This window comes from Lethenteron reissneri, chromosome 65 (genome assembly GCF_015708825.2).
Source record: "Lethenteron reissneri isolate LAM-NWPU_2019-01 chromosome 65, ASM1570882v1, whole genome shotgun sequence".
Lineage (NCBI taxonomy): Eukaryota > Metazoa > Chordata > Hyperoartia > Petromyzontiformes > Petromyzontidae > Lethenteron > Lethenteron reissneri.
In genome coordinates, this window is record NC_083843.1 from 2344001 (window position 1) to 2488179 (window position 144179).

General features: G+C 46.9%; 1 protein-coding gene and 1 pseudogene across 3 annotated transcripts; both read left to right on the top strand.

Moving 5' to 3' along the window:
* Positions 1–811: 811 nt before the first annotated feature.
* LOC133359715 (zinc-binding protein A33-like) lies at positions 812–15616 on the top strand (annotated as a pseudogene).
* Positions 15617–30614: 14998 nt separating this feature from the next.
* On the top strand, positions 30615–115585 carry LOC133359721 (tumor necrosis factor receptor superfamily member 6-like). 3 transcript variants are annotated; one of them, XM_061578239.1, is made up of 15 exons: positions 30615–30835; positions 58530–58623; positions 59887–60018; positions 62630–62731; positions 66017–66100; positions 98047–98073; positions 100265–100285; positions 102263–102283; positions 103773–103793; positions 105578–105598; positions 107631–107657; positions 109765–109791; positions 110095–110121; positions 111328–111354; positions 113466–115585. In XM_061578239.1, the coding sequence occupies exons 1-15, from the start codon at positions 30788–30790 to the stop codon at positions 114017–114019; spliced, it is 1233 nt and encodes a 410-aa protein (XP_061434223.1). In that variant the 5' UTR covers positions 30615–30787; the 3' UTR covers positions 114020–115585. The 3 variants fall into 3 exon arrangements, 2 of the variants coding, with proteins under 2 accessions (XP_061434223.1, XP_061434224.1); XM_061578240.1 differs by lacking the exon at positions 113466–115585 and adding an exon at positions 111492–113435 and having other exon boundaries at positions 111328–111444; XR_009757185.1 differs by lacking the exon at positions 113466–115585 and having other exon boundaries at positions 101132–102283; positions 109765–113435.
* Positions 115586–144179: the final 28594 nt, after the last annotated feature.

Consider the following 144179-nt stretch of genomic DNA (forward strand, 5'->3'; position numbering starts at 1 on the left):
AATGCTGTTGTAATGTTGGAATGACCGTTATAGCAATGTAAATGCCTTTATGGTGCCGTTAAGTTGTTGTAGTAAATACGAGGCCTAGTTAGTAACGAAGCCTGTGACTTTCCTTATTGTGGATGTTACTTGTGATTTAGTAGGTCGAGTCAGACTTGTGCCTATGTTGCGATCCTGAGAGTGATGACGAAGTATCTCATCCACAGTTTAGTGTTAAGTGTAATGCTGTACATTTGGGGTGCAGTGGGATGAATACACTATGTGCCTGTATGCAACGCACCAGCTTGTGCCTTTGTCTAGTTGTTCAGGGGTAATGTGGGGGCCTGGTCCTTCCAGGATCTATTGTTATCTGAGACAATGTTCTGATGCTGTGGTGTTCATTGTGTGGGTGTTTCCGAATTATAACAGATGCTGTATCTGTGTTTTCTCACCAGTTTTATCTGTTACAATCAATAAATGACGATCGGAGTTGGACGGTCATCCTGGCTCCGAGGGTTTATTGAACACATGGTTATCTACTCGACTAGCGGTGCAACGCAACGCACAGCGAGGCCGAGATAACGCCCTAAGCTTGTGGAAGGATGAGTTTATATATCGATGTCATCTCACAACAGAGCCATCACAGCTGAGTATTTCTGATGTATATGAACAATACTATTATTTTTTTGATGGATGTTTTTGAAGAATAGATTCCTTCACTACATATTGTTATATGCATCGAGGCCACAGGTCACATTCCAGGGTGTGTCTCGTGATGTCAATGACGAACTTGAAATTATTTTACTTCCTCTTTCACCGTCGCCATGATCATTCTTGGTTCAGCGTCTCTCTGAGCCACAGTCAGAAACTCTCTTTGCGTGAAGCCACAGAAGATCAAATTTGTATTTGATTTTGTTTAAACAGGTGAGAACACAACAGGTCAGGACAGTCTCATTTATGAGAGACCTGGGTCTCCAAAATGGCAAGTGCAACTTTCAGTGAGAGTGCAGACAGTGAGCTGCACTGTCCCGTCTGCCTGGGCACGTTCGTGTGCCCCTGCACGCTGAGCTGTGGACACTCATTCTGCGTGCGGTGTCTGGAGACTGCCTGGGAGACAGTGAACAGCTTCAGCTGCCCGCAGTGCCGAGATACCTTCCCGGTGCGACCCCAGCTGAGGAGGAATGTGGCGCTCTCCAATCTGGCGGAGCAGCTCAGAGTTGGAGACAGGATGGCCACGATAACCATGTGTGACGGTAAGACTCCTGCAGTGAAGACCTACTGTGCAAGGAAATTTCAGTGTCGCTTGGAAAATCCAGGGCTAAATAACGTTGTCTTGATGTATTGCATTGTGAACCTAGAGGATCAAATGTGCCAGGAGCACAGAAAGGAGCAACTCAATTTCTATTGTGAACAAGACGGGAGCCTGGCCTGCACAGTCTGCACCATTGCAGGAGACCACTCCGGACACAAGGTCATCGCAATGGAGACAGTACAACAGACAAAACAGGTGAAGTGTCATTTTCATCTGCAATCCATATCGTTACAACAGCTTGGGTTTCATCAGAGCTAAACGGGACTTTTCAGCGAGGTTAGAACCGATTGGCACGAAAGGTCTCTATAGATGAGGATACTGAGCAGTGTTTTCACCTTCCCCACACAGGAAATTATCTGCCTGGAGAAGACAAAGAGAGAGAAGAACAAGGAGAAGGTGGCATCATGGACACAGCAGCTCAGGGGCACCTATGCACGTACGCAGGTACAGAGAGAGACACAGACACGTGCAGCTACTGATAGAGACATAGAGAGGTGCAAGTACAGAGGGAGACACACAGCTGCGTGTCTGTTCAGATCAGAGACAGTTTTCTCATCTAAAGTGTGAATGCATGCAGGTGGACAATTGAGATTTGAAACACAAAAGCAAAATGCGGTAATACGCCAGTTCTGGGTTCCCACCACACAATTTCTAATGAGAAGCCGCACATGACGCATGTGCACATCTGCTGGGGAAGACGTGGCTGAATAAGCTGCTGCCATGCATTCCCGTTTCTCAATAAATACGTTGGTATAAAATAAAATAAATCACAATGTTTCCGGCCGCAACACAGGCGGCCATCCTCAGGACTCGATTATGTGAACCTTTTTAACTCGTAGTCTGTTTAAAGCTCTAACAGATGTGTGAAAACCCTCCCCGTAGAGGCGAAAGCTTAAAATCGAGATTGAACTGCCTCTATGGGGAGGATATTCACACATCTGTTAAAGCTTTTAACAGACTACGAGACAAGAAGGCTCACATGATCGAGTCGTGAGGACGGCCGCTTGTGTTGCGGCCGAAACGTCATGATTTATTTTATTTTCTACCTAAGTGGCTTTACCGAAAGAACCAAGGAGCATGGATTTCTGTAGTCACGAAAGCTTCAAATCAAGACCCACCTCCATGTTCAGAGTCTAGAAGTATGGTGATAATTATTAGCTGAATAATGCGACGTGGCATTGTTATTTGTGATTCAACAATGCATCATAATTTCTGTCTGTATAGGAATCTCTGCGTGGGACCAAGGAGCGGATCCGCCGAGAGTTTGAGCGCAGGAGGGAGTAGTTGAGGGAGGAGGAGAGGGAGGCGCTGGAGCGCGTGGACGAGGAGGGCCGCTCCGTGCTGTCCCACATCCAGGCGGACATCGCTCGCTACGAGCACAGAGCACGCGGCCTGGATCAGGAAATCACCGAGCTACTCTCCGCAATCAATGTGCAGGACCCACTTTCCTTCCTCCAGGTGACTGAACTGCTGTTTACTCACACCAATTACTACAGATTTTTTCTGTCTATTACTAGGTGATACTCGACACTTTTTGAGACTGATATGATGTCTATCAATTTAAGATCAGGGTTACTTTCTTTGTTACACGGATGATCCCGTTTAGCCAGTGTGGAGCAATCAGTTTCAAGGACAATGCATAAATTATCAGAGTGTTGTTTTTTTGTTTGCATTTTGACTGCAAGTATTGTGGTTAATGTAAACATGATTCCTTGCAAAAGGTTTCAGTTTTGTCGCCAGAAAAAAGGGGAAAAACCCTATTATTATATTTTGGTACTGGTGTAATAAAAGGACTCGAACACTTCTTTCTGTCTTCGTGTCTTTATTCAGGTTCACGTCTTTACCCACACGGCACTCTGTTATAACTCCTGTATTTGTAGCCCCCGGCTATTCACTGCTATTATAGCTTCCTCACCCCTCTGACTCTCTGCTTCATCTACTGTAACCTCCTCCCTGCAGACTTGCTGCTACCCCTATGTGCAGACCCTCTGGCTGTCACTGTATGCAGACCCGCTGCCCACTCTCTCTGTGCAGCCCCGCTGCTGACTGCAGCCTCCTCGCTGCTTCGGGTCGGTCACCGCTGGCCAACGGTGCCGATCCTCGCTCCCCCCGTGTTCGTGGCGATCTCGCCACACCCCGCTTCGCCCTTCGTGGCCTTCCTCTGTTCCTGGTTCCCCGTCACTCCCCCTGCTCTTCCGGTTCCCCTCCTTCTATACTCAACCCCTCTCCCCCCACGTGACCTAACTCCTCCCCCCCCTGACGGCACCTCAGAAGGGCCGTTTACAACCGCATTACATCACCCTCCCCCCTAAAGAAAATCCAGCCGACCTCGGCTGAATTGCAACCTGAAAAGCAATGCGGGTGTAAAGGGCCAACACGCAAAAAGACACGAAGCATTGAAGAACATTATAACAATAACACAACACAACACAATCTAACGAAACGTGAGGGATTTCGAGCGAGTACGGGTAGCCGGGCCGTCCCGGACGGTCGGCGGCCCACCCGCCGAGCGGGAACGTGGAAGGGTTTTAGGGGCGACGGGCGCAAGTTCTTCCGTCGCCATTGGAGGCCCGCCACTGTCCCGCTCGCGTCCAGAAACATCCCGTACTCGCGTCCGCGGAGGGATAGGAAGAGCTGCAGGTCCCGTGGGTTCTGCGGCTCCGGTCGGCGTCCCACAAGCGGAAGGTCCTCCTCCCTGCGCTGTCACGGCCGGCTTGTCTGTGAAGGGTACGACAGGCGCTCTCGCAAGGTCAGCAGACACAGGCAAGGGCGAGTCGGCAGTAACAGACCCCGGCAAGGCAACTTGGGGAGATGACGCATCCGGCCGTGGGGCAATGTATGGCTTCAACCGGGACGTGTGCACGAACCAACGCCGTGCACCAACCTGAACACGCGCCGACTGTGGGTTGGGAACCTCAATGAGGCGGACCGGACCCTGCCAAGGTCGATGTAATTTAGGAGATGTACCTGGCCGCACCTGTGGGCAATGAAGCCAGGCCAGGTCCCCCTTTTTCCAGGGACACTCCCCCTTTGAACGTCGGGCACACCGCTCATTCCTGGCCTGAGCCTTGGCAGTAGCCATGCGGGCATTTTCCCTCGCCTCAGCGACACGCCGAACGTTGTCCTTAATATACTCAGGAAGAGGCTTAACAGGCCCCCTCGCACCGGTTCCCAACTGGTCATGAATCGGCGGCACGTTCTCACGGCCGTACATAAGGAAAAACGGCGAGTATCCAGTAGCCGCGTGCGGCGTCATGCGATACGCCGAAAGCACCCCAGGGATATGCAAATCCCAATCAGATTGGTTTTCCCCGACTGTATGGCACAGCATGGCGGACAGAGTCCGATTCAACCGTTCCACCATACCATCCGTTTGCGGGTGGTAGGGGGACGTCCGTATCTTTTTAGTTCCAAGAGCCGCACACACCTCCCCCAACAATTTAGACGAAAAGTTACGTCCCTGATCCGTAAGGAGCCTCTCCGGAGCCCCTTTGTCCATTACATACCCAAATAGAAAGGCGTCCGTGATAGACGCCGCTGACTGGTCAGGCAAGGGCCAGGCCATCGGCCAGCGAGAGAGGTACTCCACCCCCACCAGTAAATACTTATTCCCTTTAGCTGATGGCGGAAAGGGTCCCAAAATATCTAACGCCACCAACTCATTAACCCGAGATACTTTAATCGATTGTATCGGCGGAACATATGGATGTTTAGGCGGCTTACGGCGGGCACAATCGGGACACGCGCGAACGTGACCGACGACATCCGTCGTCATGCCGTGCCAATAATAGTCTCGTTGCAGCGTCAATAGGGTTTTCTGCACCCCCAGGTGTAAAAGTGTGTCACAGTGCAAAGATCGAATCAACTCATAGCGCAATGACGCAGGCACAACGAGACGCCAGTGTTCCTGTATCCCTTCCCTCCACATCAGTAACCCATCTCGGAGAGCAGTTTCCGAATTACCACCCGCACCGACTTCCTTACCCGCCTTCTCCGTTCGTTTCCGTAACGACACCAAAGAATCGTCCAACATTTGCTCCCGAATCCACACAGACCTTGGAAGACGCAAAATCCCGTCAGCCGGTCCCCCTTCAACCGGTCCCGGTGTAAGCGGAGGTTCGAGAACATCCACTGCCCGCGCGACAGGTTGAGGGGGGGGCTGAGCCGGTCCACACCTATGCGTCCCCGACGCACACGCACAAGGGGATTGTTGCGGCAACCTGGACAGTGCGTCCGCGTTAGCGTGACGCACACCCTTCCGATGGTGAATTTGGAAGGAGAATTCTTGCAACGTGTCCAGCCATCTCGCCAATTGTCCGGATGGCTGGTCCATCTTAAGAGCGTACTGCAAGGCCGCATGGTCCGTTCGGACAATAAACGACCGACCGTACAGATACGGTCGAAATTGGCGGAGAAAATACACAATAGCCAAAAGTTCCCTGCGAGTGACGCAGTAACGAGTTTCCGCGGGAGACAAAACCCGACTCCCGTACGCCACCACACGCTCAACACCACCTTTTGACTGGGACAACACCGCCCCAATCCCGGTGTCACTCGCATCAGTATCCAGAATGAAGGGATGTTCAAAATCCGGATAATCCAACGTCGGCGCAGTAGCCAGTAGGTCGCGCAGGCTCCGAAACGCCGCCTCCTCCGGCGGTCCCCACACAAATTTGTGCCCCTTCCCAGTAAGGAGATGCAAAGGCCTGGCGATAGTAGCGAAATTCGGAACAAACCTCCGGTAATATGAGGCGAACCCCAAAAACCGACGCACATCACCCACCGTGGCGGGGGTTGCCCAATCCCGGACACACGCAGTTTTCTCTGGATCCGTGGCCACCCCGTCCGCACTAACAATATGTCCCAAGTATCGAACGGAACGTTGCAGTAGATGACATTTCTTAGGCTTGAATTTCAAATTAGCAGAACGCATTCTGGCAAAAACGGCCTCCAACCGCAATAAATGCTCATCAAATGTGCGGCTGAAGACAATAATATCATCTAAATAAATGAGACATGTCTCCCACTGCAACCCCGTCAATACCAACTCCATCAATCTCTGAAAGGTGGCAGGGGCTGCATTCAACCCCATCGGCAGACAGTTAAATTGGAACAACCCCTGCGGCGTACGGAACGCTGTCTTTTCCCGCGAGGGCTCGTCAAGGGGAAGCTGCCAGAAGCCCGAAGAGAGATCTAGCGTTGAAAAAAACTTAGCCCCTGACAAGGCGTCGAGAGAATCGTCCATACGCGGCAGGGGATACGCATCTGCCACCGACACTTTATTTAACTTCCGAAAATCCACACAAAATCGTAATTTACCATCTTTCTTTTTAACCAACACGACAGGCGCACCCCACGGGCTATTAGACGGAGATATAATATCCGCTTTCAACATGTCTTCCACTGCCCCTCGAACGTGCTCACGCTCAGCCGGACTCATCCGACGCGAGTTCAAGCGGAAAGGGGCCGCGTCCCCCGTTTCGATGTGATGAGAGAGCAGCGAGGTGCGTCCCAAGTCCAAATCGTCCGAGCTAAACACATCGGAATAGCTCGCTAATAATTTATGAATCGCACAACGCTGCTCAGCGGAAAGGGCCGAATTTTCCGCACATAATTCGGCGATCCAACGATCGTCCACCCCTCCGTCGTGTGAAACACCACCCACCAGCCCCCCGTCCGGAATGTCACTCTGAGCCGTAAACGCCGTAGTGGCGTGTGCCACAACGGTACCAGCCGGCACACACACGCTTTCAGAAGTCGCATTTAACACCTGCAAAAACGGGCGCTGATCCGGACGGACAATGGTTTGCGCCCCCACCAGTGCCAATCCGCCCGTAACAGCGGCGGACGGCGACAGCAAAATTCCACAAGCACTCTGCCGACCCGGAACCGGCTTCCGGTATCGTAGGGGAATGAGCATCTGCGAGCCAGGTGGAATATCAACTGAAACTTCCGATAACGCCTGCACCTGGGCAACCGGAGCCGGTCGCCCCCAGGTGGACTGTAAAAACGCCAATTTGCGGCCCCCTGGCAGTTCAATGCAATTTTCATTGATTCTAATTAAAATGGGCATCTTAGCCAAAAAATCCGTGCCCAACAAGCAAGGAACCGCCAGGGACCTCGAAATTAACACCACGCCCGAGGCCGAGACCCCCCCGATAGAAATATTAGCGTCCACCTGTCCCACGATGCCCATACTACCCCCGTTCGCAGCGATGCAGGAAGCGTAAGCCGGCCTCACGGCCCCCGGTGGGATGTTCAAAAGATGGAATATGACATCCGAAATAATGGTCGCGGACGCCCCGGAATCCACCAAAATACGCACGTCCACCCCTTGGATCGACCCCGGTACAGTGGACGAACCTGTAGCGGCCGCGACAACCCGCCGAGCCAACTTACGCCACTGCGTTATCGAGCGACAAGGCGCAGATACTGGCCTCCCATATTTTAGAACATCCGCGTCGCACAACAACGGCGATGAGTGAGGTGTCAGGCCTTGCCGGGTGTCTGGTGCGCACCGACTTGCCTGTGCCGGAGGGTCTTTCTTTGGGACGTCCGCGATCGAGGCCTCCTGCTGGGGCGGCCCCGGAACCCGGGCCCAGCAGTCCCTGGCATAGTGGCCCCGACGGCCGCAGCGGAAACTGTCGACGTCGGGTCGGCGCGCAGCAGGCACCCCGTCCCGACGTGGCCGCGCCGGCGGCGGAGCCCGCGGCCCCGGCTCGCTTCGAGCCGGCCACGGAGTGGAGGCGGCCGACAGCTCCTTTGGGCCGGTCGCATCCGGCACGTACACGGCCTTTGTAGGGTCCCACCCTACGGCCCCCCCATCGACGACAGGACCGCCCGTCCACGCCGTGACTTGTTTCCAGCGGCGGAGATTGAACTGGGCGTCCAAACACTTAGCCGCGGTCCGGGACGTGAGTTTCTCGTGACCGCAAGCCGGCATAGGAATGCCCAGATCCCGGGATAACTCCAACATCTTCCCCAAGATGAGAGGTTCCAGCAGGTCAGGCTCCGTCTCCGGGTAAGCGGCCATCGCGAGTTCCAGCACGGCGCCCCTGTACGCTACAGGCGACTCCTCCGGTGCGCGTTGCCGCTGCACGAAGCGGCGATGGGCGTCATCCGGTGGCTCGTACGCGTCCGCCATTTCGTCGAACACTCCACGCAATGTTTTCTTCTTCGCAGCTTTTATAGAGCGAAAAAAACGAACAGACTCATCGTCAAGGAGAGTCGGAAGCACCTCCAGCGCCTCGGCGTCCGTCCACCTTGCCGTTCGTACCGCCGCCAAAAATCGACAAGCGAACGCACTCCAATCGCCCCCGATGGAGAACTCCTTAACAGTTGTAAGGTGACGACTGCGGCTCCTTGGCCTGCTTCCGTCCGTCACCGACTCTTCCGGCGGCAAGTTCAGCAAGGCGTCGCAACGCGGTGTCGCCAAGATGGCGGACGATCTTCGTGGCGGCCCCAAGATGGCGGCTTCCCGCCTTCCGTGGTGCGCCACGCCCAAGATGGCGTCTTCCCGCCGCGTGGTCGATGGCGGCGCCATCGAAGACGACCCGGGATCCTGCCGATCACCACCATCACCTTCCAACGCCGCCCTCGGCGTGACAAGGTCACACAACTCCGTGATGACGGTTTTTAGGGTCGCCAGTTGCTCCGCCATCCGGGTCCATCTTAAATCTTCGTCCTTCAACGCAGATGGGTCGGGCGCAGCGGCAACCTCCTCCACACCCGGGCCCTCACGGATCTCTCCCTCCGCCGAAGTGAAGCCGACCTCAGGAGGAAGATCGTCGTCGTCCGATGATGAAGCCGACGCCGGAGATGGGATATTCTTCTTCCTCAGTTGTTTCGCCATGCCGTTTCACTTCTGACTCCAGTGTAATAAAAGGACTCGAACACTTCTTTCTGTCTTCGTGTCTTTATTCAGGTTCACGTCTTTACCCACACGGCACTCTGTTATAACTCCTGTATTTGTAGCCCCCGGCTATTCACTGCTATTATAGCTTCCTCACCCCTCTGACTCTCTGCTTCATCTACTGTAACCTCCTCCCTGCAGACTTGCTGCTACCCCTATGTGCAGACCCTCTGGCTGTCACTGTATGCAGACCCGCTGCCCACTCTCTCTGTGCAGCCCCGCTGCTGACTGCAGCCTCCTCGCTGCTTCGGGTCGGTCACCGCTGGCCAACGGTGCCGATCCTCGCTCCCCCCGTGTTCGTGGCGATCTCGCCACACCCCGCTTCGCCCTTCGTGGCCTTCCTCTGTTCCTGGTTCCCCGTCACTCCCCCTGCTCTTCCGGTTCCCCTCCTTCTATACTCAACCCCTCTCCCCCCACGTGACCTAACTCCTCCCCCCCCTGACGGCACCTCAGAAGGGCCGTTTACAACCGCATTACACTGGCAAAGGAGGCCTCATGATGCAACTACTGGAGATGTTTAATACATCTGTAAATTATAACCAATCAATTTGCAATTCATTCTCATGATTAAATCCGGTTCAACTTCATGGCTGTCAGTGCACATCCTTAATGACCAAGATCAGGACCCAAATACACTCGAGATCTGAACAAATGCTCATACAGAATTTTACTGATTGTAATTTCCAGTGAAACATCACATGTATTTTCAAAATTTGCTTTGTTTTCAACGCAACTGGCTGGTAAAAAAAATGAATTTCCATTTTTGTCGCAGTGATGATTTGATTTAACTCTAATTGATAGTATATCCACACGATCTGACTCAACAAAACTAATTCTAAATCATGTCTGGTAAAACATGATGTAATGGCAGCTCAAATACTAGAGTAATTAAGCGTTATTTAACCATGTTTTAAGAGTGGTTTTGTCAGCTCTTAAGGCCTGTCAGTGTCCAGTTAAAGACGTCCTATATTTCACGATTCTGTGTTTGAAGAGTTTTGTTTAAATAATTGCTGATGTCTCTAAATACGGATTAACAGCAGATAACTGTGAAGGTGGGACAACTGCTTTGGATGTACATTTTAATGTAAAATGTAGGTTTGTGTTTTCAGCATCCCATGCATGAGAAGCTCAGGTCAGTACCAACCCAGACTCAAACTCTAACACTGCCTACCGTGGTGAACTAATCAGTGAATGATCGTGATGTTTTTTTCCTTCTAAATGTAACTTATGCATTCGATGCTGTGTGTCTTATGCTGTCTCTAAGAGGCCCGGACCCTCATGATACGATGTGCGTCCCATACTGTGTGTATAAAAAAATAACTAATGCTATCAGTCAAATATTTGTTTTCTTAACACAGAGAAACTAACACTATCATGCTTACTCACTAACACACGAAAGGCATAGATACACAAAAACCACAACAATCGCCATTTGCCACGAAGTGGCGGTGATGTCACCACAGCGCTTGTGCCAAGCTATGTGCATTTTAAGGCCATGAAAAGCGTCAAACGTCTGCTGGCAGGAGGAGAAGGGACAGACCCAGGTTCCATGGATTGACTGACTTAGATGACTGGCAAATGCACCACCTGTGCCCCCTACTGTGTCAACTTGCTGTGTTTTTGTACCTGGCGCTTCGGTCATTGTTGTGAGTGACACTCCTCTGCCGTCCGTTCTTGTTGGAGGATGACTGCCTTCAACTGCCCAGTAGCATCCTTCACGAGCTTCCTCTACAGAGGCCGATCTTGACACCACTGGTACCAGTCATTGGAAAGTCTACTCAGCTCCATATCATCTTGTACCACATCATTCCATCTCTTCTCTAGCCCGTTCTGTGCCCATTTATTCCCCTCTATTGACCAGAACAAAAGCTGTTTTGGCATGCAGTGGCTGGGCATGCGGGCTACATGGCCCAGCTAATGCATCCTTGCCTACCAGAGGAGCTCACCAATGGGCCTATGTCCAGATCTTTCAAGGATTTGTGAGCTCTTCACACAATCCAGTCTGGTTAAACCAAGGATGGATAGTAGGCAGGCCTGCTGGGATTTTTCTTACCTTTGAAAGAAGTTCCAATAGGGTGGGGTCCACTTTCTGCAAGCATAGAGAAGGGAGGGCATTATTCTAGCCGAAAATAACCAAAGTTTTGAGTGGGGTGACAGACCAGGTAGCTTCTACACACCCTCATGCAGCCGATGAAAAGTTACCGCTGCTCAACTGATTCAGAGTGAAACCTTTGCTGTCAATCCAGAGCTGGTTATAAGCACACTGCCTAGGTATGGATACATTTTTACTCTATCCAGAACTGCCCCATCAGCAATACGGAGTTGATGGGGTGGAGAGTGATTGATGACACAAAATACCCAGATAGGTGAGGGGAGGGTATATTGATTGGGTCATGTAGCCTACATGGCCAGCTATTGCATTCCCAAGCAATTTATGTTTGGCTGGATAGAGGGGGCTAATCGGCCCTGGCAAGGGCTAGAGAAAAAATGGGCAGATGCGGCACAGATGGTTGTGGAGCTGATTTGACTTGATGATGACCGTGGCCAGCAGTGTCAAAATCGGCTTCTGTGGACAAGGCTTATGAAGGATGCTACAGGGAAGTTGGAGGCATTCGCCTTGCAGCAAGAATGGAGGGCGGAGGAGCGATGCTCACAACACCGAGTGGAGTGCAGGGCGGATTAAATGCAGAAAGTTGAGAGTCATGATCAGACGTGGTGCATCGACCAGTAATCTCTGTTCGCAAGCCATGGCAACTGGATTTGTTGCATGAGCTGCCAGCAAGCCTTCGACACTTCACGTGGCCTCAAGGTATTTCTAGCCTGGCACAAGTCCATGGTGCCATCTCCACCAATTTAATGGCGAAGAGTGGATGTTGTTGTTTTGATAATCTTAAATCCTCTTTCAAGTGGTCCCTTGTTAGACTCGGTGTGTCTTGTGCTGTGAGTGCAGGAGCTCGGTTTCTGAGGAGACTAAGGATGATTCTGGTCCAGTCTCTTGTCACCTGGACTTGGCAAAGGTCATCTCAGTTGGAGGCATCAAAACGAATCTCCTGGCTGTTTTGTGTAGGTCTTTCTCCTGCACTCGTCTATTTTCCCGCTTTCATTACAATCAGAGTGGTTAAGATAGTACTACTAGGTAGGCCGATGTCTTCGTAAAATCAGGTGTGAACGCATTTGGAATTTCTGCTTTTGCAAGGGAAAACTATGACAAATTCAATCAGAGCAACAGGTCCAAGGGCACATAATTAAATATTGTAAATGGCACTGACTTGGTCCTCAAACGACAAGAGGTGCAAAAAGCACGGAGACATTCGTTGCTTGAATGCAAAATGTAACTTTGTAAGCTGTAAATCAATAACGTTCATATCGCATTCATTAGCCCTCTTGTGGCGCTTATCGTAGGGAGAACATGTTTATGTTGTGATAATAATGGCCGCTGAGTTGGAATTAAGATAAACGTAAGCCAAACAAATGGCACGTGTTGCAGATATGCAAAACAAGATAACGTGGTTATTGTAAATGCATGCAACTCTCACACAGCAGAACTTGAGCAATTTGTGCGCATTGGTATTAAACTATTGAAATAAAAAGGAGAGCGAGATGGATGCTGAAAGCAATTGCATCACAGCACATCAACCTTCAAAAGCAGAACTCAGGGGGCAACATAACAAATGTACAGCTCTTCATCAATCCATTGCTGAATGAAGGCTGTATTATGCCGTGTCAGACAGCTGATTGATTTAACGAACCTTACCACACTCGTCAGTGTAGGTTGGTGAAGGACATGCCTAGGAATACTTAATATAATTGGCCACTCATTTCAGCCGTGGCGGGGAATCAAACTGCAAAATTCATCTTGCAGTGCACAAACCGCAACATCACTACTCAATCACAAGCTCATTCTGCAAGTAAATTAAACTAATTGGCCTTTGGCCACACTACACCATATCATTTTCTCTGCCAGTTACACTGGTTTGATTTTCTGCTTTCATTTCTCCTCAAGTCAATAGGGAAGTTAACAGTTGAAGCACTCCTCTATATGTGGATTTTTTTTCTTTTAAGTTGTCATATTATGATTTTGTGGGTTTGCAGTTTTTTGGGCTTCCTGTTTAAATTGGTGATCACTTATTTAGAATGTCTCTTTCACCCTTCCTGATTTGCCCTCCATCCCCAGCTGCTTAGGCCCAGCCTCATTCATCTTAGGGCCCCTCCCCATCCTGTTTCGTCCTTCAGACACAGGTTGGGCTTGTTTGAGTAGTGGCGAGGGTTGTAAAAGGTCTACGAGTGTTCGTGCACGGCAGCAGCATCTCGTGGTGGGTGGTACACAGGTAGAGCTGCGGCGACTAAAATCGCTCTCCGATAATAAAGAATAAGATGCCTACATTTCGATTTAAAGCTTTCGTGACTGCAGGGATTCATATTATTGGTTCTTTCCGTAAAGTCACGTAGAAGGGAAATAATAAAATAATACAAATAAAAACAATAAAATTATCACGACGTTTCGATTGCAACACACGCAATCATCATCTGATGGTGATTGCTTGTGTTGCATCTGATGATGATTGCTTGTGTTGCAATCGAAACATCTGATGATGATTGCTTGTGTTGCAATCGAAACGTCGTGAGAATTTTATTGTTTTATTTTTATTCTTTTATTATTTCCCTTCTACGTGACTTTACCGAAAGAACCAAGAATAAGATGACTACAGTCCGATTATTCACATACACCGAACAATACTCGCGCATTATTACATGATAAATTAGTGGGGTAGGAAGAGTGAAGCTCTGGAGAAGGACTATTGATGAATGTGTTGGGTATGGTAAAGTTTGATCAAGCAACCACATTAACTAACAGTGTAGCGAGGTCTTTATCCAGTAGTGGATTGACAAGGAGTTGTAAATCCATAACATTATGAATGTATATTACTATTGGATGATGTTACTATACATATTATATAAAGAAATGCTGTTCTATTATTAACATTAGTAATGTTAATTTCTGAGAAACAACTGCAGCAAATATGCAAAATGTGTCTACATTTAGACATTTTAAGAAAAAAAACCGAGATGTAATTTCCCAGCTTGTGGAGTGGTTGTGGATTGCGGGGATTCACAGATTTTTGGATTGTGAATATTTCTATTTCTACTGCACATGTCATTAGATACTTTATTCATATTATGTTTTTATTCTTATTTGTATTTGGCTTGTTTAGCCTGGAAAGCCTCCTTGAGTCTCATGGCTTGTTTCAGGAGAGCTCTGCCAAGTTTCTGAAGTAGGGGGCGATCAGTACACATGTTTTATGATGGTCCATACTCATTACTATACATATGTAAGGGTCGATGTGATGTATAACCTATTAACCATCTAATTATCGCGAGCCGCCTGACGAATTGAATGACTTTCCGTTTGAATACGGGGCGTTTCTGTGGCTAGATATTTAAACTGCAGCTCCAACTCGTTAATTAGTAGGAAATTATTTTTACACTTATTGTTATACTATTTGTTGTATTATTATATATTTATTATCACTATTATGCATATTTTACTGTCATTACTACAGATGGACACGCACCAACTCTGGATATAAACTCAGTCAATAACGATGTCCAGGTATCCTCGGATCTCAGGACGGTCACGTGGACCAATGTCTCCCAGGCGCGTCCCCATCACCCACACCGGTTTGATTCATGGCCACAAGCCCTGTGCTCTGAGAGCTTCTCATCGGGCCAGCACTACTGGGAGGTGGATGTGGGGGGCTCGGGGTCTTGGCGGGTTGGAGTCGCCTACGAGACGACCCCACGGAAAGGGAGTAGTGAAGCCTGCTCCCTGGGAGGGAACAAAGAGTCTTGGAGTTTAAGAAAAAATAACAACAGATACTCAATGCGCCATGGAGGGGGAGGGACTTCACTGTTGGTGCCGGAGCCTCCCCAGAGATTTGGGGTTCATCTGGACTGGGACGCAGGGCTCCTGTCGTTTTACAGTGCCGACTCCATGGCTCCTGTTACACTCGTTTCACCAAAACTTTGCTCAGTCTATCTATCCTGGGCTGGGAGTTTGGGGTAAGGATGGTAACGCAGTGACAATTGTGGATCTGAGCCATGTGTCTTGACCGAGAGGAATGTGGATGTGGAAACTATAAAAACCAGGACCGGTATAAACCCTATGAATAATCACAGCCCTAGTTTACAGCTCAGGGATAAAAACAGGCAGTGACCGTAACGACAAATGGGTTTGACCGGAATGCCCCTTTCACTTTTGATTGCTGTAACAAATTAAGTTGCTTTTGTATTGGTATCTGGTGTTTCTGTCTTTGTTTCTTGGGAATCAATTTGTTTCTTGGGTTTATTGTGATTAAAATAAATAGTTGTAAAATCTTAGTCTTAGTCTGTTCCTGCTATTGGTGTCATCATCCATTTATTAATCTGAATTCTCAAGTATAGTAAGTGGATGGTGTCAGCCCGTTCACTAATCACTTAATGGGGCTAAATTCACTGACACTTTACTCATGGTATTGAGTGACATTAATCAACTTATAAAATGTCTGCCCTGATACTCATACTCTTAGTTCTTTCGGTAAAGTCACGTAGGTAAAAAATGAAATTAAAATTAATAAAAAGAAAACAATAAAAATCACGACGTTTCGGAGGCAACACAAGCTTCCGTCTTCAGGTGAAACCGTCACAGCAAAATATCTGTACCTTATATAGTGGTTAAGGGGGGAGGAGCCAGGAAGGGCAGCGGGGGAGGAGGAGTTGTGAAGTGGTCAATTACTGCTTTTGTTATACTGCTGGGTGGGTAAATGAATTAGATACGATTAAGCCGCTCTTTGTTATGCTGTTTGTGCGCAAGTCACTGTGGGATGAATGGACTCGTGGTCAGGGACGTGTTGCGCAAGTAACTGTGGATGTACATAATAGAAAAGGAGCGGAAATGCCCATGTTTATACCAGTGTTGGCTGACAATAAAGAGTACTCTTAAACGTTAGGGATGTTAACACTCGGTGAAGTAAAATAGTGCCTGTCAGATAAGATGGTCCAAAAGTGTGTAATTAAATCTTTTTTGCATGGTTGATAACATCTTTCCAATGATTACTAAGTTTGTACCCATCATCACGGTTGAAATTATGTCTGTGTTTGTATATCTGAATGGCTTCGTGTACAAACCTTTGATGGTAGCCAGAAGGCTTGCAGAGCACCTTAGTCTCGGAGAAAACAATCTCATGAGAGCCCACCGAGTTGTAGCAATAATCGGCAACGGCGGACGACTCAATTTTGCCGTGTTTCAAATCTGACTTGTGCTCGCGGACACGATCAGAGACATGACGTTGTGTCCCCAATGTAACAGTCACCACAGCTGCAACTCAATTTATAGACTCCAGGGTATTGCAAGTCAGGGATGACATCCTTCACAGATGGAATTAGATCACGGATTTTATGTACTGTACTGAATCGGACTTGGATCTTATGTTTGTTTAGAATTTTGGAGATCTTTTTGGTCACGCCTGCTATGTATGGTAACGTGACAGTTTTGATCGGAGTTTCAAGTGGCTATTTCTGTATGGTGGGAGAAACAGCTTGGCGGATGGTGCGTTCAGAGTATCCGTTCATCCTGAGGGCCCGATGTACATGTCTCAATTCACTGGCCAGGTGGTGTTGGTCAGAAATGCCATGAGCTCTGTGGTATAGCGTTTTGATGAGAGCATTATTTTGAGATGGGTGGTGGTGAGAATCCGGTTGCAAGTAGGAATCTGTGTGGGTGGCTTTCCTGTAAACAGAATGTCCCGAGGATCCGTCAGGTCTCCTCTCAAACAGAATATCTAAGAATGGTAGTTTGCCATCTTTCTCCACTTCCATGGTGAATCTGATGGATGTCTGGAATTGATGTGGTCCAAGAAGTGGTTCAATGCTGGGAGGCCATCTGCCCTGACTAAGGATTAAGAGGTAAAATGACATTTCCTTATGGATATATTTTCACAACAATATCCAATTCAGCATGGATTTGTTGAGCATCTAAATGTGTACGCATCTGTGCAGAAACAGCCGACATTTGTATACAACGAGCAGGCTTATGTGAAGAAGACAAGGAAGATATTGAGGCCTTGACTTGGATTTTGATAGGGAGTCACTTGTATGGATGCATGGGAATGAGGGCAGCAGAGGATAATGACGCTCAGAAAATTTGGAATCTAACTGCGGGGGTAAAAAAAAGAGTGTAATCATATATAATATTAATATTTTCAATGAAATGAAAATAATATGTTTGTATTTTACAGTTTTTAAAATGCATTCAAGAATAAAGTGGCAAACTCGCGTCCTCAGTTTTCACTAAACTGTTGATAATCCTGACTTAGTTGGTTGTCTGAAAAAAAAATGTTACTTAAAGGACCCAGTCAACAGACCTAGAAGTCAAGCAGGTTTGAGACCAGTCAGTACTTAGATGAGTGGCCACCAAAGCATTTTAAATGTTACATGCGTGGGGGGTTGTGAAATAAATAAATAATCGAATTTCATCTGTGTGGTTCGTGTCTCCAAAGCAGAGGTCGCAAACGGGGTTTGATTCCTTACCCGTACCCGGCCGCACCAGGGTCGCAAACGGGTACCCGTACCCGGCCGGGTACGGGTAGCCGGGTATCGGGTAGGGTACGGGTATCGGGTACCCGGTTGCGACCTCTGCTCCAAAGCAACCAACATCCACATCAATCCCCTGTTGGTATTTAAAGCGGTAAAAATCGCAGTTGTATAATTTTACCATTAGATGGCAGCATAGGACAGATCCACATATACACTTAACACAAAGAGATGTTTAAATTGCGAAATAAAAAATTACTATTTTTATTTTACCAGGTAAGGCTCACTGAGCTATATAGCTCTTTTTCAGAAGCGACCTGGCCAAATGATAGCTAAACGAAGTGGCTTATCACGTGAAAATGCATATCCGCCAAAAATTCTAAATACATGTTTTTAAATGTGAAGGAAAAACCAGAGGATCTGGAGAAAACTCCACACGACCACGAGGAGAACATGCAAACTCCAAATATACATCAGGCATCAGGGTCGGGATCGGGATCGAACCCACGACCTCCTGTATACCAGGCGAGGTAGCTAACATCTCGCCACCATGGCGCAACAATAACAGCACTAGCAGGAGCACGCAGAACTGCGGTAAAAGGGTAACGAATAAGTACGTGTTATTGTGGGGGCCGACATCCGCCGGGCAGGTAGGGTGCAACGTTTGCCCCATCCACTCCGTCCTCCCCCTCGTCGGTCGCCTCTCGCCGGGCCCCCGCCGATCGGGTGATCGCCCCCCCCCCGCGCCAGCGCCCTCTCTGATGGACATAGCTCACTGGCTGGCTCACCACCGCACGGGGTTATCCCACACACACGCTAACGCTGCGGCGGCGGCGTAAACACGCGCGAGCGTTGGTGAGCGGGTTTAACACACCCCGCCCCCACCCTAATACTCGCGTGGCACGGCTGCTCGTACGCGGCCGTCTATGTTTTAATCCACGCGCGCGCCTCGCACACACAATCAAATTTACCAACACCACACCGACGCTGCAGCCCTGCGATCGCTCTCCCGCGCACATCGTCACTCACCCTAATGCGGCGTACCGCGGCACGACCGCAGCCACGCCTGCAGCGATCTCCTCTCAGCACGCGCGCACACGCTGTAGATCGACGCTCATTCTCTCGTGCACACCGTCCCCCCCGCGCCGTCGCACCACGCAAATTGCAGACACCACGCCGATGTTCTACCCACACACACAGAGATCACACTGCACCGATACTCTGTACTAAAGTTTATTAACGGCGCAAATACACATTACCTGGAGGGGGAATATCTTGCGAACTTAGCCTGACTCTGCCTACGAACCCAGTCACTCAAGCGTCCTACCACGTACCTCGAAGCTGTTCTCACGGCATCGCACGGACGCTGTGAGAGTCGGAGGGAGAAGGACAAGAGAAAACTTTACCAATCACTGCCTCGTAGCAGCACTCGCTAGCATCACACCAATGCTGTGAGCGGCTCGAGGAGGCAGTACGGCAGGGAGTGGGTCTTGACGGCCACTGAACTAAAATCGTCCCCGGCTATTGTTTTTATTCCCTAACATTCAAAGGCCAAGGGTGACGTACCGCTCAGCCAATCGTGTGCTTACCTGCGCCGTCTACATGGAGTGCCACAGAATGTGCTGCTGCTCCGCTCACCCATTGTTCTCCCGTGCTCATTAATTCTCTACCTACTGGTCTGCCCTTTCTGCATAATATTCCACGCTCCGCCTCTCCCAATGTCGTGAATAATTCATTGCGGTTGGCCCAGTCAACCTATTCATTCTGCGCCCATACAATGTTATGCTAATTTAGGGGCACCGCAATGTAACCTGTCCTGTGAGGGTCGGCCAATCTCCTAGCACCGAGCAACCGTGGGACTCTCCCTCTTGGGGCCCTTTGGATTAAAATCCGATATGCCAAGCAATCCCCCGCCAGGACTCTACGTGGGTGCAAGTGCTGCATGTGTGTGTGTGCTCAGGGGGGTCGTGGCACCACATTGTCATCAATCCATCTCCTACGCCTTACCAACGTCACGTGACATCATAACCCACCCCCTCTCACCACTCCCGCGTCTATTGACGTCATCACTCCCTGTCCACCTCACCCGTGTCGCGTGACATCACACCCCCCCCCCCTCCTCACCAATGCACCCCAATCAAGTGTGACTTCATCACTCCTCTGCACCAACTTCCCAGTGTTGCGTCACCCCCCCCCCGTACTCACAACATCACCCCAATCTTGCCGGTACTCCTCTCCCCCACAGCCCAGTGTCTCTGAGGTCATCAGCCCTTCACCACTACCTGAGGCCAATCAACCCCTCCCCTCCCTCTCCCCAAGACGGTGTAACATCATAAACCCCCTCCCACTCTCCACCCGGGCAAACTGCTTTTTTTATTTTCTGGTACCTTACAGACAGACGGACAAGCGTACAGGCGTGTCTCGCTTTACGAGTCATATACGTTCCACGATAATTGCTCGTTAAGCAAAAATTCGTGAAGCGATCATCGTTTTCTCAAGTACTCCCATGTTAAAATCTGAGTTCCATTTCAGCCCCAAAATGTTCTACTCTTTAACAACTGTTTTTAACGTGAGAAATACAAATTGTCATTTTATAATAAAGTAATAAAACATCAAATGTAACACTGACCACACATGAAACCCCGTAGTGCGTGCAGGTGCCTGTTCTCAGCGTCTGCAATTAATTAGCACCACCACCCATTATAGTGCCAACTTGAGGCCCCCCTCCCCCACACGGCGAATCTCGCGCACGCAGCACAGCACAGCTGGTAAGCAAACAGTTGAAGGTTATGGTGCACCACCTGCCACCACGGGACACATTCGATCTATGGGTCTCTGTTCGTTACTCGAGCAATTGCTCATATTGCGAACAAATTGGTGATCTAAATTCAAATTTGTCTGTATAGCAAATTTTCCTAGAAAGAACGCTCGTTGAGCGAGAAAGGCCTCTAATATAATGTATAGTGATAATAGGGTTTTCCCATTTCTGGCAATAAAGCAGGTGTTAAGATGTTAAAACACCAAACTGAAACCTTTGCAAGGAATCATGTCTGCATTAACCAAATATACTTTTGGTGAACATGCAAGCAAAAAACACATGCTCTGACAGTATGTGCATTGTCTGATTGGTCCACACAAGAGACAGCTTTCTTTAGAGCCTAGTCTCAAACAGTGTTAGACCAGAGGATGCCAAAAGGCGAACAGCACAAAGACAACGCACTATCAGGACATTGAGAGCTCGGTAAGCAGCTACATCATGAGACCTCCTTTGCCAGTATAATGACATAGTGACATCTACTGGTTGGAAAAGGGAAGCATGGGTACAGGCACCACTATAAACATCATCCAATCATCCAATCCCAAAGGGAGAGGTATCTGGGCCAAATGTAAGGGCGGGGCTGGCCGAGAAACTCCGGGAACCAGCTAGAAGGTTCCACGAGAGGGCGTGGCCGGAGGCGGAGCCTAGCCACGCCTGCGGCAATATAAACGGAGGCGGAGGAGGACTCGGGGTCGGTGTGTGGAGTCTTCGGTCCGGACTGCGTCGCTGCTCGCCGTCATCTCTCTCCGTCGTTCGGCCACGTGGCAAATCTCCTGCGGAACTCCACCGCCCTTACCGGCACGCCGTCAGCCAGCGGCGAGGCCGGGAGTGGACAGGCGGAACCCGCTGTGTGACCAACCATGTATGTAGTCAATAGGAATGTTAATATATAAGCGTGTGTGGGCAATAAAGAATAGTACCCGCTACACGACGTGTCGCGGAAGTCTGGCAATAAAACAGGTGTTAAGATGTTAATACACTAAACTGAAACATTTGCGAGGAATAATGTCTGCATTAACCACATATACTTATGGTGAACATGCAAAAAAAAAACACATGCTCTGACAATATGTGCATTGTCTTTGAAACGGATTGGTCCACACCAGAGACAGCTTTCTTTAGAGCCTAGTCTCAAACATTATTCGACCAGAGGACGCCAACAGGCGAACAGCACAAAGACAATGCCCTATCTGGACATTGAGAGCTCGGGGTGAGCAGCTACATCATGAGACCTTCTTTGCCAGTATTAAATGAAGATAATAGATACTACTGATTTTGAAACCTAGATTCCTTGCAAAGGTTTCAGTTTGGTGTTTTAACATCTTAACACCTGTTTTATTGCCAAAAAGGGGAGATGTACATGTTGGGGGGTAATGGTTTTGCTGCCAGCACCGGTCCAGAGATGTAACCTGAGTCACGAATTGTGAACAATTCCAAACATTGTTTTGAACCCAGCAGTGCCTGGAACGGTGTTGGTGCACGCCACGTGAGGCCGCTACCACTCCACTGCAGCGATTCACGGGGCGCACTGATGAATAATAAACGTGGCAGCCTTCAGTCTTTGTCACAGTGGAGCTGAGATTCCAATTAGAATGGATACGTTATTTATTTAGTGTCAGGAAACTCTTCGAGCAAAGGGTAAGGTTTGACATATATGTCCAAATAACAAAACATTTACTCGCCATGAAGAGACTTGCATTTGTCCTCTTTCGTCAATCAATAAATCTTTACTTTACTTGCAAATATCGCCCTCGATAAAGGAGTCATCAGTGCAGCACGGGACTGGTAGAGGGGAAACAGGAATGGAAAAAGAAACTCGGCACAACCTCAGTGGCTAACACCGATTGAGCGAAATAAAGTGCAACTATGCGCAACGAATAGCATACGAAAATGAAGTAATAAATACAAAAAATAATACGTCAACAAACCGTTTGTTCCCCCCTTCTTAACTTGTGAATGTTATAGGAAGACGATTCTGAATAGTTGCGTCTAGTACAGACAACGGAGTTGAGAGACACTCGGCGCGGACATCTGGTGGCAGGGTGAAGGCTCGTCCCCCCAGCGTCGGGTGAACAATCCTGGTACAGTTTGGATACATTTATTAATTCGCAACTATGGCTCCCCACCCATTGAATATAATATAAAGTATAGGAGAAATATCAATTATGGAGAATATATACTTTTTTATCAAAGAAACCACGAGTGACAGAAACCTCCAAAATTAGGCACACGAGTTAAAATATATAATTGAAGGAGTGTGCATACATCAATGAGAATGGACGTGAGGAGCAGTGGCAACGATGCTGAGCTGCTCACAGCCCAGCTGCTTGGGTGGAGGAGGAAAGCGAGTTTTGGGGGCAAGGGTTTAACTTGAAAGAGTCCATTTGGAAGAAAAAATATATGCTGACTACCATGAGCAAAATAAGTAAATGCCTATTTGATACTATACTGGCCTGGCAAAAGTTCCTCTTGATTTGAGAGACTAAACGTTATTTCTAAGGAAAGAATGCTTGACGAGGTAATATATTTTCCTAATAAAAACAAGTGTGCGGTATTTCTGTGTTATCTGAGTTTTAATGGAATAATGCTGAACGGAATTGCCCCAGGCATCTTCAGCCATTCGAGACTCGCAGATCAACCTGTAAAGCCGCCCTTGAATGACAGGCGGCAGTGAAAAAAATTACGCGTTAACCTGCACACAGTCGTCTGTGATAATACTGTAAACATTATTAAAGCATAAATAAACAAAGCGGGTGTTGAATTTGGGTGAGTGATGAACGATGTTAGACTTGGCCAGATATTGATCTCAGGTGGCCCGATTGGCAGTGCAATGCGCGTACCACTGGGCCACCACTCCATCCGCAAGATGCTAATTTACATCCAATAAACGGGATTAGCAGTTGTGTTATCTAATTAGTGTAAATACATCGCCCTGAAGGTTTAAAACTAATGTTGCAATGATGTTTAAGTTATATGTAAAATAACATGTTGTTCACTTTACTAGAGATAATTATATGTACTCGATCGGAGTGAATAATGCTGTTGTGTTCAACTAAATGTTTTTGACGTACACATGCCTAAGCTTCGTCTATAGTATGTCAATCCTCCAAGAACAATTTGTCATCAGACGGTTTTCTGAATAGCACATTCACTAAATGTAATCAAAACAACCACATTTTGAGTATCACACAGCAGTCTTGCTTTCTTAAGGTTACGCTATCGTCACTCAAATTTGTTTTGTCACGCACAACCAAATTAAAACCCCTCCGACCGGTTCGACTTTACAATCCTATGCTCTGCATGGAAACAAATCTCAAACTAGAGCAGTGGCTCTTACCCTGGGCTGCACGAACCCCCTGGGGGTGCGAGATGCCCTTTCTGGGGGTGCGAGACATGGCCAGATTGTTTTACATAATAAATAATCGAAACACAAATTAAGCACGGGCACGTTAGTACAACTACTTTGTTTTATAAAATCTAAGTATTTATTAACATTATAATATGTTTAACGATTGAGAAACAAGGGGTGCAATGCTGCAGTAAATGTTCAGAACCACTGACCTAGAGGTTTTAGTTCACGTTAGCGGCAGGCAGTGTTGAAGAAAACTCGATAATGTTTGCTCTGTCGACTGCTGAGGAGTAGCGATGCTCAGGGGTAGAGATCGGACTCCCGAGTCCCCACGGGAATGAAGTGACGGCGTCTCAAACCAATTCGAGCTGTCTTAGAAACCGGGGCGGGATGGGACCTCCGTTGCCCTTTCTCATCATTGAATCATAATCTTTATTTATCGTGGAGAAATCCGATGACCTATAATGGTCTTTTTCACAGATGTCCAGTAGGGGCCATTCAGGAAGTTACAACAGCAAACAAAGTACAGGAAAGCTCATCAAGTCACTTATAAAATATCTAAATTTTAATTACATAAGTACATAAATGACCAAGTTTGGGCAAGACAGCAAAACAGCAAAAAGACTCCCAGACCTCGCCAACACAACACGCAGTCCCTCAATAAAATTGCATATTAAATAATGATCAGTTGCGTTATGCTGTTGAGTGCTAATGGAATGCATGACGAGACTTTTTGAAACTAGTAACATGCTCATTGTAAAAGCAGATATAACCAGCACTCTATTTTACGTTTCCACATTGACACAAACATGTTTTAGTCTGGCTAAAGAAGCACACTCTGGACTGCTTTTGTGCATTGCATAATCTGATGCATAGAGTACTTGTCTCATGCAAGGTTTATTCTTATCTTTACTAGCAAGAAGTACCTGACTTTGCCCGGGAGAAAAATATATTTCAAAACAGGTTTTCTCTTAAAAACATAACATATGTACACAAATACTAAGCTATAGTGAAAACCCGGCGTTCGATTTGTCTGTCCATTTGTGCGTCAACAAAATTATAAGAGGCTTGCAGAAGTCCCCCTCTCTCAAAACATCTTCATACCCCCACCCCCCAGCCAATTTTTATTTTGTAGGCATATATACCTACACACCCTACTCTACATACAATAGAATCAGTAGTATCTAGTGACTCTCTATAGTAGTACCTACTGACTCTAAAGCAGGATTTAGTGATTCTATAGTATTATCTAGTGTCACTACATTAGTATATACTGACTCTACAGTAGTAGCTACTGACTCTCCAGTAATATCCGCTGACTCTACAGTAGTATCTAGTGACTCTCCAGTAGAATCTACTGACTCTACAGTAGTATATACTAACTCTACAGTAGTAACTACTGACACTACAGTAGAAACTACTGATCTATAGCAGTATCAACTGACTCTACAGTAGTATCAACCGACTCTACAGTAGTATATACTGACTCTACAGTAGTATCTACTGACTCTAGTAGTAATCTTGATTCTAAGCTTTCATGACTGCAGGAATCCATACTCTTTGGTTCTTTCGTTAAAGTAAAACAAAATAAATCACGACGTTTCGAACGCAACACAAGCGCCCGTCTTCAGGTGAAAATCGCGATAGCCGCGATGTCTGCTGCGAGCAGCATGATGTATGCTGCCTTGTGAAGAGAAGCTGTTACCAGCAAGAGTATATAAAAGTTTTTGAGAACAAAGGTAGCTGAAGTAGTGTTATTGGGGTATTATAGTGTAAAGGTAATAAATAGCGTGGCATGTTAAAGGAAATGAACTTTAGACTAGCATGTTGGATTATAGTGCAAAGTTAATGAGCTTCCTTAGTGCATAAGAGCTCAGATTAGCATGTATTATTGGCATATGTATTTTGATGAGAGAAGCATGTAAAATTTAAAGAAACAAAAATTAGCAAGTTAATGGCATACTATTTGGTTCTTTCTTTGCGCCTTTTGACGTCATCTGGTCGAACACCATATGAGACTAGGCTCTAAGAAAAGTTGTCTCTGGTGTGGACCAATCAGTTTCAAGGATAATGCATAAATTATCATAGTATTGTTTTTTGTTTGCATTTGACTGCAAGTATTGTGGTTAATGTTAACATGATTCCTTGCTAAAGGTGTCAGTTTTGTTGCCATAAAAAAGGGGAAAAACCTTATTAGTATATTTTGATACTGGCAAAGGAGGCCTCATGATGATCACTTAAGTGACTTTACCGAAATAATCAAAGAAAGAAACAAAGAGTATGGATTCCTGCCGTCCCGAAAGCTTCAAATCAAGATTGAAGTTAATGTCAGTCTATGTGTAACCAAGAATAGCATGTTAAAGTCAATGAGAAAAGTTAATGAGAATATCATGTTAAAGTCAATGAAAGACGAGCAAGTCGATGCAGTCATGCCGGTGGTTGCATGTCCATGTGTGACAAAAGCAGCTGTGTTAGCGAACCAAAAGATTGTCCGTGCTAACGTGTTAGGGTGCGGAGCTCGCTCCTATTATGGAGCTCGCTACTGTGAGGCCAGCTGCTGCGGAGCTGGCTGCTGTGCTGCGAGAGGAAGACTGGTCAGACCAGGTTGTGGAGCTGGTCGCTGCGCTGGTTAATCACGTCCTTCCAATGGTTGCTCAGCTTCTCTGGGTTATCGGCCCCTGGCACGGTGACATCACCCCTCAATTGCTCAGTCGAGGCATTCTCAACCGCCTCTCCCAGCCCACACCTCTCTCCCTCCCCCCTCCTTCCTCACCCGCTCCCCAGCCCACCCCGCACTACTGGACATCTGTGAATAAAAGCTTTATAGCTAATCGGATTTCTCCTCCAGTATAAATACATATTCTGAAAATAATATTCTGATATTCTGGCTTCCCGCCATTGGGGGTTTTCTGAATTAGAAAGAAGCCCTCGAGTAGAGGCCATTCATAAAAGAGACATCGCTGATGAGTCGTGGTGCGCTCTCTGGCATCAACAACGAATGTGGGCGCAGTGGATATAGGGAATTTAGTTCTGCGTCTCCACAACACGTGATACAACCCGTGAACACATTGGAGAGATATTATTTGACCACGCTTGTGTTTCTCCAGTGAAGCCACTACATATATGTAAGAAAATATATTACGTAAAAAATAGGCAATTTCACTTTTAATATACATTTTTGGAAAAGGCATATATACAACACCCCCCCGCCCCCTCAAAAGGCTTCCAGACAGGTGGGTTCCGCCGAGTGATGCTAATTAAGATGGTGGTGAAGCCTTTGCAATTTGTAAGCGTTATACTGCCATCGCTATGCTTTACGAATTGTAATCTTCTTCATCATGTTTCAAACAAATCAACACATTCATAAATAACACTGCCATAAAAGGAAATGCATCTATACATACAATGCGTGACGTTCATATCATTGGCATTCTTATTAAACCCATTTTTTATATTCTTTGAAGAAGAACCATTGCCTGAAACGTCACCAGTTATGCTTTTTCTATTTCTGGCTGTTATTGAGGAATGTGTTTAGGGTTTGTTATCTATGATTGTGCACAACTGCCAACGCTGTATCCTCAAATAATAATTCTAAATCTACACGTAATTTAAGTGCTTTGTTTTACTTTGAGGACTTACAGCCAGCTTAAAGGTAAAAATACCTGCGACCAACTAGAAGTGGTATGATTAAGCAGACACTGGCACAAGGGTGTTTATCTCTTGAACAGCTACAGTGCAAATAGTTGTAGCACGAGTTAGCATTCCATTGTACACTCTGAACGAAAGCAAACAAATCACATGACATTTTTCAGGCTATTGGGGGACAAAATGAGGGTACAGTCAATCATCTCCAAAGTAATCGAGACTGCCTAAAACCTCAAATAGTTCAACAAAATGTTTACATACATACAAATTATCCATGCATCTTGTCTGATATTTCTTGAAGTCTGCCTGATATTTTTGAAATGTTACTGAATTTACAGAAGTTTTTGTTATCGTCTACTGGAAGAATGAGGTAAATTACGCCCCATCAAATTCATATATCCCACGTGTGGTTATCTGGGTCGGGCTGCGTGTTGACTATTATGTCTCTCAAGCATTCTCCAGGTGCTAAAGTGGGCATTTACAGGAGTTCAATCCGGAATGTAAAGCTACTTATATTTTGACTCCTTAAGATGTCAGCAGCACGCTCATCAACGTGCAACCTAACTGAAGAAAATGCACAAGTGCATTTTTCATGAACATACAATAGAAGCATAAAAATACAATCCGGGTTGGTGAAATGAGGTCGAGGACCATTTAATAATCAACTCGCCAATGATGTTAAACGTGGCCAGATATTGAACTCATATCACCAGATTATCTTTGACAGCTCTTCACCTTCTACATTGTTATCCTCTCTCTTCCCTTTATTGGCCTTCTGGAATGTCACTTCATTATCAGCGGTCCAGCCCTACGGTAGATGATGTCCGACTGCCCATGCTGCTGGAGTTTTTCGGTCAAAGCGGGGATTCTTCATTTGCGGAAACCGAGTTCCCATGCAGAGTCTCTCACGATTCGGTTCTCGGTCTCGTGCTGTTCACGCCTACACGTCTCCTATTGAACACCCCATTACGAGCTTCGGCGTGAAATGCCATTGCTACGCAGACGACACCATACTCCTCACCTCAGTTGATAACATTATTTTCACACGAATAATCATGAATCGTTGTGGAGATTAAAATAACAATATCGATAAACAATCACCACGAATCCTTCATATATATTTTTTATACAACTCGTCAGGCCCATTACCGCCTGAGAGTCACATTTCAGTAGCAGTGATAATACAAGCAAATTCTGCATTGATATTGACATACAATGTGTCATCAGTACTATACTTGAATCGATGTATGTGAATTATGCAGTAAATTATCAATGTTTCTTGCATAAGTAAATTCATTGTACTTATGTAAAATATCTAAATATTATAACACCAAATTAAAGTACAATTTCTATTTGATAGTATTATTTATAAGATATGCATCTTATTTCAACACAATGTATATGTAGTGACATCGCGGATGTCACTGTGTAATGCCGGCCCTCGAGAGGCACGGCGTGCGGTGTATTGAAACCACTGGCACCACTAGAATGAGGGTGCAGTACCGGCCCTAGAGGGGCTCGGTGAGCGTTGATCAATAGCGCTGGATGGCACCACGCTTGGCGTGCAGTGCCGATCCCTACAGGATAGGGTGTGAGAGTGCCGGCCACGGAAATGGGGTTACTATAGGCCGTGGCACTCTGGTTGACCCCAGATGACACGTGACCGGTTAATTCTACACAGGGGCCCCAAGTGGGGGCTAGGGGTGGTCATGTGTCAGGGTCGAGATCCTGCTTGATGATTCTAGAAGGTGGTCGTGGCCAAGGGCAGAACCAGCCACACGACAGAGGATATAAGCCGGGTCCCCCAGAGGGACTGGCTGCTGTTGTTATCCTGAAAAAATCTACGTTCTACATCCTACAGAGTCACCAACACGTGGACCAGGACCCAAGCTGTGGTCCGGTCCGTTGTCGCTATTTACGATGTAATTAGTGTGGTTAGCCTTGTGGTCACCACCATAGGTTGTTATTTTGTAAAGGGGTAGTTATCCCATGTGTTGGTGTAAATAAATGTGTTGCCTCCAAGGAGTACATCTGCAACTCAGTTGAACTCACTACATATAAAAATATTCAGTACATAATGCAAATAACATTAGTTGTGTTTTTTTATCTAACACAACAAATTATTTTCAGCTATACGTTATATAATTTTGCATCGATCTAGGACCCATATCTTAAACATAGAAAATTGCCTATTACATGCGTAATGACTGACTCAGAGACACTAAGAGTAGGAGGCACTCTATTTATTCATAGTTTTCACAGTTCACAAGAGTAACTACAGCTCCCAGTCAGGACAGCTAGCAGACTGCCTGACTGACGACGCCGAGAAGGTGAAGACGGCGGCAGACTCCAGCAGCACGACGAGGGGATCCCACTCCAGGTGACAGCCCTGAGCTGCCGCTCGGGGTCCCCTTTTATCCTCCCAGCGTGGCCTCGCTCCGCCCCAGCCACGCCTATGTGGGGGACCTCGGGGCTGTTGCTGGAGTGGCATCCCCGTCGTGCTGCTGAAGTCCATCGTCGCCATTCTTATTGTCGTCTTCACCACTCTTCTCGTCGTCGTCTCCGTCTTTAACATCTCGGTGCGCCACCAGTCAGACAACGTACCAACTGTTGTTACTAAGTAGTGTCGCCGATAATAGATGGACTAAATATTAAGTGTGTTAATCCCAATGGTGCTCGTTAATAAAGAAGAGCCTCCAAGTCTTATCGTCTCCGAGTTAGTCACTACACATGTGACAGTTCACCAGCATTGATTCAAGCAATCTTGACTCTGATGATGAGACATATCAAAACGTATCTGGAATTTGCTTGCACTGAATCAATGCTTCTGAAATGATGCACTCCCAAGAGTCCGTTTGACAATTGGGTGTTGTAAAAAAAAAATGTACGTGCAGAAAAAAATATAAAGGAGACATTGGTCTGCTTATCTGTTTTTTTTTTCAGGAAATGTTTTTGGTCACGCGCTGCTAGATGAAAACCCCTCCGACCGGTTCGGCTTCAAATTCCTATGCCCTGCGTGGAAACGTCTTTACTTAGATGTGCAGTTCACGTGAGGGGCTGGCAGTCTTGAAGAACACGCGATAATATTTGCTCTCTAAACTGCTGAAGAGTAGCGCTAGCTCAGGGGTAGAGATCGGACTCCCGAGTCTCCACAGGAATAAAGTCCCGGCGTCTCAGACCAACTCGAGCTGTCTCATAGACGGGATGGGACATCAGCTGCCCTTTCTCGTCGTTATCGGTTTCGTTATGCTGGTGAGTGCTTTAATCATGCATACACACTTTATTAAATAAAAAAAAAGATACAAGTAGGACTCTATTCTATGTTTCCACATAATAACACACACTTAGTCTGGCTTTCCAAACAAATATCAAATGTCACCAAGCAATATTTCTTTAAATCAAACTCTGGATTAGTTATTTGCGCTGTTTTAAATGTGTACAGTTCATTTCTCATGCGATATGTATTAATGGCCGTTGGAAGGTTCTTTGTAGGTCCTGCAGGGAAAATAACCTGAGGCTGCTCTGCCCTTTCTGAGACCTGGAGCCCATGAACACTGCCTTACCCACAGTGTGTACACTTACAAGCACTATGCACATGTACTTGTGTGAATACACTGCTGGATGAGGACTGCTCCACGCCAAGCATGTCATAAGGGTTATCTGACCATACTTCACCAATGTGATCGGTGCGAGTTGGTGAATGCGATACATTGGAGCAGAGCACAGTTCAACAATGCACTTTGCTGAACTGCCCTCAGCTGGCAATGTAGCCCCTCAGAAGCCTGCAGGACATCGTTCATGCCTGGTGGTCGCCAATCCAAGCACCATCCAGGCTCAATCCTGGTTGCTTCAACGACCTTGGTGCATTCCTGGGTGATTTTCTATGCATTTGTACGTATCGTTATCTTTGTACGTATAGTCATACGCAGTTATGTATATTATAGCTGTATATATGGGGTGAGAGGGTTTATAGTGGAGTTTTTTTTACCGAAAAAACCTAAGAATAAGAATATGTGCAGCATGCCTGTGTTTGCGTGGGAGCACAGCAGAGATATAGTGGTTGGCGCACTGCGCTCATAACTGGTCACCTAAGTACAGTTCCTAAACGCATCCAACATCAGTGATGAATATCTGAAGCGATTCTGCGGCTTCCCTTGGTCAACTTGGCCTTTAATGAGTTACTTGAAGCAGGTGTACCGAACGGTTTACGCTTACATACAGAGTACACCCCTTTGGTCAATTCACTGCTGATTGACAGCCTCCCCCAGGTCGTCTGGGTCATGTGATCATAATTCATGCTGGCCATTACTGGTTGGTGAAGGCGCCATACTTCTGTAATGACAGAAATTAGGAAGCAATCACCTCAAGCAAATGTGCAGCCAAACAGACTTCCAAGAAGTCGGCCAAGGCCTCCTATTGGTGTAGTGAGGTCCCAAGCATCACTAGCCCTGGCCACTTCTTTATGACCCTTGGGCTCACCCATTTCATACCTTTCAAAACAGTCTGACAGACGCTTGTGTTCCACCCGAAACGTCGTGATTTATTTTATTTTATACCTACGTGACTTTACCGAAAGAACAAAGAGTATGGATTCCTGCAGTCATGAAAGCTTCAAATTCAAGCTGGTTCTTTGTTCCACGACCCTGACGGAATCGGCATTGTTCCTCCTAAATAAGAGGCTCGAGCACTGGGTGCAGCCTCCTCTCCAGCACTCTGTCATAGGCTTTTCCTGGGACGCTGAGGAGTGTGATCCCTCTGTAGTTGGAGGACACCCTCTGGTCCCCTTTGTTAACAGTGGGAATCCCGACCCCAGTTTGCCAATCCAGAAGTACACTTTTGCTCTTTCTGTAAAGTCACGTAGAAAGAAAATAAATTAAATAATAATATAATACTACATTTCGATTGCAACACAAGCAACCATCAGCAGGTAATAATGAATGAGAAAACAAACATAGCAAACTGAGAAATATAATGCAATACAACCCAGAGAGTCGGCTAACACAAGTCAACATCCTACCTGGTTGATTAACGTTCTTCCAAAGAATGCTAAATTTGAAAGAGACAAAACACAGACACGGAGACACACAGACAGACACACAATTAGAGAGAGAACATACACAGAGATACACAGAGGTACACACACATAGACACACAGTAAGACAACACCTCTGTGTCGTGGGCTTAAATAGAGAGGGGGGGGGTAGAAAACAATGAGAGAGTTGTGTGGAATTCCAGCCCATAGTGGCCGGAGAAGAGACAATAGACTTACAAAACAAGTAAGCAAGTTTAGTAAAATTAGGAAGTGTAATGCAATGTAACCCAGAGAGTTGGTTAACACACAGTTAACGCATAGCCTGGTTGATTACGTTCTTCCAAAGATTGCTAAATTAGAAGTTAAGTGTGAAACAAACACGGCAAATCCCCCCGTGAGGTGGTTCAAACTATATTTTACGCTTTCGTGACTGCAGGAATTACTCTTTGGTTCTTTCGGTAAAGTCACGTAGAAAGAAAATAAATTAAATAATAATAGAATACGACGTTTCGATTGCAACACGAGCAAGCATCATCAGGTACGAATTAATAAGAAAACAAATATAGCAAACTTAGAAATATAATGCTATACAACCCAGAGAGTTGGCTAACACAACAGTCAACATCCTACCTGGTTGATTAACGTTCTTCCAAAGAATGATACATTTGAGAGAGAGAGAAAACACAGACGGTTTGCTTACTCATTCATACGTGGCTCACTGAGCCTCCTCAAGGGCTCGTACTACACCCACATATAAGGGGTGTCCGCGATGGTAATACATCGCACGCCGTGCCTCGCTAGAGCCGGCATTACCCAGTGACATCTGCGATGCCACTATATATTTATATGAATACAATGTATCGCTAATATCAGCTTTTATCATCTCGTCAATCACGATTTCTGTGTGAGCTTTCTTGACCGGCCCTATGCGATATGAATTTTGGTGGATGGGCGATGCATTTTCCTGTCTTCATGTGGTGTGACATTAAATTATTATGCCCTAAATCATATGGTCATTTATTACATATATCTTCGAAATCCTATAATAATTTCCAAAGGACCGAACGTTGTGGTTCGAATAAGTTGTCATCCTGCTCTGTCATAGCTTTCAGCCAGGGTGTGGCCTCCTCGCATGCAGGATCCGTTTCATGTTCCACTATTCCCACCTGCACTTCATCGCCCCCTGCAGACATGGGTGCACATGCGTCAAAACCGTTCCCGCATGGATAGTGACTGGTGTGTTTGCCGTGTTTAGAACTTGGATAAATAGTTTCTGGTAGCGACACAGGATGGTGTCCACACCTGCCAGGGCGTGTCGGTGCATGATCACCATTGCTGGTGATAGCAGACATCACAAATCAAGATTTCAAATCAAGATTTGTGATGTCTTCCCGCAACTGTTGCAAGAGTAGCATTATGGCCTGCATGAGATGATCAACTCGGTCCGCCCAGGGCCTCCTTCTCTCGCCGGGTGGAGGGCTCGAGGAGCCGACTCTGTCTGTAGATCATGCTGTCTCCAGATCATGGTGCTGGGAGTGGAGGCGCATTATTCTCTTTCTTTACTGGGATCTCGGTCGGGGTCTTTTCAATGACTGCATCGAGGCATCTTCGTGATCCCACCACTGCCACCAGTTGTAAGCATTTCCTTGATGATTGCCAGCACCTGAACCGACATACGGGTGCCATTTATACAGGCAAAAGAATATATAGCTGTTCCCCTGACGACATTCCATGCACCCCTGGTCCGTAACAATTTTGATGGGAATTTAAATACTCTGTCCCTAGCCAACAAGCAACCGTTAATGTGCTGGACACAGATTTTGGTCTCCAACTGTCCCATAATTTCCATACTTCCCCCATTTGCCACTACGTAGGATGATTGTTAAGGTCGCAACCACTGGGCTCTGTGGGGAAGCATATCAAACACATGCAGGGATATAATAGTCGCTGACGCTCATGTATCTATCAGCATCTGTACCTCAATTCCTTCCACCAAGCCTACTCTTCTCTTTGCCAACTTGTGCCATTGTGTATCTGAAGCCAGCCATCGTGGTGGTGAAAGTTCGCATGTGTAGTGAGTCCAACTGAGTCGCAGACGTTATCTTGGGAGCAACACTATTTATTACGCAGCTTTAACACAACAATCTACACTGGTCTCGAATGCCCATCTAACCACGCTACGGCAGAACTAGACACTTTTCTCTATCCCGGCCCGGACGACAAGCTGGGTCCCGGACCGCGTGGCTAGAGGCTTCTTCTCCCTGACGTGGATCTTCTTCACACCAGCACACAAAGAACTCTGAGCTCCTCACGGGGCCCCACTTATTTCCCCCTGGGCTGGGGCTGGCTCCGCCCTTCGCCCCGCCCTCCTTCCAGATCTCTCGAGCTCTTTCTCGAGGGCTCCTGAGAGCTCTTTTAGACCACGTGATTGCCCAGCGGTCCCCGTCCACCGGTGGCCCCCCTCCAATATCATCCGGTCACGTGTCAGCAGGTCAACCAGCGTATCATGCCCCAACATAACCCTGGCTGGCTGACACTCCCTCTCGCTCCTTCACCGGGAGCCCGCACCGCACACTCCTCGTGGTGCCTCCGTGCTGACCAGCGCTTACCCAAGCGCCGCTAGGGCTGGTAATACACCCCTTAAGTGGGCTACACATAATGTTAACACATTATCCGCTGCGGCTTCGTAAGCCCGGCACCACACAGTGACAATCACAGTCACTACATCACCCCAGCTCCGTAGCTTCCAGCCGTCCTGGCTGCCAACTCCCCCCCAAGTAAGAAACCGACATATAATCATACAGAACATAACAACAAGTGTGCTCCAACAAACATAACAATGCAATAAATTACCCAACCCAATTGTACAATATATATACACACAGGAAAAAAAAACGAACGAACCAATAATCGCACCACACGAGATCCCAACAATCATCATGTCCCACCCACAACGTGTAACAACGCCCTGAGCTCGATGGCGAGCAGGATCAACCAAATACTCGCCACGACTCACAAGAGCGTGACAGCCCATGACAGTGTGGGAGTGTGCAATGCGCGGGGATCACGCGAATCGAGTCTTTGAACGAGTCCGTGACGCCGGTCCTCCAGACGGGTTGAGCTCGACCGCCCTGGGAGGGCCGGGGGGAACAATAAATCGACCCGATGAAGCCGGCTCCTCACGAAGAGCAATAGGCTGGGTCGTTGGGTCCTTGGCGTCCCGAGCATGCGAGGCCCACACGAGCGGCCACGTGCGAGACATCAGTCGCGCAGCGCCTGGGGGCGGAACAGAAACGGCAGACGCAAGCACCAGCTCGTCGGGCACACCCGGCACTCGCCCCCTTCGATATGGAGATGAAACAAACTCACACGGCATGATAAATGGCTTAAGATGAGGGGGTGCACAAACCAGCTCCACTTACCAAACCGAACCTGGACACACTGCAACCGCACGACCCGAACCACATCAACCGGTCCTCTCCAAGGTTGCAGCAATTTAGGTGACGTGCCCACTGGCACCTGCGAACAATGCAACCAGGCCCTGTCCCCCAGCGACCAATTGCACAGGGAAACCCTGGCACCTTTGTGCCGCTCGTTGGCAAACTGTCTGGCCCGAGAGTTAATACTGACGGCTTTCCGCGCCTCGGAAAGTTTTCCGATTGTGAACCGAATCGGGTCAGAAATTTTGGACACCTTCGGGGTGGGCGCGGCCTGTAATTGGACATCAATGGGAGGATCATACTCTCTACCATACATCAAAAAGAAGGGAGAGTAGCCGGTGGACGTGTGAGCGGTCATCCTATAAGCGGCAAGAACCGCAGGAATATTTAAATTACAATCGACCTGCGACTCGCTGACCAATTGACTCAACATGGAGGTCAGAGTGAGGTGTAGGCGATCGACCATGCCATCCGTTTGCGGGTGGTACGGTGACGTGCGTACCTTTTTTGTCCCCAGCAGATCACAAACCTCACGCTGCAGCTTGGAGGAATTTTTTTTGCCCTGATCCATCAAGAGGCGCTCAGGGGCACCCTTATCCAGAACAAAGCCGTTAAGGAATGCCATAGTAATAGCCACAGCCGATTGATTAGGGAGCGGCCAAGCCATAGGCCAGCGTGAGAAATACTCAACGCCCATGGGTAAGTATTGTTTCCACGCGCGTAAGCGGGAAACGGCCCGAGAATATCAAGGGCAACAATTTCATATACCCGTGACACCTAGATGGATTGCAGTAGAGGGCAACAGGATCTCGCCGGCGGCTTCCACCAGGCACATTGCACTGAGCCTTTAAGTAGATCCTCAACGTTGGAGGCCATGGCCGGCCAATAAAAATCTAATTTAAAAGCGGCCAGCGTCTTCTGCACTCCGAGGTGCAACAGCCGTTTATGCACAGACCACACAACCTCGCCACGCAGGGCAGTAGAGACAACAATAGCATAACAGTGCAATCCTCCATCCCAGTACATTGGCAACCCTCCCCGCAGCACAAACGAGTTAACACCCTGCGGAGCCGTACCATCGGTGGTCTCCCTGACACGCCGGAGCAACTTAAGGAGGGATGCGTCCTCCGCTTGCCAGCGTCCCCATACCTCATAGTCCAGCCCCAAAGTTGCATCCCGTGCAACAAGGATGTTGCCCCCCCCCCCCCCCCCCATCGCGTCCGCGGCAGACGTAACGAGGGGGGAGGGGGAGGTCAAGCCAGTTGGTCGACAATGACCTGAACCAGAAAAACAAGTGCACTCTCCGGGTGCTGGCAATCGCAATAGGGCAACGGCGTTCGTATGGCGAGAACCCCTACTATAAGTGACATTGAATGAAAAATCCTGCAGAATTTCGAGCCAGCATGACAATTGACCGGAGGGCTGGTCCACACGCAGCGCATATTGGAGCGCCGCGTGATCGGAACACACCTCGAAGTGGCCGATATTGTTGCACAAAAACCACAATGGCCAACAGTTCCCGGCGAGTTACGCAATACCGCTGCTCAGCCGGAGACAGCACCCTGCTGCCATATGTAACCACGTGCTCCACGCCATTTATGACTTGGAATAACACCGCACCAATGCCGGTATTACTGGCGTCTGTGTCCAAAATGAACGACAACAAAAAGTCGGGATAACGCAGGGGAGGGGCGTTAACCAGCCCATCGCGAATAGAGCGAAACGAAGCCTCCTCCTCCTCCCCCCAATGAAATGTTAAGCCCTTTGCTGTCAGGGCGTGGAGAGGTTTAGCTATAGATGCGAACCCTGCGACAATAAGAGGCAAAGCCAAATAAACTGCGCACCTCGCTGGCCGAGGTGGTGGTCGGCCATGTCTGAACACAAGCAGTTTTCTCGGGGTCCTTTGCAATACCCGATTCGCTGACTATGTGGCCCAAGTATCGAACAGATTTTTGGAGGAGATGACATTTTTGGGGCTTGAATTTCAAATCTGCTGTACGCATATTCACGAAAACACCTCGCAGGTGCTCCAAATGCTCATCAAACGTGCGGCCGAAATCGATGACGTCACCCAAGTAGATTAGGCACAAATCCAACTGGAGGCCCCCCAAAACCAATTCCTAAACCTCTGAAAAGTGGCCGGCACGGAATGGAGCCTCATCGGGAGCTGGTTAAACTCCAACAACCCTTGCGGTGTTCAAAAAGCCGTCTTGGGCCAAAAACCCGACAAAAGGTCAAGAGTGGAAAAGAATCGCGCACCCGCCAGAGCATCCAACGAATCGTCCATACGAGGCAGGGGGTATGCACCCGCGACAGAAACTTTAAGTTTTCGGAAATCGACACAAAAATGCAGACTGCCATCGTGCTTCTTAACTAGGATGATCAGAGCACCCCATGGACTAGTGGACGGCAAAATTATATCCGCGGCCAACATTTCATCTACCGCCGCACAAACGTGTTCCTTTTTGGCCGGACTCAGGTGGAAAGGATTCTGCCGAATGGGGGCGGCATGTCCCATGTCAATATGGTGGCTCAACAGAGACATGCGACCTATATCAAATTTACTTTTACTAAAAATGTCCAAAAACTCAGGCAGGAGCGCTCCCAGCTTCCCCATTTGCCCAGCAGATAAATCGCCGCATTCCGAACACAGATTGTCCATCCATGCCTCATCCACAAGCGGAGGTCCGCGAGACCGAACGCCGACCCCGACAATCCCCACGACATCCGCCTCCGGACACGCCGGAGAAGCATGAGCGATCACGGAACCTTCCTGAATAACCGTAGTGTCCGACTTGGCATTAAGGACTTGAAAAAACAGTGCCTGGTCCCTGAGACCTGCGTCTGAGCCACTATGAGCGACATCCCCTAACTAAGCTTACTAGAGGGACCCAACGTTTGCGCGCCGGGCGGAATCTGCACCGTTCGGCACGCAAGTGCTTGCACCGTAACATTAGCAGAATACATGCGGGTCGGAGACGAAAAAAATGACATACGCCATCCCGATGGCAATTCCAAAAAGCCCTCATCGGTACCAATCTTCAGGGGCATTTTGCCGAGAAAGCAAGCACGGGACAGCCATGGCCATAGAAACTAAAACATGGCCCGACAATGAGACATTGGCAATGCGCAACAGAACAGAAATCCGACCGATTAGTCCAAACGATCTGCCATTGACGGTGAAACACGGAGCATCCACCAGCTCCAAAACCCCACAACGGGGGGGGCAAAATGTTGTAAATTAGTTCGGAAATAATGGTTGAAGACGCACCGGTGTCAACAAGCATGCGAACTTCAACCCCCTCAATAAACCCAAGCATGGCCGATGACCCCGCGGTCGTTGCGACCACGCAATGAACCAGCTCTAACCACTGATCTGGTTGGAATGGCTGCGCGTCACAAACATGCATCGACTCCCCCTGAAACGTGCGCAACCCCAACGCAAATCGGACCCCCCCGATGGGTGAAGTGAACCCCGGGGCCGAGTCTGAGGTGCGCCGTGACTCGCCTTAGAGAGCAGGGAGTCGTAGGAAGGCGGACGCCACGGGGCCCGCCGTCGAGGAACCCGGCAGCCTGACTGGACGTGCCCCGGCAGGCCGCAGTTGTAGCAGGTGACCCGTCCCCCGCTGGACTGGGACGAAGCAGACCTTCCCCTCCGCCGGTCATCCCGCCGCTGATCTCCATTACCACGACGATCGCCGCTCCGCTGATGTAGTGAGCACGCGGAACCAGACTCCTTGTCCAAGAGGGCCTCGGGCTCTGCGGAAAACGTGGAGCAAGCCACCAACACCCTGTCACGTTGTAGGGTCTGCTGCGCCTGAATGCACCTGACGATCTTGAATGAAGACACCTCCCCATCCTCGGCGGGAAGCACAGTATGGAGATCCTTGGCGAGTTCCAACATCTTCTCGATGAACAAGGCGTCAAGGCCATCGTTATCCATTTTCGGGAATCCGGCCTTCGCCAGCTCCAAGATCGCACTTCTGTAGGCAAGAGCTGACTCACCCTTCCCTTTCTGACTCACGGGGAACTTATGATGGGTGTTCAGTAGAGGCTCATAAACAGCGGCCATCTGATCAAACGCCTGCATGAGGGTGGACCTCTCGGTCAGCGGGATGGCGAGGAACACCGCCAAAGCATCATCGTCGAGAGTGGCGGGCAGTGCCTTCAGCGCATCTGCCTTCGACCATCCCGCCAAGTCGGCATTTGTGAGAAATCGCTGCCTAAATGCCACCCAATCGCTGCTGGCAGCAACAAATTATTTAATGAAGCGACTGGACGTCGATCGACGAGGACGTCCCGCTTCAAGCTTGGCGGGCTCAGCGCTCCCCGCCAGTGGTAAAATGGCGCCCACGAGCGTGGGCAGCGGCGATGGCGTTCCCACCTTTTGCCATGTGCATCCCTGATGAGCTCCTCCAGTGAAGGCGAGGCCCACCATGCCCCGACTGCGCCCTGCTCCACTGGCAGCGTCTCCGCTCCTTCCTCGGCGGCCGTGGGCGGAATCAACTCCTCATCATCTTCATCGTCCAATGCACGTACACGAACTCTGCGACGCGTAGACATGACTCCGCTAGCTACAGTCTAGCAAGTTGGCCACTTCCGACACCAGTGGTAGTGAGTCCAACTGAGTTGCAAACGTTATTTTGGGAGCAACACTATTTATTACGCAACTTTAACACAGCATCACACAATCTGCACTCGCGTCTCGAATGCCCATCTAACCATGCTACGGCAAAACTAGACACGGTTTGCTATCCTGGTCCAGACCACAATCTGGGTCCCGGAATGCGTGGCTAGAGGCTTCTTCTCCCCGATGTGGATCTTCTTCACACCAGCACACGAAGAACTCTGAGCTCCACCTTCCAGATCTCTCGAGCTCTTTCTCGAAGGCTCCCGAGAGCTCTTTTAGACCATGTGACCACCCAGTGGCCCCCGTCCACCAGTGGTCTCTCTCCAATATCATTCGGTCTAATGTCAGCCGGTCAACCAGTGTATCATGCCCCAACGTAACCCTGACTGGCTGACTCTCCCTCTCGCTCCCTCACCGGGAGCCCACACTGTACACTGCACGTGGTGCCTCCGCGCTGACCAGTGCTCACCCAAGCCCCGCTAGGGGTGGTACTGCACCCCGTAAGCATGCTACACATAATGGCAGCACATTATCCGCCGCGGCTTCGTAAGCCCGACACCACACAGTGACAATCACAGTCACTACACATGTATAAAATAGTGGTTGTGATCGTCTTGATGATGCGGGTGTATCGACTTATGGTGCATATGAGAGGTCTGCAATGGGAACTGACAAGGTGTTCGGGGTACCGCGACTTGCCTACTGGTTGTATGTAGGAGTGGAGAATGGCTGTTTTTGCGAAGTTGGCCCCGGTAGAGCAGGATTGGTATGGCACCCTCAGTTGATGTGTCCCGTATGGCCACATCGGTGACAGGATACCGGGTTCTGGCTCTGGCTAGGTGCTCCAAGTCCCCGGGGCATCCAGCGATGGGTCCTCTGGGTAGGGCCCCCAAGCATCCAGTTATCCACCATGAAGTCCAAAGTCTACACTTCCAGGACCGGGAAAACAGCCTGTAGGCCAATGCTAACTCACCCTCTTCCCGCCAATGTTTCTGAAATCGTCTTCTTGTGCTGAATGGCAGGTCAAAAATCTCTGCCATCTCTCGATAAGCAGCTTACACGGTCTTCATTTTATCCGCCAGAATGTAAGAATATGTAATGAAAGTGTTGTTGCTATGTGCCTTGGGGAGAGCTTTCAGAGCTTCAGGCTCTGTCCACTCTAGGTACGTGTAGGTTGCCTCGAATCGGTGAACATATGCTCCCAAGTCACTTCCTTTAGCTACAAACTTCTCCACGTGGCCCAACCTACGTGGTCGATCAGTGCCCTCTTCTCATTGCTGCTCTGATCCCCAAGATTAATACATTTTCATGACCTGGGCTGCGGCTGCTGTGCGCACTTTGGACCATTCTCCTAGTGGTTCTCCCAGTCACTCGCATGATCCGTTGCTAGGACATGGAGCAGCCATTACCACTGGGTCTGGTATGTTTTGTACCAATTCTGCCCCAATGGTGGTCCTAGGTGTCGTTCCCATCAAATATATTTATACTCCCCCCGGAGGTTGCCCTTCTCAATCCCTTTGTTTTTTGGCCCGTTTTGCAGCCTCCGGGGAGGTAGGATCCCTTCAATTTTGGTGCCGCGCTCTCACCCGTCAAAAGCACTGGCTCCTCTGTCCCCAGCGCCAATATCTCCAATGCTCCATTCTGAGCGGCGACCATCTCGGCCGTCGCTGTTGCTTGTGGCGTCCCCTCGTCTGTGTATTCCACTAGAACCGAAGGAGAAGAAGAAGCCACTGGGGGAACCAACAGTGCCGTTGTCGGGCTAGCAGCCATCTTGTCTTCCCGCAACTGTTGCAAGAGTAGCATTACGGCCTCCGTGAGTTGATCAACTCGATCCGCCCCAGGGCCTCCTTCTCTCGCCGGGCGGAGGGCTCTCAGATAAGCCGCTCCTCACCTTTTGCCATCTTCTTACAGTTCGAGGAGCCGTCCCAACTCTGTCTGTAGATCATGCTGTCTCTGGATCACGGTGCTGGGAGTGGAGGCGCATTATTGTCTTTCTTCACTGGGATCTTGGTCGGGGTCCTTTCGATGACTGCGTCGAAGCATCTTCATGATCCCAACACTGCTACTAGTTGTTATGAGTCTTCCAGACGAAGATTGAGGTGACACACTCTTCTTTGTTTTCCACACAAGCTCATGCTGTGTGCAACCACTCGACTCCAAATCCCACCAGGAAGCACCCCGATTTCATCCGGTGCCGTCACCACTCTCCCCCTGGGCATTCCCTCTTTTTCACGCCCCACCTTCTCTTTCCTTTCCTTCATGACGTCATCTATAACAGTCACCTTGGATCCTGTAGGTATGTCTGCCCCCGGGTCGTGTAAGTATTAGCACTACATAGGCATGCAGTTAAACAGTGTATTACTTGATAATAAGCTTCCAAGCAGCACTAAGTCTGTAGCTATCAGAAAGGTTTATTTTTTTATATATGTGTATCATTATCTATATATATGTGTATATCTCTATCAGGGTGGCGTGCGCACAAACTAAAGATGGCGCCTGGCCCCACACACACACCCCTAAATTCCCCCCCCCCCCCACCCGAAGTCATGCGGCATTCTGTTATATATATGTAGGCTTTTTTAAATCCTTTATATTAAGTCCGCTTGCTTGCTTAGGACCGTGCAAATCTTTCGGTCGTTTTTTAACCCACTTCCCGTGATCCAATCGAGCTGACATTTTCCACACAGACTCGTTGTGCGTGACAATTAATGTTCGTGAAAATTTTTTTCCAAAATTTTACACTTTTTAGGACAAAAATATTATATTTAATTACCAATTGCTTAATGGTGCAATGCAATCATCTGACCCATCGGTGGCAGCCATCTCAAGCCAGAGGACGAGAGGACTCTAGCCGCCACGCATATAAAGGATTTATAGTGAAAAACTTTTTTTTACTGGTTATACTTATTCCAAAATTTATATTAAGAACAATTCTGGCAATTTTTTCTCTCATAATGATCAATCGGGGTGTAGCATCGGGCATGAAAGGGTGAGGCACATCCCCACCCCTCAAACAGTAGCTGCCTCCCACAAGCCACATCAGACAATGAAGTAGCCATAAAATGTAATATAAAAAAAACCCTGGTGCAAAAAGGGGGGGGGGGGGGGGATGGTTGCCAATGAGATTCTGGGGAAATCTTTAAACGGCTTCAAAGACCACCACAAAGCACGTACAAACAACAGGCCCGGGTGTCAAGAACCGAACAGACAATTTTTTTGTAGTATATTATTAGTTAATGGTAAAATTCGAAACTGAGCGACAAGAATAAGTCGACATCATAGACTGCCAACACACTCACCCAGATTAAGAACCAGACTGCAGTCTACATTAGTGGCTTTTATTATTACTTACCTTATTTTACTCTTATTCACCATATATATTGTTTGTTATTATATCTTTCTAACGACGTGACTTTACCGAAAGAACCAAGGAATATGAGTTCCGGCAATCATGAAAGCACGGATCCCTGGATGCAGACGGGGAACAAAGGTTAATAAAACCCTAGGAATACATGTAATAACAACGATGATACATAACAAATATTGGTTAAACATAGACCAAATAATACTTAGGAAGTATTAGACCGAGGGTCATCCAGAAGAGATACAAGGCAAAATAGGTCAATCACACACGACCAAGATAAAATGTATCCCATAGAATCAGAGTCTCCAACCGCTTTTGTCTCCCAGCAGCACATGGTAGCAATAAATTACATACGCATGAGGAGGGCACCTCCCCTTGAGATATCAAACACGATGAAGGAATTCCAAACCACGATGGAAGTACTGTAAACACTGCTCCAAACATGCCTGGAGTCACTTACAGAGTCAAAACTGCAAAAAGTGGTACGGTATCAAGCTATAAGAGGTAACATAATATTTTAACTTCCAACCGGTACGAGAGAACACGACTTCAAAGGCCACAGCGCCCCTCTTTGGGAGAGACAAGAGAATGTAACACCCCAGCCGCGAGGGAAGAGGGGTGGGGGGGGAGAACGCAACTGGGCCAAATGAATGCCTCCCTCCTTCCAGATAAATTATTGCAGAAAGTAGAAAAACTAGGAAATCACACTTAGGGGCAATTTGGAGCATCTGTTTACCTTAATAAATCAGAACATACACACACACACACACGTACACCGGACAAACAACTGCCCCCCTAAGCTAACAAAACTGACACCTTTTTTACAAGAATTACGACTACAGGTATTGTTGTCTATGCAAACATGACTTCTTGTAAAAAAAGGTGTCAGTTGTGTTGCCAGATAAAAGGGTAAAAAAACAATTATCATATATTTTTTCTTATGGCAAATGAGGTTCCAATGGTGTAAAATGCTTACCCCGCGCTCTCATACTCTGATGGTGCATTGTCTTTGAGTTGTGCGCCTTTTGGCGTCATCTGGTCCAACTCCATGTGAGACTAGGCTCTCAGGAAAGCTGTCTCTGGTGTGGACCAATCAACTTCAAGGACAGTGCACATTATCAGAGTTATGTTTTTTGTTTGCATTACGACTGCAGGTATTGTGGTCTATGCAAACATCACTTCTTGTAAAAAAAGGTGTCAGTTTTGTTGCCAGGTAGAAGGGTAAAAAAACAATAATCATAAAAAAATTATTCTGGCAAATGAGGTTCCAGTGGTATATCTGGTTACTGCTGCTCAATCTGGGAAGGAATTGGAGATTCTCTTGCTCAACCTGGAGCATGCCACTAAGAGGTCGTTCCTGAATATGAGACTGAGCAAAACTAAGCACCTGCCTGGGTATTGTATGTCATGAAACACTCCACCCCTCAACTCTCCATAAGGTTTGGGGCAGTTGTGGAGAGAGTAGAGAAGTTTGTAACTGGGGATTGTGCTTACAACCAGCTCAGGTTTGGCAGCAGGGATATAACTCCGAATCATTCCAGCAGAATTATATTTCCATCCACTGCGTAATGTTGCGTGGAAGCTACCCATCTGCCACTCCTTGCAAAGCTTTCAGGTTTTCTTGGTCACAGGTATGCACTTCCTTCTCTAATCTTGTGGAGCGTAGACCCCTTTGAAGGAACATCTGTGCCGTTTGAAATAGTCTGGCTGGCCTGCCTACAATCCATCTTGTGTCTAACCAGGCTGGATTGTGTGAGGAGCTCACACATCATTGAAAGATCTGGACAGATTCCCACCAGTGAGCTCATCTGGCAGGGAATGCTGCATTGGCTAGGTCATATAACCCGAATGCCCAGACACCGCATGCCCAAGCAGCTTTTGTTTGGCGGGATAGAGTGGGCTAAACAGGTGCAGGATGGGGTAGAGAACATATTGACTGATAAGTGAGTATGTGGGTGAGTGGGGGCACGGGTTAAAGCACAGATGGGCTGATGGAATTGAGTGTACTTGCTGAAGACTTGTACCAGTGGATGTCAAGATCGACCTTTGTGGAGGAGGATCGTGAAGGACGTGACTGGGCAGTTGGAGGCCGCCCCCCTCCAACAATATTAGAGGGCAGAAGAGCAACGCTCACAACAACGAGTGGAGTGCCAGGTGAATACAACTCAGCGAGGTGACCCAGTGGGGAGCACAGGGGGTACATCTGCCAGTTATTTCAGTCAGTCATGTCATGGCACCTGGGTCTGTACCGTGACTTCCTGGAAGCAGCAAACCTTCCACACTAAACGTGGCCTCAAAGTGCACCTAGCCTGACAGAAGCGCTGTTGTGACGTCGCCGACACTTATTGGCGGCTCTTATAACGCATATGTAGTATTGTAAATTACAGCGGGAGACCACTTGACGGGTAGCACACTTTATTAACTCTTCTCTTGGGCACAATGACACGTGTGGACAACTACAGCTCTTCCTTAGCCACAATAACACGTGTGGACACTACAGCTCTTCCTTAGCCACAATAACACGTGTGGACACTACAGCTCTTCCTTAGCCACAATAACACGTGTGGACACTACAGCTCACGCTACGCGTTCCACCTGGCTACACACACACGGGCTCTCCAGCCCCGTAGCTCCCAGGGGAACCTACAGACCCACCCCAGCTTGGGTATGGGTCACGACCATTGGGTCCCGTGGCCCGGCCCTCACACAGACGTCCGGCCTCGGGTCCCAAGGTCCCGCCTCTGAGCCGCACAGGGTCCCGGCCCTTACAAGGACAGCGGGACTAGGGGTCTCAGGGCCCTACCTCTTCCTTCTCCGTCTTCTGTCTTCACTGGTCACCAACTCCCCGAGCGCCCGCGCGCACCGCCTTATATAGCCCTCCGCTCCCGAGGAGACGGAGTCTATGCGGACCGCGATGTGAGCACCCACTAGTCGACCAATCACGACGCGCTGTTCCTACGATCCGTTTTTCCCAGCGCGTGTTACCACCACACAACCAATCGCCCCGCGCTGCCACGACCACTCCCCGTCAGCGCGCGTCACCAACACACAGCCAATCACCCCCACATAACCCATGACCCCGCGCTGCCCTATGATCCCTCACCGTCAGCGCGCGTCACCGACACACAGCCAATCACCACGCGCTGCCACACGATCCATACTGTCAGCGCGTATCACCACTACATCACCCCCTCCCACATAGCTCGCAGCCGGCCCGGCTGCCAAAAACCAAAAAAAAACCCCACTCACCAAGTGTGCCCCGTAACATTAACCACAATGCAACACAGCAACACAACACAACACAACAACACAACACCTGAACGTTAACTAGTAACAAGAACGAACTATGTACAAACCGACGAGTAACCGAATAAAAGTCATTTCAAAAAGACCGACGAATCCAGTGTCTCCTCGACTCCCGATCCCCCTCCCGCTTGCTCCTCGAACGGAACGATAGAGCGGTCGAACGGACAGGGAACGCCGTGACGAGACGATCCGGGCGACTCGCCCCGCACCTCCACCTCATTTATTGGGTCAGCAAAAGTTGCGCGATCTAGTGCGAGTCCGCCTGGCCGGTCCGTCGTACGGGACAGGACGCTGTCGACCGTCCGGTGGCTCCGGCAGCCCAGGAAGGCACGGATCGGGCCTGGAAGAACCGTCCGTGCCGCGGGGATCCGGTCGCCGGTCGTCGGCAGCCGTCAGTTCCGAGACACCTGGGAGCGGATCAGGCGAAAACATGTGAGGATCAGGCGGAGACATTTCCCTCCCCGGGTCGTCGGTCACATCACATGCTCGGTCCTCCCGACACAAAGGAAGGCCATATGGTGGCGAGAACGGTTTCAGCCGGGAGGGGTGAACGTACCAACGCCGCTTTCCCCATTTTATCTGCACACACTGGGGGCGTGCAACCCGCACGACCTCCACGGGTCCCCGCCATGGCCTCAATAATTTAGGCGACGTAGCCAAAGGTGCATGAGGGCAATGCAGCCAGGCCCTATCGCCCGGTTTCCAATCGTGCACGGACACCCTCCGTGCACGCAAGCGCTCGTTGGCAATTTGGCGAGACCTCGAATTAAGCCGTGCGGCCTCCCGTGCCTCGGCCAGTTTTGCAATGTTAAATTTAATATGGTCGGCCAACTTGGAATTAGGCCGTGGCACGGAAAGTCCCAGCTGAGTCTCCATGGGCGGATCGGCCTCCCGACCGTACATCAGATAAAATGGGGAAAATCCCGTTGCTGCATGGGGGGCCATTCTGTACGCGGCGAGGACCCCCGGGACCTGCAAGTCCCAGTCAACCTGTGCCTCACACACCTGGTGGCACAACATGGAAGTTAAAGTTCTGTGGAGCCGCTCCACCATCCCGTCAGTCTGTGGGTGGTACGGGGATGTACGCACCTTTTTTGTACCCAACAGGTCGCACACCTCCTGCAGTAATTTGCTCGAAAAATTCTTTCCCTGGTCGGTCAGCAAGCGTTCGGGAGCCCCCTTGTCCAAGACGTAGCCTTGGACAAAGGCGTCTGCTACGGCCGCCGCCGACTGGTTGGCGAGTGGCCACGCCATAGGCCATCGGGTAAAGTATTCCACACCAACCAACAGGTACTTGTTACCCCTAGGCGTGACAGGAAAAGGCCCCAAAATATCCAGCGCGACGAGCTCGTTAGTGCGCGAGACCTGAATGGACTGCAGCAGTGGATTCGGCGCAACGGCCGGTGGTTTCCGTTTGGCGCAATCCACACACCCCTTCAGTATATTGACCACATCGCTCCCCATCCCCAGCCAATAATAGTCACGCTGGAGCAGAGCGAGCGTTTTGTTTACACCCAAATGCAAGAGGCGCTCGTGTGCGGACCAATCAACTTCAAGGACAGTGCACATTATCAGAGTTATGTTTTTTGTTTGCATTACGACTGCAGGTATTGTGGTCTATGCAAACATCACTTCTTGTAAAAAAAGGTGTCAGTTTTGTTGCCAGGTAGAAGGGTAAAAAAACAATAATCATAAAAAAAATATTCTGGCAAATGAGGTTCCAGTGGTATATCTGGTTACTGCTGCTCAATCTGGGAAGGAATTGGAGATTCTCTTGCTCAACCTGGAGCATGCCACTAAGAGGTCGTTCCTGAATATGAGACTGAGCAAAACTAAGCACCTGCCTGGGTATTGTATGTCATGAAACACTCCACCCCTCAACTCTCCATAAGGTTTGGGGCAGTTGTGGAGAGAGTAGAGAAGTTTGTAACTGGGGATTGTGCTTACAACCAGCTCAGGTTTGGCAGCAGGGATATAACTCCGAATCATTCCAGCAGAATTATATTTCCATCCACTGCGTAATGTTGCGTGGAAGCTACCCATCTGCCACTCCTTGCAAAGCTTTCAGGTTTTCTTGGTCACAGGTATGCACTTCCTTCTCTAATCTTGTGGAGCGTAGACCCCTTTGAAGGAACATCTGTGCCGTTTGAAATAGTCTGGCTGGCCTGCCTACAATCCATCTTGTGTCTAACCAGGCTGGATTGTGTGAGGAGCTCACACATCATTGAAAGATCTGGACAGATTCCCACCAGTGAGCTCATCTGGCAGGGAATGCTGCATTGGCTAGGTCATATAACCCGAATGCCCAGACACCGCATGCCCAAGCAGCTTTTGTTTGGCGGGATAGAGTGGGCTAAACAGGTGCAGGATGGGGTAGAGAACATATTGACTGATAAGTGAGTATGTGGGTGAGTGGGGGCACGGGTTAAAGCACAGATGGGCTGATGGAATTGAGTGTACTTGCTGAAGACTTGTACCAGTGGATGTCAAGATCGACCTTTGTGGAGGAGGATCGTGAAGGACGTGACTGGGCAGTTGGAGGCCGCCCCCCTCCAACAATATTAGAGGGCAGAAGAGCAACGCTCACAACAACGAGTGGAGTGCCAGGTGAATACAACTCAGCGAGGTGACCCAGTGGGGAGCACAGGGGGTACATCTGCCAGTTATTTTAGTCAGTCATGTCATGGCACCTGGGTCTGTACCGTGACCTCCTGGAAGCAGCAAACCTTCCACACTAAACGTGGCCTCAAAGTGCACCTAGCCTGACAGAAGCGCTGTTGTGACGTCGCCGACACTTATTGGCGGCTCTTATAACGCATATGTAGTATTGTAAATTACAGCGGGAGACCACTTGACGGGTAGCACACTTTATTAACTCTTCTCTTGGGCACAATGACACGTGTGGACAACTACAGCTCTTCCTTAGCCACAATAACACGTGTGGACACTACAGCTCTTCCTTAGCCACAATAACACGTGTGGACACTACAGCTCTTCCTTAGCCACAATAACACGTGTGGACACTACAGCTCACGCTACGCGTTCCACCTGGCTACACACACACGTGCTCTCCAGCCCCGTAGCTCCCAGGGGAACCTACAGACCCACCCCAGCTTGGGTATGGGTCACGACCATTGGGTCCCGTGGCCCGGCCCTCACACAGACGTCCGGCCTCGGGTCCCAAGGTCCCGCCTCTGAGCCGCACAGGGTCCCGGCCCTTACAAGGACAGCGGGACTAGGGGTCTCAGGGCCCTACCTCTTCCTTCTCCGTCTTCTGTCTTCACTGGTCACCAACTCCCCGAGCGCCCGCGCGCACCGCCTTATATAGCCCTCCGCTCCCGAGGAGACGGAGTCTATGCGGACCGCGATGTGAGCACCCACTAGTCGACCAATCACGACGCGCTGTTCCTACGATCCGTTTTTCCCAGCGCGTGTTACCACCACACAACCAATCGCCCCGCGCTGCCACGACCACTCCCCGTCAGCGCGCGTCACCAACACACAGCCAATCACCCCCACATAACCCATGACCCCGCGCTGCCCTATGATCCCTCACCGTCAGCGCGCGTCACCGACACACAGCCAATCACCACGCGCTGCCACACGATCCCTACTGTCAGCGCGTATCACAACTACATCACCCCCTCCCACATAGCTCGCAGCCGGCCCGGCTGCCAAAAACCAAAAAAAAACCCCACTCACCAAGTGTGCCCCGTAACATTAACCACAATGCAACACAGCAACACAACACAACACAACAACACAACACCTGAACGTTAACTAGTAACAAGAACGAACTATGTACAAACCGACGAGTAACCGAATAAAAGTCATTTCAAAAAGACCGACGAATCCAGTGTCTCCTCGACTCCCGATCCCCCTCCCGCTTGCTCCTCGAACGGAACGATAGAGCGGTCGAACGGACAGGGAACGCCGTGACGAGACGATCCGGGCGACTCGCCCCGCACCTCCACCTCATTTATTGGGTCAGCAAAAGTTGCGCGATCTAGTGCGAGTCCGCCTGGCCGGTCCGTCGTACGGGACAGGACGCTGTCGACCGTCCGGTGGCTCCGGCAGCCCAGGAAGGCACGGATCGGGCCTGGAAGAACCGTCCGTGCCGCGGGGATCCGGTCGCCGGTCGTCGGCAGCCGTCAGTTCCGAGACACCTGGGAGCGGATCAGGCGAAAACATGTGAGGATCAGGCGGAGACATTTCCCTTCCCGGGTCGTCGGTCACATCACATGCTCGGTCCTCCCGACACAAAGGAAGGCCATATGGTGGCGAGAACGGTTTCAGCCGGGAGGGGTGAACGTACCAACGCCGCTTTCCCCATTTTATCTGCACACACTGGGGGCGTGCAACCCGCACGACCTCCACGGGTCCCCGCCATGGCCTCAATAATTTAGGCGACGTAGCCAAAGGTGCATGAGGGCAATGCAGCCAGGCCCTATCGCCCGGTTTCCAATCGTGCACGGACACCCTCCGTGCACGCAAGCGCTCGTTGGCAATTTGGCGAGACCTCGAATTAAGCCGTGCGGCCTCCCGTGCCTCGGCCAGTTTTGCAATGTTAAATTTAATATGGTCGGCCAACTTGGAATTAGGCCGTGGCACGGAAAGTCCCAGCTGAGTCTCCATGGGCGGATCGGCCTCCCGACCGTACATCAGATAAAATGGGGAAAATCCCGTTGCTGCATGGGGGGCCATTCTGTACGCGGCGAGGACCCCCGGGACCTGCAAGTCCCAGTCAACCTGTGCCTCACACACCTGGTGGCACAACATGGAAGTTAAAGTTCTGTGGAGCCGCTCCACCATCCCGTCAGTCTGTGGGTGGTACGGGGATGTACGCACCTTTTTTGTACCCAACAGGTCGCACACCTCCTGCAGTAATTTGCTCGAAAAATTCTTTCCCTGGTCGGTCAGCAAGCGTTCGGGAGCCCCCTTGTCCAAGACGTAGCCTTGGACAAAGGCGTCTGCTACGGCCGCCGCCGACTGGTTGGCGAGTGGCCACGCCATAGGCCATCGGGTAAAGTATTCCACACCAACCAACAGGTACTTGTTACCCCTAGGCGTGACAGGAAAAGGCCCCAAAATATCCAGCGCGACGAGCTCGTTAGTGCGCGAGACCTGAATGGACTGCAGCAGTGGATTCGGCGCAACGGCCGGTGGTTTCCGTTTGGCGCAATCCACACACCCCTTCAGTATATTGACCACATCGCTCCCCATCCCCAGCCAATAATAGTCACGCTGGAGCAGAGCGAGCGTTTTGTTTACACCCAAATGCAAGAGGCGCTCGTGTGCGGCCAGAACGACTTTGCCCCGCATAGCGGAAGGCACGACGAGTGCGTGCCGCCGGGACATATTGTCCCATCTCATTAGCAGGCCCTGCTTGAGCAGCCAGGAGCCAGCTTGCTTTTGACCCTCCTCGGGACCCCCCGCCCTGCGACGCAACGCGAGCAGGGAGCTGTCAGCCATCTGGAGTCGGCCCCACTCAACGAGAGACAGTGAGAGCAGCGAGTCCCCGCCCGCAGGGGTAGCGGGAACGTCAACCATCGGCGCATTCGTGGCCGCGACCAACTCACTCTCAGGTACCGCACCTGGCGGTTTACAGCGCGCTGACCCCGTCAAGCACACACATTCGGGACGAGGCGACAACCGCGACAGGGCATCCGCGTTGGTGTGGTGCAACCCCTTATGGTAAGTGGTCGTAAATTGATAGTCCTGGAGGACTTCCAACCACCGTGACAATTGGCCTGAGAGTTGGGCGACCCTCAATGAATACTGAAGCGCCGCGTGGTCCGTCCGGACCGTAAAATGACGGCCATAGAGATAAGGTCTAAATTGCTGCACAAAAAAGACAATAGCCAGCAACTCGCGACGGGTGACGCAGTAGCGCTGTTCCGCAGGCGACAAAACCCTGCTACCATAAGCGACCACCCGTTCAACACCCCCAACGACCTGTGAAAGAACCCCCCCAATGCCCGTGTTACTAGCATCAGTATCCAGCAAGAAGGGACTCGTAAAGTCAGGGTAACGTAAGGGCGGGGCACCCACCAAGGCATCCCGGAGGGAGCAAAACGCGGCCTCCTCCTCTGGCCCCCATCGAAACCTGACTCCTTTGGCTGTTAGAGCGTGCAAGGGTTTGGCAATGGTGGCGAAATGCTCAACGAATCGGCGGTAGTAGGAAGCAAACCCAATGAAGCTGCGGACCTCAGAAACCGACATGGGCGTCGGCCATGAACTGACACAGTTCGTCTTCGCGGGATCGGTGGAGATCCACGAAGAATCGACAATGTGGCCCAGGTACCTTACGGATTTCCGCAAAAGGTGGCATTTCGCCGGTTTAAACTTCAACTTAGCCGATCGCATCCGCGAGAACACCCCTCTCAATCGCTGGAGGTGTTCCTCAAAAGTTTTACTGAAAACAATTACATCGTCGAGGTAAATTAAGCAAGTATCCCATTGCAACCCCGACAAAACCAATTCCATGAGGCGCTGAAACGTCGCGGGAGCGGAATGGAGCCCCATGGGCAAGCGGTTGAACTGGAACAGGCCCCCTGGGGTCCGGAATGCGGTCTTAGGTTTAGACTCATCGTCGAGTGGCAACTGCCAGAATCCCGACAGTAAGTCAAGCGTAGAAAAATACCGTGCCCTGGACAATGCGTCCAGGGACTCATCCATCCTAGGGAGCGGATATGCGTCAGCCACAGAGATTTTAAGGTGACGGAAATCTACACAAAAACGCAAGGAGCCGTCTTGCTTCTTAACAAGCACGATAGGTGCTCCCCACGGACTGGATGAGGGCGAAATGATGTCGGCCGTCAGCATGTCATTGACGGCCGATTGAACGTGTTCCTTCTCGGCAGGACTCAGCCGGAAGGGATTCTGCCGGACTGGTGCCGCGTCACCTGTTTCAATGTGGTGGCGTAACAGGTCCGTGCACCCAATATCATATTTATGCTTGCTGAACACATCGGAGAATTCGATGAGCAGAGCACGCAGCGCACCCAATTGCACCCTTGATAAATCAGTGGAGTCCGCACACAGCGAATCGACCCATCCAAGGTCATCACCCGGTAGAATTTTCTGCGCCGGGACGGGATCAACATGTGCAATAAGGCGCTCCTCCGCTGGGACCCGTGACGCATGAGCAAGCACGGTGCCCTGCGGAATAACGGCCGGCCGCGAACCAGCGTTTAAAACCATAACGAACGGGTCCTCGTCGGCCCGAACCAACGTTTGAGCCACCGCCAAATCCAGACCGCCGACAGCTCTATTCGATGGACCCAAAAGCACGCCTTGTCCCGCAGTCTCTGCACCCAATGGCTTCCGCAACCGGAGGGGTATCAACATCTGCGAACCCGGGGGCACGTGCACCGTCTGCGTCGCTAGCGCTTGGATCGTTGCGCACGCCGTCCGTATTTCAGTAGGATTAGACAAAAACGAAATACGGCGACCCGATGGCAGCTCAATACAACGTTGATCCACGAGAATTTTAATGGGCATCTTAGCCAAAAAATCCGTGCCCAACAGACAAGGAACCGCTAGGGAAGAGGAGACGAAAACAGGTCCCGCCAATTTAATATTCCCTATGCAAATGGTCGCCCGAATCTGACCGATAATACCCAATGAGCCCCCATTTGCAGCGTAAAATGGCACGTCCACCGGAAGCAGAGGTCGACATTGGACGGGGAGAATGTTATAAATGAGGTCGGAAATTATAGTCGCCGACGCTCCCGTGTCCACCAGCACCCTGACCTCGACCCCGTCTATGAATCCCGTAACGACCGAGGAACCCGCCGACGCAGCCACTATTCTGTGGCCCAACTCAGACCATTTAACGTCCCCCCGGCTCCGTACGAACCCCCCTCTCCGAACCGAATCCCCGACCCCCAATCGGCCATCCTCCGCCGCAAAGCGACGGCCCATGTGTGTCGTGTATCTAAGCCGAGCATGTGAAGTGCCACGACTTGCCGGGGGTAGTTGGGACGACTTGGGGCCTTGGTCGTCGTCCAGCCGAGATCCCGTGGCACGCTGACGTGGAGCGCGGCACCCAGACGCCACGTGGCCCCGAAGGCCGCAGTTGTAGCACGTGATGAGGGACGTCGGAGGTCTCGGTTGCTCCAGCTTGCGGGCCGATCGCAGAGGCGAACGACCCCCCGACCTCCAATCCTCCGATCGTGCTGCAGCGAACGCCTCCTCCCGTGGGTGAACGACCTGGGCCTCGGTGACCACCGTGGCCGGAGCTGAGACCGCGGCAGCAGTGCAGACGACCACCTGTTTCCGCTTCAGGACCTCATGCGCCTGGATACTCGTTGCGACACGCAACGAACATATGTCGACTTCGTCGGCTGTGTTGATGGGGACCCCCAGGTCGTGCGCCAACTTCAGCAGTTGTTCCAAAACCATAGCGTCCTGCCCCTCCTCGTCCATACGAGGGAACGCGGCGTCCGCGAGGGCCAACAACGCCGTGCGGTAGGCGAGCGCGGTCTCCGTGTCCGCCTTCTGTCGTTCGTAAAATTGGTGGCGGCAGGCCGATGGTGGGCCGTACACCTTGGCCATGAGGCCCAGCGCAGCCTTGAGCGTGGAGCGGGCCGATCTCGGTGCGGCCCCGAAGGCCGCGAGCACGTCGTCGTCCAACATGGCAGGCAGAGCCCGCAGCGCCGTAGCGTCGGACCAGGCCGACATCTCTTGATGTGCGAGTAATCTTCGCTGGAATGCGCCCTAGTCACCCCCTTCCGCTTTGAAGGCTGTCAAGGCGGGAAGACGCTGCTGGAAAAAAATATCGTCCTCCGCCTCGTGACTCTCCCGCGCCGCCCCGTCGACATGCAAAATGGCGGCCCCTGTGGCGGGTGGCTGATGGCAGCCCGTAGCGCGCGATGATGACGCGAGCGGCAGAGATTGGAGGACCCCCGCCACGTGTTGCTCGCAGTTCCCGCCAAAAGATGGCCGCTCAGCAGAAATGGCGGGAATTTCAAAGTTATTTTGGCGGGAATCAGCAACGCGAGCCCTTTCAATGTCCGTCGACGTTCTCGCTCCTCCAGACGCGGTGATCTCCGCTAGGATGGACGCCGCGGCGAGTAGTAGTTCTGCCAGGCGGGAGTGCGCGTCGCGGAGTCCGGCATCAGCCCCCAGTCGCTCGTTGGGCGCCCATGAGGGTTCCTGTGGCGCCGGCATCTCCTTCTCTTCTCCCCCTGATGCCTGCTGGCCCGAGTCGTCGTGGTTTTCCTCCCGGTCACGCTCGTGAGTCCGATGAGTCTTCCTGGTATCCATGGCAGGAAGACTGTTTCACTCCTGATGCCAGTTGTAGTATTGTAAATTACAGCGGGAGACCACTTGACGGGTAGCACACTTTATTAACTCTTCTCTTGGCACAATGACACGTGTGGACAACTACAGCTCTTCCTTAGCCACAATAACACGTGTGGACACTACAGCTCTTCCTTAGCCACAATAACACGTGTGGACACTACAGCTCTTCCTTAGCCACAATAACACGTGTGGACACTACAGCTCACGCTACGCGTTCCACCTGGCTACACACACACGGGCTCTCCAGCCCCGTAGCTCCCAGGGGAACCTACAGACCCACCCCAGCTTGGGTATGGGTCACGACCATTGGGTCCCGTGGCCCGGCCCTCACACAGACGTCCGGCCTCGGGTCCCAAGGTCCCGCCTCTGAGCCGCACAGGGTCCCGGCCCTTACAAGGACAGCGGGACTAGGGGTCTCAGGGCCCTACCTCTTCCTTCTCCGTCTTCTGTCTTCACTGGTCACCAACTCCCCGAGCGCCCGCGCGCACCGCTTTATATAGCCCTTCGCTCCCGAGGAGACGGAGTCTATGCGGACCGCGATGTGAGCACCCACTAGTCGACCAATCACGACGCGCTGTTCCTACGATCCGTTTTTCCCAGCGCGTGTTACCACCACACAACCAATCGCCCCGCGCTGCCACACGACCACTCCCCGTCAGCGCGCGTCACCAACACACAGCCAATCACCCCCACATAACCCATGACCCCGCGCTGCCCTATGATCCCTCACCGTCAGCGCGCGTCACCGACACACAGCCAATCACCACGCGCTGCCACACGATCCCTACTGTCAGCGCGTATCACCACTACACATACATCATTGAACACATGTGTGTCGAGTTTGAGACATCCAGATCACTTACATGTTAACTCAAATTAAATTCATCGCAAATGTGGGAGCAGTGGTAGTTTCATATAAATCCGCTTCAACGGTAGCTACAGTGGAAACACAATTGCATTTCGAAAATATTAAATATTAGCTTTCTGTATAATATTACTTTTGCTAGACTACAAATCTTGCATTCTCAGCATGGTATAACGGAAATTGCATTGAAGTTGTTGGCCACCATTGCACGTGATTAATTAAGATGGGATATCCATAAAGGTGCATACAAAATCCATGTATAAATACAATTTAGTTATTAGTAATATATATGTAATAAAGGTCGTTGAGACAACTTCTGAAATGCAGTATTCTTTATTAAGTTCTGTCACAGCTCTCCCTATACTCGTTCCTCTTGCACTATTGCTCCTTCACGCTGCTGGCAGACCGCGTGAGAGGGAGAGAGAGAGGGAGAGAGAGAGGGAGAGACTGCTTCGGCCCGCCACGTGCCATGCTCCGGACCACGGCACCAGCGTGGCTTCGCCTTCGTTCCTCCCAGCTCTGACCCCGTGCTGTCCGTCTCCACCCCTTTTAATCCCTGGCCCACGTGATGCCTCGCAGCCAATCATCCTCTTCCAGGTGTAACCTTCGCATTACATCAGGGCCACGCCCCTGGCTCGACTCCCCATTGGTTGTGGGCTGGGGCCGGTAGAGTCAATCATTATCATCCAGGTGTAACCAATTAATCACCCAGGTGTAATCCATTTATGATCCAGGTGTAACCAATTAATCACCCAGGTGTAACCCATTTATGATCCAGGTGTAACCTCACATTACATATACACTAATGTTTGCTTGAATTGTATTAACTGCTTGATTTGGGGGCGCTGCAGTATTTGTCTAATTTGACCCTGCAATCTGAGGTGTTTTTCATATTCCTGCGAAATGAAATACCATTAAAATAGTCACCGTCCATGTCCTCCAGGCACATATCTGTTGTGTCAATGCTTCACTAAACATGGCTCCTTGTCGGTATTCTCAGGGTGTTCGGCGTGCAGAAGGGTCTGAAACTAAACAATGTCCCAATGACAGCTACAAAACTAAAGACGACGTGTGCTGCGGTCTCTGCCCTGCAGGTACAACTTGATAAAAAATGTTTTTTCAAAAGCTGACACCATTGCTGGGACTCGATTCGCACTTTGTTCCACTGTTAGAGCGTATGATTGGTCAGTCGTATCGGTCCTATTATCAGAAGCTGTTTTAAAATTCATATTTAACTGACAGCACAAACTACTCAATACAAGCCAAGAGTATAACAATACAGGCAGACCTTGATTAGCGCTCGAGAGGCCTTCCTGGAGAAGTAAGCGCGAGTCGAATTGGCGCTAAAAGTGGTTATTATACCATTTCATATATGGGGATGCGTTCCCAACAGCGTTATTTCTGATATATGAGCAATATGTTATGACTTTATTGAGTTATCGGTAACAGCTCTAATAATAAAACATATGTTAAACAGTAAATATATATTTTATAACATCAGTATGATGTACTGTACACACCCATGCATCACCCTGATGCTCACGACACACATGGATCTGACGCTCGCGACACACATGGATCTGACGCTCGCCACCTCGACTCGCCTTATCACTTGCTTTGTAACATCCAAAGTTATACTTTTCCTTGACACTTTGGTCACGTTTCCATCACTAACAGTTGCAGGCCTTTTTACAGACATCATGGATCGACAATGCTAAAAAACCCGCAAAAATAAGGCAGAGAGAGAGACCAAGGCGGAGTAAACACGTAACACATAATTATTCAAAGCATAATTACGTGTTAAGCACTGTCAGAAAAGGGAGTTTGCTTAACCATACTTCACCACACTGATCAATGCCGGTTATGCAGCAGAGAACAGTGTGCTTCTATGCCCCACATCCAAGCTCGTTCTCCAACCCACACTGACCGGCGTGGTGAAGTATGGTCAAATAAATTTCGATTTTAAGCTCTCGTGACTGCAGGGATTCATATTCTTGGTTCTTTCGGTAAAGTCACGTAGAAGGGAAATAATAAAATAAAAACAAAGCATAATACAATTCTCAGGACGGCTGCTTGCGTTGTGGCCGAAACGTCGTGAAAATTGTATTACGTTTAATTTTTATTATTTCATTATTTGCCTTCTACGTGACTTTACCGAAAGAACTAAGAATATGGTCAAAAACATATTTATGGTGTGGGGACACCGTCATCGACCAGTGAATTGACAAAATGCCTGTCAGTGTGCATGCCAAATGTTTATATTGATATTGCTTCACTGTAAGTCTGCATTATTGTAGTGATAACTCTGACCTGTTGCTTTGAACTCCTTTAATTTTTAATTGTATCACATCCTATAGGAACATTCAAGGCAGCAGACTGTTTGACTGATGGAGGAATCCGTAAATGTATTCCTTGTATTAAAGGGAAATTTTACACTGACAAGCCAAATAATGAATCTGCCTGCTTCGACTGCACCCCCTGTCCAGAGAGTGAGTATGGTCCAGATATTGTCAGCTTGCACTGTATGGCCGTGGTTAGGAACCAACTATTTATTCTTCATCGCAGTTACTATGAGGACGTGGGACTGTGGAGGGAGTGGTGAATTTTGTGTCTACAACCACAAACACCATTCAACAACTGCTAGAGCACTCATCCACTCCAGTCCTATAATGTCATATCCGCTTACCTAGAACACGGTTAACAGTATTACCCACACACATAGACATGCATAATTAGTCACATGCAAGTTATAAAGTGACTGCTTCAATAATAGTCAATATTCAACAAGGGATTAAATAATAAAAAAACTATATTCTTAGGTTTTTTCGGTAAAGTCACGTAGGTAAAACATTAAAATTAATAAAAGTAAAATAAAATAAAAATCACGACGTTTCGGAGGCAACACAAGCTTCCGTCTTCAGGTGGAACCGTCACAGCCACGACAGCTGTATCAAGTAAGTGAGAGATTGCAGGAGCTACCACTCCGTTTATATAATGGTTGGAGAGGGGGGGGGGGCAAGTAAAGCACACTTTTTATTCATATGGTAAGGTGAGGTTTAAGACTAAGAATAGACTGCATAACAAAGGCTGAGCCTTTGTTATGGAGAGGTACGGTTTGTGACTCAACCTGTGACAAGGAGACAACCATTAAACATGGTAAACCTTTGTTATGCAGTCGATTCTTAGTCTTAAGCCTCACCTTACCATATTAATAAAAAGTGTGCTTTACTTGGCCCTTCCCCCCCCCTCCAACCATTATATAAACGGAGTGGTAGCTCCTGCAATCTCTCATTTACTTGATACAGCTGTCGTGGCTGTGACGGTTCCACCTGAAGACGGAAGCTTGTGTTGCCTCCGAAACGTCGTGATTTTTATTTTATTTTACTTTTATTAATTTTAATGTTTTACCTACGTGACTTTACCGAAAAAACCTATGAATATGAATCCTTGCAGTCACGAAAGCTTCAAATCTAGAATTAAAAAACTAGTAACATGCTCTTCCACAGTTACTGATTGGAAAAAAATACCTCGACATTTCCCCTGAATATCCTTCTTTAGTATACACGGTAGGCATACGTCTGGGATTTACTCTGCATATATGATTATTGTGTTGATATATTCGCGTGCGTCTAAAGAGATGCCTACTCACCAATAAAATACGTAACAAATAACAAAACCCCATTATAGCAGAATAATACTTCAATCTAAAAAAACGATGAGCTTCAAACACACAAGCATGTGTAAATAAATAAAGCACATCTGAACATGTGGAAAACCACCAGAAATTCCTGACGTGAATTGTGGGTCCAATTCCTGAAGTGAATAGTGGGTCTCTCAGGTCGTTATCAAAATTTATTTGAGCAAATGCAATTTTTCAAATATAGTTTCATGGTCTTCTAATATAGGAGAGGCATTTGTTGCTCAGCAGATCAGCAGGTTGTGCTGCTCAGCAGGTTGATCCTATTCCTGTGCAAACGTCGCAAGACCACATACGTCCATATTCAATGCTAGTTGTCCAACGATTAATGCTGTGCTCGCTGTCAGTCTGCTGACCCAACCTTACCGAGAATGTAACCACCCGCTTGATGTGGCATAAATCTGCGAAAAAAGTTCAACGTACATACATCGACCTGAAGTCCCCGCTTAGTTCAGTGGACAGAAAACCCGTGTCGCTGACGCTGAAGGGCGTCCCAGGACCACCCATGAACTTGCTTCGGGACCTCCACACTAACACGAGAGCATGGGTTCGACTGTCTCCAAGATTTGCAACTATATCTGGAATATGGCAAGGATGCATCCTCACTCCAGCTTTATTTTATAGAACTATTGAAGGCAGAATGAAAAACAGTCGTAAAAGACGGGAGGCGCAAAGTGCACGTCATTAAAAACATTGCTGATGGTTTCTGCATATGTAGAGGGGCTGTTAACGTCCAATGTCCGTTACAGATCTATTATATTTGACACCACAGTAGGAGCAGATGGTTTGCTTGTGAGCAAGTGTGGATTTCATGTTTAAGGCATGTACCCTTCTTGAGAGTAGGAGGACTGAAAGATTGACTATTTTATACTTAGAGTTTTGACTTTGTATGTTGGTACTTAATATTTGAAGAACGTTTACATATTATATTTTTGATGTACAATATAGAGATTGGATAGTGCACACGCCCTTAATAAAATCTGGATATACACAATGACGTAATTTAAAATTAGAATTAATTTAGAAATGGAGATGTTCCTAGATAACTACATAGAAAAAAAAAATGTGACATGAGTGAAGTCCATTTCTGTGGCAGCAGGCCATCGTCCGCCAGGTAGTAAGATGATTCACACTGAACTTTTCTTTGTTGTTTATATTTTAGCAATTATGGTAGTCAAATCACGTGTGGTTCATGCACATCAAAGCAATGTTGGCAATTGTACTGCACGTTTTAGTAATATTGACAGGTTTATTACACCTTAGTTGTGCATGCAAAGAAGGTTTGCTGCATTGCCACTCAGCAACAATGACGCATTAATGATGTGAATGCTTTGCTTCAATCTCAATAAATAATGTGCACTTTTGAGACAACGTGTGCATTTTTTAATTTTCATTTTTTTCAGGAGAAGAGATTGCACAAGAATGTATGAGAGAATATAACTCAGTTTGCCAATGTAAAGAAGGATACTACAGATCGAATGGACAGTGTGTACACAATAATGAAGGTATGTTCGCTTTCGTAAGACCAATAAACTCCACATTCGTCAATAACACTGATTTATCGGGCAAACTACATGTTATATACATCCCATGATGTTAGAGTAATCGAAGGGGCATCATTCTCATCCAGACAATGGTATTTGAAAGATGCCAGCTCCTGTAATCAATCTATGGATGGCATGTTCCTCAAATTGTTCTGATGGTCCATCCCACCAAGAGGGCATCGCAAACTCTGCACGTGATGGAGGTTTTACAAAAAAGTGGCATATTTCTTTAGAAACCCTCGAAGGAGAAGTGAGCGGACACACATTTCTATTCAATTCCTTGTAATTGAGTGGATGCTTTAAGAGTAATTTTGCTTGCAGTACGTTTACTGACAATACTGTCACGAACATTACAACTCGCATTAAATATATAGTGGAATAGCGCTGGCTGCTGGAAGAAAAGTGTATCTGTGGCATACGGCAGTCCTGACGTCAGCATGCCAGGATATATACGAGAGGGGGATCGAGGGGAAAGGTCACAGAAGGGGCTCACCAGGAACCCACGAGTACGTTCCAGAAAGGGGGCGTGGCCAAGGCCGAGCGAGGCCTTGCTGACAGTATAAGAGGGGCCGCTGTGGGGGACCTCGGGGCTGTTGTTGGAGTGGATCCCCATCGTGCTGCTGAAGTCCATCGTCACCGTTCTTCTCATCGTCTTCATCATTCTTCTCGCCGTCGTCTCCGTCTTTACCATCTCGGGGCGCCGCCAGTCAGACAGCCTATCAACTGTTCTAACTAAGTGGTATCGTTGATAATAGATGGACTAAATATAAAATGTGTTAACCCCGATGGTGCTCGTTAAAAAAAGAAGTGACTCCAAGTCTTATCGTCTCCAAGGTAGTCACGAAACATATAATAGTAGAAATACAATAAGAGTAAGTAAAAAACAATCATCAATATTCTATCAACTGCAAAAACAATGATAATAGTATCAATGCCATGAACCATAAGACCATAAACAATAGTACTAAATGGGAACTTTTTTACCAGTGTAAAAATATGAAAAATAAAATAGGGTTTACACTTTCTGGCAATAAAACAGGTGTTAAGATGTTGAAACATTAAATAAAAACATGACTCTTCACCACAAGTACGTGTGGTTAATGCAGATGATTCCTTTCAAATGGTTTCTATTTGGTATTGGAAAATCTTAACACCTGTTTTATTGTGAGAAAGGGTAAATCCTATTCTTATTTTTTCAATAGAGTAGTATTATCAATGGCCTCACAAATAAGGGAAGCAACTTTACATACCGGTGTACTTGGATAATGGGTAATTTTACTAGTCGCGAGATGTTTAAGGAGAATGAAGCGTCAACTGGGGATTCCCCCCTCGGGTAGGATGTGCATTTGGGGAGAGGCCAACATTATCTACAACTGCCGTATCCCTGCTTACTTTATCGGCAGTGGGCGGGGTGTGATACCTGCAGGGAAACTGTGTAGGACGTGGGGACACGACGACTCTGAACTCTCCCACTTTGTTCCCTTAACGGACTCGACACCTTCCTACCCGGCCCCTTTCACCTGCAGATAGTCGGGTCAGTGTAGCGACGGCGATAGAATTTCACTAACATGTACATCAGATAATGACACTTTACAACATAAAAAACTGCCAAAAATGGATTTAAGAAAAAAGTGGGAAACATTTGTTTAAAATCTGATGATTATTGCTTTTCATCAAGATGAATACATTTCTACAAACACTAACCTTCTTGAGAATGTATTAAGAAGACAATGACTTAGGACACACTTCTTACCAAGTTCAAGTTAATTTATTAGGTATAGCCCTGTGAGCCATTCGGCTCTTGAATCGGGTGCAACCCCAACAAACAAAAACATGAACAAAAAACATCTTAAAGTGAATGTGACTGAGTGCAAACAGAAAATCCAAGAAGAGACAACAACATATTGCAAGAAAAAACACATACACCAACGCTGTGTGCAAAAATCCCAGTGGGATGCAAGTCAAACAACAACAACAACCACAAGACATCTTCTTGGTTCTTTCGGTAAAGTCACGTAGAAGGGAAATAATAAAATAATAAAAATTTTACATAATAAAATACAATTCTCATGACGTTTCGGCCACAACGCAAGCAGCCGTCCTCAGGTCTGTCTTTACGACATACCTGTTCTTCACCTGAGGACGGCTGCTTGCGTTGTGGCCGAAACGTCATGACAATTGTATTTTATTATGTTTATTTTTATTATTTTAATATTTTCCTTTCTACGTGACTTTACCGAAAGAACCAAGAAGATGAATCCCTGCAGTCACGAAAGCTTTAAATCAAAATTTAACCACAAGACAACTTAGATTAAGGCCATCAGTCTAACTCTGTACTACAACAAACAAACATGGCTAAACCAATACACTTTTCGAAATCACCAAAATAAAGCCATGAAAGCAATGAAACAGTGATCATAGGAACTGACGGAATTTTCACAATAAATGGCATAAGCAACATGTACTACCAAAATCCTGCAGCCATAGCTGGCTGCATGAGTCACTCCACAACAGCAGGAGCATCAATCGGAGTATTATTATTTTTCAATGCACCTTTAAGATCAGCACACTAAATCAAAACACAGGTCAAACTTTGTAGCGATCATCCGGAGCGAAACATTTTATTTTAGGCCACTGAATAGCAATGGCAGCTATTCAGTGGACCCCGGTTTGAGGAAAATATCAGTCGACTAGATAAATATTCATATACTGCCGTGTGTAATTGGCATATAAATTATGGTTTTTGCTTCACATTCAATTATATTAACGCGTGAGAGAACATGACTGTGGAAGAGAAGTGTCCCAAGTTTATAACCTTGATGAACATCATAGCATAGGGGTTTCCAAGAGGAGGACCACCATTGCTGGGAAACCTAGAGTAGAAGAGCTAACCAATGGGTTTACCAGGTGCAATGAGGTAAACTTGAATCAGGATGCAAAGAAGTATGGGGGTAGGGGGGGTGACAGAAAGGTGATTTAAGAGACTCGTACCAAGCATCAACATCCATATCCCCATGAAACGGTTAGAAAAGGATACAACAATAATATAAAAGTATAATTCTTTAACTTTTTTTTCTGACTAGCAATCTTAATCTCAAAATAAAAGAAGGGTTTAATCGCTTAATAATGTTTTTCCGAGTAAAATTACATTCGTGTGTTTTAAATTGTACATGTTCTGTATAACCGCTAATAATGGATTCCCTTTAATGCGTTTCTCATTATCTTTTCTGTGGCGGTGCTTTTTAGTTGCATTTCGTGGGGCATTAATTGGAATGGCGATAATCGTCTGCATCGTCATCATCATCTTTCTCTGGAGGTGGAAAACAACAGGTAAGAATTGCTCATATTACAAATTTACTATTTGATGGGAAAATGCATTTCCTAAACATTGTTACAAAACAGTTTAGTGACTACACAACTCTTTTAAAAAAATGTCACCACAATTGAAAACAATGGCCCACCATTTAATGTTTTTATTTTGCAATTCCTGCTTTTAGAATAAATATAATGGATATATTTAAAATTCAAAATTGCAGTGCATGGCAGATTACCTGTTTTGCAGCATTTAGCTGATTTATAGACGAGTTTTGTACATGTATCCAGACGCGGTAATATCGCACACACGCGCCATGTAGGGTCTCGAGCTGGCTTCAACAAACTCGGTAGCTGACGTTTACCCAGTTCAGGACCCGTCTCTAAGTCCTTACTGTTATTTTGCCAGCTTAGGGTTGTGGAAATTACCTTGGCTTTTTCATATATATATACACTGAAACATACACAGAGAGCAGCTTTATTTTAAATCGCTGGCCTAAGTAGTGTTCCAAGTAAAGTCAAACGTTTCCCTGCTCACACAATTGTGGGTTGCTTCCAACATTTTTCGGCCATAAATCTAGAATTGAAATGGCACATTACTTTGAGAGGTGATTATCTCTCTTAGACAATTACAGCTGACTTTCTCCTGAGTTGTACTCATTGTATTGACCTTGAAGGACGACAGGCCCGTGGTTGATAATTTGAACAGGAAGCTCTTGAATTGAAACGTTTCACTTTTCAAGTGTCGTAGACTGTAATAGCGCAATTTGTAAAGGAAGTAACGACACAACAAATATGATTAAAGTTCAATATTCACATCAAAGCAATTACCATCATTAACAGGGAATTACAATGAATGTACATATGTAACGTCTCCAACACATTGGTTGTTGAAAAGGTGTGAGACGATTTTATCTTCTGCAGCGTGCGTTCATGTCAACTTACACCATCAAAAGTGACCTGGGCCACCGATCCTTTTCTCCTCTCTCTTTCCCGTTCTATCGTCCCCGTTTCTCTCCATCCAATCACTTCTCTCCTTCCGTCCCTCGTCACACCTGACCTCTCACCTTCCACGTCGGGAGATACGTCTGACGTCATTCGTCTCCCTCCACCAACGGCAAGTGAGATTATTCGTAGGTGCGCTCTCTCAGCCCATTTCAATAGATTCTCGAATAAGTCTCGGCCAGTAATAATTAGTTTAACACAACACTTCAACGTTATTAAATCAATTGAGTGTCCTTGTTGGCCAGCATATTCTGAATTCAGATTCGCATCATCACCTCGCACAGAAATCTTCTCTCATCAAGACGCTCATATATCGTGCTAAAACAGTGTCAAATGGTGAATGTCTGAGGAGAGAGATTAATCATGTTAAAGAAGCACTACGATTAAATGGCTACAATAATGCAAAAATTAACAGAGCATTGAATGCTAAACATAGATCGAACAGCAATACTGCTGAAAGCAATCGGGTTATTAAACAATATATAAAAAATTGCAGGAGTAACGGACACATTCGCTAGGGTTTTGGAAAAACAAAAAATCAGAGTAAGATTTGGCATGGTACAAAAAATTATAAAACTAGTATCTTGTTCTAAAGACTAATCGCCTACGGTGTGTATCAGATACATTTCTTATGTGGCAGATGCTATATTGGACAAACGGGAGGTAACAGCGCAAGACTAAAAGAACACCAAAGAAATATTAAATACTCAAACACAACTGCAGAACATGCTTGCCAACAAGGACACTCAATGGCTTTTGACAAAGTTGAAGTGTTGTGTTAAACGAATTATTACTGGACGAGACTAATTCTAGAATCTTTTGAAATTGAGAGAAATACAAATAATTTTAACCGCTCTGGCAGCTACAGGATTAGTATGGCCTGGTAGAGTATTGTAATAAAAGGACTCAGACGCTTCTCTCTCTGCTTCGTGTCCTTTATTGGGTTCTTGTCTTCTCCCACACGGCACTCTCTTATAGACACTGTATTTGTAGCCCCCGGCTGCTATCGCTATTGTAGCCTCCTTCCTCTCCCCGCAGACTCTCTCCTTTCTCTATTGTAACCTCCGTCCTCTCCCTGCAGACTCGCTGCTGACTCCCTATGCAGATCCCCGCTGCTTACTCTATATGCAGACCCTCTTGGCTGCTACTCCGTGTGCAGACCCGCTGCTGACTCCGTATGCAGCCCCGCTGCTGACTGCAGCCTCCTCGCTGCTTCGGGTCGGTCACCGCTGGCCGACGGTGCCGATCCTCGCTCCCTCGTGTCCGTGGCGATCTCGCCACCCTCCGCTTTCGCCCTTCGTGGCCTCTCTCGTTCCTGGTCCCCCGTCACTCCCCATCCTCTTCCGGTTCCCCTCCCTCTATAGCTTAACCCCTCTCCCCCACGTGACCTAACTCCTCCCCTCATGACGTCACTTCCGGAGGGCCGTTTACGCCCGCATTACATCACCCTCCCCCGTAGAGAAAATCCAGCCGACCTCGGCTGAAATACAACTTGACAAGCAATGCGGGTGTAAAGGACCAACACATAAAAAGACACGAAGCATGCAACAACAATATAACAAGAACACAACACAATTTAACGAAACGTGAGGGATTTCGAGCGAGTACGGGTAGCCGGGCCGTCCCGGATGGTCGGCAGCCCACCCGCCGAGCGGGAACGTGGCAGGGTTTTAAGGGCGACGGGAGCAAGTTCATCCGTCGCCATTGGAGGCCCGCCACCGTCCCGGTCGCGTTCAGAGACGTCCCGTAATCGCGTCCGCGGAGGGATAGGAAGAGCTGCAGGTCCCGTAGGTTCTGCGGGTCCGGTCGGCATCCCACGAGCGGAACGTCCTCCCTCGTGCGGCGTCACGGCCGGCTTGTCTGTAAAGGGTACGACAGGCGCTCTTGCAAGGTCAGCAGGCACAGGCAAGGGCGAGTCGGCAGCAACAGACCCCGGCAAGGCAACCTCGGGAGATGACGCATCCGGTCGCGGGGCAATATACGGCTTCAACCGGGATGTATGCACGAACCAGCGCCGCGAACCAACCCGAACACGCGCCGACTGTGGGTTGGGAACCTCAATGAGGCGGACCGATCCTTGCCACGGTTTATATAATTTAGGAGAGGTACCTGGCCGCACCTGTGGGCAATGGAGCCAGGCCAGGTCCCCCGTTTTCCAGGGGCACTCCCCCTTTGAACGTCGGGCACACCGCTCATTCCTGGCCTGGGCTTTGGCCGTAGCCATGCGGGCTCTTTCCCTCGCCTCAGTAACACGGCGAACGTTGTCCTGAATATACTCAGGAAGAGGCTTAACAGGTCCCCTCGCACCGGTTCCCAACTGCTCATTAATTGGCGGCACATTTTCACGGCCGTACATAAGAAAGAACGGCGAGTATCCAGTAGCCGCGTGCGGCGTCATGCGATACGCCGAAAGCACCCCAGGGATATGCAAATCCCAATCAGATTGATTTTCCCCGACTGTATGGCACAGCATGGCGGACAGGGTCCGATTTAACCGTTCCACCATACCATCCGTTTGTGGGTGGTAGGGGGATGTCCGTATCTTTTTAGTTCCAAGAGCCGCACACACCTCCCCCAACAATTTGGACGAAAAGTTACGGCCTTGATCTGTAAGGAGCCTCTCCGGCGCCCCCTTGTCCATTACATACCCAAATAGAAAGGCGTCAGTGATAGACGCCGCTAACTGGTCAGGCAAAGGCCAGGCCATCGGCCAGCGGGAGAGGTACTCCACCCCCACCAGTAAATACTTATTTCCCTTAGCGGATGGCGGAAAGGGTCCCAAAATATCTAACGCCACCAGCTCATTAACTCGAGATACTTGAATCGATTGTATCGGCGGAACATATGGATGTTTAGGCGGCTTACGGCGGGCACAATCGGGACACGCGCGAACGTGACCGACGACATCTGTCGTCATGCCGTGCCAATAGTAGTCTCGCTGCAGCGTCAATAGGGTTTTCTGCACCCCCAGATGTAAAAGTGTGTCACAATGCAGAGATCTAATCAATTCGTACCGCAATTACGCAGGTACAACGAGACGCCAGTGTTCCTGTATCCCTTCCCTCCACATCAGCAACCCATCTCGGAGAGCAGTTTCCGGTACACCACCCGCACCGAGTCCCTTACTTGCCTTCTCCGTTTGTTTTCGTAACGTCACCAAGGAATCGTCCAACATTTGCTCCCGAATCCACACAGACCGCGGGAGACGCAAAATCCCATCAGCCGGTCCCCCATCAACCGGTCCCGGTGTAAGCGGAGTTTCAAGAACATCCACCGCCAGCGCGACAGGCTGAGGGGGGAGCTGAATCGGTCCACACCTATGCGTCCCCGACGCACACGCACAAGGGGATTGTTGCGGCAACCTGGAAAGTGCGTCCGCATTAGCGTGACGCACACCCTTCCGATGGTGAATTTGGAAGGAAAATTCTTGCAGCGTGTCCAGCCACCTCGCCAATTGTCCGGATGGCTGGTCCATCTTAAGAGCATACTGCAAGGCCGCATGGTCCGTGCGGACAATAAACGACCGACCGTACAGATACGGTCGAAATTGGCGGAGAAAAAAAACAATGGCCAAAAGTTCCCTGCGAGTGACGCAGTAGCGGGTTTCCGCGGGAGACAAAACCCGACTCCCATACGCCACCACGCGCTCAACTCCACCTTTCGACTGGGACAACACCGCCCCAATACCAGTGTCACTTGCATCCGTATCCAGAATGAAAGGATGTTCAAAATCCGGATAATCCAACGTCGGTGCAGTAGCCAGTAAATCGCGCAGGCTCCGAAACGCCGCCTCCTCCGGCGGTCCCCAAGCAAATTTGTGTCCCTTCCCAGTAAGGAGATGCAAAGGCCTCGCGATAGTAGCAAAATTCGGAACAAACCTCCGATAATACGAGGCGAACCCCAAAAACCGACGCACATCACCCACCGTGGCCGGGGTTGCCCAATCACGGACACACGCAGTTTTCTCCGGATCCGTGGCCACCCCGTCCGCACTAACAATATGTCCCAAGTATCGAACGGAGTGTTGCAGTAGGTGACATTTCTTTGGCTTGAATTTCAAATTAGCAGAACGCATTCTGGTGAACACAGCCTCCAACCGCAGTAAATGCTCATCAAATGTGCGGCTGAAGACAATAATATCATCCAAATATATCAGACATGTCTCCCACTGCAACCCCGTTAATACCAACTCCATCAACCTCTGAAAAGTGGCAGGGGCCGCATTCAACCCCATCGGAAGACAGTTAAATTGGAATAACCCCTGCGGCGTATGGAAAGCAGTCTTTTCTCGCGAGGGCTCATCAAGGGGGAGCTGCCAGAAGCCCGAAGAGAGATCTAGCGTTGAAAAAAACTTAGCCCCTGACAAGGCGTCGAGAGAATCGTCCATACGCGGCAGGGGATACGCATCTGCCACCGACACTTTATTCAACTTCCGAAAATCCACACAAAATCGCAATTTACCATCCTTCTTTTTAACCAACACAACAGGCGCGCCCCACGGGCTATTAGACGGAAATATAATATCCGCTTTCAACATGTCATCCACTGCCCCTCGAACATGCTCACGCTCAGCCGGACTCATCCGACGCGAGTTCAAGCGGATAGGGGCAGCGTCCCCTGTGTCGATATGATGATAAAGCAGCGAGGTGCGTCCCAAGTCCAAATCGTCGGAGCTAAACACATCCGAATAACTCGATAATAATTTATGAATCGCACAAAGCTGTTCGCCGGAAAGGGCCGAATTTTCCCCACACAATTCAGCGATCCAACGATCATCCACCCCTCCATCGTGTGAAACACCACCCACCAGCCCTCCGTCCGGCAGATCACTCTGAGCCGTAAACGCCGTGGTGGCATGTGCCACAACGGTACCAGCCGGCACACACACGCTTTCAGTACTCGCATTAAGCACCTGCAAAAACGGCCGCTGATCTGGACGGACAATAGTTTGCGCCCCCACTAGCGCCAATCCGCCCGTAACAGCGGCGGACGGTGACAGCAAAATCCCAAAAGCATCCTGCCGACCCGGAATCGGCTTCCGATATCGTAAGGGAATGAGCATCTGCGAGCCAGGTGGAATATCAACCGAAACTTCCGATAACGCCTGCACCTGGGCGACAGGAGCCGGTCGCCCCCAGGCGGACTGTAAAAATGCCAATTTCCGGCCCCCCGGTAGTTCAGTGCAATTTTCATTGATTCGAATTAGAATGGGCATCTTAGCCAAAAAATCAGTACCCAACAGGCAAGGAACCGCCAGGGACCTCGAAATTAACACAACGCCCGAGGCCGAGACTCCCCCGATAGAAATGTTAGCGTCCACCTGGCCCACGATGCCCATACTACCCCCGTTTGCAGCGATGCAGGAAGCGTAAGCCGGCCTCACGGCCCCCGGTGGGATGTTCAAAAGATGGAATATCACATCCGAAATAATGGTCGCGGACGCACCGGAATCCACCAAAATGCGTACGTCCACCCCTTGGATCGACCCAGGTACAGTGGACAAACCGGTAGCGGCCGCGACAACCCGCCGAGCCAGCTTACGCCACTGCGTTATCGAGCGACAAGGCGCAGATACTGGCCTCCCGTATTTAACAACATCCGCGTCGCACAACAACGGCGATGAGTGAGGTGTCGGGCCTTGCCGGGTGTCTGGTGCGCACCGACTTGCCTGTGCTGGAGGATCTTTCTTTGGAGCGTCCGCTGTCGAGGCCTCCTGCTGGGGCGGACCCGGAACACGGGCCCAGCAGTCCCTGGCATAATGGCCCCGACGGCCGCAGCGGAAGCACTCGACGCACCGGCGGCGCAGCCCGCGGCCCCGGCCCGCTTCGGGCCGGCCACGGAGCAGAGGCAGCCGACAACTCCTTCTGGCCGCTCCCATCCGGCACGTACACGGCCTTTGTAGGGTCCCACCCTACGGCACCCCCTTCGACGACAGGACCGCCCGTCCACGCCGTGACCTGTTTCCAGCGGCGGAGATTAAACTGGGCGTCCAGACACTTGGCCGCGGCCCGGGACGTGAGCTTTTCGTGACCGCACGCCGGCATAGGAATGCCAAGATCTCGGGACAACTCCAACATCTTCCCCAGGATGAGAGGTTCCAGCAGGTCAGGCTCCGTCTCCGGGTAAGCGGCCATAGCAAGTTCCAACACGGCGCCCCTATACGCCACCGGTGACTCCTCAGGTGCGCGTTGCCGTTGCACGAATCGGCGATGGGCGTCATCCGGTGGCTCGTACGCGTCCGCCATTTCATCGAACACCCCTCGCAGAGTCTTCTTCTTCGCAGCTTTTATGGAGCGAAAAAAACGAACGGACTCATCATCAAGAAGAGTGGGAAGCACCTCCAGTGCCTCAGCGTCCGTCCACCTTGCTGTACGTACCGCCGCCAAAAATCTACAGGCGAACGCACTCCAATCGCCATCGATAGAGAATTCTTTGACGGTTGTTAGGTGACGACTGCGACTCCTTGGCTTGCTTCCTTCCGCCGCTGACTCCTCCGGTGGTAAATTCAACAAGGCGTCGCAACGCGGTGTCGACAAGATGGCGGCCGACCGTCGCGGCGGTCCCAAAATGGCGGCTTCCCGCTTTCCGTGGTGCGCCACGCCCAAGATGGCGTCTTCGCGCCGCGTGGCCGATGGCGGCGCCATCGAAGACGACCCGGGCTCCTGCCGATCACCACCATCACCTTCCAACGCCGCCCTTGGCGTGACAAGGTCACACAACTGTGTGATGACGTTTTTGAGAGTTACCAGTTGCTCCGCCATCTGGGTCCATCTTAAATCGGCGTCCTTTGGAGCAGATGGGTCCGACGACGCGGCAACCTCCTCGACACCCGGACCCTCACGGATCTCTTCCTCTGCCGAAGTCAAGCCGACTGCAGGAGGAAGATCGTCGTCGTCGGAAGATGAAGCCGACGCCAGAGATGGAATATTCTTTTTCCTCAATTGTTTCGCCATGCCGTTTCACTTCTGACTCCAGTGTAATAAAAGGACTCAGACGCTTCTCTCTCTGCTTCGTGTCCTTTATTGGGTTCTTGTCTTCTCCCACACGGCACTCTCTTATAGACACTGTATTTGTAGCCCCCGGCTGCTATCGCTATTGTAGCCTCCTTCCTCTCCCCGCAGACTCTCTCCTTTCTCTATTGTAACCTCCGTCCTCTCCCTGCAGACTCGCTGCTGACTCCCTATGCAGATCCCCGCTGCTTACTCTATATGCAGACCCTCTTGGCTGCTACTCCGTGTGCAGACCCGCTGCTGACTCCGTATGCAGCCCCGCTGCTGACTGCAGCCTCCTCGCTGCTTCGGGTCGGTCACCGCTGGCCGACGGTGCCGATCCTCGCTCCCTCGTGTCCGTGGCGATCTCGCCACCCTCCGCTTTCGCCCTTCGTGGCCTCTCTCGTTCCTGGTCCCCCGTCACTCCCCATCCTCTTCCGGTTCCCCTCCCTCTATAGCTTAACCCCTCTCCCCCACGTGACCTAACTCCTCCCCTCATGACGTCACTTCCGGAGGGCCGTTTACGCCCGCATTACAGTATTATTAAGTAATACATCCCACAACTGTATTCCTTATAGAGGCAATGCATGCTAATTAACGGATTACTAGTCTATTATATGATTACAATAACACCCTCCTCCTCCGCCTCTGATCTCTGCACCTAATGGGTTCACAGTGATGACGTCATACTGCTCTATTTAAGAACGGAAGCAGGTGGATTTCTTCAATATTCTGGCAAATCGCCCGATGATCCTGGATGTAATTAACAGTGAAACGTCGTACTCAAATTGTAAATGTTGTGAATTTAATCTCCAACACACCAGTGGGCTGAAGTAGTAACTAATTGGCACGTTGTTTATGTCACAAACCTTAATGGCTGTGTTGGGTGGTGGAGGGTTTAGACACATTTATACTTATGCAATCTAACCCAAAAACCTTTATTATGAATAATATTGGTCGTGAAAGCCTACGTGTTAAACTGCCATGATATTGATGACGTTTCAACGCCCAGTAATAAAAAAAACGTGCATATTCGTTTCTACTAAAATTGATTGTAACTCATATTATCACTTGTGTGCAAATAATCTGCAATGCGCCAAAAGAACATGATAGTACTTGGCTGAGTAACCACAAAACAGGTTTGTTGATAATGGTAAATACATTTCTGACCTCACAAACTATAAATAACATTTGTAATAAGACGTTGGCAATAACGCTATTATTTCTCTTCATTATCACAAAAGCTTTTTGTGGGCTTTGAAAAAAGTACAGGTGCTTCACACGTTATTGACTCTCAACACATTTGCAATAACAGATACAACACATTTGTGGATATAATGCTTACTCTACCTGTAACCGAATTTTCTTTTTAAATACAAGACTTCATCTGAAAACCGCCCAACTATTCCTATTGAAATCAGACTGCTCGATATGTGTTTTGTGTTATATGTATTCATTATGATTATAACTTAGCATATTTGGTATTCACATCATTCGTCTATCGCAAGGCTACCATGAACGTGCTATGTTTCAAACATATTCTGTGACATTTTTACAGTAGGGGTGATGCTGCTTCGTGTAAATCTAGTTAAGTAGTTTGTAGGTAATTTTAAAACATTTGGAACTTGATGCCAGCACACAATGACCTACTTATTTCGAATGATGTAAACAGTAAAGTAGACAAAGTGTAGTATTTATTGTTAATATAGCTGCAGTAATAACCAGGATGATTTGCCGAACAAGTGGCAAACGCGCTTTTGCTGGGCAATGTGACTACCCCATTATATTTGAAGTAGTTGGCCTGCAGCCACATCTCCAGCATACATGTTTTGTTGCCATCCTTCTCCACTTCCATGGTGAATTTAATGGATGGGTGGATGTAATTATTGTGGTTGAGAAATTGGTTCAATGCTGGCAGGCCATGTGGCCAAATTACGAAAATGTCATCTACATATCTCTTCCACAAGGAAGGACGTAGGGTGGATGTCTGGATGGCATCTGTTTCAAATTTCTCCATGAAAACATTCGCTATCACTGGTGATAAGGGGAAACCCATGAGGGTACCTTCATTTTGTTTGCAGACAGTTACCATTCCAGGTGAAGTAAGTGTTGGTAAGGCAGTCCCTAACTAGAGAAGGAACATCAGGGTTCAGTCCATGTTGGACTAAATCTTCAATTATTGCTAAGGTGTCAGGCACAGGAATCTTGGTGAACAGAGAAACTACATCAAAGCTGACGAGAAACTCATCTAGGGACAGTGAAATGGCCTTGATTAGTGAGACCAAGTGAGCTGAGTTATGTACTGCTGAGGTAGTCTTGCCAGTGAATGGAAGCAAGATATCAGACAGAAAACGGGATAGTTTGTAGGAAGGTGAGTTGATAGTGGAAACGATGGCCGAAGTGGAGTGCCTTCTTTATGGATCTTAGGAAGACCATAGAATCTGGGTGGTTTTGTAGCAGAAGGTTTTAGGAAGAGCCGTTTGACTGGTTCGATTAGAGAAGTCGAACTGGTAATGATATTGTTGTTTTTTGTAGTCAGGCTGTTAGTAGGATCTTTGTTGATTTTGGTGTAACTGCCATCATTAAGAAGGTCCTGGATTTTGTTCTTGTATGTGGTTTTATCCATGATGACAGTAGCATTGCCCTTGTCGGCCGAGAGGATGACTATGGCATCTCTCTTTTCAATTTTGCGAGTTCAGAGCGCTTATCTTTGCTGATGTTACTAACGGGTTTCTTAGCATTTTTAAGGATGGTGGCAATTTCAGATCTAGCAACGTCTGTCGGGGTGTGTCCCAAGCCTTTGAGGGCTACGTCGACCTGGGAGATTATATCATCCACTGGGATATGCTTAGGGGTGACTGCGATATTCAACCCTTTAGCGAGTACCGATTTTAGGCTGTCGGAAATTGGGATGTTACTCTGATTGATGACAATCTTGTTAACATCTAACTTTTTAACGTCTGGCTCTGGCTTATTTTTTGACAGGACGTTGAATTTAGCGATCAAGTTAACTTTACATTTGGTTGACATTGAATTAGCAGAGGGGACTGTCACGTTATTTAAATGGTCCCAATCAGAAGTGGACATTCTTCTTGTTAATATTAAGTGTAACTGTAAGAGAGTATTGTCTAAATTATCAAGTTCAAACGGAGCAATCTTATTCTCTCTGAGATTAGTGATAGGCTGATCTTTAAACAAGATCCGTTTAGCGTTAGAAGAAGTGACAGCAGCAGATGTGAGTGTAAATGCGATACGTATTACCTTGTTAACGCGGCATCTCTTGAGGAAGGTTAGCGACTCGATTAGTTGCACCTTCTTGTCCCGCTGTCTGCGCCTGAAACGTCGTGATATAATGTATCTTGTTTTATTTTATACCTACATTACTTTACCGAAAGAACCAAAAAGTATGGATCCCTGCAGTCACGAAAACTTCAAATCCAGTATATTAACCTTAGTAACCATTCATCATTACAAATTAACTATAACGAAGCAGCATCACCAAGTCAATTTGTATTATATTAACAATAATATTTATATAGTAACATCAAATGTTATTGGACCCATAACATATTCCATTTTTACAGATGTAATTACTCCAAAGACAAGAAATAAGAAGAGCCACTTTATTGAGTCGACATCATAATGAACAATATTATTGAATCTACATCATGGGACCTCCTTTGACAGTACCAAAAAAATAGAATAGGTTTTGCCCTTTTTTCTGGCAACAAAACAGGTGTTATGATGTTAAAACACCAAACTGAAACCTTTTACAAGGAATCATGTCTGCATTAACCACGATACTTGTGGTCAAAATGCAAACAAAAAACGTACTCTGATAATATATGCATTGTTTTTTAAACTGATTGGTCCACATCAGAGAGCTTTCTTTTGAGCCTCGTCTCAAAACGGTGTAAAACCAAAGGACGCCTTTTGGCAATGCAGATGTAGTGACATAGGACGTCACTACTGTGTCGGCCCGTACGAGGGCTGGGGGGCCCCAAGGGGGTGCCTGGGGGGTCACGTGGTGGAGGGACCCAGACCTCCCGTGAGGTGGGGGAAGGGAGGCGTGGCCTGGGAAAGGAGGCGTGGCCTGGGCGGAGCCGGCCAAGCCAGAGCAGATATAAGCCTGGTGTGAACGCAGAGCGAGGCTGTTGAACTCCGAAGTGAAGACGACATCATCGGTCCTCAAGTCCCGGGTCGTCGTCCTGGGCCAGGCAGGCCGTTGCCTGCCTGGTCCACGCTGTGTCGTGTTCCAGAGTGTTAGTGAGTTGAGGAAGGTGGTCACCACCTCATGTAGAGTGTTATATTACTTACCGTTTAATAAATAGTGTTGCCTCCAAGCTGTGTGTGTGTGCACCTAATTCGAACCCACTACACATATTATCAGAGTACGTTTTTTGTTTGCATTCTGACCACAAGTATCGTGGTTAATGCAGACATGATTCCTTGTAAAAGGTTTCAGTTTGGTGTTTTAACATCTTAACACCTGTTTTGTTGCCAGAAAAATCGTGAAAACCTATTCTAATATTATAGAATTACACAATAAGAGACCCTAGACTTATTTTGTGTCTTCCAGCTTGTATCTTCCTCAGAACGTCCCCATTCCCCTCGTTCTCCCCTTATATATCCCTCAGCCCCCTTTCTCTATTATTATTTTTCTATCTACATGACTTTACCAAAAGAACCATCGAATATGAGTTCCCTCACCATATTTCCCTCAGGCAATCCCTGTCCTTTCCCTCTAATGGATCCGGACCGTCGCCTCTGCGTTCCACTTTGTTTCCCACCTATTCTCCTTCAAAATCTTTGCTCCAATCACTTCAAAAGCCCTGCCTTCTGACCAATCCCTGTAAAAGCCTCTTTCCCCCAATCGGAGACCTTGGTTCATTTTTGAATAGCCGTTAGGCTGCACATTGGCTTGGGGTCATTTTCGGTCATTATAAAGGCGAGAGAACACTTACGGTTTGAGGGTTGTGCACTCTGGCCTTGTGACACTCCCTGCAGGTTACGAGGGTGGGGTGGTTCGGACTAGGTGGAGTGTGGTGTAGAGGAAAATATCCCATATTGCCTAGTATTCTGTCTCCTTTTCTGCTAGTGTGTACAGTGAGTGGCAACGATGTTTCAGGGAGGATGTGTGTGGTTTTCCAGTTGCTTAGTATAGTTTTCTTAGTCGAGATATTGAAGGCCTAGGGTAGGGAATGTTGTGACTTTGATATGCCAGGGAATTTCGATTTAAAGCTTTCGTGACTGCAGGGATTCATCTTCTTGTTTCTTTCGGTAAAGTCACGTAGAAGGGAAGTAATAAAATAATAAAAATAAAACATAATAAAACAATTCTCACGACGTTTCGGCTACAACGCAAGCAGCCGTCTTCAGGTGAAGAATGAGACACTACCAAACTAGGAGCTTATATATAAGCTGCATTGGGGGTTGAAGAGCGCCTTAACAAAAAGAATGTGCATGTGAAGAGGAATTTAGCATATTCATGGAAAATGCGTAGGCGTTGGGCGGGGGGGTGTCAAAGTCATATTATGCCCATGCATTATGCAGGATCAGCAGCAACCAAGGGGGGTGCAGGGATTAGCAGTAACAAAGGAAAGGAATGTTAATGATATGTAGCTGCAGTTACTCAACAACCACGTAGAAAACTAAAGTATAAACTACATAAAAAACTAAAGTATAAACTGCATCGCACCATCAGTATACTTACTATACTCTATAATAAGCTGAGTTACTAACAGCAAGTAATACATTACAATTCTACCTCGTAAAAATTCTATAATATGCTTCCATCTAAACCTTATTCTCTTATATCACACGAGCATATACCGTACTATATACTGCCATAGATAAACCCAACATTAAATTATATACTGTATTGCTGTAAACCAACCTATATCTTATACATTTAATATAACACTATGTATTATTCTACACACCCTAATGTGTATCGAAATGGTTTATTACGTCCTTCCAATGATTGCTGAGCCAGAATCCATCTTCTCGGTTAAAATTGTCTCTGTGTTTGTATATGTGGATCGCCTCATGAACGAATCTCTCATGATAGCCAGATGGCTTGCAGAGAACCTCTGTCTTGGAGAAGTCGATATCATGTGAGCCCACTGAGTTGTAACAGTGATCTGCCACGGCTGAGGTGTTTGTCCTACCGTGTTTCAGGTCAGCTTTATGTTCACGGATGCGGTCCGAGACATGTCGTTTGGTTTCCCCAATGTAACTGCTACCACAGAGGCAACTTAGTTTGTAGACGCCAGGGTACTGTATGTCTGGAACCACATCTTTTACAGACGGTACCAGATCACGGATTTTATGTACTGTGTTGAATCGGACCTGGATCTTGTGTTTAATCAGGATTTTGGAGATCTTTTTTGTGACCCCAGCAATGTAGGGTAAGGTGATGGTCTTGAAAGGCTCCTCAACAGGATCCTTCTTGATGGTTGGAGTGATGGCTTTGCGGATTGTATAGTCGGAGTAACCATTTGCCTTAAGAGCTTGGCGTACGTGTTTAAGTTCACTGGAAATGTGTTCATGGTCGGAGATGCATTGGGCTCTATGATATAGAGTCTTGATGAGGGAATTCTTCTGGGATGGATGGTGGTGGGAATCCGGTTTTAGATAAGCATCCGTGTGGGTGGCTTTCCTGTAGACAGAGTGGCTCATTGAACCATCAGGTCTCCTTTTGATTAGGACATCCAAAAAGGGTAGCTTGCCATCATTTTCGACTTCCATGGTGAATCTGATGGCTGGGTGTATGGAATTGATGTGGTCGAGAAATTGGTCTAGAGCAGGCCGGCCATGTGGCCAGATGTTATCTGGCCACATGGCCGGCCTGCTCTAGACCAATTTCTCGACCACATCAATTCCATACACCCAGCCATCAGATTCACCATGGAAGTCGAAAATGATGGCAAGCTACCCTTTTTGGATGTCCTAATCAAAAGGAGACCTGATGGTTCAATGAGCCACTCTGTCTACAGGAAAGCCACCCACACGGATGCTTATCTAAAACCGGATTCCCACCACCATCCATCCCAGAAGAATTCCCTCATCAAGACTCTATATCATAGAGCCCAATGCATCTCCGACCATGAACACATTTCCAGTGAACTTAAACACGTACGCCAAGCTCTTAAGGCAAATGGTTACTCCGACTATACAATCCGCAAAGCCATCACTCCAACCATCAAGAAGGATCCTGTTGAGGAGCCTTTCAAGACCATCACCTTACCCTACATTGCTGGGGTCACAAAAAAGATCTCCAAAATCCTGATTAAACACAAGATCCAGGTCCGATTCAACACAGTACATAAAATCCGTGATCTGGTACCGTCTGTAAAAGATGTGGTTCCAGACATACAGTACCCTGGCGTCTACAAACTAAGTTGCCTCTGTGGTAGCAGTTACATTGGGGAAACCAAACGACATGTCTCGGACCGCATCCGTGAACATAAAGCTGACCTGAAACACGGTAGGACAAACACCTCAGCCGTGGCAGATCACTGTTACAACTCAGTGGGCTCACATGATATCGACTTCTCCAAGACAGAGGTTCTCTGCAAGCCATCTGGCTATCATGAGAGATTCGTTCATGAGGCGATCCACATATACAAACACAGAGACAATTTTAACCGAGAAGATGGATTCTGGCTCAGCAATCATTGGAAGGACGTAATAAACCATTTCGATACACATTAGGGTGTGTAGAATAATACATAGTGTTATATTAAATGTATAAGATATAGGTTGGTTTACAGCAATACAGTATATAATTTAATGTTGGGTTTATCTATGGCAGTATATAGTACGGTATATGCTCGTGTGATATAAGAGAATAAGGTTTAGATGGAAGCATATTATAGAATTTTTACGAGGTAGAATTGTAATGTATTACTTGCTGTTAGTAACTCAGCTTATTATAGAGTATAGTAAGTATACTGATGGTGCGATGCAGTTTATACTTTAGTTTTTTATGTAGTTTATACTTTAGTTTTCTACGTGGTTGTTGAGTAACTGCAGCTACATATCATTAACATTCCTTTCCTTTGTTACTGCTAATCCCTGCACCCCCCTTGGTTGCTGCTGATCCTGCATAATGCATGGGCATAATATGACTTTGACACCCCCCCGCCCAACGCCTACGCATTTTCCATGAATATGCTAAATTCCTCTTCACATGCACATTCTTTTTGTTAAGGCGCTCTTCAACCCCCAATGCAGCTTATATATAAGCTCCTAGTTTGGTAGTGTCTCATTCTTCACCTGAAGACGGCTGCTTGCGTTGTAGCCGAAACGTCGTGAGAATTGTTTTATTATGTTTTATTTTTATTATTTTATTACTTCCCTTCTACGTGACTTTACCGAAAGAAACAAGAAGATGAATGCCAGGGAATGTTAAGCCCCAGAAGAATAAATTAATTGAGGATTAAATGTTTGTAGATCCTGCTGAAATTCATAGTGAGGTGTCAGAGCATGACCAAAAGGCATGGAGGTTTGTCTGGGTTGCACCTTAAGTGCATCTGGGGCAGTCTAGTAAGTTGATAGTGGATAATCTTACCCTCCCCTTGTTGGTGAGGTATATTCCAATCATACATTAAAATTGGATCATTAAAGTAGGAGCGTGCCAGATTTGTGTCAATTTCTGGCTCTCCTATAGCCATTTAGTTTTAGGTCTGGTCTGTTTCTCCCCAAGGTGAAGGAGTCGATAAGTTTCTTTCATCTTGTATATTTCATCACCTGAGGTTAACCACTTAATCAGAGGATGTGGTTTGCCGTAGAGGTCTTTATTCGTAGTTTTAGTAATGATGTCTTTGATCTGGAGCGTTGTAAATAATTTGGGAGATCGTATGTTTTGGAGTGAATCTAGGTTTCCATCAGTGGTCAGGAGGTCCCCAATTTTAAGAATATTGGCTGCATTCCAAGATAGCATGTGATCTATTCCCCCCCCCCCCCCCGCATTCTGATTGATGGGTTTTCCAGAAGGGAGAAAGTCTATGGAGGGTTGGCGAGGATACGATGACTCCTGTGATACTAGCAAGGGTTGTCTGAACTTTCTTCCCACTCTTTCAACACCCATTTTATCGTTGGTGCTAATTAATATTGATGAATACGACTGATTGGTGGTATTTAAAGAATTCATGGAGGGCTAGGCCTCATTCACTTCCACCCAGCGTGAATAAGTAATAGTCGATCTTCGCCGACATGATGCAATATGTAAGTGGAGACTTGTAGAAGGTTTTGGGGATCCAGGTAGGGATAGTTGTCAATTGATTTAGAAGTTTTGGTAAAATCATATTTTTCACAAAGTGGGTATGGTTAGGGAGAGAGCAGGATATCATTCAACATAGAGAGTGATGCTCAGATTTCCAGCAGGAGTGGAGGGAAGTTCCTCTGGAAGATAATGGAGAGGGTGGTCGGAATTATGACGCCTAGATATTTGATCTGAGCTGGGCACCATCCGATTGCGAGGTCGTGTCTGGGGGAGACTGGCGAAAGAGATATTAGTTCCGATTGAATCGAAATTCAGTTTATCAGGGTGAGGATGGGAGTCAAGGGCTCAGATATAATTAGCAGGATGTTTTCCGCGTATAGATTTATTGTGTTTAATCTTGCTACCCTTGCCTATTCGGGTAATACCATGACAAGATTGATGCTTTGAGCCAGGTGCTCAATTTCCAGTGCAAAGAGTATGGGGGGAAGAGGGAAACCCTGTCTCGTGCCCCTACTCATTGGGAAATTCTGGGAGATCTGACCATGTGTTATGATTGTCAAGGAGGAGTTGGAGTATATCAGGCTGCATTTGACTATGAAGGAGGTGGGGAATTCGAATTTGTCCATGGTTTGAAAGAGGAATCCTATTTGACCCTGTTTATTACCTTTTCACCATCAACAGTTAAGGTGTGCGCACTCATATTCTCCTCGGTGTCTATGTGAATTATGGTTATTCATGTTTTGATAAATCTTGACTTAAGCTTTCGTGACTGCAGGAATTCATATTCGATGGGTCTTTCGGTAAAATCATGTAGATAGAAAAATAATAAAAATAATAAAAAATATCACGACGTTTCGATCGCAACACAAGCGATCGTCTTCAGGTGAAAAAAAAACAGCGAGAGAGCTGCTGAAGCAGGATGTTATATAGACCTGAGATGGGTGCAGCCCAAGGGTAAGTGGGCAGGGCTAGAGATAGTATTTGCATGTAAATGTAAGATTGGAGGGCACCCTGAGGCTGTGGAGGTGGCCATTGTATTGTGAGAGATTAGCATGTCAATGTAAGAGAACCACCACAACAGTGGATGTGCTGAGCAGGGTGGACTGTGGGCTTCTGGCTCAAGCTCATCGAATGTATTCGATTTGTATCCCTTTTCTTGCCGAGCGGCATATGGACTGCCCGTTTCCCCCCATGTGTCTCTATCCTCCACCATAATTCCCCTTTCCCTCCCTCATCTTGAGGCCCCCTCTGACTCCCCCCCATATCCCCCGGCTTGCTCCCCCCCACCCGCTTCTCTCTCCGCACACATTGACACATCTCACTCCTTTGCCTCCCTAAATGTCTCAGATTGGACCTCTATATATCGTTGCTTAGTTCTGCCCATATCGTTGTCCATCACCTGTCCTTTTCCTGTCACATTTCACTTTCACCCCCCCCCACCTCCCTTAAAGCCCCGGAAGTTGTTCAGCGGTGATTCCTGACCAGGAGGGGGCTGCACCAATCCGCCCTTTCACTCGCATGCATGGGACACGGCTGTGTAGAGCCACGTGCCGCAGTAAGCGTGTTAGAAAAGTAAGAAAAAGTTACAAGGTAATTAGTTCCGTCCACCCCATCCAACACCTCTTTTACTAAATCCAACAAACACCCCCTCTCCCCGCTCTCCCGATCTAATATGCTGAATGCTCAATGTCGCCCAATACCTCTCCCCCCCCCCTGGCGTGGTGTGTTGCTCTTTTCCACTTTCTCCACCTCATCCCCTCTTCCTTATCTGACGTGAAAAAGTACGGTTGCTTAGACCCACGAGGCTAATATAGTATTTTCCACCTACAAAAGACGTATTTCAATTTTTAAGACACACATCAACACATAATTCAAACACTTATCTTCCCTCTATCTGTGCCCCCCCCCCCCCCCGTGTGATAATGCGCAAGACTGCCACATTCTCTAGGGACAGATAAGCAGCTAAGTGACACCGCACTTAAGAAGGAGGTCCCATGATAGAGGCTGCACTTTGAATCTAAATTGGAAAATCATATCGTTCGAACTGCGTTTTATATTTAGTTTGTTGTACTTTCCCATACAACGTCAATCCGCATGGTTGGTTACATACAGTGTGAAAACAGTTTCAACATACATACTACGTAAATACACTACTGAACATATCTGTAGTGACATCGCGGGATGTCACTGTGTAATCTAGGATGATACCGAGGTAGCTGAAGTGATCGGTGAACCTGATGCTGTGACCAAAGATGTGTACGTGTGTTGGGAGCGCAGATAAGTTGAGACGTTGCCTGGTATCTAACATGATGGCCACTGACTTTGACGGATTAATGGCAAGGTTGTGTGCGGAGAATCACTGTTGCAATGCAGTGGTGCATTCCCAGAGCCTCTCAAATCCAGGAGCATTGATAGAATTGATGGCGGTGAACAGAATAGTGTCTTCCGCATATGAGTGGTGCTTAACACTGAAGCTTGCGATGAGGCGGCCGATCGGAGAAGTGTAGGCTGTGAACAGCAGGGGACCGAGGACGGAGCCCTGCGGGACCCCACATAATGCTTTTGTTTCAGGAGATGTGCACGAGCCCACCCTGACTGAGGATTGCCAATCAGAAAGCTATGACCGTATCCACTTGAGTGCTAAGCCACATATACCGAAGTCGGATTTCAGGAGGGAAGTAAGGAGCGAGTGGTTGACGGCGTCAAAGGCTGATGAAATGTCCAGACTTAAAAGTGCAACGATGGAGCCGGAGTCAATAATCATTAAAATGTCATCGAGCACTCTGGTGAGTGCTGTTTCTGTGGAGTAGTTTTGACGGTAAGCTGACTGGAAGGAGCAGTAGTTTGGGGAGGAGGTGATGTGGGATTTTAGCTGGGCAAGGGCTAGTCTTTCGAGGAGTTTATAGAGGTTCGAGAGATTAGTGATGGGACGATAGCTAGACGGGTCATCAGGGTCGAGACTTGGTTTCTTTAACAGGGGGGAAACCAGGCCAGATATGAAGTTGGATGGAAAACACCCCATAGAGAATGAGGCATTTGCGATGTTCCTGATCATAATGGTGAGTTCGGAAGCACATTGCTTGAACAAGGAACCTGGGAGGACGTCGAGTGGAGATGACTTAATGTGAAGTGATTGAATTAAAGAGAAAACGTATTTTGAAGACACCTGCTTGAACGTGGTTAGAAAGGTGTTTGGGTGAGTGCTTACAATATCAGAAAACGGGAGTGGGGTACGATGGTGCAATGTGAGAGAAGACGTGCGGGAGTTTGCGATGGTGATCAGCTTGTTGGTGAAGTACGTTTTTGAAAGAGGTGGCGAGTTTCAGTGAGGCCAGGGGATCGCTAAGGTGAGTAACCATGGTGATACTAGGATGTAGAAGATCCTTGAGGGTTTTCCAAACGATGCGTGGTTTTCCGGTAGCTGTTTTGATGCGTTCTTCAATGTAGGAGGAACGTGAAGCAAGGATAACTATATTCTTAGGTTTTTTCGGTAAAGTCACGTAGGTAAAACATCAAAATTAATAAAAATAAAATAAAATAAAGATCACGACGTTTCGGAGGCAACACAAGTCTCCGTCACCAGGTGGGACCGTCACAGCCATATTAGCTGCATCAAGTGAGGCAATGATTCAAGATGTAATCCCTTAAAAGCGAGTTGGGGGGGAGGAGAGGGGGGGGGAGCTCATCAGAATGTGGTAGCCAATGAATGGAACGTATCGGGAGGGAGGGGGGCGGGGCCAAAAGGGTGGGCGACGGCGTGGAAGCGATTGTGTGCAAGAGACAAACTGCTGCACACGCCAACGCATTGGACAGAGAGGGGGGAGGGGGAGGCCTGATACAATGATACAAAAGAACGGAAATGCCATTGTTTATAACAATGCTGGCTGAACAAGGAAGAGATTACTGTTAAACACTCGGTAAAGTAAAGTAAAATAGTGCCTGTCAGATAAGATGGTCCAAAAAATGTAATTAAGTCTTTTTTGCGTGGTTAATAACATCTTTCCAATGATTACTAAGTTTGTACCCATCATCACGGTTGAAATTATGTCTGTGTTTGTATATTTGTATGGCTTCGTGTACAAACCTTTGATGGTAGCCAGGAGGTTTGCAGAGAACCTTGGTCTCGGAAAAGACAATTTCATGAGAGCCCACCGAGTTGTAGCAATGATCGGCAACGGCCGAAGAATCAGTTCTGCCGTGTTTCAGATCTGACTTGTGCTCGCGGACACGATCAGCAACATGACGTTTCGTTTCTCCAATGTAGCAATCACCACAAATGCAACTCAATTTGTAGACTCCAGGATACTGTAAGTCAGGAACGACATCCTTCACAGATGGAATCAGATCACGGATGTTATGCACTGTACTGAATCGGACTTGGATCTTATGTTTGTTTAGAATTTTGGAGATCTTTTTGGTCACGCCTGCTATGTATGGTAACGTTATAGTTTTGGTCGGAGTTTCATGTGGCTGTTTCTGTGTGGTGGGAGGGACAGCTTGGCGGATAGTACGGTCAGAGTATCCGTTCATCCTGAGGGCCCGATGTACATGTCTTAATTCACCGGTCAGGTGGTGTTGGTCAGAAATGCCATGGGCTCTGTGGTATAGCGTTTTGATGAGAGAATTCTTTTGAGATGGGTTGTGGTGGGAATCCGGTTTCAAGTAGGAATCTGTGTGGGTGGCTTTCCTGTAGACAGAATGTCCCAAGGATCCGTCAGGCCTCCTCTCAAACAGAATATCCAAGAATGGTAGTTTACCGTCTTTCTCCACTTCCATGGTGAATCTGATGGATGGGTGTCTAGAATTGATGAATTGATAGAAAACGGGCTAGAGGATGACTATATCATCTCTCGGCAGACAAGGGCAATGCCACGGTCATCATGGATAAAGATTCATACAACAACAAAATCCTGGACCTTCTTAATGATGGGAGTTACTCCAAAATTAAAAACGATCCTACTAAAAGCCTAACAACGAAAACCAACAGTATCATCACGAGTTCGACTTCCCTAATCGAACCAAGCAAACGTCCCTCTCTAAAACCATCGGCGGCTAGACCTCCCAGACTCTATGGTCTTCCCAAAATCCATAAGGAAGGCACCCCGCTACGACCCATCGTGTCGACGATAAACTCTCCTACGTACAAACTAGCCCGTTTTCTATCAGATACTCTGCTCCCCTTCACAGGCAAGACCTCTTCGGCAGTACTCAACTCAACCCAATTAGTCTCTATGGTTAAGGACATGGTACTATCTCCTGATGACATCCTCGTCAGCTTTGATGTAGTATCTTTGTTTACTAAAGTCCCAGTACCGGACACCCTAACAATAATTGAGGACTTAGTCCAACATGGATTGAATTCTGATGTACCTGCGCTGGTTAGGCATTGCCTCACCAACACCTATTTTACCTGGAATGGCACTTTCTACAAACAGAATGAGGGTACCCCTATGGGCTCCCCCTTGTCACCAGTTATAGCCAACATGTTCATGGAAAAGTTTGAATCAGACGCCATCCACCCTGCGTCCTTCCTTTTGGAAGAGGTAAGTGGATGACACTTTCGTCATCTGGCCACATGGCCTCCCAGCACTGAACCACTTCTTGGACCACATCAATTCTAGACACCCATCCATCAGATTCACCATGGAAGTGGAGAAAGACGGTAAACTACCATTCTTGGATATTCTGTTTGAGAGGAGGCCTGACGGATCCTTGGGACATTCTGTCTACAGGAAAGCCACCCACACAGATTCCTACTTGAAACCGGATTCCCACCACCACCCATCTCAAAATAATTCTCTCATCAAAACGCTATACCACAGAGCCCATGGCATTTCTGACCAACACCACCTGACCGGTGAATTAAGACATGTACATCGGGCCCTCAGGATGAACGGATACTCTGACCGTACTATCCGCCAAGCTGTCTCTCCCACCACACAGAAACAGCCACATGAAACTCCGACCAAAACTATCACGTTACCATACATAGCAGTCGTGACCAAAAAGATCTCCAAAATTCTAAACAAACATAAGATCCAAGTCCGATTCAGTACAGTGCATAAAATCCGTGATCTGATTCCATCTGTGAAGGATGTCGTTCCTGACTTACAGTATCCTGGAGTCTACAAATTGAGTTGCATTTGTGGTGATTGCTACATTGGAGAAACGAAACGTCATGTTGCTGATCGTGTCCACGAGCACAAGTCAGATCTGAAACACGGCAGAACTGATTCTTCGGCCGTTGCCAATCATTGCTACAACTCGGTGGGCTCTCATGAAATTGTCTTTTCCGAGACCAAGGTTCTCTGCAAACCTCCTGGCTACCATCAAAGGTTTGTACACGAAGCCATACAAATATACAAACACAGACATAATTTCAACCGTGATGATGGGTACAAACTTAGTAATCATTGGAAAGATGTTATTAACCACGCAAAAAAGACTTAATTACATTTTTGGACCATCTTATATGACAGGCACTATTTTACTTTACTTTACCGAGTGTTTAACAGTAATCTCTTCATTTTTCAGCCAGCATTGTTATAAACAATGGCATTTCCGTTCTTTTGTATCATTGTATCAGGCCTCCCCCTCCCCCCTCTCTGTCCAATGCGTTGGCGTGTGCAGCAGTTTGTCTCTTGCGCACAATCGCTTCCACGCCGTCGCCCACCCTTTTGGCCCCGCCCCCCTCCCTCCCGATACGTTCCATTCATTGGCTACCACATTCTGATGAGCTCCCCCCCCCCTCTCCTCCCCCCCCAACTCGCTTTTAAGGGATTGCATCTTGAATCATTGCCTCACTTGATGCAGCTAATCTGGCTGTGACGGTCCCACCTGATGACGGAGACTTGTGTTGCCTCCGAAACGTCGTGATCTTTATTTTATTTTATTTTTATTAATTTTGATGTTTTACCTACGTGACTTTACCGAAAAAACCTAAGAATATGAATCTTTGCAGTCACGAAAGCTTCAAATCTAGAAGCAAGGATAAGTTTGTTAGTTTTCCTGCAGGCAGCTCTGTAGGCAACTCGATCAACAGAAAGACCACTGCGGGCCGCGAACCTTTCAAGGCGCCTCCTGATTCGCTTAGCAAGGATGGCGTCTCTTGAGAGCCAGCAAGTGTCGTGGGAAGGCTGCCGAGTGATTCGTGGTTTTATTGGAGCCAGCTTGTTCAGAGCCGCCCTCAGGTCAGCTTCTATTTGAAGAGCGTAGACAGTTGGATCGGAGATGATGGGGATAACATTGAAAGCGAATTTGCAAGGAGGTGCTGTAGAGTGGAAAACTTGATACCCTTGAAATTACGGGAGTGGCGGGTGATTTTGATGGTGATGGGCTTGGGAATTTGAAGGGAAAATAGTATGAGGTGGTGGTCAGAGTAACCAGTTTGGATAACTCCCAGTGCAGTGATGCGTCGATCCTGGTCAGGTTCCATAACCAGGTCGAGCATACTATTAACATGTTGAGGACGCTCTGGTGGGGCCTGAGTTGGTGATGATCAGGTTATGGCAGGCCAAGGTTGACTCGGGGTGGCTATCAATGGAGGCTGGGGTATTGCCGGTGCAATTAAAGTCTTCAGTAAGCACGAGCCTGTGAGATGGGTTAGGAATGAGGTAAAGAAATTCGGAAAGCTCGTTTAAGAAGGTAATGATGCTGCGATATGGAGGGCGATAGATGGAAATGATGGAAAAGCACTCGGTGTTAGTAGTGAGGGACACGGACTGGACCTCAAAGGTGGTGGGAGCCATTGGTAGATAGAGCTCTTTAATTTTCAAGTGTGCATCGTAGACGACCGCTAAAACACCACCCCGCTGGTTAGTTGCGCGAGGTTTGTGAAGAACATTGTGAACAACATTGTATCCCGGGGGTGCGCCTTCCAAAGAGATGGCTGGCGTTGGAGTCTGGCCTACCCCAGGTCTCGGTAATAAACAAAAGGTCGATGTGGTGGTCTGAGATGGTATCGTGAATTAGGGCTGATTTGTTGCTAATGGAGTGTGAGTTAAGATGGACGTGGCGGATGGGTAAAGGTGGATGTGAAGATCCGAAGAGGCGCGGCATCGAGAGATCAGAGGAAATAGCTGGTTGAAGTTTGACCTGTGAACAGCTGCCCCTACCGCCTCTGCAACCACGGTGCCGATGCAGTCTCTGACGTTGACCGCGAATAAGCCCGAGGCCAGAGAGCATCCTCAGGAGTGCGGATTCCATGTGCAGGTGATGAAGAGATGGTGCATGTCGAAGCCCTATTATATCAGCCCATGCTGTACCGGTGGTGGTGATGGTGGGGGCCAGGATTCGGGTCGACTCCGATCAGTGGCTGTGCTGTCCGGAGCAGCAAGTCCAGGTAGTGGTGTCCAAGATCCACGCTGTCAGCATGCGCTTCCCCGCACGTGGCGGGTGCGTACACGCCTACGTGTCCACTTGTTTAGCATGTACACGGGCCGACACGACCACCCACGTGGCGCATACAACGAAACGGCCAGAAGAACATGAGGTCCAATGGAGTAGCTGACCACGCTCTGTGCTCCAGCTCGCAGGTAATGCAGCAGGGTGGACGAACTCCCATTCACTGGTGGTGCTGGGCAGCGGGCAAATCCACTCTCTCGTGTTGAGCAGTGGACAGTCTGCGTCACTTTCCCACTCGCTGATGGTGTTGAACAGTGAATGGAACACGTCGAGTTCCCACTTGCTGGCGATGCTGAGGCATGCCAAGCTCCCACTCACTGATAGTGGCGGAAGAGGTGTCTTGTGAGGACGTCGCTGGCAGGAAATGGACCCGGGCGGCTGTTAAGCCGCACTGCATGAACAGTGCAGCCAGCGTCCTCCAGCCTCGTGCATGGGAGCAGCAGGCGGGGTTGGAGGCAGGGATCTGCCAACGCCCAAAGCTCGGACGAAAATAATGAAACAAAATAAATAATACGAAAGATGGAGTGAAAGATGAAATTAAGAAGAGCAGGAGATAGTGAAGAAGGACGTCGGTAAGGTACGAGGTAAGGTAACAGTAGCTAAACAGTGGGAGCGACAATGGACTGCAGCTATCTGCTGCGGCGCTATCGCCATCTTACCAAACAGCTTACGCTGGGAAAAAAAACTCCCTGCACGATGACTATAAGATCATACAAACCCAAACTATAATGAGGGAAATTAACGTACAAAACTAGTGCTGGAAAATACCCATAACCACCAAACTATCCTGCTATACATGAACACTACACTTCCCTTACACGACTCGGAAAGATTCCCTGTGTAATGCGAGCAAGGATTGAGGGGGGGCGGAGTCTGGGTCACGTGGGGAGTGGGTGGAGTTAGGGTCACGTGGGAGAGAGGATTTAGGGGAAGAACCGGAAGGGACAAGGGGGTGGAGACGGAGTGAAACAGGAGGAGGCCACGCTGGGCAGGACGGAGAGAGTGGCGCGGTCGCCACGCGGTGGGAGACGTCGACACCGTCAGCCATCGGTGTCAGACGCAGAGAGCTAGCGGCTGTGGGAGGCTAGCTGTATACGGGGCAGTAGTGAAGCTAGAGTGCGGAGCAGCGGTGTGGCTGCAAGGTGGAGCAGCAGGGAGACTGCCTAACGGAGCAGCAGGGAGACTGCATATCGGAGCAGCCGAGTGGCTTTGGAGAGATCGTCGGGAGGGACGCGGGCCTGAGCGAGGACGCCGTGGTAACGAGATTCTACGAACCCAATAAAGGACAACGGAGATCGACATCTGAGAGAGAGTCCTTTATTACACCTGTTAAAATATATACGGCGATTGAGGCCCCCATCACCTCCAAATTACTAGCAACTATGAACGCCACTTTCATCCTGGGTGGCTTCCCAGGCTCTATGAACGCCAGGATCTCAGTACTCCTTAACCTGGTACTTGTCTAGAGGCAATGGGTAACTACAGACGATCTCCTTACTGAACTCGGACTACAAGTTATTTGCTAGAATTCTGATGAGTAAACTGGAAAGAGTCCTCCCATCAACAATCGGAGAAGCACAGATGGACTTTGTAAAAAATAAGGAATCAGCTGAAAATATAAGAAATCTAGTAAATACAATTGATATTGTGACCAGGGACAAACTCGTGGCATATTCTCTGAAACTCGATGGATAAAAAGCATTTGACAGGGTCGAATGGACATTTAACAGTGTCGAGCGCCAATCCTTCTGCCACAGTAATAACAAATGAACGAATCTCTCCTAGTTTCCCCTTTGGAAGAGGCACTGGGCAGGGATACCACCCTTTCACCTCTTCTGCTCATAATAGCAATAGAACCCCTCTCAGAAAGCACTATAAGTAACCGACAGGTGACCAGAATATGCAAGGGGGGAGTAGAAAACAAAATTAACCTTCATGCTGACGATTTCCTAATAACCCTTACTAAACTATTGACCTCTATCCATACCCTACTCTCTTTGATCACGGAGTACAGAGAAGCATCAGGATACAAGCTACATTCGACAAAATCAGAACTGATTCCCCTTTCCCCTAAATCCCCGGAGGGCTTTCACCAATTAGGTAGTTCCCTATCCAAATAAAGTACCTTGGGGTAATAATACTATCCACACTCTGTTCCAGGACACCACTACATCGCTGCAGGCCTGGAAGGTCATTCCTCTATCCCTTTCTAACAGAGCCCACCTACAGAAAATGATGATCCTTCTGAAGCTATTATACCACCTAGGAATACACCCACCTGATTACCAAAAGTATGTTTTAAAACACTCCACTCACGCATCATATCGTTCAGAGGAACTACAGAATATCAAGAATAGACTATCACTCTCTTACATTCGCCAAAAAATCGGATAAATTGGCCCTCCCTGACTTTCTTAAATATCACAGATCAATCATGCTCTAAAACATTAAACACTGGATAAATCCATAAAAAGGGGGGATTAAAAAAAAGTAGAAGGATGGTTCTGTCAGTCCCTGGTCACTTTCTGGGATTGCGTTCACCTACACCAAAGATAGACCACTGACCTCAAGCCGTTCCGGACCATTACCACCATCCTAAGAGTCGACAGAGATAGACAGATTCCATTCTCCCCTTCTCTGCATCGACAATCCCCTCTTTGGGGCAACCCATTCCTTATAATAGAGGGCAAATTAATTAAATTGGCTGCATGGAAAGCAGCTTGTTTTGCTGACAAAGGAAAGGAAAGTGGGGTTTTTTCCAGTAACAAGAATTGGAAGAGTTGACAAAGCATCTGCCTTTAACATCATAAATTTGCCTTCAAAATATATTCAGGAGAAATAGATTAGTGATGTATACAGACACATTTGCCAAAGTAATTTGTACATTTGATTCTTAACAACGTATCCATAAATTCACGTAAAAGGGAAATAATAAAATAATAAAAATAAAACATAATAAAATAATTATCACGACGTTTCGGCCACAACGCAAGCAGTCGTCTGCTTACGTTTCGGCCACAACGCAAGCAGCCGTCTGCTTGCGTTGTGGCCGAAACGTCGTGAGAATTATTTTATTATGTTTTATTTTTATTATTTTATTATTTCCCTTCTACGTGACTTTACCGAAAGAACTAAGAAGATGAATCCCTGCAGTCACGAAAGCATTAAATCGAAATTTAACGTATCCATAGTTAAAGTTTAACATGACATTTTATTGATGGGATGTGCGTTGTCTTGATGTGGTCTGGGACTATTTTTGCTGTTGTTTAACTACCTTTCCCAAGCTTGGGAATTGATTATGTAATTTTTTATTTAAAACTGTATCTATTTAAGGGGTGCTACGGTGGTGTGATGTTATGTTCCTTGCCTGGTATGCAGGAGGTCCGGGTTTGATCGCAACACTCACCCCTGCATAGTTGGAGTTGACATTCTCCATGTGGATTTTTTTCTCCGGGTCCTCCAGTTGTCCAGTCCACATTTAGAAACATGCATTGAGATTATTAGGAAAAAATTTCTGATGTAAATTTCCACATAAGCCAGTTTATGGAGCTACCATTTGTGGTCAGGTCGCTTCTGAAAAATAAGTTAATACCGCAGTGAGCTTTACCTCGTTTTTATCTGTATATTTTTAAGTGACTTGTTTACATGTTTGTATAGTTTTTTGTTGTTGTAACATTCTGATCTGCCCCTGCTGGACATCTGTGAAAAAGACAATTGTAACTCATCGGATTATTTGAGTATAAAGAAATATTCTGATTCTAAGATGTCCACGGGGCACTGTACAGACATACCTGCACGCTTTTTGGCGATGCCCAGACATCATCGATTTCTACCAAGATATTGCCAACTACTTCAACTCAATCTGTGGCACAGAAGTCAGCCCTTCAGTGGATTCGTCATTGTGGGGTTTTAAACCAATGGGGGGGGGGGGTATCTAAGTACCAACACACGTTACTCCAAGTCTTTTACACCATGGCAAGGAAAACAATCCTGGGAAATTGGAAATACCATGAACCCCTGGCCTCGGGAAGTTGATATAGATCGCCGCGATGGAGCACCTCACTTACAAGCTGAAGGGAAAAGCACGAGAATATGAGGCGATATGGACCCCTTTCCTTGAGAATCCAGGATAACACAAAACACCTGGACGTAATGAGGAAAGACACAAGTGAGCGGGGACTGGGCAGGAGGAGTTGGTCATAGAAATCACACCACTCTATTACATTCTAAGCGACAGTTGTCCCCTAGAGGGAGAATAATTACCCAGAGAGTGCGGCTCCCGTTCACCTGTTACCCGTGCTCGAGTTTGTTCACCCTCTGTTCTGTTTGTGGTTGCGGGTTCAATAAAAATATTTTTAAAATTCAAATTTCAAAACTATCACCACTAACCAAAGCCGTTGATAAATTATCCAGGCAAAAAGCAACAATTACACCTCTACATATGGGCTGCTTCACCCTAAACAACCAGGCTTCTGTAAACATCCATTCACAACTTCTGCGGTACTCAAGTCCCTTAATGTCCTATTTATTAAACTGGAAAAGCAATACTGTGCCGTACTATTTCTTAATTTGACCAAAGCCTTTAATCCGGTGGACTATGTCACTTTACAAAATAAACTCTAAATCCTTCATTGCTGCAGGGAGTGAAATTAGGTTATTTCAGACGAAAACTTGGTATTCGGAAATTTCTATTTACAAATAGTCCCACAAGGCTTCATACTTGTGTAGAGGTGTAGTTGGTGACATCACGTCACTCTCGCCTTCTGAGAGAGTGGCGTCGCGGAACGTGACGTCAGGCGGGCCGTGGGGGACGGTGACGTCATGCCCCCAGGGGGGTATTTAAAGGGGGACCCGGGATGTAACCGGGGTTCGTCGGGGTTAGGAGTGGGGACTCGGGTAGTTGATCCTCACACGAGGCTAGGGGAGGCTACTCCGCCCGACCGGCCGAGGTTGGGGATATTCTCGGCCCGGGGCAGGGAGGAGAGCCGAGGTAGCCAGAGTGTAGGGATCCCAGTACAATGTCCCCTGGGGCGTTATCGGCTAGGGGGGTTTTGGTTCGGCGTAAGCCCTTAACAAACCTGGCGTAAGCCCTTAATAAACGTGGCGTGAGCCCCTAACAACAACCTGCCTCGGAGTCGTGAATTGCACTACAACACTTGGACAAATCTTATTATCAACGTAAATAATCTAGGAAAACAACTTACACACTCTGACATCAACATCATCAGTGTGATTTCTAAAGGTTGCATTAAATAAACTAAATTCACTCTTCCATTCGACTCTTCGTTTTACAGTGGATGTTCCATACAATACCCACAATTGTGACGTCTATATCGGTTCAAACTTAAACTTCCTTTCTGCTCTTAGAAACATCCGATTGCCTATCTTTGTTTTTAGGTTTTATTGGATAAATCCGCAAAATACTTGATGGATCTGTTGACTACAAAATAACAAAAAAAATCCTTAGAAACGCTTTACCTCTCAAAAAAGCCAGATTCGGTCTGCGTAAAAATGGCCTTCTGAGTGGCTACTCCGTCATTGTGGAATCGCTATCACATTAGATTTGGTAGCTCAAAATTTTACAATGAGATACCTCAGTTCACTCCGGAAACTCAAGGTCCTTCATATATGTGGTGGTCATACATAATCAGCAGCGAAGCATGAACCCTAGTCTTTGTGGATCACACTTAAAATTTTCACTTACTGATTGTATTTGCTTTGTAAAGTTACATTTTTCCTGACTTTTTTTTGCTCATGTAAGAATGTATTTTGATTTCCTTTTTCTATCGATCCCTTATTATTGTATCGTATTACATTTGTATCGCAAGATATGTAACCTTGATTGTAACTAAGGTCTGTATCGTATAGCATCTGTACTGTTGCAAGACGCCCGTGAAATAGAGCCAAAGACCTCAAAAACACAACATCTATTAATCTATCTTCAAGCAAAGACAACACTGTTGGAGCTTATCCTTACAAACTGCTGGTGCACTGCAATACATAAGGCTAAATTTTTTTTCAGAAAAGCAATAAAAACTTGAATCCATTGCATGGTTGTGAGACACTCAACATTGTGAAAACCATGTGTTTCAACGACATTGATGGGGTAGTGGTGGGGGTTGTGGATGGGTGGGGTGATTGTGCGTGCACGCAATAGCGAGCGATGGGTGGGGAGAGGAAGAGATCGGGGTGGAGTGGCTACATGAGGATCATATGTTTCCATTGCGTGCATGTTGTTTTATCCTCAAAGCACTTTTATGTGTTTATGTTTAAATGTATTTTGAAAAATATTGTACAACTGTGATGGTGTTGATTGTTTCGGTGGATTTTTTTGTCAGCTCGAGCACTCAAAAATCTTCAACGAGGTATGTTCTCTCAACAAATATTTGCATTAAAATGGCATCGTCCATTTCGAAATCTTTAAATGCGGGGGTGAAACTGTTTTGAAATTCAACCAGAGGCTCCTTTAGCAATGCTTGTTGTGCACGGACAGTACCTTAACTTTGAAATGCGACACTTCCATTTTAAAATATTTTAACAATATAAATAATAAATGCATACAGAACCTGTGGGGTAACATGATCTTTTGAATGTATGATTACATTTCAATGACAAATTAAATCAATACTGAAATCAAACTGCTCACTGCTAACAATTAAAAATGCTCAATGTTTTACTGTTATTTTACTGATAGGTTTGTGAATCGTAGTTTAAACACTAGTAGTTCCCTGTTTTGATTAAATAAGCCACGTATCGAACTTTGTTACATTGTTAGAGTAACCGATGAAAGATTAGGGTCCTTATTCAGTCACATTTGCTTGCTATTGTGCTCCGTTGTGATGGATTTGCGGTAAATTTTGCGAAAAAAAGAAAGAAACATCGTCCATGCCCATGAATTCCATAACAATTTGTAACACGTTTCTGTCCTCGGAAGTATTTTTCCCCCCAATGAATGTGTGTAACTGGCTACAGCTTAGATCAGAATTGCGGACGATATCAAATAAATTGTTGCAACGTACTAGAACGTTGATAAATAATCATTGCAATGTGCGTCCTTAGAGTTACATTGAAAGACATATTAACGTGTAGATTAGAGAACATACGCAGGTGAAAGACGCCTCCCTGATTAAAACAGGTCATTGACGTCAGGCAGGACTCGTCATGAGAAGAGATGATGATCAATTATATTATTTGACGTTTGATGTAATGGCAGCCAGAGGAGAGAACGGATCCAAGAGGACGACCTCCATTGGGAAGGAGTGGTAAAATCAGCCTGTGTGCAGGACACGAGAGAGATGACAGTGGCTGCAGGAGGACTTACCCGTAAACAGGAGTGCGTGTGTTCGATCCCAACCCTGATGCCTGTATATTGGCAGTTTACATGTTCTACCCGTGGTCGCGTGGATTTCCTCCGGGTCCTCCAATTTCTCCCTCCACATTTAGAATCAACATTCGTTTACGGTATTTGGCTGCTATAAATGTCTACATGATAAGATACTTCGTTGAGCTATCATATGGCCAGGTCACTTCTGAAAAAGAGCTTGATAGCTCTGTAGACTTTACTGGGTAAAATAAAAATATATTTTTTTATAGGATTTATCATGGCTGGTGGTGATTAATAACCTCAGCTTCTAAATTGCGCAACAAGATATGTAGATGTAGGATACTGAAAATAATATCATAAGAAGTGGTTTTATCAGAGGTGGAAACATGTTGCTTTAATTTATTTACCTTCAAAACTATTAAAACAGTAAAAAACTTTTATCTGAAAAAGACGAATATTGTTTAAAAATACTGTTCTGATTACGATGTACATGAATCCTGGCTCAAAAATCCAGTCAAAACTTAGGGCCATCATCTGGAATTCTCCGCATTTTTTGGACGCGATCTTCCCCACAGTGGAGATGTGAAGGATCCATTACAGAGTAAAATGTATCATACTAACAAAATACAACTGTAATTATCTGACTGGACATATAACAAAAAACTGCTAAACTAAGCGGTTACACTTATCTTAAACACGCACGAGCCATACTTCACCACTGTAGCTAGTGTACAGTACAGACTAAGCTGAAATATTACTGCCCATGCGTTATAACGAAGGGCTTATGAGAGAGGCAGACTTCATCGTCCTCGCTCCAGAGAGCCCAGGACTCATCGTCAAAGATGATGCAAGGGAACCATCTCACGCACGTTAGCAATCAGTCTTCATTTGTAAATTAGCTGGTCATTACATGGAATTAACAAATACACTCATGTCACCAGTAATAGTAATTACTCACAAATATTGCGTCTCTAGGGCTACAACTGGACTGGATCAATACTTAAATTCAGAGCTTAAAAACGTGTCGACTCCCTCATTAAAATCTGGGCCCATCACTCTGCCTCGTTACGTTATCAGGGACCCCTCAACCTGAAAAAAAAATTCAAACCTACTAGACTGCAAACTATTGTTAATGACCGTGTCTGTAATACCTGTGATTTAGAATCAGCACAACTCTAACTTTTATGTTCGTTAATTTACAAATATTTTATTTATTTTGTTTTTCGATCCAGAAAAGAGGGATATTCGTAAAGGTACGTTTTGTACACAACTATTTTTTTCATTTGCATTAAAATGTCATCGCCCATTTAGAAATCTTGGAACTCTGAGGGTGAAACTGTTTTTGTGACTCATAGGACCATTTAGTAATGCTTGTTGTGCATGGACAGTGCCTTAACTTTGAAATGCGAAATTTATATTTTAAAATATTTTAACAATTTCAATATGTATTAGGTAGTTGTGTGGTAACCTGATATTTCTATGTATTATTACATTCAATGACAAATTAAATCAACACTGAAATCAAACTACTCTGCTAACAATTAACAACGCTCAATGTGTTCCTATATTTTGTTCTGATAGGTTTTTGAATTGTAGTTTAAACAGCAGGAGTGGCTTGTTTTTATTAAAGAAGCCACGCATCGATCTCTGTTACATTGTTAGAGTAACCGATGAAAGATTAGGGTCCTTATTTGGTCACGTCTGCTGGCTATTGTGCTCCGTTGTGATAGAGTTGCGGTTAATTTTGCGATAAAAAAGCAAGAAACGTGTGTGCGCATGAATTCCATAACAATTTGATAAAGGTATCTGTCCTCCAATTTGTTTTTGTTCCTAAATGAATGTGTCTAACTGGTTACGGCTTAGATCAGAAATGTATGCGATATCAAAGAAATTGGAGTAAAAACTAGAACGTTGAAAAATAATCATTGCTACGTGCGTCCTCGGAGTTACGTTTCAAGACATAGAAACGTGTAGATTAGAGAGCATACGCAGGTGAAAGACGTCTCCCTGACCAAAACAAGTAAGTTAAGTCAGGCAGGGCTCGTCACAACAAGAATGATGACCAATTATTTATTATCAAACGTTTGATGTCATGGCAGCCAGAGGAGAGAACGGATCCAAGAGGACGACCTTCATTGGGAAGGAGTGGTAAAATCAGCCTGTGTGCAGGACACGAGAGAGATGACAGTGGCTGCAGGAGGACTTACCCGTAAACAGGAGTGCGTGTGTTCGATCCCAACCCTGATGCCTGTATATTGGCAGTTTACATGTTCTACCCGTGGTCGCGTGTATTTCCTCCGGGTCCTCCAATTTCTCCCTTCACATTTAGAATCAACATTCGTTTACAGTATTTGGCTGCTATAAACGTCTACATGATAATATACTTCGTTGAGCTATCATATGGCCAGGTCACTTCTGAAAAAGAGCTTGATAGCTCTGTAGACTTTACTGGGTAAAATAAAAAGTAGTTTTTTTTTATAGGATTCATCATGGCTGGTGGTGATTAATAACCTCAGCTTCTAAATTGCGCAACAAGATATGTAGATGTAGGATACTGAAAAGAATATCATAAGAAGTGGTTCTATCAGAGGTGGAAACATGTTGCTTTAATTTATTTACCTTCAAAACAATTAAAACAATCAAAAACTTTTATCTGAAAAAGACGAATATTGTTTACAAATACTGTTCTGATTACGATGTACATGATCTGAGTGTATCCGTTCAGACTGTGAATCTTTGCTCAAAAATCCAGTCGAAACCTAGGGCCATCATCTGAAATTCTCCGCATTTATTGGACGCGATCTTCACCACAGTGGAGTTGTGAAGGATCCATTACAGAGTAAAATGTATGATACTAACACAATACAACGGTCATTAGCTGACTGGACATGTAACAATCAACTGCTAAACTAAGTGGTTACACTTATCTTAAGCACGCACTAGCCATACTTCACCACTGTAGCTAGTGTACAGTACAGACGAAGCTGAAACATCACTGCCCATGCGTTATAACGAAGGGCTTATGAGAGAGGCAGACAAATCTGGGCCCATCACTCTGCCTCGTTATGTTACCAGGGACCCCTCAACCTGAAAGGAAAATTCAAACCTGCTTGACTGCAAACTATTGTTAATGACCGTGTCTGTAATACCTGTGATTTGGAATCAACAGAACTCTGACTTTCATGTTCGTTAATTTACAAATATTTAATTGATTTTGTTTTTCGATCCAGAAATGAGGGATCTTCATGAAGGTACGTTTTATACAAAACTATTTTCTTCATTTGCATTAAAATGTCATTGCCCATTTAGAAATCTTGGAACTTTGAGGGTGAAACTTTTTTTGTGACTCATAGGATCATTTAGCAATGCTTGTTGTGCATGGACAGTGCCTTAACTTCGAAATGCCTTTGGGAAGGAGCGGTAAATACAGAATGTGTACGGGACACGAGAGAGATGGCAGTGGTTGCAGGAGGGCTTGCCCCTAAACAGAAACCCGTGGGTTTGATCCCGATCCTGACGCCTGTATATTTGAAGTTTACATGTTCTCCTTGTGGTCGCGTGGATTTTTCTCTGGGTCCAATTTCTCCCTCCACATTTAGAATAAACATTCGTTTATTGTAATTAGCTGCTATAAATGTCCACGTGATAATATATTTCGTTGAGTTATCATGCGGCCAGGTGACTTCTGAAAAAGCGTTTGATAGTTCAATATGCATTTCCTGGTAAAATAAAAATAGTTTCTACATTTATATATATATATATATAACATTGATCATGTCTGGTGGTGATAATAAAATCAGCTTTTAAATTGCACAACAAGAGATGTAGATGTAGGATAATGAAACAACTATAAGAAGTGGTCCTATCAGAGGTGGAAACATGTTACTTTAATTCACCATTAAAACAATGAAAGCCCTCCAAAACTTGCAAGAATATTGCTTACAAGTACTGTTCTGACTACAATTTACATGATCTGAGCGCATCCATTCAGACTGTGAACCTTTGCTCACGAATCCAATCGACACCAAGGGCCATCATCTGGAATACTCCGCATTTATTTGGTGCGATCTTCACCACAGTAGAGTTGTGAAGGACCCATTACAGGGTAAAATGTATCATACTAACAAAATACAAGTCATTAGCTGTCTGGACATATAACAATCAACTGCTATAATAAGCAGTTACACTTATCTTAAGCACGGACAAGCCATACTTCACCACTGTAGCTAGTGTGCAGTACACACTGACCTGAAATAACACAGCCCATGCGTTATATCAAAGGGCTTATGAGAGAGGCAGACTTCATTGTCCTCGCTCCAGAGAGCCCTGGACTCATCGTCAAAGATGATGCAAGGGAACCATTTCACGCACGTTTGCCATCAGTCTTCAACTTTAAATTAGCTGTTCATTACATGGACTTAACAAATACACTCATGTCACCTACACCTGTAATAGTAATTACTCACAACTATTGTGTCTCCAGGGCTACAAGTTGACTGGATCAATGCTTAAGTTCAGAACTAAAAAACGTGCCGACTACCTTATCGAAAAGCTGGGCCCCTCACTCTGCATTGTTATGTTACCAGGGACCCCTCAACCTGAAAATAAAATTCAAACCTGCTTGCCTGTGCAAACTATTGTTAATGACCGTGTCTGTAATACCTGTGATTTGGAATCAGCAGAACTCTTGACTTTTATGTTTGTTAATTTACTAATATTTTGTTTTGTTTTTGGATCAAGCAAACTTGGATCTTTCGCAAGGTATGTTCTGTACTTAACGATTATTCATTTGCATTAAAATGGCATCGTCTTTTTAGAGTTCTTTGAATGCGGAGCTGAAACAGTTTTTGAAATTCAATCACAGACTCTTTTTGCAATGCAAAAAGAGCTTGATAGCTCTCTAGACTTTACCGGGTAGAATAAAAAATAGTTTATTGTTCATTTTTAGAGGATTGCTCAATTTGTATCGGTTTGTTCATGATGCCATCCAGATATATAAACATAGACATAACTTCAACCGAGAAAATGGATACAAATTAAGCCATCATTGGAAGGATGTTATTAACTAGGTAAAACCCTAACTGCTTTGTAGTGTTTCGATTTAAAGCTTTCGTGACTGCAGGGATTCATCTTGGTTCTTTCGGTAAAGTCACGTAGAAGGAAAATAATAACATAATAAAAATTTAACATAATAAAATGATTCTCACGAGAAGGCAGACTCTGCCTTCTCGACAGACCTGTTCTCCACCTGAAGACGGCTGCTTGCGTTGTGTCCGAAACGACGTGAGAATTATTTTATTATGTTTTATTTTTATTATTTTATTATTTTCCTTTTACGTTACTTTACCGAAAGAACCAAGAAGATGCTTTGTAGTGGTTATCGTCTATCATATCTGCCGGGTACTATTACTCTATTTTTCCGAGTTAACTTCCCCCCCGCATCCCCAGCTCTCTCGGCCTCCCACTCCCAGCCCTGCCCACGTCTTCCCCCCAGCCTCACGTCCATCTCCTGGCGTCCACGCAGCGCTCCCCCTCCCCCTACCCCACACCCCCACCCCTCCGTGTCCCCCCTTGCTCCTCCCCCTGTCTTACCTATATAACCTCTTACCACGGCAACTCTCTCTCCCACTTCAGCAAAAATTGTCTTGCTGTGGTTTTCCCACCTGATGATGATTGCTTGTGTTGCAATCGAGACGTCGTGATTTATTTGTATTTTATACCTACGTGACTTTACCGAAAGAACCAAAGAGTATAAATTATGTTCTGATTACGATGTAAATGATCTGAGCGCATCCATTCAGACTGTGAGCCTTGGCTCATGAATCCAGTCGAAACCTAGGGCCATCATCTGGAATACTACACATTTATTGGGCACGATCTTCACCACAGTGGAGTTGTGAAGGAACCATTACAGGGTAAAATGTATCATACTAACAAAATACAACAGTCATTAGCTGACTGGACATGTAACAATCAACTGCTATAATAAGCAGTTACACGTATCTTAAGCACGCACAAGCCATACTTCACCACTGTAGCTAGTGTACAGTACAGACTGAGCTGAAATATCACTGAATAAGCGTTCTCACCGAGGGCTTATCAGAGAGGCAGACTTCATCGTCCTCGCTCCAGAGAGCCCGAAACTCATCCTCAAATATGATGCAAGGGAACCATTTCACGCACGTATGCCATCAGTCTTCATCTTTAAATTAGCTGGTCATTACTTGGACTTAACAAATACAATCATTTCATCTACACTAGTAATAGTAATTACTCACAACTATTGCGTCTCCAGGACTACAACTTGACTGGATCAATACTTAAGGTCAGAACTAAAAAACGTGCCGACTCCTTCATTTAAAAGCTTGGCCCCTCACTATGCCTCGTTATGTTACCAGGGACCCCTCAACCTGAAAAGAAAATTCAAACCTGCTTGACCGCAAACTATTGTTAATGACCTTGTCTGTAATACCTGTGATTTGGAATCAGCAGAACTCTGAATTTTATGTTGTTAATTTACACATATTTTTTTGCTTTTGATCCAGAAATGAGGGATCTTTCTCAAGGTACGTTTTGTACGGAACTATTTTCTTCATTTGCATTAAAATGTCATCGCCCATTTAGAAAACATGGAACTGTGAGGGTGAAACTTTTTTCGTGACTCAATCCGAGGAACAATTAGCAATGCTTGTTTTACATGGACAGTGCTTTAACTTTGAAATACGAAATTTCTATTTTAAAATATTGAAACAATATAACTAATATGTTTGCAGTAGTTGCATGGTAACTTGATATGGTCAATTTATCATTACATTTCAACTACACATTTTATCAACACTGAAATCAATCTACTCTCTGTTAATAATTTAAAACGCTCAATGTTATCCTATTTTTATATTGATACGTTTTTTATTGTAGTTTAAACAGTAGTAATTGCCTGTTTTGAATAAAGAAGCCACGCATCGATTTGTGTTATATTGTTACAGTACACAATGAAAGATGAAGGTCCTCATTCAGTCACATATCCTGGCTATTGTGCTCGGTTCTGATGGATTTGTAGTCAATTGTGCGACAAAAATGGAAGAAAGATCGCGCATGCGCATGAATTCCATAACAATTTGTAACACGGATCTGTCATCAGAAGTATTTTTCCCAATTGAATGTGTGTAATTGGCTACGGCTTAGATCAGAAATGTGCACGATATCAAAGAATTTGGAGCAAAAACTAGAACGTTGATAAAGAATCATTGCTATGTTCGTCCTTGGAGTTACAGTGAAAGACATAGAAACGTGTAGATTAGAGAACATACGCCGATGAAAGCCGTCTCTCTGACTAAAACAGGTAAGTGACGTCAGGCAAGACTCGTCACGAGAAGAGATGACCAATTATCAGAAATTTGATGTAACGGCAGCCAGAGGAGAGAACGAACCGAAGAGGACGACCTCCCTTGTGAAGGAGTGGTAAAACCAGCATGTGCGCAGGACACGAGAGAGATGGCAGTGGATGCAGGAGGACTTGCCTGTGGGTTTGATCCCGACCCTGACGCCTATATATTTGGAGTTTACATGTTCTCCCCGTGATCGGGTAGAGTTTTTCTCCGGGTCCTCCAATTTCTCCCTCCACATGATCAAAATGATTGATCAATAGGATTGATCATGTCTGCTGGTGATTTATAACCTCAGCTTCTAAATTGCACAAGAAGAGATGTAGGATACTGAAACAACTATAAAAAGTGGTCCTATCAGAGGTGGAAACATGTTGCTTTAATCTACCTTTAAAACAATTAAATCCCTCTAAAACTTGTATTTGAAAAACAAGAATATTGCTTACAAGTACTGTTATGACTACAGTTTACATAATATGAGCGCATCCATTCATGAATCCAGTCGAAACCTTGGGCCATCATCTGGAATACTCCGCATTATTTGCGCGCGATCTTCACCACAGTGGAGTTGTGAAGGAACCATTACAGGGTAAAATGTATCATACTAACAAAATACACAGTCATTAGCTGACTTGACACGTAACAAACAACTTTTTTCTCAGCAGTTACACTTATCTTAAGCACGCTCTAGCCATGCTTCATCACTCTAGCTAATGTACAGTACAGACTGAGCTGAAATATCACTGCCCATGCGTTAGAACCGAGGGCTTATGAGAAAGGCAAACTTCGTAATCCTCGCTCCAGAGAGCCCTGGACTTATCCTCAAATTTGATGCAAGCGAACGATTTCACGCACGTTTGCAATCAGTCTTCAACTTTAAATTAGCTGGTCATTGCATGGAATTTACAAATACACTCATGTCATTTACATCAGCAATAGTATTTACTCACAACTATTGTGTCTCCAGGGCTACAACTTGACTGGATCAATACTTAAGTTCAGAGCTTAAAAACGTGCCGACTTCCTCATCAATAAGCTGGGCCCCTCACTCTGCCTGGTTATGTTACCATGGACCCCTCAACCTGAATAAAAAATTCAATCCTGCTTGGCTCTGCAAACTATCTTAAATTACCCTGTATTTTGTACCTGCGATTTGGACTCAGCAGAACTAAGACTTTTATGTTTGTTAATTAATAATTTGTTTTGATTTTAGATAAAAAGAAGTGGGCTCTTTCACAAGGTACGTTCTGTACGCAAATATTTTCGTCATTTGCATTAAAATGTCAGCGCCCATTTAGAAATATTTGAATGCGGGTCTGAAACTGGTTTTGAAATTAAATCACATGAGCGCGAGGTAAAATAATAACAATAATCATAAGTGGATATGCGGCCTTCGCTGAAGGCATTCTGGGCATGATATTTTCGTCAGTTTTTTATTCTCACAATAATTACCTAAACTGTAACATGAATGACTTTACTTTTGTTGTATATAGGCCTTTTTACAAAAAAATGTTATTAAGAATAATTCTGCCAATTTTTTTTTATAATAATCAATCGGGGTGTAGCATGGGGCACGACAAGGGTGAGGCACACCCTCACCCCACTACCTCCCACAAGCCACACCAAGCAGCTGGAGGCCATTACATAATAAAGCCCCGGGGCAAAGGGAGGTTAATGGCAATTTGGGAAATATCAACGGTGAGGGGGACGATGAGACAGACCTCCACGGACGTTTTGGACAGTTTCACATATAAATCTCCAGACTCGCTGGCCCGGGAGGAACTGCCTGGTTTCAAATCGAAACTTTCTGAAACGGTCGTTGCACCACCCCATTCAGATCTCCATGGACGCAGAGCAGGGGCAATCGGATATTACAACTGGCGTTTATTTTTTTTTACAATGGTAAACGTTCTAAACTTAGCGACAAGATTAAATCGACATTATAGACTGCCAGTACACTCTCAGATTAAGAACCAGACTGCAGTCTACATAAGTGGCTTGTATTATTACTTATATTACTCTTTTTCACCTTATATATGGATACGGTCGTTTATAAGTATTTTAGTCATTCATTTTGTTAATAGCCTAACTGTACCAATGAATTCATTGATGGAACTAAACATTTATAAACATCTATATTGCGAATCTACACACTCAAGGGAGACTATTGTGTTAAAATCTTTCTTTTGATCACATAACCTTTCCTGCAAATTTATTGAAGCCTTAGCCAATTGATGAGCATTTGCTGAAGCAGGCAAACTGCCGCACACCATTGTTCCAAACCATTTCGTTAATTGCATAATCTTACCAATGCATTCATTGAGGTCTACTTTGCTTTCGGGACTTGTTTCTTTATTACTGTTCGGATGAATATTGTCTCATTAATTTTTAAGGACTTTTTCCTATCGCCTAATATGCTCACCTTACTCTGGGGAATGAGCCAATTGTTCTGTTACCCAGTTTAACAAACGAAATCATTGAGGGTTAAATGTACGGATCAATGAGGAGGACATCTCCAGGAGTACTTTGTTGACATTCCTGGCATAAGAGTTCGCATATTCGAATGTTATGTTTTTTTTAATATTAACATTGCTTAACACAGAAGTGTCTGAGTGGTGCCTTTCTAAGTTCATGAATAATAATTTTCTTTATAAGAACTGTTTCCTGCGGTGAGATCTGAATTTGGAGACCTGACATAAACACACTAAGACATAATCAGTAAAAGTTAAAGTGAGAATCACTGTATTATCCCGATTGATAATACAACCCCAGACAACGAAGCCGAGCCTAATTAGCATAATTACATTACACTTCCATAACCTAATACAATTGCACCTTCCTAATTAACATAAATCCATAATTTGCATAATTACCTTAAATTTTTCATTATTTCGGATAATTACACTTTTTTTCATTTCATTTTTATTATTTTTATTATTTTTCAAGACCGAATATATACAACACTATTATCCACAAACACTGAACAATAACCCACGGGGTCCAAACGGATGGATTTGATCATTTAGACAAAACTTTATTTAATTGTTTATATAACAGTCGACGAATCATGATATAACTTGATTTGCAAGACAAATAGACACAGACGTTCGATTGAAGCTGGAAGAGCTTGACGGGCTATGAAGTTCTATGTTACCGGTGGGCAGCCCAAGATGGGATCGGCAATAGCGGAAATAAAAGAGGGCAATACACAGATAAATTAACCACTCATAGATGTAAAATGTGTCAACTGCAGTGTATTGTCATTTGTTCTCCATGATTCACTGCATGAAGCATGCCCTGCGCTTAACTGTTTGGTAATTGTGTTGATGTGTTTGTTTTTACATCAGAGCAAGAACGCGAGTTACTATATGCTGGTAAGTTTTCCATGTACGATGTGGCTGAGAAGTTAATAACAGAGAATCTTATTTTTTCCACAGAGCAGGGTTACTGACATAACGAGCTTCGCTATGCTCTGGGCAGTAAATTCAGAATTTTCATTCTTCGTATTTAAAATACAGAGTAACGTGAACGTATATATATTACAAATTGTGTTATCATTTGCTACAACATTCATAATTTCGCTAATCTTTTGATTTGATGCATTTTTCTTCGAAGTAATCACTGTGATGCTTTATTTTAAGCCCACAGTGTTCACTAAAAGTTAATGTTGTTATTAGAACAAGATCGCCTCAAGAATTATAAAGGTAAGTGATCTCTGCGCATGATGCCACTGACCACATTCCAAATTGTGTCTGTCACACATTGAGATAGGTCACCTAGTGTGACATCTCCACGGCTACGGCCTCTACTTGCTGATAAACATGCTGTATTTGTCTCAACCTTCACGTTGGTGACAAAGGTGCAGTATTTCCTACATCCGCATGGTGTCACAGCAGATACAACCCACTGCTTCTTTATTCTTCGTCTCTGGAGACATTCGGGCGTCGCTTTGCAAGATCAAATGTCATCAATTCCCGCTGCTCTCGTCCACCACCTGTATTTTGTCAATGTGATCCAGATCCTCAATCAATAACTTTGCAAAGTGTTGTGTTGTATTATTTGCCTACACATTGTTTAGCCCATATCAAGCGCATGTTTATTTATATTGGCCTTGAGCTCAACTTTGCAGCCGTCTTTAATATGTTCTTCATACATTCATTGTGATTGATTTACCGTGTTGTAATGACTGCGTAATGATAAAACCTTTAAATGTTAATGTTTTTAATATATTTTTTCGATTTTATTTCTCGAAAAAACAGTTTGGAAATCATGTTCTATTATTGCAGGAAATTTCTTTGGAGAGTGTGGAACTCACGTCTTTTCTGCTCTAAATTTTGTTACTTCATAAAATCTCATTGTAGCTGTAGCATACATCCATACGACATCGTATTTTTTTTCCTGGAACCTTTCTTCGTGCAAACGTTAAATACTGCACCAATATCCACCAACTCAAGTAATTTTGATATTATACAAAGGCTAGGCATAATGATAATATATATACATTTGTATTTTACATTATCTGATTGAAATTACTATGTTGCCAATGGTAGATAAACCTCTCCTAATGCTGGCTTGCTACTTGCGTGCTTGCTTTGCCTATAAATTATCCGTCATTTTTGGTATTTTCTCCAAACCACTTAACCACTTCGTCTATGTCACTTTAAATGTTGGGATTGATTTTGTTTATACATGTGTCGATTATTACCTAATTTGTGTATTTATAAAAACGTTACCAATTTAATAATGTGCATTTCTAAGCTCTTGTTGTCAAGGTTTTAATTTTGAAAAAGGTGTGTACTGTTGAATATGTATTGCTTTTATATTTCCTTACACAATAACCTCATTGTTTTCTTTTTTTTTGTGTGATCTTCTCTGATTGAACAATTAACTTAATATATTTTTTTTACCAGATGAAGAACGGTTAAGACTACTCAAATGTATGTATTCTGCGTGTGCAATGTCTTGAAGGGGTTCTAGCTATAATTTTCATTATGTTCCTCGAAAGAGTTGTCTTTGCTAAATGATTTATTTTGCTTCACTATTTACAGCTTGAAGTTAGAATATTTCTAATGGAATTCGAGTTAATATGAAGCGAAATATTTGAGCTGAATACAGCCCCATTTGCAAATGTGATTTGTAACTTTGATTATTACCCATGGACTGATAGTTCAATTTCAATGTATTACCTTGGGAATTGATGTACTTATGCAATTTGAACATATATACCTAATTAATGTTCTACTTATTTAAGGGGCGCCATGGTGGTGAGACGTTATCTTACTCAATTGGTATGCAGGAGGTCGGGGGTTTGATCCTATCCCTGACACCCGTATATTTTAAGTTTGCATGTTCTCCCTGTTATAATGTGGGTTTTTTTCTCCGGGTCCTCGGGTTTTATTTTGTTGAGCTATAATTTGTCATCAGGTCGCCTCTGAAAAATAATCTAATAGCTCAGTGGGCTTTACCCATTAAAATACAAAAATAGCTTACTTTTATTTCTATATTTTGTGATTTGGTTACCTTTCTTATACTTTGCACTACCATAATGTGTTTGTATTGCTTGTTGTTTTAACGTTCTGACCCGCCCTACTGGACATCTGTAAAAAATGCTTTATATCTCTTAGTATTCCTCCAGTATGAATAAATATTATGATTCTGATAAATGTAAAGGGCCAAATTCATGCGGCTGTTTGATACCTGTCAACCCGTTATTAGTGCCGACCTTATTACAGACCAATTCAGACCTTATTCGTCACCCCGTGCCCTTATAAATCTCAACATTCATCCTACAAAGTTCCATCACATGGGAGAAACACAAACAAAGACAAAACATGTTTTTGCCCATATTGAAACGGCTGTACGCCGTATGAACCCGAACACTTAATTTTCCTTAACGAGAAAACAGGTAAACCGTATGAGTTGACAGGTATGCTATTTTAGCTATCATTCCATCACCTTAGGTCTAGCCAACAAGAGTGAAAGGTGTACACAAGTAGATTGTATGGGTAAATACCCAGCCCCTTTCTGCCACATGGAATTGCTTAAACCTATAATAGGGTAACGTTTAGGGAATTTACCTTCCTCAGAGTGAACAGAGAGCAGAGAGACACACTTACATTACATTATTATTTGACTTTTGTGATTTGAGTTTCAGTTTTATGTATTTTACACTTATATTATTACTTATATATTTCTATTATGAGGCCTCAATTATGAACGTCTTGATATATTTATAAAAATACGCTTCATATTTATTTTACCGAACAAGTTTCAGCTGTGCTCACTTAATTGTCAACATTATAAAACTAAAGTATTATGATGGACGTAATACGCCAACAGCATCACGCGTGCGGTAATAACCATGAGTCTAAGATAGCTTAGTGGTAATCTCATATCATTAATTAGTTATTCATTTAGTGGGCGCCGTTCATATTTATACCACATTTTTGTAACAGAAAAACATTTCAGGTGAATTGTGCATTTGTAGAAAATTTCTTGCCTGATCCAAAATCACATTGTCAGCAGATAAGTATTTTTCGACAAAGATTGGCAGTTGTGATAGCCCAGGCAAACATGTCTAACATGCACATGCTAGAGGAAGGCCAGTGATTGGCCTATGATGGATTCCTATGCAAACTGAATTGGTTTGTGAAAACCATGTCCTTAGAGGCTAAATTTGATTCAGATACTTGTTCCTTATTCGTATGACGTGGCAATGCTGTGATTATTATCTGATTAATTATTATTTGACCAATCACGTGGTATTGTTGACAAACTCTGCTTAAGCGTCTCATTAAAACTCACGAAGCAGGTTTTTATTATTAATGGACAACGAAAGAACTACGTGCAACTCATGCAACATGCATCTGTTATTTTTACACTTATTATTGAGTCTTCGTCTTTTATTCTTACTATGCATATAGTACATAATTTCAGTAATAAATGGTGAAAATGTGTATATTTAACGTGTTGATTTATATGATTCACGTAATTATTTGTGATATTGTACTTGTATAATACATGTAGTATTACTTTTTTTTTACTGCAGATGGGTGCTCACCAACTTTAAACCCGAACTCAACCCATGATCGTCTCAACATTTCTTCAGATCTAAGGATGGTGACACGGATTCCCGTCTCTCAGGGTCACCCTGTTTATGGAATAAATTATTACGTTCGTTACCAAGCCCTGTGCTCTGAGAGCTTCTCATCGGGTCAGCACTACTGGGAGGTGGACGTGAAAAATGCAGCATTATGTCGAGTTGGTGTTGCATACAGGAAAATCCCACAGTCCATCTTGGGACTGACTGAGGAGTCATGGTGTTTAATAAAAAATCACGACAAATATTCAGTACAGCATGGTTTTGTAGAGACGTCATTGTCGGTGAGAGAGTCTCCACAGAGAGTCGGGATTCACCTTGACTGGGAGGCTGGGATGATGTCGTTTTACAACACCGACTCCATGCTACTTTTACACAGATTTAAGCATCAGTTCTCTCAGCCTCTCTACCCGGGACTATATATTGGCAGTGTTGATGGATCATTGACATTTATTGATCTGAGCATACAGCCTGAGCATAGTGACTGTGAAGTACTTGAATAACAAGTACTACACACGAAAAACATTCACCGTTATTTATAGCCAGTAAAAGCAATAATCATCAGCAGACATGAAAAAATCCACTACTGGATGAAGGTGTCTGCATGGTGTCACCATTTAATGGAACTGCTTTTGCGGTTGTGGCGGATCTGCTGAGCCTGAAGTAAATTCGTGCCTAAGAATAAACGAAAGTGAACTTGGCAGGATTTTTTTATATTATTTTTCTCTTGAGAGCCACCGAAATAGAGGAATTATTCCCTCCACATTTAAACTGAAATGTTAATGTTATTCTTTTCGAAATGAATGCTTTATGAAATGATTGTTTCAAATAAATGATATTAACATACAGTAATGTAGTTTGTTATATATATATTAAATTGAAATTCGTATATTTTGAATTTGGAATATTTTTTTTCAGATCATTTATTGAAGCCCTACATTTACAGCAGAATTGTATTATTAACAGGCAAACTCTGTAAAAAAAATTTAATTTAAGAGTCGCATCAATATAGTCAGGCCTGATAAACACACGTTGCTATGTTGCATGGTGTTATAGGCAGGATGTAAGATGACTTTTTTTTCTAGATTTGACGCTTTCGTGACTGCAAGGATTCACTCTTAGGTTTTTTCAGTAAAGTCACGTAGGTAAAAAATATAATTAAAATTAATAAAAGTAATAATAGAAATAAAATAAAATAATAAATCACGACGTTTCTGAGGCAACACAAGTATCCGTCATCAGGTGGGACCGTCACAGCTAGATTTACTGTATCAAGTGATGCAGAGATTCCAAAATACAAGTTCTTAAATACAAGTTAAGGGGGAGGAGGAGGGGGGAGGGGGCTTATCTGAATGTGGTAGCCAATGAATGGAACGTATTGGGAGCGGGGTCTAAAAGAGAACAAAAGGTGTACATGCACCTATTGGTGCACATGCTAGAAGAGAACGAAAATGCCCATGTTGTTTTACCCAGTGTTGGCTGACAAATACAAAAAGGAGAGTACTGTTAAACGCTGGGGATGTTAACACTCGGTAAAGTGAAATAGTGCCTGTCAAATAAGATGGTCCAAAAATGTGTAGTTAAATCTTTTTTGCATGGTTAATAACATCTTTCCAATGATTACTCAGTTTGTACCCATCATCACGGTTGAAATTATGTCTGTGTTTGTATATCTGGATGGCTTCGTGTACAAACATTTGATGGTAGCCAGAGGGCTTGCAGAGCACATTGGTCTCGGAAAAAACAATATCATGAGAGCCCACAGCGTTGTAGCAATGATCGGCAACGGTGGAAGACTTAATTTTTGCCGTGTTTCAGATCTGACTTGTGCTCGCGGACACGATCAGAGACATGACGTTTCGTTTCCCCAATGTAACAGTCACCACAGCTGCAACTCAGTTTATAGACTCCAGGGTATTGCAAGTCAGGGATGACATTCGTCACAGATGGAATTAGATCACGGATTTTATGTACTGTACTGAATCGGACTTGGATCTTATGTTTGTTTAGAATTTTGGAGATCTTTTTGGTCACGCCTGGTATGTGTAATAAAAGGACTTAGACACTTCTTACTGACTCCGTGTCCTTTATTTGGGGTTCGCGTTCTCCTTCCCACACGGCACTCCTCCTGAGACTCTCTCCCTGGCAGCCCCACATCTGCCTTCGCTCCCGTAGCCTTCCACGCTCCTGCAGCTCCGCTGCAGGCTCTTGGTGCAGCCCTCCGGCTGCCCCCACAGCAGCTCCATCGCTGCTCCCTGTTCCTCCGTGCGTGGCGATCTCGCCACCTCCCCAGTTAGCCCTTCGTGGCCTCTATGGCTACCTCGCCATCTCCAACCTCAATCCTCCATTCTCTCTTCCACCCCGCTGGCTGGCACCGTCATGAGCCCCTCAGCCACCAGGCTGAGGCACGGCGACCACCCAACGTGTTCACCACCCTTCACTCCCCCGACTGCCCCCGTATAGCTTCCTGTCTCCCCGCTATAACTTCTCCCCCACGTCACCCTGACTCCTCCCTCTCGGATCGTCATATCCGCCCCGCCCATTTACGCCCGCATTACACTACCCTCCCCCGTAGAGAAAATCCCAGCCGTCCTCGGCTGAAACAGAACAAAATAATGCGGGCGAAGGCATCACAATCAGGAGTCCCCCAGACACAACGGAGATTATAACAACAACAACACAAGCAACGAAAGGGGAGGTATCAGGAACTGGAACAGAACACCGGCCTGTCCTCCGCACAACAACAACAAGAATAAGAATGGCACAATGAACAACAACGGCAACTGACACGCAAGAACGGCCAACGCGCACAACCCAGAATGTGATGTTTTAGTGCGTGTCCATGTTGCAGTTCCATCCGCTCGGCTCAAGTCCAACGTCAAAGAGCAAGTGGTAGAGCAGAATGACGAACGGCGCTCAATTGCTCCTTCAAGTCCTCATCCAGCTAGCACACCAGGTAACACCCAGTGCGACGGGAGCTGAAGAATCTGTGACGAGAAGGAGAATCCAATCCCCTGAGGCACAGCACAACAACGCACATCCGCATGTCGTACACGACAGCCACCCGGCCCCAGGGTAGTGGAGATGATGTAAATCCGGCCCGCTTAAAAAAAAACTCCCCATAAATACCCAAAATAACGCAATGAATGCCCCAGTATTTACATTTTAACAACAATATTATTTACACGTGACAACAACAACAACAAAATTTCCTGCTCTTACCCACCAGCAGTCCTCCCTTGAGGACCAGCACAGACATCGCACGTACACAGCATGTACCCACGGTCACTCTCAGCAACCCAACAAAACACCTAATCACACACCCTCGCGTGGAGAGAGCCACGCTCCCCAGCGGTAACGTTTAACTCGCCCTAACCCCCACCGTGGTCGTCAACCCACAGCAACATCCACTGACCATACTCTCAGCTAGTGCAATTTCGGGGATGAGCAGCAACTCGGCCATGCTCCTCCCTTACTATCCCATCAGAGATGGACACACACCAGCCTCGTATAGTCCGATGCTTTATAGCCCAGGGAAGGTTCATCCCCCAGCAATGCCAGACCCCCTGTACTCCCCCCACGGGGCAATGTTCTCTTATAGAGACAATAACACCCTAACCCAGATCCCGTGAGCCCCCGGCACACCAGGTTCAGTCTGCCACCGCACAACTGAACCATGACTCCCCGAGCCATATGAGCACATGGCCCATTAGTTTAAGACATACCACGGAGGTTTCGCCTCACCCTGGTTTTTCCCGCGCGCTCAAAATGGCGTCCCCCTTCGCCCAGCGCGTTCGCGCAATCTCTCGCGCGCACTCAAAATGGCGGCCCTTTCCGCAAAGCGCATCGTCGCCATACCCCGCGTGCGCGCAAAATGGCGGCCCAACGTGCGAACACGTGGCCAGAAAATGGCGGCCCAACGTGCGAACACGTGGCCAGTTTTCTCCATTCGTGCACCCCAGCTTCCCTATGCTGGGGGTCACAAAATGCATCCCCCGTCTTATTGTAACAACCCCAACAACGATAGACGCACAGCCCCAGCTTGCTGCGCGCAGCAGTCATATCGGGGAATTTTTAACCAATATTTTACCAACCACATTAGTTACACAACCCAACTCGCAAAGCAACTCGTGGCTGCATGCAATCAACCAATACACGACGCCACTTGGCGCCCATTTACGATCCCATTAGCATTAACATCTAAGCCACCCACAACGGCGTCATCGCGCACTCTCATTTTCAAAAAGCTCAATTACCCCTATAATATACACGCAATCTCGTGTGCACAACACCCATACAACCAAATTTTTGGGTCCCCCTCCAATTTGTTACCAATTTCCAACAAGTACGCACAATATAATAACAATCTCAATTCCAATAGTCAACCACTGCATCGCACCCCATAACCATACAGAACGGTATAACAGCACATGCAATCAGCATATCGCGATCACACGCGTACATTTAAGCACAATAGCAAGCAGATCTGCAGGCAACCAACACACCATTAATCCTGTCGTAACTTTGCAGCAACAACACAATTATTCTCTCTCTTGCAACAATCGCATCGCACACAGCACCTCGCAGCACAATACACCAAAAAAAAAATATATATTTTTTTTCAATTAAGCCCATCACACAAGGTAACCCACAAATAATACAGCGCAAGATACCCGACGCTCCCAAGTTAATAATTAACTTCACCATCAAGATAACAACTCCACGCAGCAGCGCACACACACAATTTGACACTCAGCAAATACAGCAGACTCTCCGTCCATTCTCAACACACGCACACACTTATATTGACACCAAGCAACAAGCAGATAGCGCGTTCATCGTTATTACACACATATACACACAGTCCGAACCGCGCTCCGCACAATCGAGTCATAAGAGAAAACCAAAATAGCCCCCCGGCCCTCGAAAGATGAGTGAGGTGTGTGTTAAGGCCGGGTGCGTATCGTTATGACTCGCCCGGGGCTGCAGCAAGAAGAGGACGGCAGGGTGGCAACTTGAGACGCCTCGCAGAACTCGTTCGGCGACTTGACGGCTCCGTTGTCACGCACCCGAGCCAGGACGGGAAGCTCCCGCCCCAGCAGCTGCAGCATCGGCGTCTTCTCCTCGCAGCACCCCCTCGAAAAACAGCAGCTCACAGCAGGCTGCTCACCCCGCGGCACCTCCAGATGGCAGCGCAAGGCTGCCTCTCCGCCGCGATGTTGAAGATGGCGGCGTCCTCCCGCCGCGGTGAAGACAAGATGGCGTCTTCGTGCCACGTGGCAATGGCGCTGGCAGCGCAGGAAAGGCAGAGGCCTGCGGATCACCACCGGGCCTCCCCGACGTCGTCCTCGGCGTGGTGAACTCACACAGTTGCGCCAGCACGATTTTCAAGGTCCCCATCTGCGCCGCCATCTGTCTCCATCGTAAGTTGGCGTCCTCCGGCACAGACAGGTCCACCGAGGCGGCGACACCTTGCTCACCCGGACCCGTACTCGTTCCAGAACGGATCTCCTCTTCCATCGCAGGCAGGTCCACCGTCTGAGGAAGGTCGTCGTCGTCGGATGATGTAGCAGGAATATTCTTTTTTTTTCTTCTTTCTCTCAGTTGTTTTGAGATGCCGTTTCACTTCTGACTCCAGTGTAATAAAAGGACTTAGACACTTCTTACTGACTCCGTGTCCTTTATTTGGGGTTCGCGTTCTCCTTCCCACACGGCACTCCTCCTGAGACTCTCTCCCTGGCAGCCCCACATCTGCCTTCGCTCCCGTAGCCTTCCACGCTCCTGCAGCTCCGCTGCAGGCTCTTGGTGCAGCCCTCCGGCTGCCCCCACAGCAGCTCCATCGCTGCTCCCTGTTCCTCCGTGCGTGGCGATCTCGCCACCTCCCCAGTTAGCCCTTCGTGGCCTCTATGGCTACCTCGCCATCTCCAACCTCAATCCTCCATTCTCTCTTCCACCCCGCTGGCTGGCACCGTCATGAGCCCCTCAGCCACCAGGCTGAGGCACGGCGACCACCCAACGTGTTCACCACCCTTCACTCCCCCGACTGCCCCCGTATAGCTTCCTGTCTCCCCGCTATAACTTCTCCCCCACGTCACCCTGACTCCTCCCTCTCGGATCGTCATATCCGCCCCGCCCATTTACGCCCGCATTACATATGTATGGCAACGTGATAGTTTTGATCGGAGTTTCAAGTGGCTGTTTCTGTATGGTGGGAGAAACAGCTTGGCGGATGGTGCGGTCAGAGTATCCGTTCATCCTGAGGGCTCGATGTACATGTCTTAATTCACTGGCCAGGTGGTGTTGGTCAGAAATGCCATGAGCTCTGTGGTATAGCGTTTTCATGAGATAATTCTTTTGAGATGGGTGGTGGTGAGAATCAGGTTTCAAGTAGGAATCTGTGTGGGTGGCTTTCCTGTAGACAGAATGTCCCAAGGATCCGTCAGGTCTCCTCTCAAACAGAATATCTAAGAATGGTAGTTTGCCATCTTTCTCCACTTCTATGGTGAATCTGATGGATGGGTGTCTGTAATATATGTGGTCCAAGAAGTGGTTCAATGCTGGGAGGCCATGTGGCCAAATGACGAAAGTGTCATCCACATACCTCTTCCACAAGGAAGGACGCAGGGTGGATGTCTGGATGGCTTCCGATTCAAACTGTTCCATGAACATGTTGGCTATCACTGGTGACAAGGGGGAGCCCATAGGGGTACCCTCATTCTGTTTGTAGAAGGTGCCATTCCAGGTAAAATAAGTGTTGGTGAGGCAATGCCTAACCCGCGCAGGTACATCCGAATTCAATCCATGTTGGACCAAGTCCTCAATTATTGTTAGGGTGTCAGGCACTGGGACTTTGGTAAACAGAGATACTGCATCAAAACTGACGAGGATATCATCAGGAGATAGTACCATGTCCTTGACCATAGAGACTAATTGGGTTGAGTTGAGTGCTGCCGAAGAGGTCTTGCCTGTGAAGGGAAGCAGAGTATCTCCAAAATTCTAAACAAACATAAGATCCAAGTCCGATTCAGTACAGTACATAAAATCCGTGATCTAATTCCATCTGTGAAGAATGTCATCCCTGACTTGCAATACCCTGGAGTCTATAAACTGAGTTACAGCTGTGGTGATTGTTACATTGGGGAAACGAAACGTCATGTCTCTGATCGTGTCCGCGAGCACAAGTCAGATCTGAAACACGGTAAAATTGAGTCTTCCGCCGTTGCCGATCATTGCTACAATGCTGTGGGCTCTCATGATATTGTTTTTCCGAGACCAAGGTGCTCTGCAAACCCTCTGGCTACCATCAAAGGTTTGTAAACGAAGCCATCCAGATATACAAACACAGACATAATTTCAACCGTGATGATGGGTACAAACTGAGTAATCATTGGAAAGATGTTATTAACCATGCAAAAACGATTTAACTACGCATTTTTGGACCATCTCATTTGACAGGCACTATTTTACTTTACCGAGTGTTAACATCCCCAGCGTTTAACAGTACTCTCCTTTTTTATATTTGATTGTCAGCCCACAGCGTTGTAGCACCAACAGGTGCATGTGCACCAATAGGTGCATGTGCACGTGCACCAACAGGTGCACGTGCACCTTTTGTTCTCTTTTAGCCCCCCCCCCCTCCCAATACGTTCCATTCATTGGCTACCACATTCAGATAAGCCCCCTCCCCCCTAACTTGTATTTAAGAACTTGTATCTTGTAATCTCTGCCTCACTTGATACAGTAAATCTAGCTGTGACGGTCCCACCTGATGACGGAGACTTGTGTTGCCTCCGAAACGTCGTGATTTATTATTTTATTTTATTTCTATTATTAATTTTAATTTTATTTTTTACCTACGTGACTTTACCGAAAAAACCTAAGAGTATGTAAGATGACTTGACATGACCTCCGGGGTCTATGCAAGCACAAAACAGCAACAATGTGTAACACGCATTAAGCACTGTTGTGGTGGATTGTGCCTCTGAGATGTATTTGTTTTTGTAGACATTGTGTGTGCCGAGGTCACGTCTCGAAACGATGGGTGACCTCGTATGACCCCAAGACCATGGCATTCACTTCCACGGGACGTTCACTCTGCTGATCCCCCCCCCCCCCTTTTGATTAAATCGCGGCTTGAGACGCAACAATTTTAAGGGCGTTTCCACTTCTTGTATCCTTTGGGGTTAGATTGTATTGGTGTGAAAGACGCTTTGGAGGTGGAAGTTATAAATATATCATTGTCTCTACGTATTTGTGTACATAGCATTGTAATTTTCCTTATCGTCTATTGTAAAAAATAAGTTTTATATGATTGGATATATCGATGTTTACGTGATTAAATAAGGCAAAATCTTCTCCAAGCCGGGATAATTAGTTTGAGAACCTTACCGGTTATGGGAGGTGGTCGACAGACTGCACCTAAACGTAACGTGTTAGTGCATTGGCACGTAAGTAACACCTAACACTTAGGTAATGAACATGGTATACATTACATTTCAATATTAACAAATTAATCACTTAAAAATTACGACTTTAAAGTTGAAACAGAAACACCATGAATATAAAGCCGAGGATGAAGGGCGAGGTTCATTTTATGTGGAAGACGGAAGGCATTTTCTGACGAGCTGAAGTACTAAATGTTGTCTATTTGTAAAATATGTTATTAGTAACAAAAGAGCACGAACTGTACAAACAGAGAGCGCGTTGACGCGTCCCAGCCCACAGGTTCACCTGATTTATGTGCGACTCAACTCGTGCGCGTAGCTTTCGCATTGGCAGTGCACAGCAATTGTGTGAAAATGTTACAATGGACGCGGATTGCATTACCCTTACAATCCAGAATTCCCTACACATGATCACAATAGAGATTCACACTGTAGCTTGTGTAACTTCAGTAGCTTTTCCTTCAACCCAGGAGCACTGAGACTGGGCTTTTGTCCGTGGAGTTCCTGTGCCCCCTCCCTGCGTCACGGTTTTGTGCGTTGTACCGGGCTAATGACGAGTTACAATAAAAACAAAAAAATGTGAGATTTGAAAATTTGCAGTTGTTTTAGAGGTAACGTGTCAAGAGTTGTTGGTGAATAAGTTGAGATAAGCAGGACTCGAAGAGAACATCCACACAGAGGAGAGAACACCCACTGCACTGGGCTGTGCCAATCAAGTCACAAGCCATAATCAACTCGGGGTAAATAGTTACTCGATAACTACATATCCATGCACTATCAGCACGGTGTAGATATATTTATTAAATGTATTACTACTGTAGTAGGCCCAACTGAGTCGCAGACGTACTTCTAAGAGGCAACAAATTTATTACACCAACACGAATACACAAAGGGGTAGCTGCCCCTTTACCAGATAACAGCCTAGGGTGGTGGACCACCCGGCCAACTACACTAACACACTGGGAGTTAGCTACAACGGACCTGACCCCAGCTTGGGTCCCGGACCACGTGTTGGGGACTATTCATGACGTAGAACATAGAGCTTCAGATGACGGTAGCAATGCTGAACCCTGGTCTCTGTGGGGACCCGGATTTTATGCTCCCGGGTCGGGGCCGGCTCTCTCTTGACTCTTCTTGAGACAACTCTCCCCGGACACGTGACCACCCTTTAGCTCCCACCTGGGGGCCCCCCTGTAGACTTTACCCGTCACGTACCTTCGGGGTCAACCAGAGTGCCATGGCCCAGGGTAACCCCGTCCCTGGGCTGACACTCTCCCACTCCATCCGGTAGGAGACAGCACTCCACGCCATGCGTGGTGCCACTGCTTTATCCGAGCGCTCACCAAGCCCTCACTAGGGCTGGTACTACACCCACCTACGGGGTGCCCACGATGACGGTGCATTGCACGCCGTGCCTTGCTAGAGCCGGCATTGCTTGGTGACATTCACAAAGCTGCTACATACGTGATATCCGCGATGTGAGTACATCGCCCGTCGTGTCCCTCACTCACGCAGAAGAAGGTCGAGCGGAAATATTTTTTTCGCAAATTCGCTTTAAGTTTGAAGTTTCTTTATTGAGAGTGAATCTAATAAATAATTAAAAGTGGATTTAGTGGCTTTATTTATTTCTTCAGCACTTGAGAGTAAATGTAAGTCTAATTTATGCTTCTACATTATGATAAAATAGACATTTGTCGGTGATTTTCTAGATATTGTATCGAATTCCAATTTATTTCAACCCCAGCGACTAAAAGCAGAAGAGACTAAAGTATCAGAGCAGTGAATTTGAACAAATGTAAGGTCAGTTATATACAGTGCTACAGTGAAATGTAGTAAAGTGTTTGATGACAAACTTTTGTGCAAGATTCACTGCCATTAAATTAACACAAGATACAATTATACTCAGCTCAATTTGCTGTACTATCATTAATGGCCCGCGACTGCGTCAGCACTCTGACGGGGCCGTTGTTTATCAGATGTCAGCTGCCACTGCTGTCGTGTGGTCATTCGCTGCGGCATCGCGCTGTAAACAGCTATCTGCACTGCACTGACTGCGACGAAGCATACCGGACTGTGCTAAGGTCCATGCATCATGAAGTACCATAACTACTTCGGGTCTGTGGTATCACAGAGCAGAAGAGATGCGTTATAGTGTCAATCACTGTGGCAATACCCCGGTGTAGCTATCCAGAACAGCCTCGGTTTCCTAGCAGTGGCTGAGACAACATTATTTCACGGTACATGTGAGTTCGAGAATGCACGAGGGCATAAGTGTGAGAGTATAGGTTTGGGTGTACTTTCCTTGGAGTTTTTGGGATACATACTTTTGTTTTTTTCGGTAAAGTCACGTAGGTAAAACAATTAATAAAATAAAATAAATAAAAACAACTAAATTAAATCACGACGTTTCAGAGGCAACACAAGCCTCCCTCATCAGGTGTAAAAAGGCACAGCAAAATAAGAGTATGAATCCTTGCAGTCACGAAAGCTTCAAATCTAGAATTTTTTGGATACATTCAACCTTTTCCCCTCGTTCCATAAAGCTGCATGAGCCAGTGGTGGCCTGTCTACAAAATGAAGTCAAACCGCCTTTAGCCTAGAGTCATCACAACTGAAAGCTAGTTTCTTGTCCGTGCGCCACTACCCATCACACATGCACCAAGTGACCTGGCTAACCAAATCAAGTAAAACGTCCTAAACGCTTGATTTTGTGTCAAACGTTGTATTTCCCTTGTCAGATGGCAGACCAGCCAGCCAATCACAATGGTGGCTACTTCTATCAACCTTTTAGGTTCCAGAGTCATAGCAGTGCCACCCCACTCCCTTCACCATGATGTTTTATTGTGGGCTAAGGAATTTCTGCTTCCAAACTCCCTCCTCCCCCAAAATATTGTCTAAATAAAAAATATAGTAAAAATGATACCCTACGACTGGGACAGACAAATCGTGTGAATCATGACCTATGAGACAGACAATGCACACAAGACTTTAAAAAAATGTAAAATACACAACATGTTTAAAATGCGGTCAATGCTAATTAGACCAACAACACAGGAAATCTGAATTAAAGCATTTGAGATTTGTTCTGAAATTTTGAATATTAGAGGGGATACGAACAGGGATTGTTAAGTTAGGGATGATTCGCAGTAGATTGCGTGCTGGTCAGGGAATGGGGACAGATGATAGGGTTGGGGGGTGTACACATCAAACACACTGTTTGGGAACGACTGGTATAGCAGATTAATGTAATTAACCAGTTATGGTTTATATGTTTTACTAAATGTACAGATTCCAAAGAACACAGGATGAGATGTTACTATCCTTTGTGCAAGCACTTCCAAGAGTTCATGAACAGTGAGCCTGGTGAAATTTGGGGAGCGCATCATCAGTAGTGACCCTTTGGTTCCTAGGGTGTTTCGGCCTTTCATACTATACACCCTCCCCAAAGGCGGCCAGCGACAGGGTGATCAATCCTACGCTTGCGTCCCATTTCCAATTAGTCATAGGAGTTGCCTTGTTGTTGGTAGCCAACATCCCATGGGACTATGCATGGCAGGGGCGTCCTCCTCCCTGAGTCAAGCATTGTTGACTGCATACCTCCTGGCCCTCTCACTTTGGGGCCCAGCTGGGGTCTTTCCTCTTCATCCAGAGCCACTGGCTGCTGCCTTCTGCCGCCTCCGATACAGCTTTGATTGCCGAACGCTGGCTCTGGCCCTTAATTCCCAGGTCTCTAAGCAGTCTGGTTGTAGATGTTGCCACAAAACATCTGCATTCCACCTCCACTGGTCGGACTTCTGTGTTCCAGCCATGATGCCGTGCTTCGGCAGCTAGATCGGCATAGCGCAGATGTTTTCGCTCATAAGCCTCATCTACTGAGTCCTCCCAGGGTACTGTGAGCTCAATGATGAAGACCTTCTTGAGCGAACGGGACCAGAGCACCACGTCAGGTCTTAGGGTGGTGGTTGCGATCTCCGGAGGAAACACAAGTTGCCGGCCAATGTCAGCTAGCATTTTCCAGTCGCGGGCCAAGCGCAGCTGGTCTCGCTCTATGGGTGTTGAGCCGCTCTTCGGTGGTTTAGCCCCTTCGCGGACAAAGGTCGTCCGTAAGGGGTGTGATGCTGCTGGGGGTGGTAGGGAGTTGGTGGCAGCTCGCTTGTCCTCCAGGGCGGACGCAAGGTTTTTAAGGACTTGGTTGTGACGCCAAGTGTAGCGTCCTTGGATGAGGCTTGTTTTACACCCTGTGAGAATGTGCCTGAGGTTGGCTGGCATGGAACAGAGGGCACAGTCCGGATCTTCACCATACCATTGGTGAAGATTAACTGGTGTTGGAAGGATGTCATATGTTGCTCTGATGGAGAAGCTCAACCGCCTCGCTTCCGTGGCCCACAGATCCTTCCAACTGATCTTCCTCTTCTCCACACTGTCCCATCGAGTCCACTGTCCTTGTTTGGCAAGAGAGACTGCCTTGGCCCTCCTTGCAGCCTCCTCCTGATGGCGTACTTCCTGCACTACCATCTTCCGCCGCTCTGGTGCAGTGGCCTTACTCCAAGCAGCACGGCTAGTTAGCCCAAGGCCTCCTCTCCCTTGCTGAACATGACCCACAATGTCAGCATGTCTGAGGGCTGCTGTTGCCTCCTGGACTGCTTTTCCTGGCCTCCATTTGCACCCAGTTGCCAAGGTCGGCGCGTTGTTGCTCACCACTGGGTCTCGAGATTCATTCAGTGTCATCTGGAGCCTGGTTTTTGCACACTTGAATTCCTCGGTTAGACTGGTGAGGGGCAGCTTGAGGACACCATCTCCATAGAGGCCTATGGTGGTAAGGCATCGTGGAACTCCGAGCCACTTCTTTAAGTAGCTCGTGGCTCCTCTTTCCATCTTCTCCACTGTTGAGATTGGAACCTCATACACTGCTAGGGGCCACAACACCCGGGGTAGGAGACCAAACTGCAGACACCAGGCCTTTAACTTTCCAGGTAGCTGGGTGTTGTCGATGGACTGTAGGCTACTACTAAAGTCTTTGCGCAGCTGTTGCACCTGCTCTTTGTCCTTCAGGCTTGCATCATACCACCTTCCAAGGCTTTTTACCGGCTGCTCAGACACTGTTGGGATTTGGTCATCTCCGATGAAGAATTTCAGGTCACAGAGTACTCCCTTCACAATCGAGATGCTGCGTGACTTGGATGGTTTAATCTTCATACGGGCCCAGCTGATGTTCTCCTCGAGTTTTCTGAGCAGTCTCCTGGTGCATGGGACAGTGGTGGTCAATGTTGTAATGTCGTCCATGTAGGCTCTGAGTGGAGGGAGGCGAAAACCAGAGTCGACTCGCTGTCCACCAGCAACCCATTTTGAGGATCTGATGATAACCTCCATTGCCATTATGAATGCCAATGGAGAAATGGTACATCCCGCCATTATACCTACATTCAGGCATTGCCATGAGGTGGTGAACTCTGAGGTGGTGAAGCAGAACTGCAGATCCTGAAAGTACGACTTCACCAGGGTTGTGATGGTGTCCGGTATGTGGAAAAATCTGAAGGCAGACCACAGGAGTTCATGGGGCACAGAGCCAAATGCATTGGCGAGGTCGAGGAAGACTACATGGAGGTCCCTTTTCTCCACCTTGGCCATTTGGATCTGGTGCCAGATCATGCTGGAATGTTCCAAGCAGCCAGAGAACCCTGATATTCCTGCCTTCTGTACAGATGTATCGACGTACGCATTCCTTTGCAGGTACTCGGCCATCCTCTTGGTAATGATCCTAAAGAAGATTTTACCCTCGACATTCAGTAAGGAGATTGGGCGGAATTGGCTGATGTTCACTGCATCCTTCTCCTTAGGGATCAGGACCCCGCCTGCCCTACGCCACACTTTGGGTATTATCTTCTTTTGCCAAGCTGTTCTCATAAGCCTCCAGAGGAACCTGAGGACGTCTGGTGCGTTCTTATACACATTGTACGGGACTCCATTTGGCCCCGGAGCTGATGCTGTTCTTGCCCTTCGAACTGTGTTTTCCACCTCTTTCCATGTCGGAGGGCTGGTCTCAATATGATGTTCCGGGGGTTCAATGGGTGGGATATCTGATGGGATGGCCAGATGTTCATGTCGCTTTGAGTCAAAGTTTGTTGTTCTCAGGTGCTCTTCTAGGTATTTCTTTGTTGTTTTTAGAACTCCACTTTTTTCCTTCGTGAAGAGACTTTTAAGGAACTTGAAGGGATCTTTATAGAATCGAGTTCTAGTTTGTTCTTTCTTCCTTCTGCGCTTCCGTAGGTTCTCTGCTCTACGGAGGGATGCCAACCGGGTTTTGATGTCAGCCTGAAGTGCCTCTATGCCCTCCTTTTCCACTTCCGAGACTTTCTTCCACTGTTTCTTAAGCTGTCTCCTTTCTTGAACGAGGCGCTTGATTTCTTGTTGCCTCCTGGAAACTGGTGGGGTTGGAACCTTTCTCCCGCCATTTGCCTCTTGCACTCCAAAGCGTTCTGCCCCGTACTCATAGATGTCCCCCATCCTCTCCAACAACATAATACATCATATCCTTAAGATATTCTGATCACAAACTTTAGTCATAATTGCAACTCATTACAATTTTACTTCCATTTTAGTTGCAGGGCGGCTTTTTTTTTCTTTTCAATTATATTTCAATTCGGGTATTCAATTAGATAGGCGGGGTGGCACAGTAGTAACACTTGTGCCTCACAGCTTAGACGTTCTGTGTTATTTTCCTGAATCGGGTGCCTTTCTGCATGGGGTTTGTGTGTTCTCCTCTGATCCTGGATGGGTTTTCTATGGGTTCAAACTAGATTCGAAGCTTTTGTGACTGCAAGAATTATTCTTTGGTTCTTTCGGTAAAGTCACGTAGAAATAAATTAAATTCAATAATAGAATACGACGTTTCAATTGCAACACAAGCAACCATCAGCAGGTCCAAATGAATGAGAAAACAAACACAGTAAACTTGTAAATCTAATGCAATACAACACAGAGAGTCGGCCAACAAAACAGTCAACACCCCACCTGGTTAATTACGTTCTTCTAAAGATTGCTAAATTTGAGAGAGAAAGAGAGACAAAACATAGACACGGAGACACACAGACAGACACACAAGCAGAGAGAGACACACATAGGCATGCAGAACGGTGTGTGGGCTGTTTCTTCAGCTGCTTCAATGTCAACTAAAAACAGAGTTAACCTGATTGCCAAATTCCACCTCCTGTCATTAAAAGAAACCCAAACCACACTGGGAAAAGTTAGATGTTAACAAGATTGTTATCAATCACAGTAAAAGCCCAATTTCTGACAGCCTAAAATCGGTACTAGCTATGGGGTTGAATTTTGCAGTCACCCCAAAACAAATCCCAGTGGATGACATCATTGCGCAGGTCGACGTAGTCCTCAAAGTTCTGGGACACATCCCGGTAGACGTTGCAAGATCTGAAATCGCTGCTATCCTCAAGAATGCTAAGAAACCCATTGGCAACATTAGCAAGGATGAGCGTTTATAACTCACTCAATAAAAAAAAAGTGAGATGATATTGTCATCCTCTAAGCCGACAAGGGCAATGCCATTGTCATGATGGATAAAACCTAATAGAACAACACAATTCAGGACCTTCTCAATTATGGCTGCTATACCAACATTAATAGAGATCCTACCAATAGCCTGGCTACTAAAACCAAAAAAAGCATCACTTATTCGACTTCCCTAATCGAACCCACCAAACAGCTCTCTCTAAAACCTTCGGCTGCTAGACCACCCAGATTTTACGGCCTTCCAAAAATCCATAAAGAAGGCACTCCACTCCGTCCTGTTGTCTCCACCATCAACTCACCCACTTACAGACTGGCACGAATTCTGCCTGAGACTCTGCTTCCCTTCACGGGCAAGACCACCTCAGCTGTACTTATTTCGGCCCACTTGGTTTCACTAATCAAGGACATATCTCTGTCCCCTGAGGATCTGCTTGTCAGTTTTGATGTAGTCTCCCTCTTCACCAAGGTACCCGTACCTGATACTATTGCAATAATTGAAGACCTGGTCCAACAGGGACTGAATGCTGATATCCTTCGTTGGTAAGGCACTGAGATACCAACACTTACTTCACCTGTAATGGTACTTTCTACAAACAGAATTAAGGTACCCCAATAGGCTCTCCCCTATCACCAGTGGTAGCGAATGTTTTTATGGAGAAATTTGAGACAGATGCCATCCAGACATCCACCCGACGTCCTTCCTTGTGGAAGAGATACGTAGATGACACTTTTGTCATCTGGCCACATGGCCTGCCGGCACTGTACCAATTTCTCAACTACATCAATTCCATACACCCATCTATCAAATTCACCATTAGAGTGGAAAAGGATGGCAAGCTACCATTCCTGGATGTTTTGATCGAGAAGAGACCTGATGGCTCGTTGGGACACTTTGTTTATAGGAGAGCCATCCACACGGATTCCTATCTAAAGCCTGACTCCCACCACCTTCCAGCCCAGAAGAATTCCTTCATCAAAACACTACACCATGGGGCTTGTTGCATCTCCGACCAGCACCATGAGCTTGAGCACGTACGCCAGGCTCTCAGGAGGAATGGATATTCTGACTGCACAATCCGCAAAGATGCATCCAAACCATGGGCAGATAACCATCTGAGGACCTAATCAAAACCATCACTTTGACATACATAGCAGGGGTCACTAAAAGGATTTCCAAAATCTTGAACAAACACGAGATCCAAGTTCGATTCAATACAGTACACAACATCCGTGATTTGATCCCATCGGTGAAGGATGCAATTCCGGACATGCAATACCCTGGTGTCTATAAGCTGAGTTGTGTCTGCGGCAACAGTGACATTGGTGAAACGAAGCGACATGTCTCAGACCGGGTTCACGAACACAAAGCGGATTTGAAACACGGCAGTACCAACTCCTCGGCGGTAGTGGATCATTGTTTCAGTGCTGTGGGCACACATGACATTGTTTTCTTCGAGACCAAGGTTCTTTGCAAACCCTCGGGCTACCATCAGAGATTTGTTCATGAAGCCATCCAGATATACAAACACAGACAAAACTTTAATCGAGAAGATGGATTCATATTGAGCAATCATTGGAAGGACGTCATAAACCACGTCAAGTTCTAACTGCTGTGATTCTTACTCTTACACCCGTGCTGTTTTTGTTTACATGCTAATTTCTCAAGCCCCCACCTGTCCCTGCACACCACAAACCCTCCCCCCTCTCCCCCGTGAACTCCTGTAGCCACAACTCTACAACCCCCCCCTCCCGTGCCTATATAAAGCCACAACAGCAGATCATTAATTCTCACCTGATGACAGACGCTTGTGTTGTGGACAAAACGTCGTGTTTTTTTATTATGTTTCTATCAATGTGACTTTACCGAAAGAACCAGAGAGTATGGATTCCTGCAGTCACGAAAGCTTCAAATCAAGAATGTTGTATAGCTATTCAGTACTAATGTAGGTGCCTGGTCCATCCAGCACCTATCATTGAGATTCATGTTATCTAAGACAATGTTATGATGCTGCAGTGTTCATTCATTGTATTCATATTGCAAGTATTAACAGATGCTGTATTTTGTGCTGTGTTTTTCCATAATTTTAACCGCGTTTAATTCATTAAATAGGTTGGAGTCGGATGTTCACCCTGGCTCTGAAGATTTATTGAATGCGAGGTTATCTACTCAGACAGTGGTGCAACGCAACGCACAGCGAGGCCGAGATATATGGTGAAAAAATAATATGCTTTCCCTTTGCCAGCAATCATATAGAAGGTGTTACAATGTTCAGACATCACATAGGCACAAATTACAAGGCATCACGTCTGCATTAACCACACATGCTTATGTTAAAACATGCAAATAAATATACTTTATTAATCTATGCATTGTCCTTGAAAATAATTGGCCTACACCAGAGACAGCCTCCTTTATGGCCTTGTCTCAGCAGTGTTGACCAGAGAACAACACCAAACGATGAACAGCACAAAGGCAATGCAAATATCAAAGCATTAATAGTTTGGGCTGATGAGTTATGAAACTGAAATTTACTAGAAATATACAAGTCCAGGATGAGGTACAATTTACTTGAGGTTTTTGCATGTGGAAATTCGACAAATTCAATTTACTCGAATTTTTCACACACAAACAGAAGTCTTATGCTTGTGTAGGCCTTGAGAAACACGCGTTGGGTTGAGATGCGTGCATGTGGCGGACAGTGAGGGCAAACGGGGACACAGGGCGCTGAGCGACTTACTGTTGTTGTTGTACCAATTAAGGTGGCATGGTAGTTAAGGGGGGCTACAGGTGGCCGGGGGTAATTGAGGACGCAGGCTGGTGATTGGACGAGAGGTATGGGTGTCTGAAATTGGCGCCGCTGTGTCTACAACAACGCCACGTGGCACTGGGGGCTGGGGGCAAGTAGCGAAGCGGGGGATGATCCAATTAATTAAGGGGAATTGATCCAGGGATAAAGGCGGAGGAGCGTGGAGAGAAACGGGAGTTGGTGCCTGGGACGAGTAACGAACGGATGGAGAGACGGAGCAGCGGATAGAGAGAGTATAGTGTAAGGTAGCAGTGGACAAAGATAATATAGTATAAGGTAGCAGTGGACAAAGATAATACAGTGTACAGTAGCAGTGGATAGAGAGAATACAAATAGAGTAGCAGTGGATGGAGCGAGTACAGCGTAGGAAAGCAGCGGAGTAATGGACCTTGGTGGAGAGAGCTACAACGGAGTGAGACGGCAGAGAGAACAAAGAGCGAACGAGCTGGAGAGAGAGAACAGAGAGGAGGGTCGCTGGAGGAGAGGAGCAGAAGGAGAGCGAGCGAAGGGACATTGAGCGATGCCGACGGAGGAGATGTGAACCTATATGAGTAAATAAAGAACCGCGAAAGACAAAGAAGTTGTGATCAAAAGAACCATGTCAAAGAAAGCAACGAAAAAGAAGAACTTACCGGAGGGCTTGTCGGCCGACAGCAGCGACGCGGATGTGATACCCCTGTCGGGGTTGGAGGCTCCCGCTCCTCCAGCGGACGCGGCTGATGGGGCACCGCCGTGGGAAGAGGGCGACCCGAATGATGAAGATGAACCAAGCCCGCCTCACGTATGGAGAGCTGCGATGGCTGAGTGGGAGGCCAAGATGGCGGTGCTCGCGAAGGAATTTGAACAATTTATGCAGACGATACGGACGGCGCCGACGGGATCGGATCAGCTGCCGCACGAGCTCGTCACATCTGCGGAGGCCGGCGGCACAGCTGTATCTCCAAATGCGCCAGGAGCAGAGCTGGACGCCTGAGGAGGAGCCGGGGTCGCCGACTTCGAGCATACAACGCCGATTGCACGTGGAACGCTTTGAGGTTAAAGTCGGCGACTGGACGGCATTTACACGGCGGTTTTTGGGCAGCATACGAGTCGCTCGGGTGGACGGAAGTTGAAGCGCTATGAGCTCTGCCAACGGCCTTGGATGATGATGCGCTGGCGACGTTGTACGGCCTCCCTGGGGAGGTTTGCTTGTCATTGATGGAGACATTCACGGCAATGCAGGACATTTACGAACCACGATCGGTCGCCAAGCGCAAGTTCCAGTTGAGACGGCGGGCGGAGACGGAATCTCCCCTCGCATATCGCAGTGCGCTGTTGACCCTCGGCCAAGCGGCTTACCCGGCGATGGATCGGGCCGCCCTCGATTCCTTGGCCCAGGAGAAGCTATTGCTGATGGCGAAGGAGCTACGAGTCGTCCTCTCACTTCCCAGCAACAGCGACGATGACGGGTCGTCTTTGCAGATTGCCAGGAACATCCAGGCCAACCTGGATCTTCGCGACGAGCCAGCGGCGGTGACACCACAGCTCCTGGTGGTGTGCGCCGGCGCAGCCGGGGGCCTGTCGGAGTTGGAGCCGGGGTCGCCGACAGCAGCGGCCGCACGGCCGATTGTGGGCCCGCGTCGCCGCCCCGGAACGTTCGGACGTGGCGGCCCGCTGACGTGTTACGAGTGCGGGCATCGAGGACACTTGGCACGGGACTGCTGGAGACGGAGCGGCGTCTTTCCGCGGTCATCAGGAGGCTACAACCACGGATTCTTCCCATCCCAGGACTATCAGGCAAGTCGCGACACATGCAATACACGGCCGTATCCTACACCTCACCCATCCGCGACACCACACACTGTTGATCCCCCTTCGTACGACTCACTTGCGAATGCTGTATGGGGTGCGTTGGCTCATTGTGTTTTGGGAGCTGCGCCGGGTTCGTCGGATGTGATGGCGCTTGATCAAGGGGTACAGGTTCGAGTTGTCGTCGATACGGGGGCTTCTGCTTCCCTCATTTCCTTGAAAACTTTCCGATTATTGCGAACCTCGCCCCATGCTTTGAAACCAGTGGATGGCCCGGGTATAGTGGCAAATGGGGGCAGTTTGGGAATTTTGGGTCGAGTGCTTGCAACGATTCAAGTTGGGGAGGTGTGTGTAACGGGATACATTTTGGTTTTGACTGTTCTGGCCGTGCCATGTTTGTTGGGCACAGATTTTTTGCAAAAGATGCCAATTAAGATTTCGATTGAGAAGGGTCGATTGGAATTGCCATCGGGGAAGTGCCTTAAGTTTTTGGGGACTCCATATAAATTTGCTCGCGTTAACGCTGTGGTTCAGGCGGTGGTTAGCCGCACGGTGCACGTTCCGCCTGCGACGCAGATGCTTGTGCCGTTGCGCTTGAAAAAAGGGCTGTCATTGGGTAACTTGGAGGAAGGTATTTTGTTGACACCGTCAAATGCCGTGGCACGAACGCCCTCCTTGGTTGGTGCTTTTACGATGGTGCCGGCGACGTGTGTACCATTCATTCAGATTGTAAATACAGGGCACGAGTCAGTCGTTATTCAAGAAGGGACTACGTTGGCACACGCGTCGGTTGCGCGGAACTCGGAAGGGGATGCGTGCTTGGCACCTGGGGAAGGAGATACGCTGCCACGGGATGAGGAGGAACCAGGTTGGTTTCGGGATTTGTACGATTGCAATGATGATTTGACACCCGAGCAGCGGTCGCGTCTTCGTGGGTTGCTTTGGGAATTCAGGGACATTTTTAGCTCGGAAGTTTGATGTCGGTCGCACGTCCCTGTTGCGGCATCACATTGATACTGGGAATGAGTGCAGCAGAGGAGAATATGACGCACAGCAAATTTGGAATCTAATTGGAATCTAATTGCAGGGGTAAAAAAAAGAGTGTAATCATATATAATATAAATATTTTCAATGAAAATAATTGGTTTGCATTTTACAGTTAATAAAATGCGTTCAAAAATAAATTGACAAACTCGCGTCCTCAGTTTACACTAAACTGTTGATAATCCTGACTTAGTTGGTTGTCTGAAAAAAATTGTTACTTAAAGTACCCAGTCAACAGACCTGGAAGTCAAGCAGGTTTGAGGCCAGTCAATACTTAGATGAGTGGCCACCAAATCATTTTAAATGTTACATGCGTGGGGGGCTGTGAAATAAATAACTAATCGAATTTCATCTGTGTGGTTCATGTCTCCAAAGCAACCAACATCCACATCAATCCCCTGTTGGTATTTAAAGCGGTAAAAATCGCAGTTGTATTATTTTACCATTAGATGGCAGCAAAGGACAGATCCACGTATACACTGAACACAAAGAGACGTTTAAATTGTGAAATAAAACAATTACTATTTTTATTTTACCAGGTAAGGCTCACTGAGCTATATAGCTCTTTTTCAGAAGCGACCTGACCACATGATAGCTAAACGAAGTGGCTTATCACGTGAAAATGCATAGCCGCCAAAAATTCTAAATACATGTTTTTAAATGTGAAGGAAAAACCGGAGGATCCGGAGAAAACTCCACACGACCACGAGGAGAACATGCAAACTCCAAATATACAGCAGGCATCAGGGTCGGGATCGAACCCACGACCTCCTGTATACCAGGCGAGGTAGCTAACATCTCGCCACCATGGCACAACAATAACAGCACTAGCAGGAGCACGCAGAACTGCGGTAAAAGGGTAACGAATAAGTACGTGTTATTGTGGGGGCCGACGACCGCCGCACCGCCCTCGCCGGGCAGGTAGGGTGCAACGTTTGCCCCCTCCACTCCCTCCTCCCCCTCGTCGGTTGCCTCTCGCCGGGCCCCCGCCGATCGGGTGATCGCCCCCCCCCCCCCCCGCGCCAGCGCCCTCTCCGATGGACATAGCTCACTGGCTGGCTCGCCACCGCACGGGGTTATCCCACACACACGCTAACGCTGCGGCGGCGGCGTAAACACGCGCGAGCGTCGGCGAGCGGGTTTAGCACACCCCGCCCCCACCCTAATACTCGCGCGGCATGGCTGCTCGTACGCGGCCGTCTATGTTTTAATACACGCGCGCGCCTCGCACACACAATCAAATTTACCAACACCACACCGACGCTGCAGCCCTGCGATCGCTCTCCCGCGAACATCGTCACTCACCCTAATGCGGCGTACTGCGGCACGACCGCAGCCACGCCTGCAGCGATCTCCTCTCAGCACCTGCGCACACGCTGCAGATCTACGCTCATTCTCTCGTGCACACCGTCCCCCCCGCGCCGTCGCACCACGCAAATTGCAGACACCACGCCGATGTTCTACCCACACACACAGAGATCACACTGCACCGATACTCTGTACTAAAGTTTATTAACGGCTCAAATACACACTACCTGGAGGGGGAATATCTTGCGAGAAGAGCTTAGCCTGAGCCTGTCTACGAACCCAGTCACTCAAGCGTCCTACCACGTACCAGAGGTCGCAATCGGGTACCCGATACCCATATCCTACCCGATACCCGGCTACCCGTACCCGGCCGGGTACGGGTACCCGTTTGTGACCCTGGTGCGGCCGGGTACGGAATCAAAACCCGTTTGCGACCTCTGCCACGTACCTCGAAGCTGTTCTCATGGCATCGCACGGACGCTGTGAGAGTCGGAGGGAGAAGGGCAAGAGAAAACTTCACCTATCACTGCCTCGTAGCAGCACTCGCTAGCATCACACGGATGCTGTGAGCGGCAGGGAGTGGGTCTTGACGGCCCGGTGGTTGAAGACAACTGAACTAAAATCGTTCTCGGCTATTGTTTTTATTCCCTAACCTTCAAAGGCCCAGGGTGACGTCGTACCGCTCAGCCAATCGTGTGCTTACCTGCGCCGTCTATATGGAGTGCCACAGAGTGTGCTGCTGCTCCGCTCACCCATTGTTCTCCCGTGCTCATTAATTCTCTACCTACTGGTCTGCCCTTTCTGCATAATATTCCACGCTCCGCCTCTCCCAATGTCGTGAATAATCCATTGCGGTTGGCCCAGTCAACCTATTCATTCTGCGCCCATACAATGTTATGCTAATTTAGGGGCACCGCAATGTAACCTGTCCTGTGAGGGTCGGCCAATCTCCTAGCACCGAGCAACCGTGGGACTCTCCCTCTTGGGGCCCTTTGGATTAAAATCCGATATGCCAAGCAATCCCCCGCCAGGACTCTACGTGGGTGCAAGTGCTGCATGTGTGTGTGTGCTCAGGGTGGGGGGTCGTGGCACCACATTATCATCAATCCCTCTCCTACGCCGCACCAATGTCACGTGACATCATAACCCACCCCCTCTCACCACTCCCGCGTCTATTGACGTCATCACGCCCTGTCGTCCACCTCACCCGTGTCGCGTGACGTCACACCCCCCCCCCCCTCACCAACGCACCCCAATCAAGTGTGACTTCATCACCCCTCTGCTCCAACTCCCCATTGTTGCGTCACCCCCCCCCCTCCTCACAACATCACCCCAATCTTGCCGGTACTCCTCTCCCTCACAACCCAATGTCTCTGAGGTCATCAGCCCCTCCCCTCTACCTGAGTCCAATCAACCCCTCCCCTCCCTCTCCCCAAGACGGCGTGACGTCATAAATCCCCTCCCACTCACTACCCGGGCAAACTGCTTTTTTTTCTTTTCTGTTACCCTACAGACAGACGGACAAGCGTACAGGCGTGTCTCGCTTTACGAGTGAGATACATTCCACGATAATTGCTCGTTAAGCAAAGATTCGTGAAGCGATCATCGTTTTCCCAAGGACTCTCATGTTAAAGTCTGAGTTCCGTTGCAGCCCTAAAATGTTACACTCTTTAACAACTTTTTAAACGGGATAAATACAAATTGTCATTTTAAAAAAATAGCACCCCCACCGCTTCCCACCACCCATTAAAGTTCCAACTTGAGGCCCCACTCCCCCACATGGCGAATCTCGTGCACGCAGCACAGCTGGTAAGCAAACAGCTGCAGGTTATGGTGCACCACCTGCCACCACGGAACACATCCGATCTATGGGTCTCTGCTCGTTCCGCGAGCAATTGCTCGTTTTGCGAACAAATCGGTGATCTAAATTCAAATTGCTCTGTATAGCAAATTTTCCTATAAAGAACGCTCGTTGAGCGAGAAAGGCCTCTAATATGATGTATTGTGTTGAGTGAGTGGCCTTACTGACCGGTAATAATGGACTGTATGAATGAATCACCAAATTACATTTGACTGTCATCTCACTAGCAACGAGTACTCGGCCTACCCCATCCTTAATCAATTAGAAACCAGCAAATCACGGGGAATGCGAGAGGATGGGGGAGCGCACAGGAGTCGTGGGTAGGTCAGGAGGCCGTGTGCTGTGAGAATGTGGGGAGGAGTGCGAGAGAAGGATACTGGCGGGGGGGGCGGTTGCTGGGGGGGGGGGTTGGAAGCAAACTTGGGGATTCTCACGAAAAAGGAGGGCATCTAGGGGTGGGGAGATGGGCATGTTGGGGGGTAGTAGTTTCACTGCCAGCATCGGTCCAGAGTTGTAGCCGGAGTCACGAATTGTGAACATTTCCAGACATCATTTGGAACCCAGCAGTGCCTGGAACGGTGTTGGTGCGCGCCACGTGAGGGCGCTACCACTCCACTGCAGCAATTCGCGGGGCGCACTGAATAATTAACGTGGCAGCATTCAGTCTATGTTACAGTGGAGCTGATAAAGCAATAATAATGGATACATTATTTAATTAGTGTCAGGTTCCTCTGAGCAAAGGGTAAGGTTTTACATATATTTCCAAATAACAAATAATTTACTCGCCATGAAGAGACTTGCATTTTACCTCTTTCATCAATCAATACATCTTCACTTTACGTGCAAATATCGCCCTCACTGAAGGAGTCATCAGTGCACATTACAGCAGCACGGGACTGGTAGAGGGGCATAGAGCAACAGGAATGGAAAATTAAACTCGTCACAACCTCAGCGGCTAACACCGATTGAGCGAAATAAAGTGCAATTGTGTGCAACGAATAGCATAAGAAAATGTATAAATAAAATAAATAAATAACACGTCAACCAACCGTTTTCCCCCTTTCTTAACTTGTGAATGTTATGGGAAAGCGAGTCTGAATAGTTGCGTCGAGTACAGTACAGACCACGGAGTTCAGAGACACTCGGCGTGTTTCGGAAGTCTGGTGGCAGAGTGAAGGCTCGTTCCCCCAGCGTCGGGTGAACAATCCTGGTACAGTTTGGATGAACTTCTTTATTCGCACCAATGCTCCACACCCATTGTATATCATATCAAGTATTGGGGGAATCACAATTATTGAGAATATATACTTTTTCATCAAAGAACAAACGAGTGACAGAAACCTCCAAATTTAGGCACACGAGTTGAAATATAAAATTGAAGAATGTGCACACATCAATGAAAATGGATGAGACGCGCAGTGAGTGGCAACGCTGCTGAGCTGCTCACAGCCCAGCTGCTTGAGTGGAGGAAGAAAGGAAAGTTTCGGGACAAGAGTTTAACTTGAAAGAGTCCATTTGGAAGAAAAAATGTATGCTGACTGCCATGAGCAAAATAAGTAAATGCCCATTTGATACTATGCTGTCCTGGCAAAAGTTCCTCTTGATTTGAGAGACTAACGATATTTCTAAGGAAAGAATGCTTGACGAGGTAATATCTTTTCCTAATAAAAACAATAGTGTTGCGGTATTCCTGTGTTATCTGACTTTTTTAAGCCATTCGAAACTCGCAGCTCAACCCTTAAAGCCGCCCTTGAATGACAGGCGGCTGTGAAAAAATTTACGCGTTAACCTGCAAACAGTCGTCTGTGATAATACTGTAAACATTATTAAAGCATAAATAAACAATGCGGGTGTCGAATTTGTGTGAGGACTTGGCCAGATATTGATCTCAGTTGGCCCGATGCAATGCGCGAACCATCCGCAGAATGCAAATTTACATCCAATAAATGGAATTAGCAGTTGTGTAATCTAATTTTTGTAAATACATCGCCATGAAGGTTTTCAACTAATGTTGCAATGATGTTTAAGTTATACGTAAAATAACATCATGTTGTTCACTTTATTAGAGATATATGTACTCGATCGGAGTGAATAATGATGTTGTGTTCAACTAAATGTATTTAACATGTACACATGCCTAAGCTTCGTCTATAGTATGTCAATCCTCCAAGAACAATTTGTCATCCGACGGTTTTCTGGATAACACATTCACAAAATGTAATACAGGGAGGAACAACAGTTCCACACTGCCCACCAGGGATTATTTGTCTGTCATGCACGGCCCCGCTCCACCAGAGCCCTCCCATTGGCTCGGGGGCGCCGACCAATGGGAGCGGTGGGTTGGGGTTGGTAGAGGGGGGGTTAGTGGTGGGGGGGGCACCGCCGCGACTCGGGCCAATGAGGAGACGGGCGATGTTTCATTCACAAAATGGAACTGGGGGAGGGAGGTTCTATTCATAAAATGGAAGCCTTGAAAAGAAAAAAGCGCATCTTTTTTGCCTCGTGTTTCTTTCAACATTCCCAGCCTTAAGGTGATTCCGTTTGTCCAAAAAAGCAAATGTATTCTTGTAAAAAATAAAACAAATTAATGCATTTATAGGTTAACATGAAGCATATAAATTAACCCCCACCCCCCAATAAAAACATACTTTACGGAGTATGATATGACAATGCATATTACAGGTAGGAACAACAGGTTCCACACTGCCTACCAGTGATTATTTGTCTGCCTGTCGTGCATTTGGGGAGGGAGGGTGGGGGTGGGAGGGGTTGGAGGGGTGGGGCTGGATGGAGAGGGTTGGGAGGGGTGGGGCTGGGTGGAGAGGGGCTGGGTGGGAAGGGGCTGGGTGGGGCTGGGTGGGGAGGGGCTGGGTGGGGAGGGTGGGGAGCGACTGGGTGGGGAGGGTGGGAGGGGCTGGGTGGGGAGGGTGGGGAGGGGCTGGGTGGGGAGGGTGGGGAGGGGCTGGGTGGGGAGGGTGGGAGGGGCTGGGTGGGGAGGGCTGGGGAGGGTGTGAGGGGAGGGGTGGGGAGGGTGGGGAGGGGCTGGTGGGGAGGGTGGGGGGGAGGGTGGGGAGGGGCTGGGTGGGGAGGGTGGGGAGGGGCTGGGTGGGGAGGGTGGGGCTGGGTGGGGGGTGGGAGGGGTGGGGTGGGGTGGGGCTGGGTGGGGTGGGGCTGGTCACCCCGTGGTGCCCTTATGAAACTCAACGTTTAACCTACACACTACACTATACACGACACAATACACTACATCTTCTTGGTTTTTTTCGGTAAAGTCACGTAGAAGAGAAGTAATAAAATAATAAAAATAAAACATAATAAAATAATTCTCACGACGTTTCGGCTACAACGCAAGCAGCCGTCTTCAGGTGAAGAATGAGACGCTGCCAAGCTAGGAGCTTATATATAAGCTGGGTTGGAGGTGGAAGAAGAGCGCCTTAACAAAAGAATGTGCATATCAAGAGGAATTTTGCATATTCATGGGAAATGCGTAGGAGGTGGGCGGGGGGGTTTCAAAGTCTTATTATGCCCATGCCTTATGCAGGATCAGCAGCACCAAAGGGAGGGGGCAGGGGGTAGCATTAACAAAGGGAGGGAATGTTAATAGTATGTAGAAGCAATGAAACATGTGAATGGGAGAGCGGTGGCTGGAGACCCGCAGCGGAGCAAATAATGCATTCCCTGTGGAGAACACAAGATACACAGTTAATGCCAGTGAGTGGACTGCGGTCTGAAAGTCACCGTAAACGTGAACAACAATCAGTTAAGATCCAAAATGGTTTATTACGTCCTTCCAATGATTGCTGAGCCAGAATCCATCTTCTCGGTTGAAATTGTCTCTGTGTTTGTATATGTGGATCGCCTCATGAACGAATCTCTCATGGTAGCCAGATGGCTTGCAGAGAACCTCTGTCTTGGAGAAGTCAATGTCATGTGAGCCCACTGAATTGTAACAGTGATCTGCCACGGCTGAGGTGTTTGTCCTACCGTGTTTCAGGTCTGCTTTATGTTCACGGATGCGGTCCGAGACATGTCGTTTGGTTTCTCCAATGTAACTGCTACCACAGAGGCAACTTAGTTTGTAGACGCCAAGGTACTGTATGTCTGTAACCACGTCTTTTTACAGACGGGACCAGATCACGGATTTTATGTATTGTGTTGAATCGGACCTGAATCTTGTGTTTAATCAGGATTTTGGAGATCTTTTTTGTGACCCCAGCAATGTAGGGTAAGGTGATGGTTTTGAAAGGCTCCTCAACAGGATCCTTCTTGATGGTTGGAGTGATGGCTTTACGGATTGTGTAGTCGGAGTAACCATTAGCCTTAAGAGCTTGGCGTACGTGTTTGAGTTCACTGGCAAAGTGTTCCTGGTCGGAGATGCATTGGGCTCTATGGTATAGAGTCTTGATGAGGGAGTTCTTCTGGGATGGATAGTGGTGGGAATCCGGTTTTAGGTAGGCATCCGTATGGGTGGCTTTCCTGTAGACAGAATGGCTCATTAAATCGAAATACAATACACTACACTTATACAGCTCGGAACAACAGGTTCCACACTGCCCACCAGGGATTATTTGTCTGTCTGTCGTGCACGAATGCGCTGTCCATCCAAGTTCCTACCTGCCCACTCCGAAGGAACGTGTTATTTCATGCTGTAATCAAAGCAAACACATTTTGAGTATCACACAGCAGTCTTAATCTAGATTTGAAGTTTTCGTGACCACAGGGATCCATACTCTTTGGTTCTTTCGGTAAAGTCACGTAGGTATAAAATTATGTGATTCAATTTATTTTATTTTATACCTACGTGACTTTACCGAAATAACCAAAGGTTAAGCTGTTGTCACTCAAATATGTTTTGTCACGCACAGCCAAATGAAAACCCCTCCGACCGGTTCTACGTTACATTCCTATGCTCTGCATGGAAACAAATCTCAAACTAGAGCAGTGGCTCTTAACCTGGGGGTGCGAGATGCCCTTTCTGGGGGTACGAGGCATGGCCAGATTGTTTTAGAAAGAAAATAATCGAAACACAAATTAAGCAAGGGCACGTTAGTACAACTACTTTGTTTAATAAAATCTAAGTATTTATTAACATTACAATTTTTTGAACGATTGAGAAACAAAGGGGTGCAATGCTGCAGTAAATGTTAAGAACCACTGACCTAGAGGGTTTAGTTCAGTGAGCGGCAGGCAGTGTTTAAGAAAACGCGAGAATGTTGCTCTGTCGACTGCTGAGGAGTAGTGCTGCTCAGGGGGAGAGATCGGACTCCCGAGTCTCCACGGGAATGAAGTGACGGCGTCTCAGACCAACTCGAGCTGTGTCAGAGACCGGAGCGGGATGGGACCTCAGTTGCCCTTTCTCATCATTAAATCAGAATCTTGATTTATCCTGGAGAAATCTGATGAGATATGAAGCTCTTTCTCACAGATGTCCCGTAGGGGACGGTCAGAAAGTTACAACAGCAAACAAAGTACAGGAAAGGTCAGCAAGTCACTTATAAAATATCTAAGTTTTAATTACATAAGTAGATAAATGATCGGTTACGTTATGCTATTGAGTGCTGATGGTATTCAAAACAACACTTCATGAAACTAGTAACATGCTCTTGGTAAAAGCAGATTTAAGCAGCACTCCATTCTACGTTTCCACATTGGCACAAACATGTTTTAGTCTGGCTAAAGAAGCACACTGCATAAGCTGATGTGTAGAGCACTTGTCTCATGCAAGGTTTATTCTTATATTTATAGATTTACTAGCAGGAAGTATCTAGGTTTACCCGGGGGAAAATATATATTTTAAAACACGTACACAAATACTAAGCTATTGTGAAAGCCCGGCGTTCCGTTTGTCTGTCCATTTGTGAGTCAACAAAATTATAAGAGGCTT

Coding starts and splice junctions, on each gene's coding strand:
- LOC133359721 (XM_061578239.1), top strand. CDS start 30,788: ATGGGACATCAGCTGCCCTTTCTCGTCGTTATCGGTTTCGTTATGCTG. Junction 102,284..103,772: donor AATGAGGGATCTTCATGAAG/GTACGTTTTATA, acceptor TTTTGGATCAAG/CAAACTTGGATCTTTCGCAA. Junction 103,794..105,577: donor AAACTTGGATCTTTCGCAAG/GTATGTTCTGTA, acceptor CTTTTGATCCAG/AAATGAGGGATCTTTCTCAA.